General features: G+C 36.2%; 1 protein-coding gene across 9 annotated transcripts; it reads right to left on the reverse strand.

The window, feature by feature from the left end:
• Positions 1 to 27389: 27389 nt before the first annotated feature.
• Positions 27390 to 106209, reverse strand: LNPK (lunapark, ER junction formation factor). Of its 9 annotated transcripts, none has more exons than XR_012420950.1 (14): positions 106078 to 106177; positions 99820 to 99908; positions 97438 to 97479; positions 96492 to 96679; positions 84689 to 84747; positions 75648 to 75688; positions 69343 to 69426; positions 69209 to 69260; positions 46810 to 47022; positions 38883 to 38988; positions 37629 to 37699; positions 36661 to 36831; positions 34642 to 35529; positions 27390 to 29520 (listed from the first exon to the last, which is right to left on the reverse strand). XR_012420950.1 is itself a non-coding variant. In XM_005573546.5 (14 exons), exons 2-14 carry the CDS (start codon positions 99844 to 99846, stop codon positions 29512 to 29514), a joined length of 1146 nt encoding a protein of 381 aa, XP_005573603.2. In that variant the 5' UTR covers positions 99847 to 99908; positions 106078 to 106177; the 3' UTR covers positions 27390 to 29511. The 9 variants fall into 9 exon arrangements, 7 of the variants coding, with proteins under 7 accessions (XP_005573603.2, XP_073864705.1, XP_015287870.2 ...); XM_005573546.5 differs by having other exon boundaries at positions 35176 to 35258; XM_074008604.1 differs by lacking the exon at positions 106078 to 106177 and adding an exon at positions 105310 to 105489 and having other exon boundaries at positions 35176 to 35258.
• Between the last annotated feature and the right edge of the window lie 37970 nt (positions 106210 to 144179).

Consider the following 144179-nt stretch of genomic DNA (forward strand, 5'->3'; position numbering starts at 1 on the left):
ACTTGTCTTATCCCTGACATTAGTTTAACGACATATGTGTGTGTATGTGTTCCATTACTTCACAAAAGACCACAAATCCGTAAGTGATCTCAATAACTAAATTTCTCTATGTCGCAAAGCCACAAAACCAGCTTGGAATAGTGAAATTCCCATGAAATTGAATCGATCCTCAAATTATTGCTTAAATGAAAGGACAGTAGAAACTTAAGAGCATACTAATGCTAATGGGAATTACTCAGCTAATGCTGTGCAAGACCAGTTGAGAAGCACACTAGACATGCTACAAAAAAAGCCATTATGCTCATTTTTCCGGAGATGCATGATTTGTTTTATTCTTAAAACATTTGAGGTTTAAAGTTTTTATACTATGCTTTATAAATAGAAAGTGTAATGAGGTTGAAAACCAAAATAGTGCTCACCACTGTGCAGAGAAAGAGAAAGAGGAAGCAGTAGCTGAATGGTGCCCATTTGAATTCCTTTTTCTAAAAATCCAATTTAATTTTTTATCAGTTGTCTCATTAACCCTAAGATTTAGAAAATTAAATGCTACTGGAGTAAAATAAGAGTGACAATGCAAAATAATTTTAAAGAGCTTATTTTTATGTTGGTTTTCTCTTAAACATTTTAAAATTAAAATGTTCTTACATCATGAAACTATTTTGCAATATGTATGTGATTTATCCCTAAGTTGGAATCCACCTGTTTTAAATGTATACTGAGCTTTTACTTATGCTTTGAAAATATAGTAGATAAAAAGCATAAATGTTCTGATATGTTTTGTCATCTCCAGCTAAGAAGATCGAAATCCAGAGAAACAATTTTCTGAAGAAATGAAATCGTATGCCCTCCTGAACTCTGAGGGGAAAATAGCTTCTCTGTTTGCTCAGAATATGAAACAGTAAAACAGTACAAGTAAAACAGCCAGCCTTGCCACACCATGTCACAGTTCTATTTGTAGTGTTTGAAATGACATTTAAAAAGATTTTCTGGGACTTTACTTATTTATTTATTTATTTATTTAAGACCTAACTGGTACAAATAATATTTGCACAATCTTGCTGATGTAAGATTTTTCAAATCAGATGTATTTTTTTCTGGGAATCTTGGGAGATTGCTTTGAAGCCTTTGTGTTGCATAACTTCACAGAGAATATGTGAAAAGGAGATTTTGGAAGTGCTCTTTATAGTGGTAACATTTCTGAAAATGTTAAGAGCATCCTCCAATGTCCTTATTTCCTCGGCACTTGGAGTATCTTCAGTAGACTCTAGTCTCATAGGGTGGGCAAAAGAATGTCGAGGATGAAAACTTATTAAAAGGCAAAAAAAACCCTGTTTATATTTTAATTACTATGTTTTTCAAAGAAAAAAGCACATTTAAAGAATTTCTGCATATTGTCACTTCTCATCCCTTGGGTAATAAATGTTTCCCTTGGGCTAGATGATGGTCCAGATAATTTGGTGTTGTTGAGGTTGGAAGTGAAGATTCTGTAAAAATCAAACCTGATTTGTTTTACAAGTTTGCATAATATATCAATTTTGGCAGCATATTATTGCATTTTGGGGCTTTTTGAGACAGGTTTTCACTCTGTCATGCAGGCTGGAGTACAATGGCATCATCATAGCTCAATGCCACCTCGACCACCTGTGCTCAAGCAATCCTCCCACCTAAACCTCCCAAGTAGCTGAACTATAGGTGCACACCACCATGCCCAGCTAATTTTTAAAATTTTTTGTAGAGGTAGTGTCTCACTATATTGCCAACCCTGGTTTCAAACTCCTGGCTTCAAGCAATCCTCCTGCCTTGGACCCCCAAAGGGCTGGGATTACAGGTATAAGCCACCACACCTGGCCCTCCTTTTGCTCTTATTATAAGATCTTGAATTTAGGGAGAAGAGGTTTTCCTTCTCCTCATTTATGAATGTGATTAGATAAATCATATAAATAAGATGTTATATTTTACTTTGCAGTTAAACTATACTGTATTATAAAATTATAACAGTACACAACTGAGCAAAACCACGGCAGTTTGTAAATAATGACAGAAAAATCTATCTTCATATTTCTACTCAAATATTATTTTTGACACCAAATAGTTTTCTGAGTTTGATTGCTCACCTTAATCAACAAACTTGGCTCAAATATTTGGCTCATCTCAAAACTTAAGACTTGTCTCCAATGATAAAGATTTGGTACCACTGAGAATATTCAGAGAAATAGGTGATAAGCTGTGAAGGTCATCCCCAAAATGGAGTTCCAATGTTGCTTTCAGAAATGGCAGCCTCATGGAGCTAAGTGGACAGTCCTAGACTTCTGGCTTTGAAGGGAGAAGAATGCACTTTGGCTTTATTAAAATTTTTAAAATTTGTATAAATTTATGAGGAACAAGTGTAAATTTGTTACATATGCAGATTGCCTAGTGGTGAAGTCCGTACTTTTAGAGATCTATCACTCAAATTGTACCCATTAAGTAATTTTTCATCAGCCACCTTCCTCCAACTCCCTCACGCTTCTGAATCTCCATTTTCTGTCATTCCACACTCTGTGTCTATGTGTACACATTGTTTAGCTCTCACTTACAAGTGAGAACATGTGGTGTTTGTCTTTTTGTGCACACTTGGGGTTTAGACTCTAACATATATATTTAAAAATAAAAATCTGTTGCTTTATTGTGGAGTTATATCTTGTGTACCATTTTGATTTAGAATGTATATCTTCCAGATTCTTTAAGAGTTCAGGAAACAGTTGGGGAACTGCCATGGCTTAAAGCACATCGGATCACCTCGTCCTAAAATTTCTGGGGTCAGAGAAGAGGGACAGTCCTAAGAACTGTGAATGCAACTGAACCACTTGACAATGTTAACTCACTGGACAGCTGCTGATCACCACTTTCAGGGAAGGGTTCCCTGATCAAACTGTCTGTATGTATTTACATGTTATTCTAAATAGTGATACAGCAGTTCTTGTTCACATGTTATTTTATAAAGGTTTTTCTGAATATTTTCTATGTGTATAAATCCTTTATGCTTGTGTTAGTCAGAAGCCTCACCTCTCCCTTTTTTTTTTTTCAGAGTCTCACTTTGTCACCCAGGCTGGAGTGTAATGGCATGATCTCAGCTCACTGCAACCTCTGCCTCCCAAGTTGAAGCAATTCTACTGCCTCAGCCTCCTGAGTATCTGGGACTATAGGTGTGTGCCACCATGCCCAGCTAATTTTTGTATTTTTGGTAGAGACGGGGTTTTGCCATGTTGACCAAGCTGGTCTCAAACTCCTGACCTAACGTGATCCACCCGCCTCGGCCTCCCAAAGTGCTGGGATTACAGGCGTGAACCACTGCGCCTGGCCAGAACCCTTTTTTATCCCAAGGGGCAGAACTCCAACTAGCTTAAGAAAGAGGAAAATATTTGGGAAGGCTACAGGCTTATCTCACGTGACCTAAACTCAGGCAAGGGAGGCATGTGGCTAAACCTTACAGAAACAGGATCTAAGCATTCTCTCCAACTTTCAACTGTGTTTCTCTTTGTCTGTTGGGTTAAATCCCAATGGCGGTAAAGCAATGTCCTCTACATCAGTGGTCCCCAACCTTTTTGGCACCAGGGACCAGTTTTGTGGAAGACAGTTTTTCCATGGACCTTTGAGGGGAATGATTTCGGGATGATTCAACCACATTACATTTATTGTGTACTTTATTTCTACTACTATTACATTGTAATATATCATGAAATAATTAAACGACTCACCATAATGTAGAATCAGTGGGAGCCCTGAGCTTGTTTTCCTGCCACTAGATGGTCCTGTCTGGGGGTGATGGAAGACAGTGACAGATCATCAGGCATTAGATTCTCATAAGGAGCATGTGACCTAGATCCCTCACACGTGCATTCACAATAGAGTTTGTGCTCCTGTAAGAATCTAATGCTGCCGCTGATCTGACAGGAGGCAGAGCTCTGGTGGTAATGCAAGTGATGGAGAGCAGCTGTAAATACGGATGAAGCTTCGCTCACTCACCTGCTGCTCACTCCTGCTGTGTGGCCCAGTTCCAAACAGGCCACAAACTGGTACTGGTCCATGGCCCAGGAGTTGGGGACCCCTGCTTTACATGGTGGAGAATGCACAGCAATGATGCCAACCCTAATATGCTACAACTCCTGCCACTAGATTCACCAAACTGTCATTTCCCAGTTCTAGTTAAATAAAGCCCAGACAGATACACATCTAGATCCATCAGCTGTGGCCAAAGAAGTCACGCATGAACCTGGCAGTTCTCATTGACATCACATGGTTGAAGAGGAAGGGGGTTTGGGAGAGAAGTTCTCAATAGGAGGGAGGTTTTGGGCAGAAAACATGATAATAGTTTACCATAGTTTCCAAACAGAAATACAAATGCCCCAGGAATAGAGGTGGTAGTGTCTTAAGTGCAATGTTCTGAATGCTCAATGCATGTTTGAGACTGACTGCTTTCCAGATAACTTTCAGGATTTGAAAAATATAACTGTTCTTCAACCAGGTAGCAGAGTTGTGCAGAGGGAGCATGCTGAGTCTATAACAGTTCTACAGCCTATCAAATTGGTAGGAGAAGATCTCCCACATTTCCTTGACCTCACCCCTGAATTATTTGTGATGAAATTGTAGTGAAGGGTATGGACTCTGGACCCAGACTTCCTGAACTGAAATCTACCCTTCTGACTGTGTGACTTTGGGCAGGTTGCTTAACACCCTATGCCTCAGTTTTCTCATCTGTTAAGTGGAGATAGTACCTAGCTTAGAGGGACAGAGGATTTGATGAAGATTCAATACCTGCACCTGGCAAAAAGTTAATAGCTCAATACATGTTAATTGTTATTATTATTCCCATAGTTACATAATTATAAGAAGAAACTCTACAGGAGAAGCTTCTATTTGTCTGTATATGCTGCTCCTTATGCTGGAATGGCCCTTCTCCTGCTTCGTCAATATGCAAAGCTCCAAATGTGCTGCAGTTCCAGCTTTACTCTCTGGTTGCTCAAAGCATCCTAAAGGAAGAAAACACTGACATGCTATTTGTTGGGTTGTTGATTCTGTTCTCTCCATGTACCATGATAATTATGAGAGTTTAGACCATATCTGGTTCATTTCCATATTTTCAAAATGTAGCAGACAAGAGAAGATGAATGGTTGGTGGGATGACTAAAAACATGTACATTTCAGTTTTTTCTTGTTGGTATCGCCTCTGCCATTATACTCAAGATTCCTTCTTTAATCTTTATCTTACTGACATCCTAACAACCCTTCAAAGCCCAGCTCAAACGCCACATTTTTGGTTAGGCTTTCCCTGACCACCCAGCCTGGTCTCTACAATCTTAGCACATTTTCCTCCCTAGACATGTGGCATGGTCTTGTATTGTAGATTAACCTAAAAATAAGTGAGAGGTACAGGTTTCATCCTTATGGTTGTAGAAATTTTATGTAGTCAAATTAATGCTTCTCTTTGCTTTTAGGTAGAATATGTGTAACTAATCCTGCCTTTTAAAATATCACCTTAATGTATTTTTATTATTTTATTTTATTTTATTATTTTAGAGACAGGGTCTCGCTATGTTAACAGCCCAAGCTAGACTTGAACTCCTGGGCTCCGGCAGTCTTCCTGCTTCAGCTTCCTGAGTAGCTGGGACTACAGGCACAGGCCATAGCACTCGGCTTTAATGTATTTTTAAACATAGCTCTGTGCCTTACAGCCAGCAAAGAGTTCTTTTACTTCTTAAAGTCTTATACTTAATTTTAAAATTTGTTACATTCTTGGTAAAAAGATTGAGCCTATTAAAGGATTTATCCTATTATAAGATAAATTGGAAATTCTGTTTCCTGACTCTACTAGATTTAATTTAATTCAAATTATTAAGCATAGAGAAGCCGAATAATCTTAAGAAGTCAAAAGAAAATTTGCCAAAAAGAAGAAATATATATGGTTTATGCAACTTCCTAGTAGGTGTTGGGCATCAGATTAAAACAGTGAGCAATCTATGAGAAAAGCCCAGCTGCCAATTTTGGAAATGTGAATTACAACTGAGGATAGCCAATGTCTTAGGTGTCCTTAATTATGAAGAGTTATGGATGGAAGCATTCCTGATCTTAAATTGTATAAAAGTCCTTGTTTCTCTGTACTTTTTATGATGCAGGTGGTCATCTTTTTCTAATAGGAGGCATCATATTTGATAGAGATGAGAAGAACTTGGAATTGGTTCTAGTTCTAGCTCTAGAGTTCCTTGTCTATAAAGACAGAGGAAATACTACCTGTCTTGACAAGGATCCAAAGACTTGGGATCTGGGAGTTGTGCCTGGAAGCCACAGTATCTTTCACAAACACTGTAAGTAGTAAGCATTCATTCATGGGATATTTTATCTAAGTATTTTAAAACAATGTGTTTTGTTATATCAAAACAATTAAATAAGAAAAAAAGGTGGAGGGGTAGATCTCTCCCAAGCACTGCTGAATTTTTCCAGGATGATTTCTTTAAAACAGAACAAAACAAAACACAACAAAATATTTTAAACCACTCTTTCTTTCTATTAGCTGGCTTCTAAATAGGTCACATGACTAGGTCTTCAAAAGTTTAACAGAACAGGCTGAAACATTTTTAAAATGCTGGCATGCCATATTTCTTTTTGGTATTCTCAATGTCAAATAATTTGCTAAGCTGGTCTTTTATCCCAGTGCTACCAGATGGATTTCTAAAACTTGTCCTTTCATCTGTTTGCGTCTTCTAGCTCCCATCCCAAGACCTGTGCCATCTGTTTTTCTCTTATCAATTCCTTCCTCACCCTCTCCTCCCTTCTACCCTCCCCGCTTCGCTATACTTTCCCATCAGCCTACAGACTCAAGCTTTCAAAATTGCTAAAGAATCTTTCCTCTACTCTGCCTCTTGAACACCTACCTTGTTCCTGCCTCTTTCCAGCCAAGTATCTGAAAAAGATATGTCAGCTCCTGCTTTCTCCTTTTCAGCTGCAGAGTCTGGCTTCTGCTTCCACTGTTTTCTTCAACTACTCTTGCAGAAGTGCCCAGTGTCCATTGAACGCCTGGTCAATGGTCTTTCCCTACTGCCCTACTCTACTAGGTGCTATTGACAGCCCCTCCTCCTCCTGGTCCATGTGCAACTTCACTTTTTTTGAATCCAGATTATTTCTAGTTCTGGCATCCTTTCTCAGTCTTCTTTAATAGCTTGCCTTCTTCCGTCCACCCCACCAAGTTGTTGGCATTGCTTTTGGTTCTCTTCTTGCCTCCTTTATTGGAGAACTCACCCATTCCCATAGATTTAATTATAGTGTGTGCATGCACATGTTGATAACTCCAAATTTGGTATTTCTCATACCAAGAAGGTCATAAAGAACACCCAATTCAATAATTTTGTATTTCTAATTGTCCATTTCCTTTATCGCTATTACTTTTAAAAACATAATTCTAACTATGTCACTTGCCTGCCTAAAATTCACTAGTAGCTCTTTGCCACATATGGGATAAAGGTCAAAGCCCTAAACATTGCAGGGGCATGTAAAATGCTTCCCCATTCCTATCTAAGTGTCAGTCATGGCAAATGCCAGGCTGTCTTTGAACCTCAATGTCTTGCATGACTCTAGGCCTCTATTCTCACCCTCTCCCTGATTTTCCCTCTTTGGCTTTGATCATTGAGTGCCTCCCTATTCCTAAGGTCCAATTCAAATCTCAACTTCTCTGTGAAACTTGTTCTGATTTTCTCTTAGAGACACTATATTATAACTGTTAATGTGTCTGTCTCCTGTCAGAATGTAGGGACCCTGAGGGTGGGAATTATGTCTCACTTATCTATCAATCTCATATCCTTAACACAATCTAGCATATGTAAATGCTCAACAAATGTGTGCTAATTGATATATATGAATTGACTAAAGCAGTTAGTGATTTGGTGAAGCATAGCCTTGACTATAATTATATTATGTCAAATAAGAAGATAATATGTAAAAATATTAATGCAATCCTATATTCCCAGTATATAGTCTTCATGTTTTTGAGGTTGTATCAGCAATGATGCCTCTATAATGTTCATATTCATGATGACTGTTCTTTTCCTAAATTTTCAAGGACTTCTTCAATTTTCATCAAGAAGTTTTAGTATCAACCCCTGCCTCCTTTTCCCCACAAGTTAGCTTTTTGTTACTTTTAGCCAGGTGGCTTTACCTGTTCCCACCAACAGTTTTTCTATATGAGAACAGGGCCCAAAACCGATACTATAACTGAATCACTTGGGAAATCAATAACTAGAAACTGTTGAGCCACGAGGAGCAGCGCTGAAGACCTGGCACATGACCTAGAGAGTATTGGGCCATTAATGTGGCTCTAGTTTTTCTGGCTAAACCACTCCTGAGTCACGAAAATTTTCTTGTTCTTAAGATCCTCCAGGAAGATGTTGCTGCCTCTATCCAGACCATTTATGCATTGGTTAATCAAACAATCAATCAAGCTATCTATCTATCCTGCTGGCTTGTTCCACAAAGGATGTAAGATAAGATTATTTGGTTCATAAATATATCAAGATAGCAAACACTAGAAGTAATTTTTTTTAAGTCAGTGAGAAAAAGTAGGGAAAATAAAATGGAGCCAGGAATTAGGCTCCTTTCAAGGTGCTTACAACAGAGGTCTAAATATTTACTAGAGGCAATATACAATATTTCTGTTTTGATTCTGAGCTTTCCTGCAGCTACTGTAAAGAGGGACAATCTGATAAGCTATGAAATTCATGATATCTGTAAGTATAAGCCAAGTCAATTTTCCCACACAACTATTCTTTATGCTAAGACCTGAAAGATGGTTTCCATTTGCTTGGTAAATCTTCCTCCATCCCTTTATTTTGAGCCTATGTGTGTCTTTGCATGTGAGATGGGTCTCCTGAATACAGCACATCGATGGGTCTTGACTCTTTATCAAATTTGCCAGTCTGTGTCCTTTAATTGGGGCATTTAGCCCATTTACATTTAAGGTTAATATTGTTATGTGTGAATTTGATCTTGTCATTATGATGACAGCTGGTTATTTTGCCCATTAGTTGTTGCAGTTTCTTCATAGTATCAATGGTCTTCACGTTTTGTTACGTTTTTGCAGTTGCTGGCACTGGTTTTTTCCTTTCCATATTTAGTGCTTCCTTCAGGAGCTCTTATAAGGTAGACCTGGTGGTAACAAAATCCCTGAGATTCGCTTGTCTGTAAAAGATTTTATTTCTCTTTCACTTATGAAGGTTAGTCTGGCTGGATATGAAATTCTGGGTTGAAAATTCTTTTCTTTAAGAATGTTGAAATGTTAGCCCTCACTCTCTTTTGGCTTGTAGGGTTTCTTCAGAGAGATCCTCTGTTAGTCTGATGGGCTTCCCTTTGTGGGTAACCCAACCTTTCTCTCTGGCTGCCCTTAACATTTTTTTCCATCATTTCAACCTTGGTGAATCTGACAATTGTGTTTTGGGGGTGCTCTTCTTAAGGAGTATCTTTGTGGTGTTCTCTGTGTTTCCTGAATTTGAATGTTGGTCTGTCTTGCTAGGTTGGGGAAGTTCTCCTGGATAATATTCTGAAGAGTGTTTTCCAACTTGGTTCCATTCTCCCTGTCACTTTCAGGTACACCAATCAAACGTAGATTTGGTCTTTTCACATAGTCCCATATTTCTTGGAGGCTTTGTTCATTCCTTTTCATTCTTTTTTCTCAAATCTTGTCTTCATGCTTTATTTCATTACATTGATCTTCAATCTCTGACATCCTTTCTTCTGTTTGATCAATTTGGCTGTTGATACTTTGTGCTTCACAAAGTTCTTGTGCTGTGTTTTTCACTCCATCAGGTCATTTATGTTCTTCTCTAAACTGGTTATTCCAGTTAGCAGTTCCTGTAACCTTTTATCAAGGTTCTTAGATTCCTTGCATTGGATTAGAATATGCTCCTTTAGCTCAGAGGAGTTTATTATTATCCACCTTCTGAAGGCTACTTCTGTCAGTTCGTCAAACTCATTCTCCTTCCAGTTTTGTTCTCTTGCTGGCGAGGAGTTGTGATCCTTTGGAAGAGAAGAGGCATTCTGGTTTTTGGAATTTTCAGTCTTTTTGTGCTGGTTTTTCCTCATCTTCATGGATTTATCTATCTTTGGTCTTTGATGTTAGTGACCTTTGGATGGAGTTTGTGTGTGGTTGTCATTTTTGTTGATGTTGATGCTATTGCTTTTTGTCTCTTTGTTTTCCATTTAACAGTCAGGTCCCTCTTCTGCAAGTCTGCTGGCATTTGCTGGAGGTCCACTCCAGACCCTGTTTACCTGGGTATCACCAGTGGAGGCTGCAGAACAGCAAAGGTTGCTGCCTGCTTCTTACTCTGGAAGCTTCATCTCAGAGGGGCACCCACCAGATGCCAGCCAAAGCTCTCCTGTATGAGGTGTCTATCAACACCTGCTGGGAGGTGTTTCCCCGTCAGGAGGCACAGGGGTCAGGGACCCACTTGAGGAGGCGGTCTGTCCCTTAGCAGAGCTCAAGTGCTGTGCTGGGAGATCCGCTGCTCTCTTCAGAGTCGGCAGGCAGGAACATTTAAGTCAGCTGAAGCTGCGCGCAGGGCCACCCCTTCCCCCAGGTGCTCTGTCCCAGGGAGATGGGAGTTTTATCTGTAAGTCCCTGATTGGGGCTGCTACCTTTCTTTCAGAGATGCCCTGCCCAGAGAAGAAGAATCTAGAAAGGCAATCTGGCTACAGTGGGTTTGAGGTACTGCAGTGGACTTTGCCCAGTCCGAACTTCCTGGTGACTTTGTTTACACTGTGAAGGGAAAACCACCTACTCAAGCCTCAATAATGGTGGACACCCCTCTCCCACCAAGCTGGAGAGTCCCAGATGGACTTCAGACTGCTGTGCTGGCAGGGAAAATTTCAAGTCAGTGGATCTTAGCTTGCTGGGCTCCATGTGAATGGGATCCACTGAGCAAGACAACTTGGCTCTCTGGCTTGGCCCCATTTCCAGGGGAGTGAACGGTTCTGTCTCACTGGTGTTCCAGGTGCCACTGGGGTATGAAAAAAACTCTTGCAGCTAGCTCGGTGTCTGCCCAAATGGCCACCCAGTTTTGTGCTTGAAACCCAGGGCCCTGGTGGTGTAGGCACCTGAAGGAATCTCCTGGTCTGCAGGTTGTGAAGACCCTGGGAAAAGCGTAGTATCTGGGCCAGATAGCACCATCCCTCACAGCAGGGTCCCTCACGGCTTCCCTTGTCTAGGGAAGGGAGTTCCCTGACCCCTTGTGCTTCCCGGGTGAGGCAACGCCCCACCCTGCTTCTGCTCACCCTCCATAGGTTGCACCCACTGTCTAACCAGTCCCAATGAGATGAACAGGGTACTGCAGTTGAAGATGCAGAAATCACCTGCCTTCTGCATTGCTCTCACTGGGAGCTGCAGACCAGAGCTGTTCCTGTTCGGACATCTTGCCTGGGAATCCTGGTTCTTCGTAATAGTAAAATCTCTAATAGTGCTTGGCAAAATCAAGCCAAACTAAGGAGTGCTCATTTTACCAAAGGCATTTTTCAGGATATTCCTCATTTCTTCAAAATATTGAACAACAACAAAAAAAAACACTATGGAACATTTTTACAGGATATTTTAATCACTTTAAAGTATATAAGGTAAAGAGGAGTGTTGCGGATAAAAAGCCAACTTTAACAAATGGACAAGAATGGAGATTGTGTGATACTTGAAATGTTTATGGGCTTAGTAATCAGATCAGGCAGTGTTCAAAGCCTGCCTCTGCAGCTTACTAAGTGACCTTAGATGAGTTACTGAACTTAGAGCTTCAGTTTTCGTATCTACAAGATGGAGATGAAAATAATCTATTTCAAAGAATTCTTCTAAGGACCAAATGGCACTGTATATAAGCTGTCTTGCTGGGTATATATTATGCATTCAGTTAATTATAGTTTCTCCCATAAGAAACCAGCACATCAGAGTGGCCTTCACTTACACTGCTGTACATAATTAGATAGTTAAAATAACTACCCCTTAGGTAAATATTTCTATAAAATCTTATATATGATATAAATTTACCTGAATTCTAATCTTTTAAATACTGAAATTCATTCTTACCTCTATTATTAATACAAATTATCAGAATTCTCGATTTGTGGAGCTTGAATTAGATCTAGCTATAATTGCTGTCACAAGACAATTCTAGACCAAACTGCTCTGACATGCATTACAGCACACTGTATTGTGATCACTTAAAAATGTATGTCAGAACCTAGGTTTAGAAATTATTTTGATATGCATAAGAAGCAGTCTCAATATTAACTTAGTTGTGAAATTTTCAAAGAAATATATTAAGGGAAGATCAAAGATTGTGGTGCCATATTGAGCATAACAAAGCAAGTACTTAATAGAAGACACAGCAAGTACTTATTAGAAGACAAAATTCATTTCTCTTAATTAAAGGAATTAATGAGCTATGTGTGTGTCTATATATGTGCATATAAAGGGAAGGGGAGGAAATATGTAAATGCATGCAGGGAGCTTTCATACTACTCTACAAGCTGAGCGTGCTTTAAGCTGCTGCAAGAAAAAATATCTGAGCTTCTCAGATTCCTTCCTTCCCAACTTTTAAACCTGTATCGTTCATAAAGCGTTCATTCCTCTTTTCTACTTTCAGAGTAACAGAGGTCCCTATATTTTTACTGCTCAAATAAATTTCTTCTTCTTCTCAGGCTTTGATTCTGTCTCCCTTTTGAAGCTGAACGTAAGCGAACTCTTTCCTGAGAGATTTTGCACATATGAAAATGCTCTGAATTTGAAAATAACTATTAACATGAATTTAAACATTTTTCTGTAACAAAATGATTTGTTGTAGATCATTATTTTAGATTTTAAACTTTTTTACCTTAAAAATTAGAATTTCTGAAAATAATATGCATCTTTGATATTAAATTTAGAAAATACAGGGAAAAGGGTAAGGAAAAAAAGTAACTCATATCCTATAACCAATATATAATCAGTTAAAAGATGACTATATTTCTTTCCAATTCTTTATATACACATGTGTGTATGTATTCTTGCATGTAAGAGCAGACTATATATACTGTGTAACTTTATATCCACTTTTCTCTTAATATTAAATCACGGGCATTTTCTCACATTATTAAAACTTCAAACTATATACTTTTTTTTAGATGGAGTCTCGCTCTGTCACCCAGGCTAGAGTGCAATGGCACAATCTTGGCTCACTGCAACCTCCACCTCCCAGATTCAAGCGATTCTCCCACCTCAGCCTCCTGAGTAGCTGGGATTATAGGTTCATGCCACCATGCCTGGCTAATTTTTGTATTTTTAGTAGAGATGGGGTTTCACCATGTTGGTCAGGCGGGTTTCGAACTCCTGACCTCATGATCCATGCTCCTCGGCCTCCCAAAGGGCTGGGATTACAGGTGTGAGCCACCGTGCCCAGCCTAAAACTTTAAAATATTTTAAATACATTATTTAAACACCCTCTCCCACTTCTGAACATTCTGATCACCTATTTTTTTCCACTGTCATTAATAATTCTGACATGAACTTCATTTTACCATGCAACAGGCTTTGGCCTACAGAATGTAAGCTCACACTCAAAATACATTCTGAGGAAGAAATTATAAAGAGGAGATACTAGGGGAAGGAGTGAGACTAGGCATCAGAGCCCCTAGTCTGCCTGAGTATGAGGGAAAAAAACACATTACCATTTGACAGCTGCTCTGATGCCTATAAAAAGTAACTTAAAGGGTTCCAATCTCTTCCCGATGGCTAGAGGTTCACATGGCTTCAGATGATACCAAGTGGTCTGTACTTGATTCCCAAGTTTAATAATGGCATTTCACATGAGCAGAGGTACAGGGAGCAACTGTGATCCCACACACAAAGCACCTCACTCAGACAGTTTTAGTTTAAGAATACAGCTGTGTACATATCCATTTATAAACATGTAAGCTAAAAGGACTAAAGACTCACTGGAAACCCAAGAAAAACAATGAATGTGTTACAATGATAGATTGCAGTAAAATAGCTTTTTAAAACTTGTATCATTGTGCTTTAGATATCCAATATTCAAAACAGAGAGAGAGAAAAATAGGCAGACCTTCATTTAAAAAAAGAACTAATTTTATGACATCATTGCATAAGCAAGAGCTTCCTGGGAAGGGGAGACAAGGGGACAATTAAAGAACAAGCTGGGGTGGGGAAGGGTAGAAATACGATCTTTACAATATCAAACCCAGTATGATATCTTATGATTCCTTATAATACTCCCATCTTACTTTCAAAATTCACCTTTACTAAGTGACAAGTTACTAACCCGACAAGTTTTAAGCTATTCTTATGTTTCAAAGCGATCCTTGATAAAGCTATCAGAAGTCTAAAAATATTCAAGACTCATGCGCTGAATTTATTTGTATATTAATTTTGCCGCTAGTGTGGCATGGCTGCTTTTTTCCCTAACGGTATGGCTTCTGGCCATAGGAATATTTTGAAGAATTCTTTAATGCCTGAAGAAAGGGTACTAGAGATCCAATTAATTTTTTTACCTAATCAATCCAAATATTACGGTAATGATAATATCTTTGATAGTTAGCTATTCTCCAAGAAGAGAGCTACGTTTCTCCCCTAGTGACTCACGGTCCCCTCTGAAAATCAGTTAAGGGCTGTATCTTCTCTTCCTGAAGAAATGTGCATGCACACCTACAAAATTCTTCAATTTCCAAAGGCCCTTGGACTCCCTGAATTCCTGTTAACAACCTCTATACCAGAAAAAGAGGAATTTACAGAGAAATTGTAAACTGGCAGACTGAGAGTTGGAGAAAGAAATAAAGGATGGGAAGTAGAAAATGAAGTTTCCCACTCTGGGCCAGAAGTGGCCTAGACATTTCCTCTCACTTTTCACAGCAGCTCTGTGCGCTACATATTTTTTAATAGTCAAGGAAACTAAGGTTCAGAGAGGTTATGTGGCTTTCCCACAAGATCATACTGCTGCAAAGTGGCAGAGCCAAAACACAAACCTGATCTTCTAAGTCTGATGCACACCTCACTTAGCACTTAGAAAGTGAACTTACTATGGTTTCATCTTGGGACTTCTCAAGACTGAACTATTAGACTAAATGCATCTACTGTGAACTCCCTGAGATGGGGGGTCCATGTCTCATTTCCTCTATATCTCCAGCACACAGACAGCATATAGAAGGCATTCCTTAAAAGAGGAATGAGTGAATAAATGAAAACACTGGGGCAACAATCCCACTCATAGTGGCAGAAGCTATATGCAGCTGTATGTTGCCACAACATAAAGGTCCTTGTCATCACTAAATATTCCTTTAGATGACCACTGGACACAGACATTAACATATTTTAAAACACATATGGTAAAATTCTTGTACTAGAACAGTGTTTAATCCTCTTGAAAAATAACTTATTAATAAAACAAAAAGTAGCTTTCTATCAATCTGCCTAATACTATCAGAATAATTAACATCCTTTGTTAACCAACTAGCGTATCTTATAAAAACCAACTTAGATTGAAAATGAATACATAAATTAGGACTACTTTTTAAAAATACTTAATTTTGCTAATTTCCTAACTAGAATGTAAGTGCATTTTTGTTTTGTTTTTGTTTTTGCAATAATTGCTCTGAAGATAAAACCAAAGCATCATTTCAATGTAGCAAAGGTAATTGGTGCATTTACTGCTGGTGGCATGTTGATGTATGACTATGTATCAAAGGTCATCCTTCTGTACTCATACATTATCAAATTTGAAAGCACAATATTTGATTCTGAACAACCTTTAAACTACCCAAAATGTGTGTGAAAAATAGATCTACTTTGGGTTGAAAAAAATATGAACCCATGTTTTGGAAGCAGAAGGGTCAAGAAGCCAGTGGCAAGGTTAGATGTCAGCACTATGAATCTCAGACTGTCTTAGCTTATCAATGAGGTCTAGTACAATGATCACAAGCTAAAATTGCTGTACTAATGAAGACAAAGGTCTAAAAAATTAGTTAGTGCAGGTCCCCTGACAGAGGGCAGTACCTCGTGGACAATAATGCAGAAATAAGGATATAAATCACTCTTTAGAGATAATAAAACCTATAACACACAAATTGAGTTGTTTACATGTCCATTGGAGGCACTGTTAAAAACAGAAGGTATCAGCTGCCATACCTCTTCTTATTCATTTGGAATGCAGTTGCCCCAAATTCAGCTTCTTTATTAGAAAGCAAGGCATCTGCTTCCCATTCTCTTCTTCCAACTCCAGATACACAGCACTACTTTGCCAACACACAATTTAGTAGTCTTGTGCCATCCCGACCTGAAAGAATTGTTGGACATTCACTCTGGCTTCAAATTTTTGCTTACAATTGTTTGCTAGGTAGATAAATTGGTCTTATCAGAATGTACTAAAACATAAACAGCTGTGGTTTTCTCCTTTGATGGTTCAGGTGCAGGGGGAAACAGTGGAAAAGAAAAAATTCCCTCCTTTTTCTATAATGATTGTGGTTATTTTGAAATAAATAAAACATAATTTAATTTCATCAAGCCCAATGACAGGAGACTGCCTTATTGAAGAGAAGATCATACAAACATACAAAAAGAATCCGGTCTTCAAAACGGAAAACACTGTGCTGAAAAGGACCGGGAAGAACCCGTAACATCTACCCAACACATGTCTCAAGCGTATCAATTTTCTTTCAGTCTGTACCTTATTTCATACAATTCACAGCATCCCATTCTGAAAATTCATGTATTCTTTAGCTATGTGAATATTCTTAATTGAGAATACAAGTCCATTCCAAATATATTTTCGTTTTTGTTGCTGCTAAAAAAGATATTTTTAAAAAGCAAACCACTGTAATTTAATAAAACAAGAGCCAACTCATGGCAGCTGTGCAAAGTCTTTAGAATTCTTGCTATAGACAGTAAGGCACAAGTAGCCAGTTTCATTTTGGACACAGGGTGGGGAACATCACACACTGGGGCCTGTCATGGGGTGGGGGGAGGGAGGAGGGATAGCATTAGGAGATGTACCTAATGTAAACGATGAGTTAACGGGTGCAGCACACCAACATGGCACATGTATACGTATGTAACAAACCTGCATGTTGTGCACATGTACCCTAGAACTTAAAGTACAATTTAAAAAACAAAAAAAAACCACATTGAGGCTGGGTGTGGTGGCTCACGCCTGTAATGCCAACACTTTGGGAGGCCGAGGTGAGAGGATCACCTGAGGTCAGCAGTTCAAGACAAATCTGACCAACGTGGTAAAGGCCCATCTCTACTAAAAATACAAAAATTAGCTGGGCGTGGTGGCATGCGCCTGTAGTCCCAGCTACTCAGGAGGCTGAGGCAGGAGAATCCCTTGAATCCAGGAGGCGGAGGTTGCAGTGAGTTGAGATCACACCATTGCATTCCAGCCTGGGCAACAAGAGCCAAACTCCACCTCAAAAAAAAAAAAAAAAAAAAAAAGACAATTAATAACTTGGTTGGCTTTAATTCATAAATTATACCACAAATAGAGCAAGTTTCAATTACACTTGCCATGTACAGTAACACATTTCCTTTAAATGCTATTTATTTATGTATTTATTTATTTTTGAGATGGAGTCTCGCTCTGTCACCCAGGTCAGAATGCAGTGGTGTGATCTCGGCTCACTGCAACCTCTGCCTCCAGGATTCAAGCAATTCTTCTGCCTCAGCCTCCTAAGTAGCTGGGACTACAGGCACACGCAGCCAAGCCTGGCTAATTTTTTGTATTTTAGTAGAGTCAGGGTTTCACCATGTTATCCAGGCTGGTCTCGAACTCCTGAGCTCAGGCACTCCACCTGCCTCAGCCTCCCAAAGTGCTAGGATTACAGGCATGAGACACTGCGCCCGGCCTATTTTATTTTTTTGAGACAGAGTCTTGCTCTGTCGCCTGGGCTGGAGTGCAGTGTTGCAATCTCGGCTCACTGCAACCTCTGCCTCCAGGGTTCAAGCAATTCTCCTCTCAGCCTCTGGAGTAACTGGGATTATAGGGTTCCCCACCCTGACTAATTTTTGTATTTTTAGTAGAAACGGGGTTTCACCATGTTGGCCAGCCTAGTCTCAAACTCCTGACCTCAGGTTATGCGCCCACCACAGCTTCCCAAAGTACTGGGATTATGGGTGTGAGCCACTGCACCCAGCCCCTTTTAAAACTTTTTAGATGCATGTGTCTGACTTTAAGGTCTGAATTCCTATGGTCTATATACTGAAAGAGAAAATATTCTTACATTATTTTGCATGTTGGATGTATATGCATGTGAGAGTGTCCAGGCTCCACTAGATACAGATGTCAAAAAAGCAGCAACTTTATCCAGACCACTTCTGACTTAATGTCAGTTATAACACTGAGTCAGAAATCAGATAATGAATAAAAATTAATATAAAAACAAAAAATATGTTTAAATACCTCATTCTATAGCTATTTATGGGAGCAGGGGGTGAGGGGTATTGGGATCTTCAACAATGGGAACTCATTAAACAAACACAAAATATTTTATGTACAAGTAAGAGACCTTACCCAAATCATGGATTCATGTGAATGAGGGATGAGCTCCTGTACTGTAATCGCCCTGAACACCTGTGCTGTGAGTTCATCTCCAGTTCAATTCATTCATGATTAGAGCTTCTCCTGTGTCAGGCTTTTAGAGTACAAAACACATGAATCCCCCCGCCCTCAAAGTGCTCACTTTTCATATTCTTATGTCTTAAGCTAGTCCTTCTCACTTTCAAGCTCCAATTCCTGGATTTGTAAGAGTTTCAAGAGAAGCAGCACACCAACCATTGATGCTGAGAAAGTCAGATCTATCAGTTATATGAACCCACTCAACATACCTGTAGCAGGCACCACGCCAGGTTTTGTTTTTATTTCCTGTTATTTTGTTTGAGGAGAGCAAAGGTGAGAAAATAAAAATTGAGGAACATGGCCTATCTTCAGTGTTAGGTCAAACGAGGGAGGTAGACAGAACAAATAACAAGAGGTCAGGAGACTACAAGTTACATAAAGTGTATAAAGTGCAATCAGAACAAAAAAGCAAGTAACTGCTTAGAAAAGTTGAGGATGATGTCACTCAGAAGATTACAGATAATGCTGGGTCTTGAAGAAATAAGAATTTAAAAATAATAGATCATATGAAAGTGCATGGCATCTCTCAGATGTACGAAATATTTATCTATGGCCAGAGTATACAGGAGAGTACTGGGAAAAAGGCTGAAAAGGTGATATTTGATTCTGAAGGGCTTCCGTGCAAGTTGCCTAAGGAGTAGCAATATACAAATGAGCCGTAGAATATTTATTATTATTATTATTATTATTATTATTATTATTATTATACTTTAAGTTCTAGGGTACATGTGCATAACGTGCAGGTTTGTTACATATGTATACTTGTGCCATGTTGCTATGCTGCACCCATCAACTCATCAGCACCTATCAACTCGACATTTACATCAGGTATAACTCCCAATGCAATCCCTCCCCCCTCCCCCATCCCCATGATAGGCCCCGGTGTGTGATGTTCCCCTTCCCGAGTCCAAGTGATCTCATTGTTCAGTTCCCACCTATGAGTGAGAACATGCGGTGTTTGGTTTTCTGTTCTTGCGATAGTTTGCTAAGAATGATGGTTTCCAGCTGCATCCATGTCCCTACAAAGGACACAAACTCATCCTTTTTGATGGCTGCATAGTATTCCATGGTGTATATGTGCCACATTTTCTTAATCCAGTCTGTCACTGATGGACATTTGGGTTGATTCCAAGTCTTTGCTATTGTGAATAGTGCCGCAATAAACATACGTGTGCATGTGTCTTTATACAGCATGATTTATAATCCTTTGGGTATATACCCAGTAATGGGATGGCTGGGTCATATGGTGCATCTAGTGCTAGATCCTTGAGGAATCGCCATACTGTTTTCCATAATGGTTGAACTGGTTTACAATCCCACCAACAGTGTAAAAGTGTTCCTATTTCTCCACATCCTCTCCAGCACCTGTTGTTTCCTGACTTTTTAATGATCGCCATTCTAACTGGTGTGAGATGGTATCTCATTGTGGTTTTGATTTGCATTTCTCTGATGGCCAGTGATGATGAGCATTTTTTCATGTGTCTGTTGGCTGTATGAATGTCTTCTTTTGAGAAATGTCTGTTCATCTCCTTTGCCCACTTTTTGATGGGGTTGTTCGTTTTTTTCTTGTAAATTTGAGTTCTTTGTAGGTTCTGGATATTAGCCCTTTGTCAGATGAGTAGATTGCAAAAATTTTCTCCCATTCTGTAGGTTGTCTGTTCACTCTGATGGTAGTTTATTTTGCTGTGCAGAAGCTCTTTAGTTTAATGAGATCCCATTTGTCCATTTTGGCTTTTGTTGCCGTTGCTTTTGGTGTTTTAGACATGAAGTCTTTGCCCATGCCTATGTCCTGAATGGTACTACCTAGGTTTTCCTCCAGGGTTTTTATGGTATTGGGTCTAACATTTAAGTCTCTAATCCATCTTGAATTAATTTTCGTATAAGGAGTAAGGAAAGGATCCAGTTTGAGCTTTCTACTTATGGCTAGCCAATTTTCCCAGCACCATTTATTAAATAGGGAATCCTTTCCCCATTTCTTGTTTTTCTCAGGTTTGTCAAAGATCAGATGGCTGTAGATATGTGGTATTATTTCTGAGGACTCTGTTCTGTTCCATTGGTCTATATGTCTGTTTTGGTACCAGTACCATGCTGTTTTGGTTACTGTAGCCTTGTAGTATAGTTTGAAGTCAGGTAGCGTGATGCCTCCAGCTTTGTTCTTTTGACTTAGGATTGTCTTGGAGATGCGGGCTCTTTTTTGGTTCCATATGAACTTTAAAGCAGTTTTTTCCAATTCTGTGAAGAAACTCATTGGTAGCTAGATGGGGATGGCATTGAATCTATAAATTACCTTGGGCAGTATGGCCATTTTCACGATATTGATTCTTCCTATCCATGAGCATGGTATGTTCTTCCATTTGTTTGTGTCCTCTTTTATTTCACTGAGCAGTGGTTTGTAGTTCTCCTTGAGGAGGTCCTTTACATCCTTGTAAGTTGGATTCCTAGGTATTTTATTCTCTTTGAAGCAATTGTGAATGGAAGTTCATTCATGATTTGGCTCTCTGTTTGTCTGTTACTGGTGTATAAGAATGCTTGTGACTTTTGCACATTAATTTTGTATCCTGAGACTTTGCTGAAGTTGCTTATCAGCTTAAGGAGATTTTGGGCTGAGACAATGGGGTTTTCTAAATATACAATCATGTCATCTGCAAACAGGGACAGTTTGACTTCTTCTTTTCCTAACTGAATACCCTTGATTTCTTTCTCTTGCCTGATTGCCCTAGCCAGAACTTCCAACACTATGTTGAATAGGAGTGGTGAGAGAGGGCATCCCTGTCTTGTGCCAGTTTTCAAAGGGAATTTTTCCAGTTTTTGCCCATTCAGTATGATATTGGCTGTGGGTTTGTCATAAATAGCTCTTATTATTTTGAGGTACGTTCCATCAATACCAAATTTATTGAGTGTTTTTAGCATGAAGGGCTGTTGAATTTTGTCAAAAGCCTTTTCTGCATCTATTGAGATAATCATGTGGTTCTTGTCTTTGGTTCTGTTTATATGCTGGATTATGTTTATTGATTTGCGAATGTTGAACCAGCCTTGCATCCCAGGGATGAAGCCCACTTGATCATGGTGGATAAGCTTTTTGATGTGCTGCTGAATCCGGTTTGCCAGTATTTTATTGAGGATTTTTGCATCAATGTTCATCAGGGATATTGGAATATTTTTAAAGATGTGTGTCTTAGAAAGCTCCAAGAGCATTGTGGACAATGGTTCAAAAAAAGACAGAGGAACCAACTGGAGTTTGCCTAAATTGTGAAGAACAAGTTATCTGGCCCTTTCCGTACTCAATAGTTCAAACAATTAAGATTTGCAAAATTCCCCACACTACAAAATCTGCACTAAGAATATATTTCCCATTCTGTGTGGTCTGTCTGTGCATACTACCTATTCAACAGATACTGTCTTCCGTGTGTTGAACACTGGGAATAAAATGATGAGCAACAACAGATATGGTCCTGCCTTCAAGGAGTTCATAGTTTGATATGGGAGATAACATTAGAAGGAATTTCAAGGAAAGGTGTTGAATAGGGTGTCTGGCAAGTCTCAGGTTAAGACTGCCCTGAAGAAGTAACAATTATCACAAAAATATGAAAAACCAAAAAGAGCATTAATCTATTTTTTACATCTGCCAAAGGAGAGGATTCACAAGTAGTAAAAAGAGTATGGACTTAAAGATCCTAGGTTCAGATTCCATTTGCAATGCCCATAAACTAAATAGTCTTGGGGAATGAATTTAATCTGTTTGACAGGATTCTATCTCCTCACACGGTTGTTGTGAGAACTGTGTGAAAGTACTGAGCATACAGTGCCTGACCAAGAGAAGGTATTCAAACAATGTACATTTAATTTCCCACATTCTTCACCCTTCAAAATATTTATTTTCATGAAAATAAATGATTTTTTCCAGTTGTCCTAAATCAAGTGCCAGGGATCTGGTAAAAGTCTTTGGCAGCTGAAAATCTGGCCTATTCTCACAGAATCCTGGACTAAAAACTTAAAAGTCTAATTTACAAGGGAGATTTTTGAGAACATTTTTCAATCTTTCCAGAGTACTTCCAACTTCCATTAATTCTGCTGCCAAACAAAAAGGAAAGTATAAATACTTTAAAAAATAGAGAAAAATGCATAAAGCAGAAAATCTAGGTTTTAAAAAGCATCAAATAATATAGAACCATATAACTGGATGGTGTTTCCTTCTCCTAAAGTCCATTAATAGTATGAATTAAACCAGTATGATAGATGCTCTGGAGGACCAAGAATGGAAAATTAAATGGAATCTAAGTTTCATACACAGGCAAACTGATAAAGGGCAACTGGGGCAGGATACCTACTACCCAATAAATTTAGTAATTTTTAGTCGGGCAACTGGGGCAGGATACCTACTACCCAATAAATTTAGTAATTTTTAGTCGGGCAACTGGGGCAGGATACCTACTACCCAATAAATTTAGTAATTTTTAGTCATTTAAAATAGCATTAAAGTAGAAAATGTAGATTAGTTTCTGAGGAGGAAAGAAATTAGAATGAGACAAATAATATATGGAATGATACAATTTAATAAGGTTTTCATTCTGTACTCATTTTAATTTTTATTCTTATTTGTATTCTAACAAATGTACTTTTCTTTATTTATATATTCATCTGTCTACATTCAGAGCCTGAATATATTTACTTATTGACCAGTAGAATGCATACACTTAAAACTTTAATAATTTTGAAACAAGTCAAATTACATAACTGTAACATATAGCAGATCACCAATTCACAACCATCTCTACCTTAGTTCATCTTTACATAAGTACTTGAATTCCTTTTAATGTCTCTTTAGGAGTTCATAAACTATATCTAGATCTCTGCTATAATTTTCACAATTAATTGAAGTTATACCAGATAGTAACTTAATACAGTATCTTCTCCCAATTTTCTAGAGTAGCTAATCTCCATGACCATTTCAAAACAGCTATTCATAATTCATAAACTATCTTTATTCTTTGGCCTTTCAACTAACTGATTTGTACACAGATAATAAATCCAACAGGTAATATTGTAAAGTAATATTGTAAGAAAAAAGTTTTAAGACAATTAAGTAGTTGCTATCCACTGGAAATAAAAGTAGACGTATAAGGTTTTATTTTTTAAATAAAACTTTATATAACCTTAAGGTTATATTTTTTTAAATAACCTTAAACGCTGACACCAACATTGAGAGGCGGTGTAAAATTCGTGGTTCAATACGAATCATCTTGCATTCTGGCTTGGCTTAGGTGCCTGCTATCCCTATGCCCCTGAGTCGTAGCCCATTTGTGTTGCTAAGGAATACCTGAGGCTGGTAATTTATTGGGGGTGGGGGGGCGGGGGGGAAAGAAGTTTATTTGGCTCACAGTTGTGCAGGCTGTACTAGAAGCATGGTGCCAGCCTCTGCTTGGCTTCTGGTGAGGGCCTCAGACCACTCATGGCAGAAAGCAAAGGGGAGATGGTGTGTGCAGAGATCACAGAGCAAGAGAGAGGAAGCAAAGAAGAAAGACAGGGAGGATACCAGGCTCTTTTAAACCATCAGCTTCCAGAGGGGGACAAATAGAGCAAGAACTCATTACTGCAAGGACAACACCAAGACATTCATGAGAGATCCGCTCCATGACTCAAACACCTCCAGCAATGGGGATCAAATTTCAACATGAGATTTGCAGGGGTCAAACAAACCACATATAGCACCATTTCTAAGTCATTTAGGATTTTTAGAAACTCAGCATACTATATTTAATGAAAATCATCATATAATCAGAATATCGCTCCCTTGACGCACACACATCCACATCCAAAGCTATAGCTCTCCTGATACAATTATGTTCTCCATAACAATAGTGACTGTGTGTATCTAATGCATAAAATGAGTTTGTATGAGAAATAGCAACTCTAAAAATAAAAGGGCTAGCTTAACAAGTAGCAAAATTTCCAAACTTGGGTTCCAAGTGGAACGATTCCAATTCAATTAAACAGCTATTTTTATTTAGTGCCCCCAATGTCTATGTGAGTGGGAGCGTATCTCAGGCTGAGGAAAAGCTCAAGAAGGCTGGGAGATGAGAAGACTTTGTATATGCAAAGCACAGAAAACGCTAGTATTGTTACTTTTAAAATGTGTGGTGGGGGAGGTGGCAGTGGCCATAGTTGTGGTGCAGATGCCAGCCATAACTAGGAGCAAAATTACACAGGGCTTTGCAGGCCTTATTAGTAAATTTGGACCTCATTCCAAGAACACTAAAGAGTCATTAAAAGGTCTAAGCAATGGTGTGGCATGATTCATTTTCCGGTTTTTTGTTTGTTTGTTTGTTTGGTTTTTGAGATGGAGTTTCACTCCTGTTGCCCAGCCTGGAGTGCAATGGCGCAATCTCTGCTCACTGCAACCTCTGCCTCCTGGGTTCAAGGAATTCTCCTACCTCAGACTCCTGAGTAGCTAGGATTACAGGCATGCACCACCATGCCTGGCTAATTTTGTATTTTTAGTAGAGACGGTGTTTCTCCACGTTGGTCAGGCTGGTCTCAAACTCCTGACCTCAGGTGATCCGTCCACCTCGGCCTCCCAAAGTGCTGGGATTACAGGCTTGAGCCACTGCGCCCGGCCCCTCATTTTCCATTTTTTAAAAACTCAGGCTGCAGCACACAGAACATATAGCAAGTGCACAAGGTGGGAGACAAAGAAACCAGTTAAGAGACAGCTTTGGTGATCTGAAATGATGGAGGCCAAAATTAGAAGGCAGTACAACAGAAATTAAGAGTAAATCCTCTGAAGTCATTTACTTACATTTAAATCCCTGTTTTCCACTTACCAGGTATACAACTTTAAACAAGTTGCTTCCTGCTATGGTTTGAATGCTACAAAAACATGTGTTGAAAACCTATGCTAAACTGTTGCATTGGAAGCTGGAACCTAATGGAGATGTTTAGGTCATGAGGGTGAAGCCCTCATGAATGGATTAATGCTCATTATAAAAGAGCTTGAGGTTGCAACTTCTATCTCTTGCTCATTCTTGCCCTCTCTTACCCTTCTGCCTTCTGGCATGGGATGACAAAGCACAAAGGCCCTCACCAGATGATAGCATCATGCCTTTGGATTTCCCAGCTTCTAGAACTGTGAGTCAAATAAATTTTTCTTCATCATGTTACCCAGTCTGTGGTATTATGTTATAGTAGTTCAAACGAACTTAAATACATATTCTCTCTACAACTCAGCTTTCTCTTCTATATGTCCAAAGATAAAAATCTTCACAGGATTCTTGCCAAAGTACAAATAAAATAATATATATACAGCAGTTAGCATGTTGCCTGGCACAGAACAAGAATGCAAATGTTTATCATCATTATTAATGTGATGTGAATAGAGAAATGAGAATATAACTAGAAGATGTTTAGGAGACAAAAATTGACAGTTTGAATAAAGGGAAAAGAGGTGAGTTTACAGCTTCTGGCTTAACTATTTGATTAGATGGTAACTATTTGATTAGATGAGAAACATAAACGGTTTGAATGTTCTGAAGGTTTGAAGCAAAGTATAGTATTCATTCTTGAATATATGGATTGTGAGAGACAGGCCAGTAGGCAGGCAAATATATAGCTCTAAAGTAAAGGAAACAGATCAAAGCTGGAGATCTGAGATTCAGAGAGACAGATGGTAAGTCCATTGGTGTTGAGAAGAATGCCTAGAGAAAGAATATGCAGAATGAAGAAATGATGATAGTAGGTCGAACTTAAGGAACACCAACACTTAAAGGTTGAGAGCAAGAGGCCAGAGAAATAAGAGAATAGTAGTGTGATATGTGAAAAGCCAAAAGAAAAAAAGCGTCTCAAAGAAAGAGTATTCAACAATGTCAATACTGCCAAGCAGTGAAACAAGAACTGAGAGTTTTCACTGGATTTGGCAACAAAGTATTTATTCACACAATATGCATCAAGCATTGTGCTAGACCCTTGAGATTCAGAGGTGAATAAGAAAAATAAGACCCTTGCACAAACAGACACTATGTTGTGAAGACAGTAAACTAGCAAACAAATCAAATACACATTGTGATAGGGATGGTGAGTAGAGAGCGACATGATAGAGAGTAAAAGGCAGAGGCCAGCTTTAGATGGGGAGTTTGGGAAGGCATCTTTCTGAGGAGGGAAAATTTAAGCTGAAATCTGAGGCAGGAAAGGGCATGGTCAGAGAACTGAAAGGAGTTCCATATGGCCACAGCACAATGATGGAGGGAAGATGGAGAGACAGAAGCTAGACCATGTTTGTAGATCATGCTCAGGACATAGAAGAGTTTAGATGATGACCCATTGAGCAATTGTAAGCAAGGAAGCTAAGATCACTCTAGCTAATGGTACTTAATAGTTTGGCTTTCCTCATTTATACTAGTCTTAATAATCAAAATAGGACATTTTACTACTGTTTCAACCATTAACTGTTTATTATTATAATAATGAAAATAAGCTTTTGTGTCTAAAAGGATACTATATGGTTACAAACATGTTACCTATTGCATTAATTTTACTAATCCTCTTTTAACCTTCCTCCATATTGCTTTCAAAGGTATTTGTCATACTATCCGTTTGAGTCTATCAAATTTCTCTGAGGTACTCACTCATTTTCAAGCAATGTATATCAGAATTTGAACGTTTTGTAACAACATGACTAAGCAAGATGTTACTAAACTACATATGGGTAAGTAACATACAAAAAACCTGATGCAATTATTTTTAAAAAGATTTTATTCTATAGAGTTTCAGTTTCCTATTTCCTTAATCTATGCATTTATACACATACATACAATAAAGAAAAGCTGATGCAAAAAACATTGGCTTGAATCTGAGCAGCTGAATTACATGTTCACATTATTTTTAAATTTCCTTATCTGCAAGAGGAAAAACTTACGGTCCTTGCATATTTTAAAGACGTTAATAAGAACCAACACCACCATTATCAGGTAGTGTGCTAGGCACATTACATTATTTTTAATTATCCTAATACCTTTCAAAAATAAACATAATTCTTCCCATTTTACAGGTGAAAAAATAATCTCAGTGAGTTTAGGTGACTTGCCCAAGACTACAGACCTGAAATTTAAGCCCAATACGGTAGGCTCAAAAACTCTGGTTACTATACCAAGATGTCCCAGACTGTTAACAGATTGAATTAAAAAAAAAAAAATTGTCACATATGAGATATTAAATCATAAAAATAGATTTTCAAATGATAAAAATGTTTTGTTCAGTTTTTAATAAACTGTGTGCAACTTAGAAACATTAGCCAGACACACCATTCTTATACAGGTATATTTTTCCCTTCAGCATAATAACTTGATTTCCATTTTTTTTTTTAATACTGGAGAAGAGAGATAAAAGGAGGCCATAACAGATAAGCACACTGTATTAAAGGTCCAAGAATTAGCACTGAGATACATTTTTTCCAGTTAATCCTTAATACAAATATTAAATCCAATTAACTACCAGCAATCCACATCCTATTCTCACAAAACTTGTTTCTCAAAGTTAAAAATTACAAATGCCTGGCCTAAGACGTTCCTGAATCAGAAAAACCTAACTTCTGATTAAAACCTCTAAATGTCACTATTTCTCTTAACTAGAAAGGAAACAAGTCTGAATAAAAGTATCATAATTTGCTCTAAGAAGAATCTACAGATTTATTGTATTGTTAGCTATTCCTCCTAAGATTTTTCAGGCAGCCAAGTCACCCACCAAGATACTGTTTGAAGAAGACTAGATATTTAGCAAAATGAAACTGATGCCAGATTATTTTTATTTTCCTTAATAAAATACAAACAAGAGCACAAAATTCACTTATATATCATCATTTTACATGTATAAATAATGTTCGGAATTCAAGTACAGTCAAGTGCAGAAATATTTCCTATATGCTAATGTGTAAATATAAACTAATTATATACATCATGTGCCTTTGGCCCAGTTGTAAAATAAAAGACATCAAAAAGAAACACTGCACTTCACTGTTTCATTGCATTCTCACTGAGAATTCGTACCAGTGCCTATGTAGTTATGGTTCTACCTAACTGTTCCATTGCATTCTTATTGAGAATTCGTACCAGTGCCTATGTAGTAACAATAACAAGTTTCGTATCACTTAATGTAAATGCCTAAATAGACATTTCCCCCAGTTGTAAATATCTCAGGAGCTAAAATTCTATCAATTTTTAATAATGAAGTAGTCAAAATCTTAACCAAGTTTCATTCCTTAAAACAAACACAATTAGAGAACTTACTCTTAACCAAAGTTCTTCCTATGTCAAAATGGATATTTACAGGTTATACATACAGAAAACAAGAAGGCAATCATGTTTGTTTACTTTTAGAATGGATAAAAAATATCTAAAACCTGTCTCAATAGCATGGGTCTTTGTACATTCAAAAGGATCTTACTTCACTGATATCACTTGCTTTTAATTTTAATACCCAGTATATATAACTTTGAGATGTTCAAATAGCTAGGCAATCTGAATTCAAATGATACACAAGCATACCCTTAGAGGGGCAAAAAAAGAAAGTGCCACCGAAAAAGCAATAACTGACATCAACAAGACTATAAATATGCAGTTGAAGGCACGTGGAAGCATTTACTACTCTGCCGTCAAATATTCTCCACTTAGTTCAGGATCAGGAATAGAATCAGCTCCGGGAACTGTGGAGTTAGCTTCAATCACTGAGGCTTCCTCATTCTCAGTCTCTTGTTTCTCCTCTGGTTCCTCTGAGTCAGATGCTTTTTCAATCCCTTCATGTGTCTGTTCTGTAGCTGGCATTTTGTCATCTGTCTGCTCTGTACTATTATCAAGAACATCTTGCTCTAAAGATTCTGAAAAGATAAAGATTCAAAACTTTAGGAATACCCGAATGTTAAAACTGCTAAATAAGGCAAGCAAAAAATAAATACACACACACGCGCGCGCGCGCACACACACACACACACACACACAGAAACCATACAATTGTCTAACATTATCCTTAAAGTCTTTTAAAATAAGTACATAACTCCCTTTACAGTTAGTATGGTAGAAGAAAAAAAGTAATTCAGAGGAAACAAACCCATAATTATACTTCTTCTAATGTCCCATATTTTCATACAAAATAAGTTACTAAAGACACATCTGAAAGTTGAATGTCCAAAAATCATAGTCCCAACAGAATTATGTGCTATAATACAATAGTCCAGCAAACAATGCAAATATATTAATGTCCAGATTACATTTCCTGAAGAAACTGTTTCCCTTGTGTCCAGAGAACCCTGTAAGCAATGTGTAAATGTATATTTTGTGGGTGGGTGGGTGTGGGTGGGTGTGGGTGGATGGTGCTTTCCTACACTGATATATATCTCTATTATCGAAAAACCGGGAAGTCAGGTTTCTATCTTTTCCAAAGGCATGGCTAGTCTCTCCTCATCCCTCTGCAAGATAAGTCCTCTGTATTTAACCTCTGGGTCAGAATGTACTATATACCTAGCATGTGAGGGAGAGAAAGAGAAGAGTCTTTTAATCGCATCTCCATAGCAGAAGTTAAGTAAGGGTACTAGTCCCTACCGAAAATTTACTCCTTTTAAACTCTCTTTTTAAGTATTACTTAATTCAAATCCCTTAATAATAATATAACAATTGTATTGAATAAACTGCCTTTAATTCTTTAAAATTTAAAGAACAGGATGGGGGAGGGAATGACTGAAGCAGATAATTTTTGGGCCACCCAATTTCTATGTTAAAGATAAAAATATAGCTTTAAAGTATTTATTTGTTTATGTAAAAAACAGCAATTAACATTTTTGCTAGGAGAAATATGGCTAAACCATATCAGTTCAGGAAAAAAGCAGATATTTCTACTCTTATAGATGATTCCTTAAGATATACTACAAATGTTACTAATTCAAAAACTCTGGAGGGAAGGCCAGCCTTAGCAAAAAGTTCTAATTAAGTTCCTTGTATAATAAAGGTCAGTTTTGCTAAATAAATAGAATTGTTTTGCAAAGAAATTATGTGTTATATGCACACATGTTAATATGGAAGTCTTAGAAATCCATGGTTTTACCATACCAGTTTTAACAAACACAAATTATCTATAGCTCACATACTCTATGCCAAGACTTTTAAAATACTTAAAAATAATTATTTCTTTAAAGAGATATCTTGGACTCTGGCTTATATAATCAGTTATAACTACCTTCCTCCTTTTGATACGTAGAATAAAGGCCCAAATTCTATAGTTTTACTATATGAAAACTTCCTATGCTCACAAAAAGTAAGGAATGTCCATAAATTAATTTGTGCCAAATTTCATTTTTTAAAATCTTATTTGTATCTTAATATGGAACTTAAAATAGCATTGCTACACACTTGGAATCTTATAAAAATCCAAGTTAGAAAAGCAGTAACTCACTCGAATTTTGTTATTTCAATGCTCCAGAGCAGAAAGGAAAAGCAGAAAGGGCAAATGAAACTCCAGGCATGTACAAATCATTTCTGCTACAAGGGCAAACAAGTTATCCGTGGAAAACTTCAGGAGTCACCAATCATTTGTAATTCTACCCTCACAGAATGTATCCAAGACAGAATTTTAAGCATCATGGTTTTCCACAACTCTCTAGCCATAGAGCAGTATTTACTTGGCAAGAACTTCACAATTTCTTATAGTTTAGTAAGCCTTCTGAAACAAACCAATAAAGCCACAAGAAATGAAAAAACAAAAAGCTCAGAATCCAGGATGTAACTCACCAATAAACATGTTTAAGTGGAAACAGGCCCACATAGTTTGTCATATTCTATCTGACAGACTGCCTCAATACTGTACTGAAACAGGAGAGGTATCAAAATTCAAGGCTTGTCATATTAAAGTTTTGTGATGTTACTATTTTCAAAAATAGACTTTACTTGTCAAAGCCAATTTAATGTACAAATTCTGGGGCCATAAAGAAGTGGTTAATACAAGGAGGAGAACTACAATACTGAAATTTTTAAATGTCTGCAATACAAGAATTCATAGAAATACCATGTGCTATCATAATCAGAAAACAACAAGATACACAAAGTTTTCCAGTCACTATTGTATTTCAGAGAATATGTGGAAGACTACAAAATTGGTGAAATGTGTGGAAACTGAAAATAATCAAAGAGCCTATTAATGATTAAGTTTCTTCTCCTGGGTTAATTTGCAGAAAAGCAATTTTTTAACAGCAGTAACACTACAAAAAATTGGTATGTGATATGACACCTACGATGTAGACATCAGGTAGTCTAAATAAGTTAGGTAATGGATGTTTGGATGCCAATGCCATTTTGTAAGAAGTCATCAAACAAGATCTAAATAATTAAGTGTAAATGATTAACAGAGAATTACATTTAATAACCACAGAGCTTTATAAGATTACTTAATGTGTTACAAACATACTTTTTTCATTTTTATGGAAGTTCATCATTTGCCCATTCTAACAAAAACAGCAAATTTCTTCTGTGAATTTGTAGTTTAAAAGAGCTTGGTGGAATAAAATATATTTCAGAAGATGTTAATATTTGGGCATAAAATACTATGAGAGAAACCAGGCTTTGTGTTCACACTAATTAAACAACCCTACTCTTCCCTTTATGGCCCACTCAGATATGAAACAATTACCTGAATTACCTAATTCCATCTGTAAGAAAAATTTTAAACTCAACTCTGGCATCTATAATGCTAAGAAAACAATATACCACAATGTGATAAAACAAAAAATGATCCATGCAATTTCTTTCCCCACTCCTGCCATTACCCCATCGCAACCTCAATGTTCTTGGGAGATTATTATTATTATTATTATTATTATTATTATTATTTTACCAAATAGTAACAATTGGCTTCCGGTTGTTTGAACAAAGTCTCAACTCAGCTAGAAAACTGAAACTCATAAAACAGTGTAATTATATAATGAATATCACTGCCTCACCTATAAACTACACACATGCAAAAACATATAAAGAATAGCAACATGACACAAGTATACAAATGTAACAAACCTGCACGTTATGCACATGTACCCTAGAACTTAAAGTATAATAATAATAAAATAAAAGAATATCATGTTTACGTTTTTACTCTAGTTCTTGAAAAAATAATTTTTTAAGAAAATTAAATAATAGTCTAGCAAAACAACTTCATATATTTTTGCCTTGCTAACACATCAGTGCCCACTATATATGTAAGCTACAAACTTACCCAAAGGAACTGTGTTAAATTAAAATTGACAACATGTCTTTGAACTCACAAGTTTTAAACAAGGCACTTTTTACAAGATTTTCCTGCCTTAAGGAAAATGGTTAACTTATATTTAAGAAACAAAGGTATAAATTTCACCCCAACTCAACTCAATAACTCAGTAAATAAAATTCAATTAAATTATAACCACTCATAATAGCTAGTATTCATCAACACACAGAATACCATTTAATTATTTACTACTTCTGAACAAATCAATTAGACAAGTTAAGAGTTTAATTATTTTATTTTATTTTTTTTTGAGACAGAGTCTCACTGTGTCGCCCAGGCTAGAGTGCAGTGGCGCAATCTCAGCTCACTGCAACCTCCGCCTCCCGGATTCAGGTGATTCTCCTGCATCAGCCTCCCATGTAGCTGGGACTACAGGCACGCATCACCACACCTGGATCATTTTTGTATTTTTCAGTAGAGACAAGGTCTCACAATATTGGCCAAGCTGGTCTCAAACTGACCTCGTGATCCACCCGCCTCGGCCTCCCAAAGTGCTGGGATTACAGGCGTGAGCCACCGTGTCTGGCCAAGAGTTTAATTATTAAGCAATGATCTAAAACTAAACTATTAAGTGAAGGTGTTTTAGAAAAGGGAGTGAGAAGGCCAAAATATCTCTATATCTAAAACAAACATGCAAAAACATACTGCAAGCAAGTTTACATCTTGAGAAGGCTGCACATAAGTAAATATAAACAAAGGTATAAAAAGATTATTTAATAGATCTGGTAAATACATGGAATTCAACAAAATTTACATTATCAAATACTTTAATTTCCTGGATCATCATAACAAAAATACTAAACTTAGAATTTTCCCTCGTTCAGTGCAACCTAATGGTAACAGTATTTTGCATAAAAGAAAGGGAAGGACCTTTAAAATCGTATTATCAAGTTAAATTTTACCTTATATAAATTTCACTTGCTATTTTTGATAGTATTGATTAGATGCCATGAGTTTTATTATCAGGAAGTTATTTTCAATTGGACAAAAACTATATTCTACTAAAATAATTGCATGAGACCTAGACAAACACAACCGGGCAATACAAACACAAATATTAACAGTAACATTTTTTAAACATGCTAGCCAAAAAAATCACTGCATTAGAATACCAACAATGTAGAAACCTAGTACTCTAATGATTATCACATACCATTAAAAGAATGCTTTTTAAAAAAAGGTAAAACTGATAAACCACTGTAATGTAACTTAGCAGAGATTCAAGTGTTACGGTACTATCCACTTAACCATAAAAGAAACTGAGGAGCCTAAAAGCAGTTCATTCCTTGGCGTATTTAGTATGCCCTCAAATAAAAAGACAATCTATATCCATAATTTCTTGTATTTCTCTAATAATCTATTACCAAAGCATCTGGATGTAAAATTCCAGAAAAAAAATACTCTAGGTATTCAGGTGAGAAAATAATGGGAGAAATTTCTTCTAGGTCTCCTCCTTTGTTGAAAACTTTCCAAGATTCTGTATGTTTTTCTAAAGAGTGGTCCAGAAATTTTAACAGCTTTGTGCCTCATCCTAAATGAGAAATCTTCCAAAATCAGAATCCAGGCAAAACTTAACTTCAAAATCCTTACATCACAGATTGAAAAAAATATATTTCTTCTATTAATTCTTGATTGCTCATAAAAATGATTACTGATATTTGTTTAAAGAAAAGTTCAGATGGAAGAAAGTTACCTTTTGGCTCCATCTGTAACTTCAATAACTTCATCTCTACAATTTCTGCTGCTAAGAATGAGCCACTTCAATACTTTTAATAATATAAGAATTAAAGCAGAAAAGTTTTTTTTTCAGACCGCAAGTATCTACATCATTTAGAAATCAGAAGTCTAAAACATTGGCTGTTAGCAAAGAGTAGATGATTGAGATGATATGACCTTAATAGTCCAATATAATCATAAGCCACCGGTGTTCAAAACAAATGCAGCTTCATTTGTTCGTCAGATATACTTCTAGTTGTTTACTAAAGGAAGCCAGCTTGGAATTGATAACTGTGTGCCACAGTGTTGAGTTAGAAGTCTTGAGAAAAGTTTCAATCTTCTGGAAAGCCAAAGAAAAAGATGCTCATGGCCACTTTGATGAATCCAAAGAGAAGTATGAAAGTTATTATTCTAGAAACTATCTTAACAAAATGGAATTCTTGCTTCAGTTTTTAGCATTATGGAGTTATCAAACCGTGCCTCCAGTTTTGTCTTCATGTAATAACATTACCTTATTGGGGTTGGGTTTGAGCAAGTAAGACTTCTTTCCAGGAATTTCAGACAGAAAATGAGACATCTGGGGTATTGCTCCTCCTAGATTAGATAAGAAGGAAAGGTATAGCTAGGTGTTGTTTGCTAACTATCTTGACTTTAGCAGAAGATAAAAAGCATGGGACTCATTATCAAGATTTTCACTGTGTTGGCTGTTTTTTCTTGTCTTGTCTTTTTTGTTTGTTTTTGTTCCAATAATTAGCTTACAGATATTCACTTTAGCTTCTATAAGCAGGGCTAGTCATGGAAAAGACTTCAATTTTTCCTCTAGGCATCTTCTGTATGCAATCCTTTAATTTTCAGTTCCAAGAGGCTGCAATGGCAAGGCAGATGGTTTGCATGTGACAGCATGCAGCTCAGAGCACAACTTAAGCAAAAGAAAAAAAATGGACATTCTGTTTGGAGTTGATGCTGCAGACTTGGAGAAGATGAATGCATTGATTCAGTGTTGGAAGAAACAGGCCTCTATCATAGCTATCTGTATTCAAATTCACTTCCATATTTGTTAGTAAGCCAAAAGCCAAGCCCAATTCAACACATGCATTTTAGGTTCACTCTTCAAAGTTAAAAAAAATATATAGATACTCAAATCCCATACTAAATTTCTGATATCTGAAAATTCACTGCTTCATATAATATTCTCAATTAAAGCAATTTTTACAGTACTCAATGTTTTTATGAAGAAAATATCAAATACATGTAAATGGTAATTCCTAGAAATTAAAATAATTAATCCTGACTGGTAAATAAATTATGTGAACTAAACTTCTAATATGCATTTTTTTCCATATCACACATAGCAACAAAATATTATGGCCTATTTCATAATTTTGGCAATCTTCATAATTCAGAGCTGATTAACAAAGAGCTCCTGGCCAAATATTAACACTGTAGCAAGAAACAGTTGGCAATAGTCTAATCTTCCACCTCATCTTTTCCATTTTTTTCCATGAAACTTCCTCAAGAATTCCTAAAACAGAATTGTAAGATAAATTCCAAAGCCCAATAAATTCTGATAAATTCTCTAAAACAAGGTTGATTTTTACATCAAAGGCAATGTTTATCTTCTGAACCTTTATAAATTGTTTCAATGAAATACCAGTCCTATTGATAACAGTAATCCAAAAAAAAGGCAAGGATAACTTTATAATTCCAAAGTTTCCTGCTTTCTGGTAATTTCTACCAATTCATGTGGTAGATACAAACCCATAAACAGTATTTAACTAGCTGATGCTAGATGCTGCTTATCACAATACAATCTGCATGTTAAAAGTAAAACATATCACACTTATCACACAGAAGGCTACAGTAACAGAGCAATAGTTGACATATGCATGCAGCAAAATCTGATAAATTAATCCATCTTTATCTAAAAGCATTATGCTTTTATTATTGCTAAACAACACATGTTATTAAGGGGCAAAACTGTTTAACATATTCATACCTTCAGTAAACTGGTTGTCTGATGAAAGCACACTTCCTGATGGCAAGGGACCAACTGAACTTGAACCTTCCACCATCTGCCTCTTCTCAAAACTAAACTCAGGAAGTCTTGGAGCCTGAGGTCTGGTTTTTCTCGCAGGGTTCAAGAAAAAACAGTAGGCACATCGAAAAGCTGCAGAGAATTTTTTAAAAATAAGCAAAACCACAAACCAAACAAAGTTCAAGGACTAATTAGTTAACTCACTTAAGATTATTTTTGCAGATATTCAAAAGAACCTTTTAAAAGTTACTGCGCATGTTATTTAAATAATAATATGGTAGATGCTCTAAACAGAACTAAAGCATACTTCCTAATTATTAGAATTTTAATTTTTAAAATTAAAGGCAGAAAAGGCATAATAGGTTACATAGCAGGCTAACTATATAATAAGTTACACAGCAGGTTGATAGCAGAATAATATTAATGACTTAAAAGAATTTGTGAGATTACATTTCTAGTCACCAGAATCATTAGGTATTTTAAAATCCAGAACCTTGCACATTTACCCATGAAAATGTAGTACATAATATTTTAGCAGTATTTTCAATTTACCACAGTTTTTAACAGTGGCTACACATGAGAATCATTTGCAGAGCTTTAAAAAATATACTGATGCCTGGACGCCATACTCAGTCCATTAAATGAAACTCTTTGTAAATGGGTCCTGGGCATCAAAATTATTTTAAGCTCTTCGGGTGATTGTGATGCACAGTGGGGTTTGAGAACAACTGGCCTAGAGGCTGTACATTACACAGGAAAAAACCTGAATTGTCTTCCCTGCTTTGCTCTATGTACTAAAATAAGGATAATATGCCTAACCAATGTATACAAAGACAGTATATAAAATAAAATGACACTGCATAGAAAATGGCATAGAATAAAATATTTAAGCGTAAATTATTTAAATCTCATTGCCCAATAATTCTTACCAATGTATTCAAATTCTTCCTTCAAAGCCATGCCATTATGAGAAAAACATTGCTGGCATATAAGTGCATACCTACACCGTAAGGAAAAATGAACAGACCAATTACAAAAGCAGACAAAGTTCATGACAGAGACTAATTTAGCCAGCATGACTAATTTATATTTTAACACAGCTAAATATGCCATAACAAATTATATGAGACTTAGTAAACCACAAACAATATTCATTAAACAAAAGTCAAAATTAACCAAAGCCCAAATTTCAAGCATTTAAAAATATAATTTATACATCAAATTTAAAATAAACTAAGCAACAGTTAAATGAATACGTCTTTACTAAGTTAGCAGAAACATATTTGACAACTGAACACTTAAATTTTGGTGTTTCCCAAAGTATAGTGCTGGGGATGAAAGCCTCCAAATCTGTGATAAGGCTGGAAAAGTTGGAACCCTCTTAGAGATTCACAATGAACATTATTAAAACCTGAGAAGTCTTGCAGCAAATAGACATATTTAATTTTGTTTAGTACAACCCAAAGATTAATTTCTATACATGATTCTTATACCTTTCCCAGTTACACTAAACATCTTCCTCATTTTCTATTTATATACTTTCTCAGTTCTCTGTGGATATACTCAACGAATACTTCACTATATCAAATGTCATTCTATTTTGAATAACATACAATTCATTACATAAACATTAAATTCTGATTCCTTTTTAAAAATAATAATTAGGAGAGCTGTCAAACATCTACTACCCTATGCATTTTTAAAAAATCTATACTTTGACAATTGCTCTGTACATATCATACGATCTTCCTAGAGTTATTTTAAGAATTGGAAAAGCATTTTGAGAACTGCTAAGTACTAAATACATGCAAATTCCTCTTAACATTAAAAGTACTACTATCACCGAGTCCAGTACTGATACCTATAAAGCTCCATTTCTTAGAACCTATCAGAGTTGCATTATGTTTTTGCTCTTTAAGTTTAAAAGTTTCAATGAAATAATCTAGTTTCTCTAAAAGTTATAGCAGAGTTAATATTTTTTCAAAATGGATTTAGCCCAGACTATGTTGTCAAAACTTCTACTGTCAAATAATTGAATATGTACTCTTTTGCAGGGCTATAAAATATTCCATTATGCTATGAAGTCAGAAAATAGGTGCCACAAAACTGTAGAACACCTAGTGTGTGCACACACACACATCCTGTTTTCACTTTCATTTATCTACCACCCCAGTAAATATTACCTGTTTTGTGGACCATCACCAACCAGATATTCAACAATTCTATCCAAAGCACCTCGTTCTCGGGGGAGAATAGGTCTTGCTAAAGGTGGACCTGGAGGATGAAGACCTATTAAATAAATAAATACATACAAAATTTATATACATGAAATATACATAAAGTTTAATTCCATTACCAAGAACTACCCATGCTTGTTAGAACTTTTAAAAGGTTTTAACAAAATAGCAAAATAGTAATTCTTATAAATCTCTGAAGAACATTCAAGTTTTCATTAATAATACGGTACTACAAAAATAAATTTAAATATGTGCTATATTAGAACTACCTTTGCTAGTAGATTCTATAGTATATTCCTACATAACTACTAGCAAATAAAATTATGCTTAGTTCTGTACAAACTGATTTTTTTAAGTGCTCCAACTCTTAAAAGCCTACGTAATAGTAAATCAGGGGACTTCCATTTCAGGCCATAATAGAGTAACAGGAGTCAGATTTAACATCCCACCTAAAACAACTAAAATACTGTGCAAAACATATGAAGTAACAGTTTTAAAGACACTGGATATCAAGCAATGTATGTTATTGTTCCCTGAGAAGACTAAAAACAAAACATGCCCTACAACTGCCCCAGCTTATTGCCTATAGTTTCCACTTGGCAGTGAAAGTAAACCCAGGTGAAGTGTAGCAGGCTCTCATAGTTGAGGAGACAAAGCCAGAATTCTGAGGAGGTCGAGTTCACAAGAAAGGGTACCAAGCAGGAGAGAAGGCACAGAGAAACAACAACAAAGATCTGCAGAGGGTCTACTGGAGAATTCAGCAGAGTACTGACTGGTGTATGCACGTGAGAAAACTATCTGAGGATGGAGGAAAAAGACTACTCAAAAAGGTGAAAAGAAACAGCGTTTATACAGGGCCAAGAATATTGCCCATTTCCAATCAGAGTGGACAAACCTCCTAACACACAGGCCATTAGGTAAAGTATTCAGAAGAGTACTGTATAGGAATTTTTAAAACCCAGCATTCAATAAGGTAAAATTCACAATCTCTGGCATCAGATTAAAAATTACTAGACATGCCAATAAGCAGGAAAATATCACCAATAAGAAAAATCAATCAAAATTGATCCAGAAATCATGAAAATGACTGAATTAGTAGACAAATATTAAGACAATTCTTATGACTATATTTCCTATGTTTGAGAATCTAAAGATTCAGTATGCTAAGTAGACATAAAAAAACTTAAAACTTAAAACAAAATTGAACTTCTACAGATAAAAACTACAATGTCTAGTATAAAAAAATCCAGAGATTATGTGTACAACAGTTTAGACACTGTACACAAAAAAACTTGCGAACTTTAAGACATAGCAATAGAAACCATACAAAATGATACCCAGGTGCAGTGGCTCATGCCTGTAATTCCAGCACTTTGAGAGGTCGAGGTAGACAGATCACTTGAGCTCAGGTGTTCAAGACCAGCCTTTGAGAGGTCGAGGTAGACAGATCACTTGAGCTCAGGTGTTCAAGACCAGTCTGGGCAATATGAGGAAGCCCCATTTCTACAAAAAAAATACAAAAATTAGCTAGGTGTGGTGGCATGCACCTGTAGTCCCAGCTACTCAGGAGGCAGAGGTAGAAGGACTGCTTGAACCCGCGAGGTGGAGGCTGCAGTAAGCCATGATCGTACCACTGCACTCCAGCCTGGGTGACAGCAAGACCACAGAACAATCTCAAGCAGCCTAATACATATATATATATAACTGGAGTCCATCAAGAAGAGGAGAGAAATGAAGAAAAAGACAAAACTATTTAAATAATGCATATTTTCCAAATTTGATTAAATCTATAAACCCACAGATGCAAAAATATCAACAAATCCCAAATACAAGAAACATAATTTTGCTCCAACACAGTGCATGAACAAATTGCTTAAAACCAATAATAAAGAGAAAAATCTTGACCGCGTACGGTGGTTCATGCCTGTAATCCCAGCACTTTGGGAGGCCGAGGTGGGCAGATCACAAGGTCAAGAGACAGAAACCATCCTGGCCAACATGGTGAAACCCCATCTCTACTAATACAAAAATTAGCTGGGTGTGGTGACACGTGCCTGTAGTCCCAGCTACTCAAGAGGCTGAGGCAGAAGAATTGCTTGAACCTGGGAGGTGGAGGGTGCAGTGGGCTGAGATTGTGCCACTACACTCCAGCCTGAGCAACAGAGCGAGACTCTGTCTCAAAAAAAAAAAAAAAAAAAGAGAGAGAGAGAGAGAGAGAGAGAAATCTTAAAAACAACCAAAAAAAATACATTCTGTACAGAGAAAAAGATAACAATGACAGCAGACTTCTCATCAGAAAAGACTCAAGTCAGAAAACGATGAAACAGTATGTGTAAAGTTCTGAAAGAAAAAAAAACTGTCAAAAATTCTATATCCAGTATGAACATCTTTTTTAAATGAAGACTTTTTCAGATATACAAAACTGAAAGAATTCATCACTAGAAGAACAACAATACAAGAAATGTTAAAAAGAAGTCCTTCAGGCAGAAGGAAAGTGATAGCACATGGAAAGCAAGATCTACACAAAGGAATAAAGAATCTAAAACAGTTATCATGTGGGTAAATATATAAGACTTTTTATTATTTAAATCACCTTAAAAGATAACTGACTGCACTCTATTATGCATTATATATAATCTAGAGATGATTTAAAGTATATGGAAGGTTATGTATAGATTATATGCAAATACCATGCCATTTCTTTTAAGAGATTTGAGCATCCGTGCATTACAGTATCCACTGGGTGATCCTGGGACCAATCGCCCACGAATATATGTTCTTTCAAGTAAATATAAAACATTTACCAATACATGGCATTCTCAGACATAAAACAAGTATCAATACACATAAGAAGATTCAAATAACACAATGTATGCTTTCTAACAATAGAATTAAATTAGAAATCAGCAGCAGATAAACATCTGAAAAATCTCCAAATATTTGGTGACTAAATAACATACATTTGAATAACCCAGGATTCAAAGAAAAAAGGAAAATTAGAAAGTATTTTGAACTGAATGAAAATGGAAAAAAAAAATCGAAATTTATGATATGCAGCTAAAGCAATAATGAGAAGAAAATTTATAATATTAAACACCTATATTACAAAAGAAGATAGGACTAAAATCCATAATTTCAGCTTCCATATTAAGAAACTATAAAAGAAGAGCAAATGAAACCCAAAGTACAGAATAAAAGAAATAATAAAGATCAGAGAGGAAATTAATACAATAGAAAATACAAAAATAATAAAGAAAAGCTGGTTCTTTGGAAAGATCAATATAATTGTTAACCTCTAGCCAGACTAATCAGGGAAAAAAAGACACAAACTATTAACATCAGAAATGAGAAAAATAGCATAATTCTGGATTGTAAAAACATTAAAAGAATAATTAGGGAATATTATGAGCAACTTAATGCCAATAAATTCTACAGGTTAGATAAAATGGACAAATTCCTTGAAAGACTACCAAACTACTAAAGTTCACTCAAGAAGATAAAAATAATTATTTGTTAAAATTTTGTTAGGAATTTTTGCATCTATGTTCATGTGTGATATTTGTCATAGTTTTTCTTAAAGAAATTGAATTTTTAGTTTAAAAAAAAAGAAAAAAAACCTTTTTCTCTCAGGAAAAAAACAAAACAAAACAAAACCGGCCCAGATGCTTCAACTGGTCAAATCTTTAAAATTAAGGAAACATTTAAATTAAGGAAGAAATAATACCAATTCTACACAAATTGTCCAGAAAATTGAATAGGGAATACTTATTCATAATGTTATGAAATGAAACCGACATAACTCTGATACCAAAACCAGAAAAAGATATGACAAGGAAAAAATAAACAAAAAAAACCCACAGACCAATATTCCTAATGAGTACTGATATAAACATTTTTAACAAAATATTAGCAAATCAAAGCCAACAATATGCATATAAGATAATTCATCATGATCAAGTGAGATTTATTCCAGGAAAGCAAGTTAGTTTAACATTTAAAAATCAATGTAATTCACTATATGAACAGGCATTAAAACAAAGAAACAAAGTCCAATAAAAACATCTCAATAGCTGTAGAAACAGCATTTGAAAAAATCCACAATCTATTACTGATTTAAAAGAAAACCTTCAGCTAACTAAGAATAGATGGGCACTTCAAGCCGATAAGGAGTATTTATTAAAACAAAAAACCCTAGAGCTAACATCAAGCTAAACTGTGAAAGAATAATTGCTTCTCCCATAAGATCAACAAAAAGGCAAGGATGTCCACTCCTAGCACGTCTATTAACACTGTACTGAAGGTTATAGCTCATATAATAAGATAAGAAAAATAAATAAAAGAAAACCAGATTGGAAAGGAAGAAGTAGAATTTTCTTTATTCAGACAATGTGGCTATGTAGAAAATACTACATAATCTACAAAAACGTTATACTATCTAGAGCCAATAAATTAGTTTATCAAGGTTATAGGATACAAGAGCAATATACAAAAATCAATTGTATTTCTATATACTAGCAATAACCAATTGGAAATAGTTAATAAAACAATACCATTTACAAATGCATTAAAAATATGAAATAATTAGATGTGAATTTAACCAAAAAATGTGCTAAATCTATACACCAAACAGTACAAAACATGGCTGAAAGAAATTAATGACCTAAATAAGTGAAAAGAAATATACTGTGTTCATGTAATAAATTAGACAATATCATAAGAGACTAATAGTGAGTGGGGAGTGGAGGAATAACACATAAAATTTAATTTTTATTTTATATAAAAATAATAAAAATAAAGAGTTACACATTCAAACGTTATGAATTGTAACCCTATAACCTCTGAAAACTGAAAGAGAACTATTTGCAGGAGATACTCTGAATTGAAACAACACACAGAAGGCACTGAGAAGAAAGTGACAAAATAAAATGTGATGTTTGCCTTTGTAAAACAAGATGGAATGAACATAATAAGGTGGGCAGCAATGGAGGTTTACATGGAGACTTCATAGAAGACTCTGAAACAAAATGGAACCCTATTGGAAGATGCCCTGCAATATAGGGATACAAAGGTTTCAAAATGGCTGTGACAAAATCTTTCAAGTATTCAAGATGGCTTTAGGATAGCAATACATTATACTAAATTCCTATAATTTAAAGGAATAAAAAGGAAATTTGATTTGTAAATAATCACAAACTTAAAGGCTACTACCATCTATAAAAGGGCAACTGATGTCAACATTATAGCTATTAGTAAATAAAAGTCAGGTTCCAGACCAAGTTCTTAGTATTAGAAATCAAGTACACTTTTTTTTTTTTTTTTTTTTTTTGAGACGGAGTCTCGCCTGTCGCCCAGGCTGGAGTACAGTGGCATGATCTCAGCTCACTGCAACCTCCACCTCCCGGGTTCCAGCAAGTCTCCTGCCTCAGCCTCCCAAGTAGCTGGGATTACAGGCACCTGCCACAAGGCCTGGATAATTTTTGTATTTTTAGTAGAGATGAGGTTTCACCGTGGTAGTCAGGCTGGTCTCGAACTCCTGACCTCAGGTGATCAGCCCGTCTCGGCCTCCCAAAGTGCTGGGATTACAGGCGTGAGCCACTGCACCCGGCTCTCAAATACACTTTTAAGATTCCATCACTGGCAGGGCGCAGTGGCTCACACCTGTAATCCCAGCACTTTGGGAGGCCAAAGTGGGCAGATCACCTGAGGTCAGGAGTTTGAGAACAGCCTGGCCAATACGGCGAAACTCCTACTAAAAATACAAAAATTAGCCAGGCCTGGTGGTGCCCGCCTGTAATCCCAGCTACTCAGCAGGCTGAGGCAGGAGAACTGCTTGAACCCATGAGGCAGAGGTTGCAGTGAGCCAAGATCCACGACACTGCACTCCAGTCTGGACGACAGAACAAGACTCCGTCTCAAAAAAAAAAAAAAGATTCCATCAGCTAAGTTACTGGTTTACTTGTGCTAACAACATTCAATTATTATCATCAAAAAATAAACTTGAATCCAGACATGGTCATCCCTCATTATCAAATTTTCAACTTGAATAAGCAAGCCAAATTAGATTTGGAAAGCATTTAAGCCAACTTAACTTTTGCTAGAGTATTTTAGTTCTACATATTTAAAGTGAACATATCCACAAAAGAATCTGGATACATGAAATAACAGATTTCATAAAAATGTCTTAAACCTCTTGCACATGCATCTTTATATTCATGCTGTTATAGACAATGGTAATTAATACAAACATCAAAAGCAATCATTGTAGGAATACTGGTCATTTTTACACAGCTTGGCAAATTATCAAGTACCTGCTGGTTATTAATTTTCAAACATATGGGAGCTCTGTGGTCATACACATTAAATTGATTCTCTTCCACAAATATGGCATAAAGAAAAAATTAAGTATTAATCTTCTTTATAATAAATTATTTAACTCATTCACATTTTTGGCAATGTACAATTTAAACACAGTCTTTCACACAGAAACTAATTAAAAACTTTAGTAAAACATGTTATATTTACATGATCATAAAATCTAGGCTATTATTCCTTCTATAGCCCTATTGTTACATGTACAATACAGTTTTTATTACTATATATGTTGCTAAACTTTTTGCTTAAAATAAATTAGATATACAAAGGTATATAATCCATACATTGGCACCCAAAAATGTTATTTCATTAAACAACCAGGAATTTTAATTTACAAATCATGGGTATCTCAAATCAACCAGATAACAACAGAAACATTAATTTTCAATCAATTTAACTTTTCTCAATTGCATAAAATATATGGCTGCCTTAAGTATTGTCATTATATGTCAAATTTAAAAGTATTGTTTTACATAACTATTTTAAAAGTTTTAAGATTTGTATACATTTCATTTATAGTCAGTATTCTTAATTTGTTAATAAATGAAGAGGTTTTTTAGTCTTCTAAAATCTCATGCTGCATTTGTGAAGGAAAACAGGAAAAACATCTACTGTACTACATAACATTTCCATTTTTTAATGATTTTACTACACAAATACTCTGATTACCTGATATCAGCTACTGCGTAGCCTCAAAATCATTATTAATTATATATTAGTAATTAGTCATGAAATAACAAATTAATCTACATTAGAATTAAATAATTTAAAACAAATAATTTACTATCATATACAACAATATGACATGGAAATCTATGTAAAACAACGTGATCTGTGCTAAAGCAGTGGACTTCCATGCCCCAATCACACTCCAAAAGAAACTGCAGGGTACTATAGTCTATTACACTTCAGAATGGGATCTTCCCCTAGAGATCCACCACAGTGAAAAGAGATAATCTATAAAATAAAGACAATATGTTCATTTTAGAGCTTTATAAAATATCTATCAGAAAATACTAAGGTTCTATGCCTTAAAAAAAATCTACTAGCCCACATTAACAAAAGTATACCATAATACAGGAGTATTATTCCTGAAATATGTTGTCTTGTTTAAAAATATATGTATGGAGTTCAGCAAAAAACATCAATACATTCCAAAAGTGTTTTCTTCTATCCCCATTTTATATAAATCTGGAGGCATTCTAAAGTTGAATATAAAAAGATATGCTGTACTGTTGGCTACAGAATAATACAAAGTTTTATTGCCATTTAAACAAAGAAGCCATAACAGTTAAATGAGCTCGAGAAATAGGTTTCAGTAACGCAAGGTGCCAGCTGTAAAGAGTTATGGCTAATTGAATATGGAACTCCTGCTTAATCAGATAACTGCTCTGCTATTTCCAAATGAAATGCCATTTCCATACCATCTGAAAATGGCCCATTTTATTGGTAACCAGAGAAAACAATATAAACTGTAAATAACATTAAGTGCTCTGTTTACCCATTCCAGGCACTGAAGTAGCAGGGGATCCAAGATGTCTTGGTAACACATTTGATGGGAGGGCTGGAGTAACAGTCCTTTCTGGGGGTCCACCAGGGGCAGAACTGTCCTTTGGTGGTCCAGGAGATACTGGAACTTGTGGAGGAGGGCCCTGGTTAGGGCTTGCTGGTGTTGGAGAAAGGTTTCTTTGAGCTGCAGTTCGCTGACGAATCTCTGAGAAGAGTAAGTACATACTAGACTTAATTTCCAATATACCATATTAGCCAATATCACAAACAATTTATATTTATTAAAATTTTATAGCCCCAAAAGGCATTGTAGTGTCAAAATTACTTATAATAAGAAATCTATAATATGTGACATTGAAAACAAAGTACTCTATTTCTGAACTTACAGTTCAACTGTACGTTTATACAACAAGCTGTGATCTAAGTGTAGCTACTGATACCACTTTTCAAAACAAATTCAGTAAAATAAAGTAACCTAATTACGTGTCAAGTCTTTTTACAGTAATCTTCCTAATTATGATAAAGGAAAGAAAGTTTATCAGAATTAGTGAAAACTCCAAATTGCAGATTTGTTTTTCAAGATTTAAAAAACTAAAAACTAAGAGATAAGTGAATAAGTATATTCTGGAATTATCAAAGTAATTAATCTAAGTAGTCACAGAAATGCTGAAAAAGTATTTTTACTATTAGGAGGTACCATTTCCATTCTCCTTTATGGTATTGCTATCCTTGTGGCAAATTTGTTTTGGCCAAAACATTCAACAGATCTACTCCATATAAACAATGTTTCATCATTAATAAATCTTAAGCTTATAGTTACAGAAATTACAAGATTCTCTGTAACAGGGGTCAGCAAACATGCCAAATCCAGGCTGCCGCCTGCTTTTGTAGTTTTATTAGAACACAGGCCAGTTCTTTTGTTTACATATTGTCTATGACTGCTTTAGAAGAGTAGAGTCCTTGCAACAGAGACCACATGGCTCTCAAGGCCATTTAACTATATTTACTATCTGGCTCTTTACAAAAAAAGTTTCATGACTTGTACTCAGTAACATAAAATTAAATTCTACTATTCTCCATTCCCACCAATATTTTACTTGAATGTCAGTGGTAAGATTTCACATAAAGAAGCCTTTATACTTTTTCAATTCTACCTACCACATTAAATTATCACAAATCCTGAATTAGTGAGCTGAAACTAAATGAGTTATTTTTAATTGGCATAAATAGTAAAAATGCATACGTCCAGAAGCAAAACACTTGGACTCTACTTGACAGTTAAAGATTTTCATGGAAGTTCATTGCAATTGAAAGTACAGGTCTAGCATCAGATCTTAGTTCATCCCAATCTAGTCTACTAGCTAAGAACCGGGGTCCTGAAGTCAAAAAGATTTGGCTGGAATCCTGGCGCTGGCTACATGACTTCAGATGGGTTACTTAACTTTGACAAACGCGTTATTTTATCTGTAAAATTAGGATAATATTATTAAGTAATATAATTGTTATGAGAATTAAATATGATAATGTATGTAAACTGATAGCTCACATTTAATGAATACTTACTTCAGATGACAGTTTTTGTGCACAACTCAGTATTTTCAAATGATTTTAGCTAAAATTACTGGGACCAACTAATTTTCCATTGGTTCACAATTTAGTCTTTAACCAAGCCATGGCAATAATAAATTATAAGCATAGTATCATTACAAAAATGGAAGCATCTTTATATTTTGCTACTTTCCATGCAAATTATGTAGAAAATTTCAGCTTTCACCTGAACAAATCATATCATAACATCTGCAAATTAGCTGCTAACTTTATTTTTTACTCACAAGGAGCACCTTAATAGGTGGTTGCACATTAGGAAAACTGTTAAATGCTGCAAAATGTACTGAGATCAATAAAATCATATTAGGATTTGATAATTTAAACTGCTCATTTGAAAATAAGGTATCAAATACTGTAAATCATTTTTCAGCCAACTTTCAGGTAAAGCATAACTCAAAAAGTGGCATTTTTCTTCCAGATAAATAAAAGTTTAGCATTTATTAGACTATATAAAAGCAGCTATTATCCTTCCTCTTCATGAAGACTTGAGACTACTTCCTCTAAATGTACATTTACCCAGTGAAAATTACCTGAAATGCTTTTACTGTCACTAGTACACCACTGGAAGGTGACTAGCTAACAAAGGACACCATGTCAAGCATTCCATAAAAGAGACGTCCCTTAATAATTCTAAATCTAAACTTAGGCAAAGGGGGAAAATGTACAGCAGAGTCACAAAAGGGAGAAAATGTAGTTTCATAATTTTCAAAGGAAAAGCAAGTAACAAAAGTTACAATATCTTCAATAGTTTAAAATAACAACAAGGTACCAAATCTATATTTGGCAAAATATTATAAAATATTCTGGTAGTCTCAATTTAAAATACCTCAGATTTATCTCCTTTTAACTACTTGTGATTCACAAAGTTTTGTATTAATTACTCTAAAAAGTTTCCAGTACTCAACAAAATAGTCATATTAGATATATTCCACATTTCCTGCCTCAGTTGTAAGATACAAAGCCCCCAAAGCCCCCAAAAGAGCCACCAAGCATTCCACATGAATCTGGCAAAAAAATCATAAGCAGCATGCCATAAGGTTAATTCTCAACTGGAGTATGTTTTAACACCCTCATCAATGATCAATGACCCAACAAAAATCACACTCACTGAGGATGATGACATGCCTATATTAGGTTTAAATTCAAAATGAAGCAAACAGACCCATTACCAACCTCTTTTCAAAGAGGTTATTTATTAAGAGTTATGAATAAAGTTAGTTTGGTTAGTGGGTACAAAATATAGTTAGATAGGAGGAATAAGAACTAGTGTTTGATAGTACAGTAGGGTGACTACAATTAACAATAATGTGCCATTCAAAATAGCTAGAAGAGAAGAATTGGAATGTTCTCAACATAAGATAAATGCTTGAGGTGATGGATATCTCAATTACCTTGATTTAATCATTATAAATTGTATGCAAGTATGTAACCCCAAAAATATGTACAATTATATATCAATTAAAAATGAAGCAAATAGAATCCAAATGATATATTTTTTAAACTACTATATTAAACAGAAGCTTAAATTAATGATAAAACAGCATAGCTGTGCAAAGCAAAGACTCTGGGATCAAATGGTAGTAATTTTAGCTCCACCCTGTTTATTAGATGTGTATGCCACCTTTTCCAAGTTGATGACATCACTCAGTGCAGCTTTCTCACAATGTGAATACTTACCTCTTATGGTTGTTGTAAAGATTAAATGAGAAAATCAAGACAAAGAACTCAGCCAAAGCACATGCGAAGTACTTAACGGGCAATAACTATTAGCAGAAATAGTGCACATCTAAAGGTTCCAACGATTATAATAAATCAAAAACTAAACAACCTAGAATTTCTAAGGCAATTATTTAAAATATACAGATACTAATTTACACATTAAATCTTTCTCTAAAGTTATCTGTGAAGTCGTTTAAATGTATAAATTCACAATTTATACATTTTATATTTTGCTACTTTCCATGCAAATTATGTAGAAAATTTCAGTTTGCTGTTAAATAATATTGGGATGTTTTATAATCCTCATCCCTTAATTATCAGATTTTTTAAAACACTTTTTTTATGCTGCTAGAAGGTTGTCTTTGTTCTATTATCAAGCTGTAGTAGGAAGAACACCATACAATAATGAGGAGGCCTGGATTTTCATCTAGCTAATAGTACCAGTTCCTTTATTATTATTATTTCCATAGGTTATTGAGGAACAGGTGGTTATATGAGTAAGTTCTTTAGTGGTGATTTGTAAGATTTTGGTGCACCCATCACCCAAACAGTATACACTACACCCTACTTGTAGTCTTTTATTCCCATCCCCTTCCCGTTCTTTCCCCTGAGTCCCCAAAGTCCACTGTGTCATTCTTATGCCTTTGCACCCTCATAGCTTAGCTCTCACTTATGAGTGAGAACATACGATGTTTGGTTTTCCATTCCTGAGTTACTTCACTTAGAATAATAGTCTCCAAATCTCATCCAGGTCACTGCGAAAGCTGTTAATTCATTCCTTTTTATGGCTGAGTAGTATTCCATCATTCATTCATATATATATATATATGAATACAAAAATAAAATATATATGAATACTATATATATACACATAAATATATCACAGTTTCTTTACTCATTGGTTGACGGCATTTGGGTTGCTTCCACGTTTTTGTGATTGTAAATTGTGCTACTATAAACATGTGTGTGCAGTATCTTTTTCGTATAATGACTTGTTTTCCTCTGGGTAGAAACCCCGTAGTGGGACTGCTGGATCAAATGGTAGTTCTACTTTTATTTTTTAAGGAAATCTCCATACTGTTTTCCATAATGGTTGTACTAGTTTACATTCCCACCAGCAGTGTAAAACTGTTCCCTGTTCACCACACCCACACCAACATCTACTATTTTTTTATTTTTTTTTTATTATGGCCATTCTTGCAGGAGTGAGGTGGTATTGCATTTTGGTTTTGGATTTCCCTGATCATTAGTGACGTTGAGTATTTTTTCACGTTTGTTGGCCATTTGTATATTTTCTTTTGAGAACTGTCTATTCATGTTCTTAGCCCACTTTTTGACAGGATTGTTTGTTTTTTTCTGGCTCCTTACGTGAACTAAAACCCCACTATGTTCCAAATTTCCTTAACATGAGAGTGTTGGCAAAACTATAAAGGCAATATTCATATTTTCCCTAGCAGTGGTCAAAGGCTTTCTGAAGTACTGTGTCCAGTTCTAAGACTCACAAGAGAAAATTTCAGAAACTGGATTTTAGTAATGGGGGTGAGGGAATCTTTAAGCCTATTCACATATGCAGATGTGGAAACAGACTTACAGTGAATTCTGCTTTTTATACTTGTGAAAAAATTATACTATAGTATAATTTCATACTATAGTACTATAGTTAGGGCACAGGGATATATTTTCAGGTAAATTTCTATTGTTTTCAGTTCAGTATTTTTTAATTTATTTGAATGTAATTCCTTTAAATAGTCAAAATAATAAAGACATCTCTTCCTTCTACTTCCAAATTTTTCTGAAGTCCATATTCATTATATCTTCTCTTCACATTCACTCATACTAAGCTGCTCCAAATTGTGTCTACTCTATTTCGCTACCAAAATTGTACTCTCAATAGGTCAATGTCTTTTTATTGCTAAAAAATGACTTTATAACCTCTTCCTTCCTATAGAGGCAAAGCTTTTTGAAAAACAAAACAAAAAAAATTCTTCTCTGCATTTCACTTCTTAACCCAACTCAATCTGGTTTTTCTGCTCCTTTTTAGCTACCACAGTATTACCCACCACTGAAAGTATCATTGCTTTGGTCACCAACAATGTTATAATACCACTACTAATGTTGCGTTATCATAGCTACTCTTTATCAAATCCCTATTTTCTGCTAGGAACCATACTAGGCACTATATACGAATTTACTAATTTCATCTACTATTTACATCAATCCTTTGGGGTAACTCCTATCCCCAGTTTTCAAAAGGAGAAACCAAAGTTCAGTGGCTAAGTAACTTGCTAAAATTCTCACAGTAAAATAAGAGATGGAGCCAGGATTCAAATTCTAGTTTTTATGACAAAAATGCCCATATTCTCTGTGTTATGCAACCTGTCAAATTCAAAGGCCTCATTTCAGTCTTCTGCTTACTACCAGTCTAGCTCTACTTTTGACTCTGATCATTCATTCTTTTTCCTGGGCTCCTTTTTCTTCATCTACCCTTAAATGTCAATGTTCCCTGTAGTTCTGCCTTGGGTGCTCTTACTCTATTTTCTCTCTCTGGGCAATTTCACTCAATCTCATATTTCCAGTAATAATCACCTATGCTTCCCAATTATTTCTAATCTGTATATCCATAACCTTAACCTTTCTCCTGAGCTCCATATGAAATAATCAACTACCTATGAACCTCAGCATCTTGCTATAACTCCCATTCAACAGATCCATAAGTAAATTTATTATCTTCTACAGAAACCAGTATTCCAATTATGTTCTTTATCTGGCATAACATACTAACATCTAAACAGTTGTCCAAACCAAAAACCTAGGTCACATCTTGATTCTTCCTCCCACCCCCAAACCCCGCCCCACTTTCCAAATCTAATTGCCTGTATCAATCTACTCCTGAATTATCTCTTAAATCTCTTCTTTTTCCTCAACACTATTGCTATAACCTTATCTAGTACAGGCCTTTATCTTGTAACTATATTAGATGATATTCCTAATTGATCTCTATGGCTCAGTCATATTCTCTCCAATCCAACCTCCATGTTACCAAAACAAAAAGTATTCTTTGTAAAATGCTAACTTGATGTAAAATTTAAAGCCTCCATTTACTTTACATGTTGTGTATAAGATAAAGTCCTGAACTCCAGAACTATACTACATAATGATGCAGACAAAGCCCTTCATAATTTGATCTCACCTTCATATGAATCCTACCTTCCTTTTTCAGGGATATGGCAATATTTGTAGTGCCTCAAGGTGCCAAGTTGTTTCTCTCTTCCAGTCCTTGCACATGGAGTAAATCCTTTACCTGAAGAGTATGTTTTCAATTCCATTCTCATAGCAAATTATTATTAAAAGTTATAATGCATTCTAATTCGTGCCTACCTTCATTTTGGTCCTTAGCATACTGTTTATTTACATGTGTATACCCCTTTTAATCAAAAGCTAATAAGCAGAAACTGCATCTCTGCAGACACATGATGTGGGAAAGGTAACTGGTACAGAGTATGAGCTTAATAAACACCTATGAAATGAATCTACTTTCCTCTTGCATTTCAATGCTAAATTTCCAACTGCCTATTACCCAACTTATTTGCTGTGAAAAACAGGAAAATGGCCTCTCAAAAATGTCCCCATCTTCATGTCCATTCTGTAAATATGTTACATGCAAGGCAGATAAAGATTGCAGATAGAATTAAGATTGCTAGTCAGCCTGCTGCATTTAGAATCTCAGCTTAACTTCAAGAGTCCACACAAAAGAGCTATCTTTAAGCAGAATGCTTGCTATCAATATTAATACATAACACTTGCCAGCCTTTAGATGACTTTATTCTTTTGTTCTACTTTTCAAATTAAAAATACATTTTGCTTTACAGTTGTCTTAACATTTACTTTCTTTTATCACCTTAATGATTTATTTTTGATCTGGTCTAACTTCTGGCAATCCGAACATTAAACCACATGAAACTTGCAGTTCACCAATGTCTTATTTGGTAAATTACTATTTTATAATATTTAAACAAAATACAGGAATGCCGCCGGGCGCGGTGGCTCACGTCTGTAATCCCAGTACTTTGGGAGGCCAAGGCAGGTGGATCATGAGGTCAGGAGATCAAGACCATCCTGGCTAACACAGTGAAACCCCATCTCTAGTAAAAACACAAAAAATTAGCTGGGCATGGTGGCAGGTGCCTGTAGTCCCAGCTACTTGGGAGGCTGAGGCAGGAGAACAGGCGTGAACCCGGGAGGCGGAGCTTGCAGTGAGCCGAGGTCGCACCATTGCACTCCAGCCTGGGTGACAGAGCGAGACTCCATCTCAAAAAAAAAAAAAAAAAAAAAAATACAGGAATGCCAAAATAAATGTTTACTTTTATTTTCTTCAACTCATTTATTAAGCAACCACTAAGCACAATGAAGCACATTGAAGGGGATGCAGAGTTGCATATAGAGGTAGCAAGCTATCTTTAAGACAAGAAAAACAAACTCACTAAATATTCTAATACAAGCTAAATGCCATATAATGGGAGCCAACAAAGTACTATAGAGTGAAGTGAGGACTTCACAAGAAGTGAGGACTGACAAATTAGTCATCTAGATGGGATGAAGAAAGGGTTTACAGTGATGGTGGCATTTGAGATAAACAATGAAAACTGGATTGGGATAGATATGCCTTTGTTATCCATATTAAAGTACATGTGGCAGTTTTAAAATAAGACTCCAAAATCCTCTGATTCTCCTTTCAACAAACGGGAGCGGAGGGTGTCTGTGTACCCTCTCCTTGAAACCGTACTCTGATTTTGATAAAGAGAACAAAGTTGTGCCGGAATCCAGGACTTTCTGTCTCCTGTGCTCCTTGGTCTTGGAACCTGCCACCAGGGAAGAGTAAGCTCAAGTGACCCCAGAGAGAAGTCCATCTGAAGAGGAACCAACAGCCAGCACCAACTTCCAGCTGCATAAACCACCTTGATAGTAGATCCTCTAGCTCAGTAAAGTACCTCTAACTAATGTGAGACACAGATAAGCTGTCTCCACCAAACCCTAGCCAAATTGCAAATTTCATGAGCGAAAAAAGAATGCTATTTTAAGTCACTAAATTTTAGGATGGTTTGTTATATACTAAATAATTGTAACAGTATAAATTTGATACTTACGTAAAGAACACTCAAATTTCTTATAAGGCAAATTTATTCAGGTGAATTTATTATTTTATAAGGCATTTTCAGATTCTCTTAATCAAACACATCCCCAAATAACAGCAAAATATAAAGTATTGCTCCATTTGGTATAAAGATTAAAAAAATCTATAATTTCTACTTTAATTTTCAATACATGCTATGGAACACAAGTGAGTAAACTCTAAAACCTACTGAAATAAGAAGTTGTAGTCTATTTCCAAAAACCATTAAATGTCTCTGCAAAAATAATTGATTCTGAATCTAGCTGTGGCAACATACAATTGACTTTTCTTTTGTTACATTTCATTAGTAAAGGTGCAGGGTTGAGGACAAAAGGCAAAAGAAAATGTGTAGGTGGTTTCCCCCTAGAAAACAATAGGAGGGTCAGTTAAGGATTTGTTTTTAGGCTGGGTGTGGTGATTGAGGCCTGTAATCCTAGCACTTTGGGAGGCCAGGGCTGGCGGATCGCTTAAGCCCAGGAGTTCGAGACCAGCCTGGGCAACACAGTGAAACCCCATCTCTACAAAAAGTTAAAAAAATTAGCTGGATACAGTGGTACATACTTGTAGTCCCAGCTACTTAGGAGGCTGAGGTGGGAGGAAGGCTGGAGCCCAGGATGAGGTCACAGTAAGCCATGAAGACACCCCTGCACTCCAGCCTGGGTGATAGAGTGAGACCATGTCTTCAAAACAAAAAGACTCATTTTTTAGGGTATACTCCAAAAATGTGATCATTCTCCCTATTTCAATCATTCACTCCTATGATGATACCTATTCCTGTAACTTTGCAACCAGAAATAACTGATCCCCTCTCAGGTTTAAGCATCCTGTTCTCCAACCACACTAACCTCTCAGTTTACCTCTTCCAACTCCGAGATCTATAACCCATTAATTATTAATTATTAATTATTAACAGGTCAGTGAACATTTTTGGAAAGAGCCACCTAGTAAACATTTTAGGCTTTGCAGACCACACAAGGTCCTGTTACATATTCTTATTCTCTATTTTTTAGAATGCTTTGAAAATGTGAAAACATTCTACGCCAAAGAGCCATAAAACACAGGTCTTGGCCCACATTTGCAGGCTGCAGTTTGTGGATTCCTATATTAATACTATCAACACCTTTTGACTGTCCAACACTACCACTCATACCTTTATTTCCCTTACAATCATCTTAAATTCCATAATCCATTGTTATAATGACTCACCTACAAACAACTTCAGCTCCTGGCCCCCTTATCAAATTATCTAACACATTAGGCAAAACCCCAACCCTGGTTAAAACCAACCATTTGCCTACTCCATGCTGGCACCTACACAGGTGACCGTAACTGGAAAAGCATACAGAATCCTCCATTAAATGTATGACTACTCATTTTAAGTAGCCTTTAGAGTCCCCTGGCATTATTCCATACCTTTTCTTCAAGCCTCCAACATTATCTCCCCCAACCTCATCCTCACTAAGAAAATAGAGATACAATCAGAAAATTGGCTGGGCACGGTAGCTCACACCTGTAATCCCAGAACTTTGGGAGGCTGAGGTGGGCAGATTACTTGAGGTCAAGAGTTTGAGACCAGCCTGGCTGACATGGTGAAATCCCATATCTACTAAAAATACAAAAATTAGCTGAGTGGCATGGCAGGCACCTATAATCCCAGCTACTCAGGAAGCTGAGGCAGGAGAATCACTAGAACCTAGGAGGTGGAGGTTGCAGTGAGCTGAGATCACGCCACTGCAGTCCAGCCTGGGTGACACAGTGAGACTTCATCTCAGAAAAGGAAAACAGATAGAACCTGACCACTCACCTATATCTGCCCATGTTCTCAGACTTTCCTCATTGCTAAAGATGAGTTATTACACATTGTCAAAAGCCAACTTCTCCACTTGTATACTAGATCACATCCCCTCTTGCCTACTCATGGACAGTTCCAAATCAATTCTCCCTACTCTCTCCTCCATCATTAATTATTCCACATCCATACTACTGCAAATCATTCCAAGATGGTCAAACAGGAACAGCTCCAGTCTGCAGCTCCCAGCATGATCAACACAGAGGATGGGTGATTTCTGGATTTCCAACTGAGGTACCTGGTTCATCTGACTGGGACTGGTTGGAAAGTGGGTGCAGCCCACAGAGGATGAGCCGAAGCAGGGTGGGGCATCGCCTCACCTGGGAAGCGCAAGGGGTCGGGAGATTTCCCTTTTCAAGCCAAGGGAAGCCATCACAGACACTACCTGGAAAATCGGTACACTCTCACCCTAATACTGCGCTTTTCCAACTGTCTTAGCAAACCACACACCAGGAGATTATATCCCGCACCTGGTTCGGCGGGTTCTAAGCCCACAGACCCTTGCTCACAGCTAGCACAGCAGTCCAAGATCGAACTGCGAGGCAGCAGCCTGGAGTGGGGGAGGGGCGTCCACCATTGCTGAAGCTTGAGTAGGAAAACAAAGCTGCCAGGAAGCTCCAACTGGGAGGAGCCCACTCCAGCTCAAGGAGGCCTGCCTGCCTCTGTAGACTCCACCTCTGGGGGCGGGGCATAGCTGAACAAAAGGCAACAGAAGCTTCTGCAGACTTAGACATCCCTGTCTGACAACTCTGAAGAGAGCAGTGGTTCTCCCAGCATGGAGTTTGAGCTCTGAGAACAGACAGACTGCCTCCTCAAGTGGGTACCTGACCACCGTGTAGCCTAACTGGGAGACACCTGCCAGTAGGGGCCGACTGACACCTCGTACAGCCGGGTGCCCCTCTGAGACGAAGCATCCAGAGAAAGGATCAGGCAGCAATATTTGCTGTTCTGCAGCCTCCACTGGTGATACCCAGGCAAACAGGGTCTGGAGTGGACCTCCAACAAACTGCAGCAGACCTGCAGCTGAAGGTCCTGACCGTTAGAAGGAAAACTAACAAACAGAAAGGAATAGCTTCAATATCAACAAAAAGGAAATCCACACCAAAACCCCATTTGTAGGTCACCATCATCAAAGACCAAAGGTAGATAAAACCACAAAGATGGGAAGAAACCAGAGCAGAAAAGCTGAAAATTCTAAAAAGCAGAGCACCTCTTCTCCTCCAAAGGATTGCAGCTCCTCGTCAGCAATGGAACAAAGCTGGATGGAGAATGACTTTGATGAGTTCACAGAAGTAGACTTCAGAAGGTCGGTAATAACAAACTTCTCCAAGCTAAAGGAGGATGTTCGAATCCATTGCAAGGAAGCTGAAAACCTTGAAAAAAGATTAGACAAATGGCTAACTAGAATAAACAGCATAGAGAAGACCTTAAATGACGTGATGGAGCTGAAAACCATGGCACGAGAACTACGTGACGCACGCACAAGCTTCAGTAGCTGATTTGATCAAGTAGAAGAAAGGGTATCATTGAAGATCAAATGAATGAAATGAAGCAAGAAGAGAAGTTTAGAGAAAAAAGAGCAAAAAGAAATGAACAAAGCCTCCAAGAAATATGGGACTATGTGAAAAGACCAAATCTACATTTGATTGGTGTACCTGAAAGTGACGGGGAGAATGGAACCAAGTTGGAAAACACTCTTCCAGATATTATCCAGCAGAACTTCCCCAACCTAGCAAGCAGGCCAACATTCAAATTCAGGAAATACAGAGAACATCACAAAGATACTCCTCGACAAGAGGAACCCCAAGACACATAATTGTCAGATTCACCAAGGTTGAAATGAAGGAAAAAATGTTAAGGGCAGCCAGAGAGAAAGGTCGGGTTACCCACAAAGGGAAGCCCATCAGACTAACAGCAGATCTCTCAGCAGAAACTCTGCAAGCCAGAAGAGAGTGGGGGCCAATATTCAACATTCTTAAAGAAAAGAATTTTCAACCCAGAATTTCATATCCAGCGAAACTAAGCTTCATAAGTGAAGGAGAAATAAAATCCTTTATGGACAAGCAAATGCTGAGAGATTTTGTCACCACCAGGCCTGCCTTACAAGAGCTCCTGAAGGAAGCACTAAACATGGAAAGGAACAAACAGTACCAGTCACTGCAAAAACATGCCAAATCGTAAAGACCATTGATGCTAGGAAGAAACTGCATCAACTAACGAGCAAAGTAACCAACTAACATCATAATGACAGGATCAAATTCACACATAAGAATATTAACCTTAAGTGTAAATGGGTTAAATGTGCCAATTAAAAGATACAGACAGGCAAATTGGATAGAGTCAACACCCATCAGTGTGCTGTATTCAGGAGACCCATCTCACGTGCAGAGGCACATAGAGGCTCAAAATAAAAGAATGGAGGAAGATCTACCAAGCAAATGAAAAATAAAACAAAACAAAAAAAACACCAGGGGTTGCAATTCTAGTCTCTGATAAAACAGACTTTAAACCAACAAAGATCAAAAGAGACAAAGAAGGCCATTACCTAATGGTAAAGGGGTCAATTCAACAAGAAGAGCTAACTATCCTACATACACATGCACACAATACAGGAGCACCCAGACTCATAAGGCAAGTCCTTGGCAACCTACAAAGAGACTTAGACTCCCACACAATAATGGGAGGCTTTAACACCCCACTGTCAATATTAGATCAACGAGACAGAAGGTTAACAAGGATATCCAGGACTTGAACTCAGCTCTGCACCAAGAGGCCCTAACAGACATCTACAGAACTCTCCACCACAAATCAACAGAATGTACATTCTACTCAGCACCACATTGCACTTATTCCAAAATGGACCATATAGTTGAAAGTAAAGCACTCCTCATCAAATGTAAAAGAACAAAAATCACAATAAACTGTTTTTCAGACCACAGTGCAATCAAATTAGAACTCAGGATTAAGAAACTCACTCAAAACCACACAACTACATGGAAACTGAACAACCTGCTCCTGAATGACTACTAGGTAAATAACAAAATGAAGGCAGAAATGAAGATGTTCTTTGCAACCACTGAGAACAAAGACACAACATATCAGAATCTCTGGGACACATTTAAAGCAGTGTGTAGAGGAAATTTATAGCATTAAATGCCCACAAGAGACAGCAGGAAAGATCTAAAATCGACACCCTAACATCACAATTAAAAGAACTAGAGAAGCAAGAGCAAACACATTCAAAAGCTAGCAGAAGGCAAGAAATAACTAAGATCAGAGCAGAACTGAAAGAGATAGAGACACAAAAAACCCTTCAAAAATTGATGAATCCAGGAACTAGTTTTTGAAAAGACCAACAAAATAGACAGACCGCTACCAAGACTAATAAAGAAGAAGAGAGAGAAGAATCAAATAAACACGATAAAAAATGATGAAGGGGGTATCACCACCGATCCCATAGAAATACAAACCACCATCAGAGAATACTATAAACACCTGTATGCAAATAAACTAGAAAATCTTAAAAAAATGGATAAATTCCTGGACACATACACCCTCCCAGGACTAAACCAGGAAGAAGCTGAATCCCTAAATAGACCAATAACAGGCTCTGAAATTGAGGCAATAATAGCCTACCAACCAAAAAAAGCCCAGGACTAGACGAATTCACAGCTGAATTCTACCAGAGGTACAAAGAGGAGCTGGTACTATTCCTTCTGAAACTATTCCAATCAACAGAAAAAGAGGGAATCCTCCCTAACTCATTTTATGAAGCCAACATCATCCTGATACCAAACCCTGACAGAGACACAACAAAAAAAGAGAATTTTAGACCAATATCCCTGATGAACATTGATGCGAAAATCCTCAATAAAATACTGGCAAACTGGATTCAGCAGCACATCAAAAAGCTTATCCACCATGATCAGGTTGGCTTCACCCCTGGGATGCAAGGCTCGTTCAACATACGCAAATCAATAAATGTAATCCATCACACAAGCAGAACCAAAGACAAAAACCACATGATTGTCTCAATAGATGCACAAAAGGCCTTCGACAAAATTCAACAGCCCTTCATGCTAAAAACTCTCAATAAACTAGGTATTGATGGGACATGTCTCAAAATAATAAGAGCTATTTATGACAAACCCACAGCCAATATCATACTGAATGGGCAAAAACTGGAAAAATTCCCTTTGAAAACTGGCACAAGACAGGGATGTCCTCTCTCACCACTCCTATTCGACATAGTGTTGGAAGTTCTGGCCAGGGCAATCAGGCAGGAGAAAGAAATAAAGGGTATTCAATTAGGAAAAGAGGAAGTCAAATTGTCCGTTTGCAGATGACATGATTGTGTATTTCAAAAACCCCATCGTCTCAGCCCAAAATCTCCTTAAACTGATAAGCAACTTCAGCAAAGTCTCAGGATACAAAATCAATGTGCAAAAATCACAAGCATTCCTATACAGCATTAACAGACAGAGAGCCAAGTCATGAGTGAACTCCCATTACAATTGCTTCAAAGAGAATAAAATAGGAATCTCACTTACAAGGGATGTAAAGGACCTCTTCAAGGAAAACTACAAACCACTACTCAACGAAATAAAAGAGGACACAAACAAATAGAAAATTCCATGCTCATGAATAGGAAGAATCAATATCGTGAAAATGGCCATACTGCCCAAGGTAATTTATAGATTCAATGCCATCCCCATCAAGCAACCAATGACTTTCTTCACAGAATTGGAAAAAACTATTTTAAAGTTTATATGGAACCAAAAAAGAGCCCACATTGCCAAGACAATCCTAAGCAAAAAGAACAAAGCTGGAGGCATCATGCTTCCTGACTTCAAACTATACTACAAGGCTACAGTAACCAAAACAGCATGGTACTGATACCATAACAGATATATAGACCAATGGAACAGAACACAGGCCTCAGAAATACCACCACACATCTACAACCATCTGATCTTTGACAAACCTGACAAGAACAAGAAATGGGGAAAAGATTCCCTATTTAATAAATGGTGCTGGGAAAACTGGCTAGCCATACGAAGGAAGCTGAAACTGCATCCCTTCCTTACACCTTATACAAAAATTAAATCAAGATGGATTAAAGATTTAAATGTTAGACCTAAAACCATAAAAACCCTAGAAGAAAACCTAGGCAATACCATTCAGGACATAGGCATGGGCAAGGACTTCATGACTAAAACACCAAAAGCAATGGCAACAAAAGCCACAATAGACAAATGGGATCTAATTAAACTAAAGAGCTGCTGCACAGCAAAAGAAACTACCATCAGAGTGAATAGGCAACCTACAGAATGGGAGAAAATTTTTGCAATCTACCCATCTGACATAGGGCTAATATCCAGAACCTACAAAGAACATAAACAAATTTACAAGAAAAAACCAAACAACCCCATCAAAAAGTGGGCAAAGGATATAAACAGATACTTCTCAAAAGAAGACATTTATGCAGCCAACAGACACATGAAAAAATGCTCATCATCACTGGCCATCAGAGAAATGCAAATCAAAATCACAATGAGATATCATCTCACACCAGTTAGAATGGTAATCATTAAAACGTCAGGAAACAACAGGTGCTGGAGAGGATGTGGAGAAATAGGAACACTTTTACACTGTTGGTGGGACTGTAAAATAGTTCAACCATTGTGGAAGACAGTGTGGCAATTCCTCAAGGATCTAGAACTAGAAATACCATTTGACCCAGCCATCCCATTACTGGGTATATACCCAAAGGACTATAAATCATGCTACTATAAAGACACATGCACATATATGTTTATTGCGGCACTATTCACAATAGCCAACCCAAATGTCCATCAATGACAGACTGGATTAAGAAAATGTGGCACACATACACCATGGAATACTATGCAGCCGTAAAAAAGGATGAGTTCATGTCCTTTGTAGGAACATGAATAAAGCTAGAAACCATCATTCTGAGCAAACTATCACAAGGACAGAAAACCAAACATTGCATGTTCTCACTCATAGGTGGGAATTGAACAATGAGAACACTTGGACACAGGGTGGGGAACATCACACACTGGGGCCTATTGTGGGGTCTGGGGAGAGGGGAGGGATGGCATTAAAGAGAAATACCCAATGTAAATGATGAGTTAATGGGTGCAGCACACCAACACAGTACATGTATACATATGCAACAAACCTGCACGTTGTGCACATGTACCCTAGAACTTAAAGTATAATAAAATAAAAAAAAATTGAATTATAGCAAAAAAAAATACTATTGCAGACTAAAGTGATGCATGATGTCTTCTATTTAATAACTTTACTAAAATCCCAAGAATATAGAAATTACTTACGCCTGCCTGATGCATTTTCCAATATACATAACATCCCTGCTACAATGGTCAATCAAGCCAGATAGACAAAATGAAACATAAACCCTGATATGGCTTGGCTCTGTGTCCCCACCCAAATCTCAAGTCGAATTGTAATTCCCAATGTTTGGGGAGGGACCTGGTGGGAGGTGACTGGATCATGGGGATGGATTTCCTCCTTGCTGTTCTCATGATGGTGAGTGAGTTCTCATGAGAACTGTTGGTTTAGAAGTGTGTAGCACTTCCCCTTTCGTGCTGTCTCTCCTACTCCTCCATGTAGGACATACTTGCTTCCCCTTCACCCTTCCACCATGATTGTAGGTTTCCTGAGGCTTCCCAGCCATGCTCCCTGTACAGCCTGCAGAACTGTGAGTCAATTAAACCTCTTTTCTTCATTTAAAAAAAAAAAAAAAATACTTCACGTCTTCCAAAAAGTGTTTCTCTTGCAGTTTCCACCATTTCAGTAAATGGCAACTCCATCTTTCCAGTTACTCAGGCCAAAATCTTTAAGGTCATCCTTGACTACTCCTTCTTTGACTCCATATCCAATGCATCAATAAATCTTTTGGATTCTGTTTTAAAAATATATACAGAATCTGACTATTTCATAAATCACCTTAACCTGGGGTGAAGAGAAAGAGGAAATTAAGTTTTAAAAAATATAAACAAATCATTTGTTTTTGAGACAGAGTTTTGCTCTGTTGCCCAGGATGGAGTGCAGTGGCACAATCTCGGTTCACTACAAACTCCACTTCCCGGGTTGGAGCGATTCTCCTGCCTCAGCCTCCCGAGTAGCTGGGATTACAGGTAGCCACCACCAGGCTTGGCTAATTTTTATATTTTTAGTAGAGACGGGGTTTCACCATGTTGGCCAGGCTGGTCTTGAACTCCTGACCTCAAGTCATACACCCACCTTGGCCTCCCAAAGTGCTGGGATTACAGGCGTGAGCCACCATGCCTGGCCTAGTTAATTATTTTTAAAAACCACTTCCAATATTACTATCCAAGGTCTAAACCAAGTTTGTCCAACCCATGGCCCACAGGCTGCTTGTGGCCCAGGATGGCTTTGAATGTAACCAAACACAAATTTGCAAATTTTCTGAAAACACCATGAGATTTATTTTTTTTTTAGCATCAGCTATCATTAGTGTTAGTGTATTTTATATGTAGCCCAAGACAATTCTTCCAGTGTAGCCTAGGGATTGGATATCCCTGGTCTAAGCCATCATCAAATGCTTTCCTACATTACTGCAGTAGCTTCCTAATTAATCTTCCTGCTTTCACTTTTGCTCCCTCTGTAGCCTCTTCTCAATACAGTAGACTTCCTTCTAAGACATAATTAAGACCATGTCAATATTCTGCTCAAAACAAAACAAAATTTCTTAGAAAAAAAAAAAAAACCTAATTGAGAACTGAAGTTTTTGCAACGGTCCACATTCTACAAGGCCCTACATGAGATGTTACTTTTACTTGTTACTTTTCTCACTGCCACTCTTCCTAATCTCCCCCTTGCTCAGTCTAGTCCAGTCATACAGGCCTCCCTGCTATTCTACAGCACTCCAGACATGCTCTTCACTCAGGGTCTTTGCACTTACTGATTCCTCTATCTGGAATGTGCTTCCCTCAGATATCTAAAAGGTTCATACTCTCATTTCTTTCATCAAATGTCACCTTATCAATGAGGTGTTCCCTGACAATCCTATTTTAAATTTCAACCTGCCCTCACTCAAGGTACTCCCTATTCACCATCCTTTATTTTCTCCTAACAGTAATTTACTGGCTATCTCCTCACTCCCAACAAAGGGAGAGAAATGTTTTTATCTGTTTTGTTCACTACTGTATCACCAGGGCCTAAAATGTACCTGGCAGATAGCAGACACTCAGTAAACATGCATTGAAGAAAAAAAAAAAAAAGAATAAATCAGACACTAGTGCATAAAAATGAAATTTAGTTCTGTATACCAATCAAAATCTTAAAGACAAGTTTAATTTTCACCAGCTCCAAATATCTAGATTTCTTTAGAAATCTATAGAAACTATTCAGGAATTCATACTGTGGCAAATTCTATTTTTCATTTACATCCAAACTATTACATTTTAATCTACTAAAGACATTAAGTCTTCCCATCTCCCAGTCTATAATTTCTACAGAACTAAAATACTAAGCATCTAAGCAGAAAATAATGCCATTTAATGTGAATATATACATATATTTACTTTTATGTTTGGTTATTCCTTCATATCAAGTGATGGCCCTGATTTTCTAAGATTAAGCACCCATAGATAAAAATTCCTTATAGAAAAGAGTTGGGGCAAAACTGTCAAAGTCATTAAAAACAAGGAAAGTCTGAGAAATGTCAGAGCCAAAAGAAGCCTAAGAAAACAAGACAACAGAAGGCAATGCTGTATCTGGATGGGATCCTAGAACTAAAAAGACATCAGATAAAAACTAAGGAAATATGAATAAACTATGGACTTTAGTTAACAATAAAGCATCAAACTGTAACAAATGTACCACATGTTAATATAAGAGAAACTCAGCACAAGAGTATGTGGGAGTATTTATATTATCTTTGCTATTTTTGTATACATCTAAAATTATTCTAAAAAATAAAGTCTATTAAGGGGTGAGAGTGGAGGGACTAGGTTAGTTTAGAGCAATTGGTAAACATGATACTCCTTTTAGTGTTAAACCTTAGCAAATCAAAGAATACTATCCTCAAAATTTATAATCAATAATATCCATCATGAACAACTTAATAACAAAAAATAAAAAGAAAGATGCCTAGTACACATGACTCAAAGTTCTGGTTCAGTAATCATGCAGGAGAGTTACTAAGATAAGAATATCACAATCAGATTCATTTTGGAAAGATCTTTTCAAGGGCACATAGGTACATACATGTATCTTTTAGTATTTGTTTTCCACTTTCTATTGTTTAAGTTTAGAAACACGCTAAATTCTAAAAACAATAAGAAAAAGAGAGAACAGTGGTTTGGCAAAAAAATAAAGACCTGACTTCAAACTCACAGAAATACAGAAATTAAACAAAATTAATGACTAAGTCACCTATAGAAATGATAGGAACTAAGAGATATTCAAAACAAGTAAATTAAACACAAAACTAAAGTATAATTTTCAAAAAGTAGAATAAAGCTGGGATATAATTTAGAATTTTTTTTAAGAAAAAATTCCAAACAGCAATTAATTACTACATACTTGGAAGAACAATGAACATTACAACAGTGTACACCAGAAGAAGTATTTTTTAAAATAAAATAATTAGGCCATAAGCTTAAGGTCAAAAACCATGTTATTTATTTCTTTATTCCCATATTGTCTGCACATAACAGTTATTCAATATTATACCTAAATGTTAATTCTTCCTAAAAGAATATCGAAAAGCAAAGTCACAGGAATCCAAAGCATGGATTATAGAAAAATGATTGCTAGAGAGATCAGCAATCATTTTTCTATAATTTCAATATGACATCAGAAGGAAAAAAATTATTTGGGTTTCAAACTTTACTAAGAAAATATAAATTCAGATTTTTAAAATAATTATGTTGCCTAAATATAATAAATACTGAAGAATGTTAGTAAAGGGTATCATAATTTTGTTCTTTAATAAGACAGAACATATATTAGTAAAAAGTAATAACAACAGCTTTCTACAAAATATCACATTTTAAAAATACATTCACTAAGGTCATTTTTAAAGTATTTTATACATTGGGAAAAGATTACTATAGTCAAGCTAACTAACAAATCCAAAAACTCAGTTACCTTTATGTGTGTGTGTGTGTGTGTGTGTGTGTGTGTGTATGTGTGCTGAGAACACAAGATCTACTTTCTTAGCAAATTTCAAGTATACAACACAGTATTAGTATTCTCACCATGCTGTACTTAAATCTCCTGAAGTTATTCACCTAAATAACTGAAATTTTATATCCTTTGACTAACATTTCCCCCATTTCTCCCATCCCTGCTCTCCACCCCTAGAAATAATATTTCTACTCTCTGCTTCTACGAGTTTAACTAAAAAATATTCTTGACTGGACATGGTGGCTCATGCCTGTAATCCCAACACTTTGGGAGGCCAAGGTGGGCAGATCACTTGAAGTCAGGAGTTCAAGACCAGCTGAGCCAACGTGGTGAAACCCCATCTCTACTAAAAATACAAACATTAGCTAGGTGTGGTGACGCATGCTTGTAATCCCAGCTACTCGGGAGGCTGAGGTGGAAGGACCGCTTAAACCAGGGAAGCCAAGGTTGCAGTGAACTGACATTGTGCCACTGCACTCCAGCCTAGGGGGCAGAGCGAGACTTTGTAGATAGATAGATAGATAGATAGATAGATAGATAGATAGATAGATAGACAGACAGACAGACAGACAGACAGACAGACAGACAGACAGGTAGGTAGGTAGGTAGGTAGGTAGATAGATAGATAGATAGATAGATAGATAGATAGATAGATAGATAGATAGATAGATAGATATAGATATTCTTGAAAAATTAGTTCCAGTTATACAAAATGCTTTAGAAATTATAGAAATCTGCCTTATAGGCCAAAAAATGTTTTTGTATTTACTAGAAAGTACATACATTGTAGAAAACTTTAAACTGGTTATGAAAGTAGGAGTTTCATTGCAAGTATATATGCCTAATTCATTTTAATCATATGTGAACTTCTACTTTTTGCAAAAGTGAAGGCTTCAAAACAAAAAAAAATGTTAATATTTCTATGAACCAAAATCCTACTTATGGAAAACGTGGAGGTGGAGGGAATTCTTCCCATATAGCCCTGCCAACTGGAAAACCTAAAATTATTATGACTTATTTAATATCCATGATATTTGTGAATACTTATAAAAAGATTTCCATTCAAAGGTCTAAATGTCATCCTACCTTTACAAAGTAGGTTATAATTCTGGGGGGCTGCAAAAATTGAAGTTAAATTTTTAAAAGTAACATTCTATATTGCAACAAAACCCTTACAAACTATATTATTAAAGAAAAGAACAAAGACAAAAGTCATTGCAAACTCAGAATATCTTTTCCCATGCCAGTCTTGGGAATATTTTATGTAACCACTTAATGGAATGACTGTTAAAATTTTATATAACATTTAATGATGTAATAGCAATGACTTCATTAATAATATGGTAATACAACCTCAAAAATAAAGAGTTAACATAATATAGCGATAATTCAATTTTCATTTTTCTTATTTCTAAATTATTTTATTCTATTCTTAAGTGTTATTTTAGAAGAAACTTAAAATTTCACAGAAATCGTAACATTTTTCAAAAATAAAACATAAAATGTAAGGATTTTCATAACAGATATTCCAAGAGATTATTATTTGAAAGTGGGAAATATTTACAAAATATTGATGAAATTACTTAAATTTTAAAAGATTAAAACCAATCATATATTTAATCTCAACACATATTTGATATCCTAACAACATATTCCCATAAAATCAAAATGAAATAAAATTATTGCTATCCACCCTAAGTCATATCCCAAATTACCAAATATAAATCTACATAGAAGCATTCTACATAAGTTTTTGCACACCTCCAACACACTTTTGAACTCACTTGGGTAAATATGGATCTTTCCAACAGCAGCAGCAGTTTCTACAAAGCTATTTACCTTGTCCAGGTCTTGCAGTTACAGCTGCTCCAGCAGATGGCGGCTCACACTCCTGTCAATTATAATAATGTTATTACAGTGACCTATTACAATGTGTAATTTATAATAAAATAGTAGTTATATCACAGTCTTACCTTTGCTTTCTTTGAGTCTGGATCAAACCTTTCAAGTATTAATTTAGCCGTCTTGTAAGTTTCTTTTTCCATGACTTCTTCAAGCTACGAACAAAAATTTCCATAAATTGTCACATTTCAAAACACACACTACTTATTTTTATAAGTCCTATTCAAAAAGATTTAAATATCCTTAACATATCCAAATAGAATGAAAGACTTCCTACATTCGAATAATTAAAATCCAGATTTTAAAATGGTTTCTAACCTCTAATATGTTACTTGTACTTAACAGCTTTACTGTGAGGAAATACCAAATATTCCTAATTGTTTACATATAATGAGGAGAATAATTACATGCACCAACTTCAATAATGGAATGTGCAAAAATCTATCAGCCATCATTATTGGAAGTTATTAGACATGACAAGCAAATGACAGGCAATTCCTTAGATTTATTTCCTCATAGCACTTAATGCTATTAATTTAAAGAAGGTCGTTAGCCAAGAGCTTTACAAAATAAAATCTCTGTGCCAATTAACTGCTGTCAGCATCGATTTTAGATTATTTATTAGCAGAAGCAATTAGCTTCCTGCAAATGCAGTGAAAACTCACTAACTGGGAGAACAGCCATGGAATTTGTTCAAATGACTTTAAAAGATAACCCTCACCTCTTTTTTACTTAGACTCAAACAACTTTAGAGAAAAAACTGAGCACAGAATTTAAGTAAAAATTTTACTGAGTTCTATGTTCACACTAGGGACTATAATTAAATCACTTCATTATTGTAGCATTTTATTTACCATGCACTCAAGTCACTTTATAACTTAATACACGGGTTTAACTTAAAATATAATCGCTAGTAAAGTATCACGAGCAGTTACGGCTAGTTCAACATCAGAAAAAGGTTGAACTTTAGTACAAGACAGTCATAGTTATGACAAATTATCTAATGTGTAGGATAAAATGCTTTTGCAAAAATTGGAAAAGAACCTTTTCTTTCTCAGTGACCACTGATAACCACTTAGATTAAATGTCATATTCATTCCAAAGGACATTTATTTTAAAATGCAACCCAGAGCACATTTACTGAGTTAAAAATATGCTGCCACAATAGCAGTTAACAGATTCCTCATTAAACACTCAATTCAACATTTAAGAAGTAGGTACTTAGATGAATGATTTATTAGCCTTACCTTGGTTTAATGAAACTAAAATATTTTCCTATTGCAAAATTATGATAAATTCTCAAAATAGGCAAGTTGATTTTTCTGATGTAAAGGAGATGTTTATAGTATCACTTTAGGGTTAGAAAAAAAAGAGAAACTAGGAACGGGGGTAGAAAGAGGGCATAATAAAATACATCCCCAAACCAACATAATCTACATGGAATATCAAAGAAACAAATCCCTGATCACTACACAGTAGACTTTTGATGTTCTAGCAGTGTTGTGCAGTAAAACTTTAGGCAATGACAAAAACGGTCTATGTCAGCATAATAGTAGCCACTAAGCCCTATGTGATAAATGAGCACTTAAAATGTTGCTTGTGCAACAGGGGAACTGAATTTGTACTTTTGTTTTGTTTCGCTTCGTTTTGTCTTAGATGGAGTCTCACTCTGTCACCTAGGCTGGAGTGCAGTGATATGGTTTCGGCTCACTGCAGCCTCCACCTCGCAGGTTCAAGTGATTCTCTGCCTCAGCCTCCCAAGTAGCTAGGATTACAGATGCGTGCCACCATACCTGGCTAATTTTTGTATTTTTAGTAGAGATGAGGTTTCGCCATATTGGCCAGGCTGGTCTCGAACTCTTGGCCTCAAGTGATCCACCTGCCTCAGTCTCCCAAAGTGCTGGGATTACAGGTGTGAGCCACTGCACCTAGCCTGTAGTTTTATTTCATTTTAAATAATGTAAATGTAAACAGCCATACTGATTTGGACAGATAACTCTAAAACTACTACTAGGTTTAAAAAGATTAAACTGTGATCTTTAAAACAACAAACAAAACTCCAAATCGAAATGCTACTTTATCGAATGACTGCATTCCTGGTAGATTATTCAGCAAGTATTCAAGTGTGTCTATGTTTTTATTTATCTTAAATAAAATAATTTTTAAGTACTAAAAGATGCAAATCTATCTCCCATTTTTTACATTTATTTCTAACAAAATATTTTCACATAATAGCTTAATTAACACACATCCATACAACATTTAAGTAATAATATGTTTTAAATACACTGTTCAGTGGAAAGAACATGAACTTGAAACTTCAAAGTGAGAAAAGATCTTCCTAAAATTTCCATTCTTAGGAAGACTGTTAGCACATCTGTCAGCCTCAGTTTCTCCTCTGCATAGATATTTTAATACTTCATAGCACTACTGTGCAATTTTTAAAATATATAATATAGGAGAAAGAGTCCACAACAGTGCCTAAAATATTAACATAATTTTCAGTGACACCTCAGTTACTCAGAATGGGCCTGAAACAAACTATTTCCAAAAACTCAACACATGAACCTCAAGATTCAGGAAAAAGAAACTAGAATTCTTGAGAATTCTCTAAATCAAGCTTCTCCAACCCTTAGCCACCAGCCACATGTGGCCCAAGACAGCTTTGAACGCAGCCCAATACAAATTCGTAAACTTTAAAACACTATAACATTTTTTTGCAATTTTTTATTTTTGAGCTTATCGGCTATTGTTAGTGTTAGTGTAAAGAATGAATCATTTTTCTGTAATACGGTTGTACTAAAAGTTTTAGGGGCTTTTTTATTTTAAAAGATAGAATAATAAATACATGATTATATTAAGAGTCAACATTGTGATGAGACTGTATGTTTCTATGACATGTAAAAATTATTTCTACTTGATACAACCATTACATCATAGAAAACATTAAAAGATAAAAGGCAACAAGAGCAAAAAAGTGCACAAAACTTATTGTGTGCATACTAGCACAAAAATAAATGTCAAAAAAATTTTTTAAATTTTGAAAGATAATTCTACAAATATTTCATACTAAAATTATTCTTGAAACAGAATTTTAAAACACACAAATCATTAATTTCCCTAACCAACATTTATTTGTGAAAGATATTCCAGATGTAAGAAAACTTTCTTTCATTTCTTTCATTTTGCATTGATTTTGCAATTCAGAGTATTAAGGAGCATGTTACACCATATAAACTCATCATTTTATCATGCTGAAAATACTGTCTGGTATCCCTGATTTGGGGTTTGCTGTTGAAATTGATGATGTTTTTACTAATTCAGATGTTATATCATTTTCTGCTTTCATGTAAGAGTATTCCACAATAATAGTCACATCTTTCTTCTTTGCATTTTTTCTGTTACTGTGTAGCCTAAAGTGAATATTCAAACACTGGGAAAAGCCAGAAAATATTACTGAGTAATATAAAAATGTAACATTTGAAGCCACAATAAGGTTAAAAACTCTATAGAGAATAAAAGCTAAATTTGCCAATTTAAGGACTTCTTTTCCTTCCAAAACTTATTTCATGGAATATCATGCATAGGATTTGTACAAAGTATACTTTATACATTTATATAAATTATAGTAGGTATATAAACATTTTTATTTGCAAGAATGACTCACCATTAATAAGAGAGTGCCATAAATGCCCACAAGACTAAATGATTACATTGTACCACTTCTGTATGATTCTGTACTGCTCCCAGAAATGTCAACATTAACCTGTAACTCAGCATGTCAGAATTTCTTGCTCTTGCCTTCAGCTGACATTAGTGAATTCCTTTGAACTAGTAACATCTGTAGTTGATTGTTAAGCTTTAATTCTCAGGGAAGTATAACACTTTTCCTCATGTTCCCAATTTCTCAAGTGATTTTTCTCAGGATTCAGAAAAACACAGATTTCCCAAGGAACGCTAGAAATTACCACATAGGACTACTATTCTGAAAAAAGCACAAAATTTTCATGAAGTCATTTAAAGAGGTAATCTTGACTCATGTATTTTGGTAGAGCTTGATTTCTGAACTGTTTTGAAGGAATGCTCATGGATGCAGAGGGATTATCTGCTTGCACAGATTACTCAGTGATTATTAAAAACTCAAGTTTTGTTAAAGGACCACAAAATACGTGAGTGGTAAAATGCACGCAGATCTAGACTTGGGAATTTTTTAGATAACTAAAGATTACTTCCTAACTTTATATTAATAAGTAAATACATTAAGCTCTTAAAATCTTGTTAAGATGCTTTTTCCTAATTTAACTTTTTAATCAATTGATAATTCATATCTGTCATTACAAACTACAATTTTACAAATTTCAAATTACATTACAAATCTATTCAGATTAAAGGGATGCATCCCCAAGGAAACCACTTTTAATAAAATATCAAGTAGTGACCAGTCTGGCCAACATAGTGAAGCCCTGTCTCTACTAAAATACAAAATTAGTCAGGTGTGGTGGCGCATGCCTGTAATCCCAGCTACCTGGGAAGCTGAGGCAGGAGAATCACTTGAACCTGGGAGGCAGAGGTTGCAGTGAGCCAAGATTGCACCACTGCACTCCAGCCTGGGCAACAAGAGCAAAATTCTGTCTCAAAAAAAAAAAAAAAACCAAAGTGTAAAACTACTCAAACAAAGCAGCTCTGTTAAAGGCTTGAACAGTCAAGACCACAGACTAGTTCCAGTAGCAAACAGTATTATAACCAACAATAATAATCAAGTAAATGCAAATTGTGTTTAATTAATAAAGTGAATTAGAGCCAACTTATTTTTCTTTAGTCATACTGCAAGAGAAATGCCATACTGCATTATTAATACTGATGCCTAATGAACCATTTAAACATACAGAGCTATTGAACTCTGAACTTTTTTAACTGTTGTCAGACTTAAAATGGAACATCTTTTATGTTGCGATTCCTTTAAAGGCTATTTAAAAGTAAATAGCTTGACTTATCCTTCCACACAATTTTCCAAGTCGGCTCTGTTACTCTATTGAGAGATTTTCCAAATCATATATTCTTCAAGATCCTGTTTTCTGGCCATGTGATGCCAGAGACATTGGGCTGCTTCTCATCACTTAGGATTTTTTTCTTTTCTGCTCTCCTTTGTCTTCCTCTTCATCTTTTCTACTTTAACTAATATTTCTCCATTTTGGTATAAGCAGGACTTGTCTCTGATCACCAGTACCAGCTTTTCTTTTGATCTCATCAGCAAGTCAAACCAATCATATCACAACTTCTAAATCACTGATGCTATCAGTATTTTCTCACTTTGAATTTCTGGCTGTTCCATAACGTTCAGACTAGCAGAAATATAATAATAAGATAATTCTGTGTTTGGCAATTTAGAACCACCAAAATTGTCAATGCAATTTTGATAAATACTTTATAGGACACCTAATAAGAAGCAAACAAATAAAGCGAAGGAATCCTTTCAAAATTAAAGTCCCCTTACTTTTCAGGTACTTAAAGCCCTTAAAACCAGTATCTAATATCATCAATTCACAGAATAATTTTTAACGTTAGTCTTAACCTTCACAATATTGGTTTCTTAATTATTACTTGTTACACACTAGACTAAAATGTATCAAATTGATCATTTGCACCTGATTACATTTTATTAAATACATTTCTACACAACATAATACTATCAGCAGTTATCATTTTCACACTTCAAAAATAAACATTAAAAATTAGTAGCTCTATGTCAAACACCAACTTCAATTCACTTATTACAGACTACTATATTATCAACATTTAGAGCTCCTTCTGTCTTACTCATGGTCCTCTTTCCAACACATCTGAAGGGATGCATCAACTAGCCCCACAATAGATATCATGTGATCAGAGTTACTGACAGAAAGTGGAAAACTCTGAAGAAAACAATTATGTATCTCTCTCTCCCATCTCTTCTTCAGTACTTTCATGTTGAATTTCTCTTACAACTAATCTTGATTCCCTCTCTTTCTTGGTGTCAAGAAAACCTAGAACTGACATGTGGAGATATTTTGTCCTTTTGTATTTAGCTCTAATAAACAATCTGGGTACCCACCTTTTTACCCTCTCTGCCTCATTTAGGCCTCGAATATGACTCATTTACTTACTTCTCAGCTTCCAACTGATATAGACTCTCAGAATCTCAAAAGTCCTTCTAAACTACTTTTTCCTATCAATCATTTTTAACTAGCAAAAATATTCACAATTTCACTTCATCATTAAAATGCTATCTAAAAGCATATTTCTTCCTTGGAGAGTTATTAACTTCCAACACACAAACATTATTTATTCAGTTCTTATTAGTTTAATATAAATTAATTTTAAATAAAAGTTAACTTACTATTTTTTTCCTCTGGGATTTTAAATCATCCAATGCTTCATCTAGAAAACAAGATTTCAATAAAAGCTAAATCAAATATTAAGATATTTAGATACAAGAAAACATCATGCCAAATGACACACGGTAGCAAACACAAGAAAACTGTCTCATTTTAGGATGTCTCAAAATTTAACTGATGTGTAGAGACAAAAATTATCTCCATCTTCACCTACATATAGTTCATATTTTTGCCTGTGTTATATATTACAAACCATTTAGGGGAGAAATTGACTTTACATAGTATAAAGCACCTTTCTAAATTGAAATATATACACACATTTTTTAATGTGTTCAGAAACATTACTTTCTACTATTTCTTTTTCCTTTCAACACCTCACCCACATTAATTTACAAAATTAGTATCAAATCTCTTTTTATACACTGGTAATAAAAATGTTCTCTTTGTTTATAAGGAAATAAGTACATATTTTACTTAGTCAAGCGTGAAGATAGTAAGCATGACTTTTTAAAAAAACCTTGAAAATCTATCTTATTGAATCTGAGAAGGGACATGGAAAAAAATATGAATAACTTTTCAAAATTAAGCATTTCTAAGATTTGCCTGCTTATATAGGTTGGCATGGTGGAACAGAAAGAATCATCTCAAAGGATACCTTTTATGAATGTCAATGTTGGATTTACAAATGTATTTAAGTTTCTAGTTTTTCTCTAGAAATATTTAATACAGATTGACACACTATTCCATATGGAAAGAAGAACTTATGGCTTAAATGTTATCGAATGAAACGTAAATAACTGTTCTTAATACTTAATTAAATTTATAAATAAAATTATTACTTCTTCACTGAAATTCTAGGTAACAAATACCTGAATAACCAACTCAAAGTACACCATTTATATAAAGATTCAAAGAAACACAAACATATAAAAAGATGATTTTACTATAAAAAAATTTTTCAAAATAGATTAAGCAGTCTTTAATGTGCTAGCTAACTTATTACTAAAAGGGGGAGAAATCTGCTAACATCTTCAAAAAGAATAGTAATTTTTTGTTAGATAAGACCAAGCCAAACATCTGTACTTTAATCCAAGGGTCAGTAAACTTATTCTGTAAAGGAAAAACTAAGTATTTTGGGCTTTATGGACCAAAAAGCAAAATCAAGTACGTACTTTTTGATTTTTGAGACACGGTATTGTTTTGCCACCCAGGCTGGAGTGCAGTGGCATGATCTCAGCTCACTGCAGCCTTTGCCTCCAGAGTGCAAGCAATTCTCATGCCTCAGCCTCCCAAGCTGGAATTACAGGTGTGTACCACCACACCAAGCTAATTTTTGTATTTTTAGTACAGACAGGGTTTCTCCATATTGGCCAGGCTGGTCTTGAATTCCTGAACTCAGGTGATCCACCTGCCTTGGCCTCCCAAAGTGCTGGATTACAGCATGAGCCACTGCACCCAGCCTAAGAAATACGAAAGAAATACAAAATTTCCACAAACTTTATTGACTAAATTCAAATACAGGTTGAGTATCTCTTATCTGAAATGCTTGGTGCTAGATGTGTTTCAGATTTCAATTTTTTTTTTAGTTTTGGAATATCTGCAGAATACGCCCCCGCTGAGCATCCCAAATCCAAAAATCCAAAATCCAAAATGCTCCAAGGACCATTTCGAGTATAATGTTGGCATTCAAAAAATTTTGGATTTAGGAGCATTTCAGATTTTGAATTTTCAGATTTGGGATATTCAACCTATATAATAATTGAGTTCAATTTTTTGTAATATAAGTCTACCAGTGAAAAGAATGGAATACTTTTGGGGGTGGATAACATTTCACTCAATTGAGGTTCAAAGCTAAGTGTTCTCTATCATCAAAACTGATTGCAAATGATAATCCATTAATGCTGATCTGTAATGAGATTTTACATATCTGATTTTTTAAAATATCTTTTCACACAGGTAGTTACTGCCAAATATTGATACCAATCCACAAGCATATGATTTTAATTGAGCATATTCACTAGTTTGGAAGGCATTTACAAAATTCTATTAGATTCTTCTTTTGGCATTTCCCTTTTAGAGTATTATTACATTGGAAGTTAATCACCTCCAAAGACTGAAGCTCTTCAATTATACAGTGAAATGGATTTAGAAACATGGAAATTTCCTTTGCACTTGCCTTGAGGTCTGAAAAATTCTACTGGAACTATAATTTCAGCTTGGATAATGCATCTGCTGCAAATTTGTGTGGGAATGGCAATTCTGTTTCTTGTTTTCATTTTTATAGCATTTTTTTAAAAATTACTTGTCATTACAATGTTGTTTTCTAAATGACTTTACCACATTATAGGTTTTGCATATATACATTGTTTTGCCTTGCAATCTTAGGTTGCAATAATTAAGAACCATTATCAAGGCTGTAGCAAAAGCTAATTTCCAAAGCCAGTCAGTATTCAAACACAGTGGCTGAAGTTGGTTCTTCTCATTTGGAAGTATTTCAATCTAGGTTTTGAGCTCAAAATATGACAATAAAACTTTACCACTGCTAAGCCATCAAACTGCTGTGAGGCAAGTCAAGATAGCTTCTATTCATAATTAAAATTCACATAACTAACAATGGTTAAGTCCTTGAGAGCAATGATGTTCCCTTTGGCACTACACAATAACAAATTCAAATATGTTCTGCAAAGTACCTGTTGTTGAATAATACAATGAATAATCATAGAATTTAAACACCTTACAGTTTCAAAAGTTTTGTACAATTTGTACAACTAAGTCTTTTTCTGCTACATACATATTTTTACCACGAGTAGTTACAGTACATCTTAGCAGATTCCACTTCAGGTTGTAGTAAATTGCTGTTTTCTAAACTTCATTGAAAATATTCTCACCTAAAGTTGTTCTGCAAAGACTTTTTATAGAGACTAATTCTTCAGTCACTTCAAGCTCAGCGTTGACAACTCAAACTACAATTGAGTGGTACTGATAGCATCTGTCAACTCAACCACAGCCAAGGAAGATCACTTGAAATAATTTGCCTTGTTCTTTAATTGACTACTCATGTTTGTTTTTCTGAATTTTCTCAATTCTTTAGGCAACTGTTCTTGCTGAAACGTTACTAGTCTTAAGTATATTTTCCCTGAACACATTTTTTCTGCTGCAGCAATCAAACACAATTTAATTAACTCATCATTGGTAAATAGCCTCCCTTTCTTCACAAACAAGCCACTCAGAAACTTTCTTTGGCTGAAGCTCCATTTTTCCCTTTCAGTTTCATGAAGCAATTCTGCAATAATATATTCCATTTTAAATTTTCTAATTTTTATGACCATTGCTTTCTGTGAGTTGGGAATATGATGATGAGTAGTTAGTATTGTAATGTCAAATACATATTGTACTCTTTTAGCACAGCTATAACATCATTGCATAAAAAATACAATGCTTTGCATTTCGATAACAAAATAGTCCACATTCCATTATGTACTAAAAGTGCAACATTCAAAGTCCACTTTTCTTTTCTGGTTTTTACATGATGGGTATGCATAGGTAATAAAAATAAAATAAAGTTGTCACAGTACAACAATACACATGACACTTAAAAACTGCCATCAAGTTATAATTGCATCGGTTGAAAAACAATGTGAAATGATGAAATGATTAGTCCTACAAGTGCCTGAAGTGATGAGAGCACCACATACAGTCAGTCACAGGTACTCAATTCTGCCATTGTAGGATGAACGCAGTTAAAGACAGCATGACTCTGTTCCAATAAAAACTGAAATTTGAATTTCATATACATTTTACATGTCAAAATATTCATTTTAATATTGTAATAATTTAAAAATATAAAAGCCAATCATGAGCTGTACAAAGCAGTGGGCAGGACTTGGCCTACAGGCTGCAGCCACCAATCCCTGCTTTAATTTATATAGGGTCCAACTTGTAAAACAAAACAACTAAAAATAATCAAGAATAAAAAACAAGGATAGGACCAATAGCTTCAGGCTTAAAAAAATACTATGCGACTGCAAGACAATCTTTTACAAAGTCGATTTTAAACATACATGTAATACCTATTCAAATGAATTAGTACACTTAAAAACAGAAAGAACCTCTGAAATATATTTTAAAGCAAAAAGAAAATCCTTTTAATAATCAAGTCCAGATCTGCCTATTTATTACATAAGTTAAAAATATTCATACATTTGATTTCCTTAAAGAAGTGTTTCAAAGGACTCTTGAAAAGGGTTTCTTATATTTCTTTTGCTATCTTGCTATTCCTTGCAGTCAGAAAGCATATTTGCTTTAAACTTCTTCCTATTCTTCCACCATCTGCTATATTACTAAATATCACCAAAAACAATATCAGAAGCTTAAATTTCCTTAATCTGATAAAAAAAAAAGCATCAACATTTTTAAAACTACAGCAAACATCATACTTAATGGCAAAATATTAAAAGCTTTTCTATTAAAATCAGGAACTAGACAAGGACTCCTGCTATTCCCACTTCAAATGAATACTGTACTGAGTCCTAACTCATTTAAGAAAAATAAAATAAGAATCAGAAAAGAAGAATCAGTGCCATCAGCTCATGTTTATATAACACTTTGCAATTTTTATATGCTTTCATATGTAGTAACATTTACTACTTTTAACTGTCCTATCAAAACAAATACTTCTGTTTTCATTTTATTTTTTTCTGGGTACATAGTTGCCGTATATATTTATGGGGTGCATGAGATGTTTTGATATAGGCATACAATGTGAAATAAGCACATCATGAAGAATGCGGTATCCTTCCCCTCAAGCAGTTATCCACTGAATTGTAAACAATCCAATATACTCTTTATTTTAAAATGTACAGTTATTATTGACTATAGTCACCCTATTGTGCTATCAAATACTAGGTCTTACTCATTTTTTCTGTTCTCATTTTATAAATTAAGAAACTGTAAGGTTCAGCTGGGCACAGTAGCTCATGCCTGTAATCCCAGCACTTTGGGAGGCTGAGGCAGGTGGATCACTTGAGGCCAGAAGTTCGAGACCAACTTGGCCAAAATGGTGAAACCCTGTCTCACTAAAAATACAAAAAAATTAGCTGGGCATGGTGGCGGGTGCCTGTAATCCCAGCTACTTGGGAGACTAAGGCAGGAGAATTGCTTTAACCCAAGAGATGGAGATTGCAGTGAGCTGAGATCATGCCACTGCACTCCAGCCTGGGAAACGGAGTGAGACTCCGTCTCAAAAAAAAAAAAAAAAAGAAAGAAAGAAAGAAAGAAACTGTAAGGTTCAGGGAACTTGTTTGTAGTACAAAAAGATGGCCAGTGTGGCTGGAGCAAAAGTGAACAAAGGAGAGTGAAAGATGAGGTTGGAGAAATAGGAATAAGCTAGAAAGTCAGGATATGGATTCAGATTTCATTCTGGTTGCAATGGGAAGCTATTAGAGAATTTTAAGCAAAAGACACACAAGATCTGATTTATACCTTAAAAACAGACTGGTGAAGAAGCAATTGTGCAAGCAAGAGATGATAATGAATTAAAACTGTAGTAGTAAAGAAGGTGAGAACTGGTCAGATTCAAGATCATTTTGGAGGTAACGATTATATGACTTGCTGGTAATGTGAATGAATATGAAAGAAGAATCAAAAATAGCTCCCAAGTTTTTGGTCTCGTGATGGTTAATTGTATGTGTTAACTTGATTAGGTCACACAAGGTATCCAGATAATTGGTCAAACATTATTCTGGGTGTCTGTGAGGTTGCTTTGGGGTAAGATTAGCATTTCAATCAGTAGACTGAGTAAAGCAGATTGCTCTCCCTAATGAAGTGGCCCTCAGCCAATCAGCTGAAGGCCTGAATAGAACAAAAAGTTTACTCCTCCCTCCAGAGAGTGAGAACACCCCATGCCTGACTCCCTAGAGCTAGGACCTCTATCTTTTCCTGCCTTCAGACTCAAACTGAAACATCAGCTCCTTCTGGGTCTTGAACCTGCTAGCTTTCAAACAAGAACTTATACTTACTGGCTCTCTTGGTTCTCAGGCCTTCAGACATAGATTGGAACTAAACCATTAGCCCTCCTGGGTCTCCAGCTTGCTAACTGCAGATCTTGGGACTTCTCAGTCTCCATAATTGCTTGAGCCAATTCCTCATAATATTTCCTATTGGTTCTATTTCTCTGGAGAACCCTAACTAATACAAGTTTTAACTAGTAGTCATATAGGGTAAGCATTTCTGAGATGGAGAAGACAAAGGGAAGAGCAGATATGAACAAGTGGGAATAAAGGGGAGGAGCAATATTAATTCTCTTTTGGCCATGTTACTTATGAGATGCCTACTAAACTCCTAAGTGGAAATGTCAATTACACAGTTAAATATACAAGTCTATAGCTGAAGGGAAGAGTATGGACTAAGGACTTAGATTTGGGAATTATTAACAAATAGGCAATATTTAAATCTGTGGAAGTGAATAAAATCACCTAGAGATGTACTGTCCAATGTATAAATAGCCAGGAGCCACATGGGGCTATTTAAATTTAAGCTATTTAAAATCCAGTACTTCATTTACACTAGCCTCATTTCAAGTGCTCAACAGTCACAAATGGCTATCAGATACCATATAGAACAGTAGATACAGATTATTCTCATCATCATAGAAGGTTCTATCAGACAGCGCAGACTCAAACAAGTTACCAAAAAAAAAGAAAGCCAAAGACAGAATTCTAGTAGAAGGCAAATAAAACTAAAAAGAAACCACCAGTGAAGTGTTGTCAATGAAGCTTAAAGATAAAAAGTTTTCAGAAAAAGGGTGAATAACTTAATTAATTCAAATACTATTAAGAGATCAAGCTGGATAAGAAAAGGGAGCTGATTACTGGCTTTGACAAGACATAGATAATGAGTGACCTTGAAATGAGCCACTGCAGTAAAAATGGTGGAAACAAAACCTAAACAAATTATGCTGAGAAGGAGTAGGTGGGGGAAAAGAAGAGATACCAACTATAAACAATTTTTTTTAAAATTTTTGTTTTGAACAAGAAAGAGAAATGGGTGGTAGCTTAAAGGAAATGTAGGGTCAGGAGAGGTTTTCCTCCCCCCGAAATAGTCATACTGAGGCAGAATTATATGCCAATAGGAATAATAAAATAGAAAATGATGCAAAAGAGATGATAACTACAGGAGATAACTATAAGAGCAAAGCTCTAGAGATGGCCAGAGTATTTAAAATCCAGAGCTTAAATGACGGTTAGCCATAGATGAGATCAAGGCCAGTCTTACAAAATATAATGAAGGTTGAGACCCTACTGAGTATAGACAGAGCTAACTTTACATACATTCAGCCCTCCATATGGATGAGTTCAGCACTCATGGAATTAAATCAACCATGGATCAAAAATATTCAGAAAAAAATTAAAAATAACAATACAATAAAAATTACAAATTTAAAATACAATATAGCAACTATTTATACAGCATTTACATTGTATTAGAGATTACAAGTAATCTACAAATGATTTAAAGTATGCAGGAGGACGTGTAAGTTACATCCAAATTCTACACCATTTTTATTCTTGGGGGTATTGGCACCAATCCCTCACAGATACTGAAGGACAGCTTCACTTGGTGGTATAGGTAGCTCTCATCTGTTTACATCTATTTTCTGTATAAAGTAAGACTATAGGTTAAGAGTGACCAGGTAGATGTTGCAGGGTTTGTGTGTTTGTGACTTTTGGCTTTTTTATTTGGTCAGTTGGTTGGCTGGTTTCAGTTTGGTTAGATTTGATTGTTGGTTTTTGGTAGGAGGCAGGTATTAGTGATTTGAAGAGAAATACAGTAATAAACATCACGCTGACAGAGAAAAGGGTGAATTTACTGGGGAACTATAATAGGACCATAAGGCAGTTTTAAGTACATATTTGATACCTGCAATCATAGATTTAAAATAAGTTTGGTCAGGTGAGTATGTTGTATGATTTTCCTCTAATAAGTTTAGCTACTTCGATGAGATTGAACCTGTAAATGTACTTAATCAGAATACTGTTTTGCCAGTCATTGATTAGGCATATAATTGTATTTAAAGAGGGTAGGTTTTGACAGATAAGTAGGATGAGAAGGAGGAGCAAAAGGGTCAAGAGCGTCAGCAAGGAAATAGTCATTGGGGTAGATTATAGGACCTAATGTGAGCAGAAGAGAAGAGAGGTTGTGAGTGAGGAGGGCAATTTGAAAATCATACATTAATATTTGTACAAACTTTATTTGGATCCTTAGTCAAACAAATAAAAATTTTTTAAAAGCAAATGATACTTATGAGATAACTGAAAAGTTAATATTTTTATATTTAATATTTTATGATATTAAGATTCTTTTCTAGGTATGAAAATGGAGAGATACATTTGGGATATACTTCAAAATAATATATGGGATGAAAAAATGGGTTGAGGTAAAAATGAAACAAGACTCTGTAACAAACTAAGTTTTCCATAAAGATTAATTTAACAAATATAAATTCTCTTTATTTAAAAATGTTTGTTTTGGTTGGGCACCGTTGCTCCAGCCTGTAATCCTAGCACTTTGGGAGGCCGAGGCAGGTGGATTGCCTGAGCTCAGGAGTTCGAGACCAGCCTGGGCAACATGGCAAAACCCTGTCTCTATAAAAATACAAAACATTAGCTGGAAGTGGTGGCATGCACCTACTCTGGAGGCTGAGGCATGAGAATCGCTTGACCCAGGAGGCGGAGATTGCAATGAGCCGAGATCATGCCATTGCACTCCAGCTTGAGCAACAGGCTCTTCCTATCCCCCTGACTCTGTCTCAAAAAAAAAAAAATTTGTTTTGTGTAAAAAAAATCTAAATGAGTAAGATAGAAATAACACGAATTAAAAACAGAACCATCTTGATCATTTATAACCTTCGTCATGCTTTATAATAAACAACTCTTCAATACTTACCACATTATCATTCCAAGATCATATTTTACAACCTGTCTTACCAGCACACTCTAAGATAGGTATTTTTAAAACATTTATTAAAAATTGGAATTAAACTTACTATTTCTTTCTGTTCTCTTGGAAAAGAAGAAAATAAGTACTGTTCTTATGCTCCAGATGCTAAAGGGGAAGCAAAATTCCAAAACAAAAAACATCATTAGAAAAAGCAAATTAGAAGCCATGTAAAATGAAAACATGTATTTCCAATTAGAGTTAGGTACATTGTTTCCCTTTATATATAGAAAACTAAAAAGCATTTAATTTCTGCCAGAGAACATCAGAACCTGTGCTTTCAAAGGAGGAGTTCTCAACCTAAAGTCCACAGACCTTCTGATGATCCCCTCAAATTGCAAAATTACCTCTGTGTGCATAAGTGCATTTCTCTGGAAAGATCATTGCTTTCATCAGTCTGAAAGGAATCTATGCACCCCTCAAAAGATAGAGAATATCAGAATCCCTTACTAAATAAGCATCAATTCCAAAAACTTAATTTGTCTATTCCCACACATTAAGGAAAAATGCTTTTACAAATGTAAGAGCATTACACACATAAAAGTTGCTACTCCTTCCCTATTATTTAACAATAGAGGGACAGTCTCTACTCTAAGAGATTAAGCTAGCTGGGGGAAAAATAAACAAAAACCTTACCTTCAAATAAATACTTCATAAGTAAAATTAGCTAAATATCTCCTTCCAAAGATTTTATAAGGATAATTCTTTAGGCCTTGCATTAGTAAGACATTGAATGAATTGAAAGAATTAAAAGAAACTAAATGAATAATCCTCATCACAAACTTGTCAGGGTCATCTCCTAAATTCAATGTAAACGTAGCAAAATACCTCTTCTCCATAGAACCTGGCAGAAACAAGTACATAAGGCTGGGCACAGTGGCTCATGCCTATAATCCCAGCACTTTGGGAGGCTGAGGCAGGTGGATCTCCTGAGGTCAGGAGTTTGAGACCAGCCTGGCCAAATGGTGAAAACCCATCTCTACTGAACATACAAAAACTAGCCAGGCGTGATGGCACATGCCTGTAGTTCCAGTTACTTGGGAGGCTGAGGCAGGAGAATCACTTGAACCCAGGAAGCAGAGATTGCAGTGAGCCAAGATCATGCCACTGCACTCCAGCCTGGGCGGCAGAACAAGACTGCCTCAAAAAAAAAAAAGGAAAAAAAAGAAAGAAGTATATAAACATTATTCATCATCTTAAAACATACATTGTATCTCTTGTAAAAAAAAAAAAAAATCGATTGTTTTTAAAAAAAAAAATTGTTTTTTAAAAAAAAATCGATTTACTGGAAATACCTTCAGAATATAAGTACGAAAATTAGTTCTTCACTCTGAAATACAGATTGCTATTTTGGGGAGTCAACCTGCAAGTAGTCACCAGTGATCCCTGTCCTTTGGTATTCACACCATTGTGTAGTCCTCTCTCACCAATGTTGGTCTGTGCGACCAACAGCATGGCAGAAGTGATAGTGTATCACTTCAATATTAAGTTATAAAGGACTGCAGCTTCCATTTTGGGCCTACTCTTTCACTTGTCTTTCTCTCTCCTGGATTACTTGCTCTGTGAGAAGACAGCTGTCATGATATGAGAACAGTCAAAGAAGTCAAGGAAAAGGTCCACGCAGTGAGGAAGAAAGAGCTGTGGTAAACACTCAGCAAAGAAATGATACCTGCTAATAGCTGCCTGTGTGAATTCAGAAGTAGATTAGGGAAAAATCAGCCAACGTGAGTAAGACCACACCAGATATCTTGGGATTTGAATTCAGAACCCATTTTGGTGATGGCGAGACAATTAGCTTTGGCATGATTTATAAATTCCTGGATTATACAAAGAAAAAGGAAACTAAACATAAGCTTGCCAAAAAATAGCCTATATGGAAAGAAAAAGACCTCAAGGGAAAAGCAAAAGGAACACAAGAACAGAATGAAGAAAGTCAGGGGGATTGAAAATGCCATTGCTGATGACAGCAAAAAGAAATAGCAGTCTATTTCTATGTCTAGCAGTGAGCTGGAGATTTGATAACAGCAGAGGGAGTAAAGATCTGCAATGACTTTATCTACAGTGATTGGGTGGATTTAGTTAAGCCTTGAGATGACTGTGGCCCCTACCAACAGCTTAACTGCAATTTACCTAAGAACAAAAAATCCTGAGACAGAACTACCCAGCTAAACTGCTTTTAACATTCCTGATCCTCAAGAGCTGAGACATAATAAACATTTGTTGTTTTAAGCTACTAAGTTTTCGGGCAATTTGTTACATAGGAATAGATAATACATTTTTTTTTAATATTGTGATGACTTATTTTTGTGACATGAAAACACCAAATAACTAGCACCAGATTAATTACCTAAAAGTACAAAAAACACCAGGCTTTGTCCTTACCAAGAGAAGGGAGATAAGAGAATATAGGTTAAGCATAATGCCCATAACCCTCAAGGATCCCACAATAATAGAAAAGTCTCATATCACTTCTCCAGTGCAAACCCACTGAAATAGTAGCAGGCTGGAAGAGAAGACTTTTAAAAAGCATTCAGAGAAAGAAAACAGGTGGAAAAAAAGATGGAATTGCAGAGATAGTGGCTAGAATTCTGTAGGAAATTTTCTTAAATGAGTAGATACTTTTCAAAAAGCATATATAATTGTCAGTGTGAATACTACAAAAATTGAAATATACTCTCTTCAAAATAAAACTCACTAAATCCTCTCTGTGGACAATAAACTCTTCCTCTGGTTTTTATCAGAATTCTTCCTGGATAACATGAGCTATCAAACAACAGACATTTCCATATGTCAAGTCTTCAAGACTTGAAAAGGTAAAACACATAGAATTTATTATTCTTTAGGGCTAAATTAAATGAAGTTCTTTGGTATTTTTTGTTATTTTTGTAGAGACAGGATCTCACCATGTTGCCCAGACTGGTCTTGAACTCCTGGCCTCAAGTGATCCTCCTGCCTCAGCCTCCCAAAGTGCTGGGATTATAGGCATAAAACATCATGCCTAGCCCTTTTCTATTTTTAAATAAAATTTAGAAAAAGAACTAAAGTACTTCAGGACTCTGTTTTAGTTATCCCAACAAAGGTTTTGCTCTCCCAATAATTAAAAATAACTTACTAAAATATAGCAACATACTTTGTGAAGATATTGAAGATATTAAGGATACTATTACTAACCTCTAGTTAGAGAATAGTGGCATAAGCTCCACTTCCCCCTTCTCTTCTTAAAAATAATCCAAACAAGGAGAACAAAAATAAAAATGCAAATTCCTTCTCTGGTAAAACAGAGATATAACTAAAACTCAACCATCAGATTATGTGGAGGCACTCTCAAAAGCAATGGAGATTATTACACAGGGGCTCCAAAAAGTGGAAGCAAAACAAGAAAACTGCCTATTTCACAAAGAGGTAACAAGGTAAACTTTTCCAAGTGTAAAACTTAAAACCCACGTTTGTAACAATGAGAACAAGATGCACAGCTACAGGCAGAAGCTCCTCAGTTTGGTTCCAATAAAAAAACAGAGAAGGCAGAAATTAAAAAGAAATTATTCAGAAGTGCACTATTTACAAAGAATGTTCTGTTCCTATGGCAAGGGGGTTGGGGGGAAGTTTTGTATTGTGAAAGAAATACAATTGCCTAGCCCCACTGGCTGGGAAAAGACAACAGCTAAACAAATTCACACACAAAATCCTGAATCATAAGGAAAATTCTAGTTAGCCTGGAACACAGGAAGATATGCCTTCATACCAACACAACCTATAAATAACTGACCCAAAGTGAATGTATCACATAGTGAAAGGTTTTAAATAATTATAAAAACCAAAAGCCAAAAAAAAAATGGTTTCAAAACAGACCAACTTCTTTCATATCAACAAATATTAAGTGGGCTAAACTCACTAAGGTAAAAGAAAAAGACCTCCACACTGTATCACCAGACAAAACCCAACTCTATAATGTAAATGGATGCATCTAAAACTAAGAGTCTTTTAAGGTTGAAAATAAAACCATAGACAAAGGTATAGCAGGCAAATGCAAACAAAACAAGGGTTGTGATCTTAAAACCCCAATGGTCAAATTTTTTTAAAAAACCTTTAAACTAAAAAAAGGTCACATTATAAAGTTTTAAAAAAAAAACATCATTCCTTTCCAAAAAACGTTGCTAGAGCAACTGAGCATATCCACAGGCAAAAACAAAAAACAAAAATTAAACCACCTCGACCTGAACCTTGATTAACTCAAAATGGATTATGAACTTAAAAGTAAAAAAAAAAAAAAAAAAAAAAAAAAAAAAAAAAAAATTAAGGCATAGAAAAACACGTAAGAGAAAACCTTCACAACCTGTAGCAAGGTAAAGTGGTCTCAGAATTGACAAGAAAAACACAATTAACAAAGGGAAAAACTGATAACTTGAACCTCATCAAAATTAAAAACTTTTGCTCTGCAGAAGACCCTGTTGGGAGAATGAAAAGACAATCTAAAGACTAGGGGAAAAAAAGCTGTAAACCATATATATCCAACAAAGAACTCTTTTTTGTTTTTTTTGTTTTGTTTGAGACGGAGTGTAGCTCTGTTGCCCAGGCTGGAGTGCAGTGGGGTGCGATCTCGATTCACTGAAACCTCCGCCTCCTGGGTTCAAGTGATTCTCCTGCCTCAGCCTCCTGAGTGGCTGGGATTACAGGCACGCGCCACTATGCCTGGCTAATTTTTGTATTTTTTGTAGAGACGAGGTTTCATATGTTGGTCAGGCTGGTCTTGAACTCCTGACTTCGTGATCTACCGGCCTCAGCCTCCCAAAGTGCTGGGATGACAGGCGTGAGCCACTGCGCCCAGACAGAACTTTTATCTATAATATATAAAGAATTCTCAAAATTCAAGAGTAACAAAAACGAATAATCCAATTAGAAAATTGGACAAGTCATGAATAAACATTTTGCTGAAAAAGATACATATTAATGGCAAATAAGCACATGAAACATCCTCAGCCATTAGGAAAATAAAAATTAAAACCACAATGAGATATTGCTACATACCTATCAAAACAGTCAAAACAGAAAATAGTGATTAACACCAAATGCTGGCAAGGATGTAGAGAAACTAGATCACTCATACCCACCTAGTGGCAATGTAAAATGGTATATTTACTCTGAAAAAAAGTTTAGCAATTTCTTATAGAACTAACATGTACTCACTATATACTCCAGCATTTGCACCCTTGGGCATACACCCCAGAGAAATGACTTATGTTCATATAAAAACCTGTACAAAATAGTCATTGCAGGCTTATTTGTAATAGCAAGAACTGGAAACAATGCAAATGGTGTTCAGTAGGTGAATGGTTAAACCATGGTCCATTAACACCAAGGAATACTACTCAGAGAAAGAAAGGAACTATTGATACATTGAACAACTTGGATAAATCTCAAGAATATACTGAGCAAAAAAAGCCAATTTCAAAAGGTTACATACTATGTGATTCCATTTTGTAACATTCTTGAAATAACAAATTTGTGGAGATAGAAAACAGATTAATGGATGGCAGGGGCTAGGAATGGGGAAAGTGGAGGAAGACATGTATGGCTATAAAGAAGTAGCAAAAAGGAGCCTTGTGGTGATGGAACAGTTCTGGATCTGAATTGTGGGGTGGTTACACAAAGCTACAGGCGATAAAACTGCATAGAAATATAAAACCCACTCAAAGGAATTCATATAAAACTGATGAAATCTGAATAGGCTCCGTGGATTGAAGCAATGTCAATTTCCTGGGTGTGAAAGTTTACTACAGTAGTTCTCCCTTAATCTCAGTGATATGTTCCAAGATCCCCAGTGGATGCCTGAAACCATGAACAGTACCAAACCCAACATATATGAAGTTTTTTTCTATACATACATATCATGTAGGTATAGGGATTTAATTTATAAATTAGGCAAAGTAAGAGATTAACAAAAATAACCAATAATAAAATAGAACAAGTATAACTATACTGCAATAAAAGTTATATGAATGTAGTCTCTCTTGAAAAACTAATATTTTCAGACTGCAACTGACCACAGTTAACTGAAACTGCAAAGGGCAAAACTGTGGATGAAGGAAAAACTACTGTACAGATGTTACCATTGGGGTAAGCTAGGTGAGGTACCTGCAACCTGCCTGTACATTTTTTTCTGCAACTTCCTGTAAACCTATAATTTTTTCGAAATTAAAAATTACTTTTAAAGGATGTGTTTACAATGAAGATATAACAGAAATACTCATGCAAAAAGCAAAGCATCAACATTCATAAAACAAAACTAAAAGAAATACAGGGAAAAGTAGAAATACATTTTTATTAGGATATAGAAGATCTATACAGCATAAGGTAGTTCTCATTGCTAATATTAAACTCTGTGTAACTGAAAAAAGAGAATATATCTTCAAATGTTCATGAAACACTTAAAAAATTGACCAAATAACATTCCACCAAAAAACTCAATAAATTTAAATCAGAAATATTTAAAATTCTCTGAAAGCAATACAATAAAACTAGAAATTGTAACTAAGACAATAAATAAAAATATAAATACATATTTGCCATCCATAAATAACTCACAGATTATAACTCCCTCTAAAAAAATCCCATCTTGTAAATAACCAAAATAAATCACTATATATCAAGACCCATGGCATAAAACTAAAGCAGTGGTCAGAAAGTATCATAGTTTCAAACACATGTACAGTGCTATTATTTCAACAAATAAAGAATGAAAATAAAGAAAAGTTTTTGGATGCTTTTATAAAATGATCACAATACTGAAAGCAGAAATTTTTCCGGAATTCAAGAATGATTCAATGTTTAATATAATCCCTTCGTATCAAGAGAAGATGAAAAGTCATATGGAATCTCCATAGATAATGAATTGTATTTAACAACATTCAACAACCTTTCTTGATTTAAAAAAAAAAAAAACTAAATACAGTAAGAATAGGTAGAAAATTCCTTAACATGATCAAATGTATCTGTCTCAATCCAAAAGTCAGAATAATGCCCAATGGTGAAACATCAGAAGAATTCCCAAAAAAACACATCAAGTATGTCCACTATTTTCTCTACAACACTGTCCTGTTAAGCTAACATAATTAGCCAAGAGAAAAAAAATCAAAAATATCTAACAAGAAAAAATATCAAATGAAAGAAACAAAAGGAGGTGGTAAAATTATTGCTATTTACAGATTATATGACTACATACTTGGAAACTCTCAAAGAATCAACCAAAAAAATTATTAGAAACAATAAGACTATTATTGCAGTTGAATATAAAATTGGTATAGAAAATCACTACATTTATATATACAATCAGTTGAGAAATAAAAATTCTTTGACTCACATTCATCGAAGCATTTGTTCTTTTCTGAATGAAATTAATGCTACTTGGAACATTACTACAGCATGTATTTTTGTTCAATAATATCTAATGACTTGAACTAAAAAAATATGTGTCCTAGCAGCAAATACTTGGAACTTCAATATAATAGAATCACACGGAGGACAGCTTCAACATTTTAAAACCTCAATATTCAGTGTTTCACTGTACTCAAACTAAAAATGCTAAAAGTTGAAATATAGCAGAATATCTCAATTCAATCAATATAACTAAACCTTCCTTACTTTGGGTAAAGAATTAACATTCTATAAACCTGGTGGTTTTTCACCAACGTTCATATTATACAACATTATTTTGTTACCTCTTTCGCCCTTTCTGCCAAACTTGTGTTCTTTTTCAAACAACCGTATCATAAGCCCTATCCAATTTATAAAAATGTTTTTAGATGAGATTTAGCAATATATAAATCTAACGATGAGTCGGGCATGGTGGCTCATGCCTGTAATACCAACACTTTGTGAGGCCGAGATGGGCAGATCACTTGAAGCTAAGAGTTCAAGACCAACCTGGTCAACATGCTGACACCCCATCTCTACTAAAACAAACAAACAAAAAAACACACAAAAATTAGACAGGAATGTAGTGAATGCCTATAATTCCCACTACTTAGGAGGCTGAGGCACGAGAGCTTGAGCCTGGGAGGCAGAGGATGTAGTGAGTCAAGATTTCGCCATTTCACTCCAGCCTGGGCAACAGAGTAAAAACTCTGTCTCAAAACAAAACAAAACAAAAAAACAAAAGCTAAAGTTGAATTGATATACAGGTCTTAATATTTATAACTATGTCGACTTCTTTGTCAGCTTATTTAACCACCAAAGACTTCAGCAAAAATTACCTTCATGTTTAGGCAAAATAGTAACAATGATTTATTTTGATGTAAAAAATAAGAATTGAGTAACTTTTTGCTTTTGTTTTTTTTTGGGGGGCATATAACTCAACACCATTTTTCCTTACAAATGTCTTCTTTATTATATATAAAAGCCTTATCTAAAAATTCCTTTTGAGGTTATTTCTGGGCCTGTCGCCCAGGTTGGAGTGCAGTGGCTGGACCTCGGCTCACTGTAAGCTCTCCCTCCCGAGGTTCATGCCATTCTCCTGCCTCAGCCTCCTGAGTAGCTGGGACTAAGGAGCCCACCACCATGCTGGGCTAATTTTTTGTATTTTTAGTAGAGACAGGGCTTTACCGTGTTAGCCAGGATGGTCCCGATCTCCTAACCTCGTGATCCACCCACCCTGGCCTCCCAAAGTGCTGAGATTATAGGCGTGAGCCACCCCGCCTGGCTAAAATACACTTGTATTCTTATTAGTGTATCATGAAACAAACATTTAACTTTCTTCAAAAGGTTACAAATTATGTTTGTCAACCTAGCTGGATTGAGGAAATACCTAACATGTGCTACTTGTGGGGAGAGACAGGAGGCATGAAAATTATATAAGAACAAATCCCTATCCTTAAATGGCTTTCAATTTAAGTGTAGATACAAGAAGAGAAATAGGAATATGATCACCTTCCTCAATTCCCTTGCTTAAATTTCTTCCCCAACAACCCCATTTTGAGAGGCAAAAACAAACCAAACAAGAAAATTATGGCTAATTCCTTTGGGAAGGTCAATACCTCATGATGATGATCAGTCTCTAAAATTACAGAGAATGACATGTCTAGAAAGTTAAAATTTATAAAAGTAAGGTATCCAGAAGTAAAAGTCTACAAGATTGCTTGTAGCATTAGTTAACACAGAAACAAAACTTAATGGTTGCTGACTTAGAAAATGAACCAACTCCCAAGGTAATGCATATTTGCCAGAATAATGCAGAAATACAAAATTGTAACTTTACGTAACTCAAACCTTCCCTCAATATGGTGTGTAGTCTCAATGACTCCTACAAAATAAATTCAGCACTTATATTATGATTTAAGTTTCAGTAATACTTGAAAAGATCAGAGGGAGATAAATATACTATTGAATCTGAAAGGCAGAAAAACAACAAGTGGAATTATACTAAACTCCTCCATATTACATTCTGAAGTAAAACTATAATAAATTTCAAAGGATGTTATATAGAGTATTGATATTCTACCATAAAGAATAATTTTGGAATAGTTATACAATATATGCTCAGTCCTGATCCATGACCTTTCCAGTAAAAGCATTTGGGAAACCGGGAATGTGTAGACAGCAGTCACTTTTTACAGATATCAGGTAGATTTCTAAACTATATAATCAATGTAGACAGTGTTGAGCAAAACAACATACTTTATTGTCCCTTTTGCCTCTAAGTCTTTAAGTAAATCCGAGTCCAGACCTCAAAACTGTTTGCTATAATTTAGATATTTGATCCTCCAAACCTCATATTGAAATTTGTCCCCCAGTGTTGGAGGTGGGGCCTAATGGGAGGTGTTTGGGTCACGGGGGCGGATCTCATGAACAGATGAATGTCCTCCCTAGGGCATTGTGAGAGTTTGCCCTCTATTAGTTCCTGAGAGAGCTGGTTGTTAAAAAGAAACTGGCACCTCCCCTATCTCTTGCTTTCTCTCTCACCAAGTGATCTCTGCATATGCTGTCCCCCCATTACCTTCCGCCAGGAGTGAAGCAGCCGGAGGCCCTCACCAGATGCAGATGCTGGTGCCATACTTCTTGCACAGTCTACAGAACCATGAGCCAAATAAACCTCATTTCTTTATAAACTACCCAGCCTCAGGTATTCCTTTATAGCAACACTAACAAACTAAGACACTGTTTCCCAAAGAAAAAAGTCCAGGGATAAGCTCACATTGCACACAAAAGGCAACAATTCACGTTACAAACATAAGAAAGTGTCCTGCATTAAGTCTTCTTTCTTTTTACCACATCCACTTTCAAATTGTGCTTTATTTCATGCTTTTTTGATTGTCATCGATCAGAAGGACAATGTTATTCTTTGTTGGATAACCAGTCTTTGCTTCAAAAAGTGAAAAGCTCACTAAAATAGAAGCTACTACAGTTGAGAACGAGGTCACAAATATCAATGAGACAAAGTGAAAAATGGCTATGAAGCTAAACAAGCCAAGATATACTAGATGCAGGTGATGCAGAAAAATCAGAGCGACACAGTAAGGATTAGAAAGCTTCATACCCAAAATATCAGAAAGATTGAATTGAAGAAATTACATTTTTTAAAGAAATAAAGTTTTCCTGCTTCTAAAGAACAATTAGTATATAATTTATTTGCCCCCCAAAAAACTTTTATGAATCATAATAGCAAATCTAAATCATAGTTTTTGGATAGCCATTATAATTAACACAGTAGAGTTCCCTATCAGACATTCCGTTACAACTAGATACAAGTCTTTTATGATCAAAAAAATTAATCTTTATATGGAAATAGATGTAAAGTGCATTTCTGAGTGTTTAAAAGTACTTAAATCAACTAAACATCTCATTCTACTTTGTAAATTGCTTTTCTCTCCTCTTATGAAAAAAGTATAAGGGAAACAAGGAAAAGGGGCTCACAATTATAAAATCCACTACTACTGGGATAAAAGCATTCCAAAAGATTTCAAAACGTGAAAACAAAGAAATTAGCAGAGACAATTATTTTGCAATATTATGAAAGCACTCAATTTCAGCTCTTGTAGCTACATACAAACTTATAATTTTACAAGCTTCAGGAGTTCCAATTTGAAAATATGCCCTGCACTAAAGACTAAACAAACACATTTTTTATAGTAGTACCCAGACTGAGGCAATGCCCCTATTAAATGCTCCCATAGCATTTTACACTTCTCTTTTATAACATTCATCATACTCATTACTTAATGTTTGCAGTCTAAGATATACAGTCAGAGAGTTTTGTATTTTTATGTACCATACACCATTATAATCCAATGTCTAAACAATTGGTACCCATAAATACTTGTTGACTGAATAAACAAACTTTTTATCAAATTGTCTCCCAAAATTCTCAGTCATGATATACCTCCTATACAGTGCTGTATTATAAAATATTTATAAAATAAGGGTCAATTGCTTTATAGCAGTGACTATACAGCAGTAAAAAGAAGGAAAGAGAGTTGGGGTGAATGGAATACATTCAGAATAATTTGAGCAGTTATTCTTTTGGTTTTACAAACCCTGCCCCACTTGCCATTACCCCCTACTCCACACCCAATGCCCCTAGGGGAGCATGGTCATCTACTAGAAAATCATAAAACATTGCCATATAGAGCAATTATTACTCATATTACTAGGTAATACTCCTCAGGTATATTGGATTACAAATGAAGGTTTAAAACAATTGTTCTACTATTTTTAAAAAATCTTTTCAAATTGTGAAAGAAATTCAAACTCAATCAGATATTACCATTTAATAATAAAGAGACTGAATATATATACTAGATATACATTAAGACTCTCTAGTCAGAAAAGGAAAAGATCAACAAAAAGAATAATTTACTTACATCAATGGAAAAGCAAAAAATGGGAGTGTCATGGCAAGTCTTGCTGTAAATTCATCAGGAAGATACCACAAATATACAATTAAGCATGTAAACAGATAGAGAACTGAGGAATACAGAATTAATCTTCCAACCCATAATTTTTGTAATCTCTGATTTTTTTCCCTAAATTCTTCCAATGCTTGAATTTCCTGTTAAGAGAAAATTATTCCGTTAGTAAATTTCAAACTTCATAAAGAAATTAAAATGTTAAAAAATGTTAACAGGAAAGATATTTAAGAAAAAACTCTTATTTAAAGTTCAATAAAGCATAATACCCTAACCGTTTAAAACAGAACATAATATGTAAAAGAAAACTAAAACTGAGGTTAAAAATTTATAATGCTTATTCTAACAAAGCAATTTTACAATGCAAAATTAAGTACTATTTTTAAACTATCAAATTGGCAAAGATTCAGGGAATGAAATTGGTATCAGCAATAATATTTGTTGAGTCAAATAAGTAATAATTCCTCCTATAAAAGGCATTTTAAAAATCTGGCAATAAGAAAAAGAATTAATAAAAATTAAAACCGTAACCCATCTATTTATCACTCTCCATATTCCCAGAAAATCATTTTTTATACTATATAAAAAGCTGTGAAAATTTTGTAGACTGATAAAAACTATTATACAGTATCTCATCTATTTTGTCCTACCTGTAACATTTATTTACACCACACTATAGATCTAATTTCATTCTAACTGGCTCTATTACTTGAAACAGACTTCTTAAGTCACTGATAGACTTTAGATTTTTTTGAGGTCACATAACATTAAAGTTCTCAGACTCACTCTATATCATTTCTCAATTCCCATACCAGATTTGGTCTTCAAAATAATATATACTACAATAATATTTATTTAATACCTAAAATGAATTAAAATACCTTACAGCCAAAGAACATACCTTATCTATACTTTCTAGAACTTCTACAGTTGAAGGTTTTGTCTGTTACAGAAACAGAAACAAGAGACAGCATTAAAACGTATCACAAACTTTTATGTTTTGATATAATCATTAAAGAACATTTATTTCAAAATTGAATTTTCTCAAATGTTATCAGGCAAATATGTATTCTTGTTTATAACTAAGATTTACTTAAATAAAAATTATAATTGCAAACAGAACTACGTAAGAGTAAAGAAATAAGCATTTCCCTACTTAACTTTTTTTAATCCTAGAAAGACTTTGAATTCTGATGGCTCAATTTTTACCATTCTTAACCTCAATAAAACACACTGTTATAGAAAGAAACAAATTTTGGCCAGGTACGGTGGCTCGCGCCTGCACTTTGGGAGGCCAAGGTGAGCGGATCACTTAGGGTCAGGAGTTTGAGACCAACCTGGTCAACATGGTGAAACACCATCTCTACTAAAAATCCAAAAATTAGCTGGGCGTGGTGGCATGCGCTTGTAATCCCAGCTACTCAGGAGGCTCAGGCACGAGATTTGCTTGAACCCGGGAGCCAGACATTGCAGTGAGCTGAGATCGCACCACTGCACTCTAGCCTGGGTGACAGAGAAAGACTGCATCTCAAAAAAATTTTTTAATTAAATTAAAAAATTAAAATACTGCACATTTTCCTCCAAAAAAATTTCTTAGGAATGATTACTCAAAAGAATTAACACATTAAAAAAATTTACAGACTAAAAATAGTCTGATTGGCTATTGCTAAAAGTTCACTTAAGACTCTGGAGGTCAAAATCAACAGGTTATCTTCATTCTAAATTCCTAAAGTACTTTTTGAAGATCAGATTTTAAAAGGACATCTAAGAATACTTCATTATAGCAAAGCTTGTTTGCCAAAGGTATTTTTTATACATCTAGAATAAAAATCAGCCAAAATCACTCATAAAACACTTGAAAAAATATTTACCAATTACATACTCAACAATCCAAGAGGGTAATGAATATCAGGTCATTGTAGTTCCCATAAGAGTTGTTAACATTAGAGTTAACCATATGAAATTGACATTTTGCTAAGCCCAAGCAGTTGAATACTGGCAATTTCATATGGTTCAACCTAATATGAAAGACAAAGCAAGAAGAGATAAATTTGATCCTTGGGCAGATTATTAAAAGGTCATAACAGGGTCAATATAATGCTGATCCAAAACAAGGCTGTTCCAGCAACAGCCCAAAACCTAAGTTATGTACCAAGTATAGTTAGACTCTATTATTATGGTAGTAAGGAGAAAAAAACAATAAGTAGTTTATCCTAGACTACCTTATCTCCTCTTACATTTGAAAAAAGCATTTATATAATTTTTTTTTCTTTTATTTGAGACAGAGTCTAGCTCTGTCGCCCAGGCTGGAGTGCAGTGGCAAAATCTCGGCTCACTGCAACCTTCATCTTCTGGGTTCAAGCGATCCTGCCTCAGCCTCCCGAGTAGCTGGGATTACAGGCGCCCACGACCACGCCCAGCTAATTTCTGTATTTTTAGTAGAGACGGGGTTATATAATTTATACAATTCATATTTTCGAGCTGTAACTTTGAGATACTTCCTCTAAAAGCTTATCCAATAAAATCAAACTGAATTTCTAATTTTGTTTAACCTATAAATTCTAAAAGCACATGCAGTGTGACTTTAGTCAATATTTATGATAAGCTTCAAGTAAAAAGATACAGTGTGTAAGAAACAAATATTGTATAGAATACTTTCTTTCTTTTTTTTGAGACAGAGTCTTGCTCTGTCACCCAGGCTGCAGTGCAGTGGCACGATCTCGATTCACTGCAACCTCTGCCTCCTGGGTTCATTCTCCTGCCTCAGCCTCCCGAGTAGCTAAGATTATAGGTTCACACCACTACGCTGAGCTAATTTTTGCATTTTTAGTGGAGACAGGGTTTCACCATGTTGGCCAGGCTGGTCTCAAACTCCTGAACTCATGATCTGCCCACCTCGGCCTCCCAAAGTGTTGGGATTACAGGCGTGAGCCACCGCACCCGGCCTAGAGTACTTATTTTCAACTACCTTTCAAATAAGCTTGAAATTTAGGAAGTATAAGAAAACAAGATAGCCATTTGCACACAAATACAGAAATACAGAAATAAAAATAATTCATACATCCAAATGAAATAATTCTGTTACACAGAGGCATTGGACACCTACAGAACAAGTGGAAGTATCAAAATAAAAAATAGAAAAGTAATTCAAAAGAGAAGAAAAAAGTTAAGGAAAACAGCAAACTACTATTCAGGGCTATAATGAAAGGAGACTTTCACAAATAGCTTTATGTGACACTTTTATATTAGACTCAAGAACTAGCTGTAAAGAAAAGTACCTTACCCTCCATCGAGAAAATAATCCACCCATCTTTTATTTGTAGAAACTGGGCACAATGATAAATATCATCAATTGTCCAAAGGAATTCACAGCTAGAAATAAAGCAAATATTTAAAATGTTAAGTTAAATACACAGCATACCCACTATAGATGTTGCAATACTGCCTAAAAAATGTTATGAAATATTAATTTCTTTGGACTCCACATATATGGAATTTGATATCAGACAGTTATTGGGATACAGTCTATCTTTTTTTATTATTATTATTTTTTGAGATGGAGTCTCTCTGTGTTGCCCACGCTAGAGTGCAGAGGCGAGATCTCACCTCATTGCAACTTCCGCCTCCCAGGTTAAGTGATTCTTGTGCCTCAGCCTCCTGAGTAGCTGGGACTACAGGTGTGCACCACTACGCCTGTCTAATTTTATATTCTTGATAGAGACAGAGTTTTGCTATGTTGGCCAGGCTGGTCTTGAACTCCTGGCCTCAAGTGATCTGCCCACCTCGGCCTCCCAAAGTGCTGGGATTACAGGCGTGAGTCATCGCACACTGCCAAGTCCACCTTTTAAAAATCCATTCTTCAAAACCAGAACAGATTTAAAAGTGAAAATAAAGTTTGAAAAGCTTTTCAAATGACAATGAAGTTTAGAAATGTATATTCTTACCACTTTGCTATTTTCTATTCTTTAAAATATGTTCTCTATGTTGTTCTGGGAACAAAGTTTTACCATACTACTTTCATACTATATACTTAAATAAAATCATTTCTACCATCCAGCTGTCTCCCAACTAAACTAGTTATCTGGAGTAGGAGTGTTTTACAATGTTTAGAATATAACCTTACAAGTAATAAGAGAAAGCCGCAACCAAGTTATTAATAAGAAAATAAGGATTACAAGGCTATCTGTGACCTTTAGCAAATCACTTAATGATTCTGAGCCTTAATTTTCTTTTCTCTAAATTACAGTTAATAATACCACCACTTTCTCATAGGATAGTCTTTAGTATTACCATCTCACAGATAAGAAAACTAAGTGAAAAGAGGTTTAGTGATTTGTCCAATAGCTCAGAAGAAATATGGCCTAGAGTCCCTTTATCTTCAGATTTCTAGCCTCTATTACTAAACACTACTGTTCAATGCCCAAATAAACATTTCTCCCTAACATTGTGTACAAGTCCCTGAAGCTAGTTGACCTTCAATTCAGCTAGCTCTATAATCACTTCTTTTAGTTGTTTTTCTATGACTCTCAAATGTTTTATAACAGACTCAACAATATTATATTCTAAATCAACTTACTGGACAACGATTATGTAAATTTTTATTCTTTTAAGTTGAATTGTTAAAAGTATAATTTCAAACTGACATATTTTAACCAGGTTACAGTTAGATACTTGCCAATGTATAAAACTACTTCTTTTCCACCCCCAAAAAGGTTACCTATGTCGTATTTCTCACATTTTTTAACTGTAAATGTAAACACAAAATAATACCAGTATCAAGTAAGAACCCTCACTCCGCAAAATTATTTATATACCATAACTAGCATAAGGCATAGCTATCTTGGAGTTTCTTAGAAAAGTAACAAAGAGCTTAACCGTAAAATACTTTTACTCACAAAGTAATTTTTAAGGACAGAAACACCTATAATCTGTCCTGAAAAACTCTAAAGTTTATAACTATAATGAATGTTTCAAGTCATATTTAAGTTGCAAGCTAAATGTTATTAATCATTTAGTATTTTCTAAAATGTGGTTGTAGAAAATCCAGGAACTTTCATGAATTAAACTATAAATTTCTATCTGAATCATGACAGTAAGTAAATCTAAAAACCCTCTTGAGATGCTAAAAATAATTACCAAAAAGGTGGGTGGAGGGAGTAGATTCATATGAATCACTTGTTATTCTCAAAATACACATCATTCCACTATTCTGGAACTAGTGTATGGTGTCTAGCAGTGTTCTGTACACAACCAACCTACATATTTTGAAGTAGAATTACGTCCTTCAATGTCAAGTTTGTAACCATCACACACTGAGACTATGATCAGAATTTTTAATATTTGAAACTAATGACAACAACAATATCAAACAACAGTATCAGTTAAACACTTAGTAAGTACTTAATTTCTAGCGGCCCTAAAACAAATGCTGTGTGTGTGTGTGTGTGTGTGTGTGTATACATTTTTTTTTTGAGACAGAGTCTCACTGACACCCAGGCTGGAGTGCAGTGGTGAGATCTTGGCTCACTACAACCTCCATCTCCAGGGTTAAAGCAATTCTCCCACCTCAGTCTCCAAAGGCGTAGCTGGGACTACAGGCACACACCACCACAACCAGCTAATTTTTTTTTTTTTTTTTTGGTAGAGACAGGGATTTCACCTTGTTGGCCAGGTTGGTCTCGAACTCCTGGCCTCAAGTGATCTGCCCACCTTGGTCTCTCAAAGTGCTGGGGATTATAGGCGTGAGCCACCACGCCCAGCCCAAATGCTTTATATTAATTTTAGCATTTAGATACTACTATCCCTCCATTTTAAAAATGAGAAATCTAAGAGAAGTGAAGTAGTGTGCTAAGTAATATCCCAAAGACAGTAAGCAGCAGAGCCAAACATAGTATTTTAGTTTTGATTTTTTAAGCACCCAGCTATTACCAATAACACAAAATCAGAAATAAAGTCTGCTTTGTATAGATTAGATTGGAATATTTATATGTAAAATATATGAAAGCACCTCTGACATTATCAAATAGTTGGTAAACAAATCTACTGATTTGAAAAGTGAGTAATAAGCACACGAAACAGTATTAGTACAATGTATCGTGTAACCCAATTCCTTTATTTGATTACATTTGAGTGTTTAAATCTGCATTAAAGAGAAGTTAAATGATTTGCAAAATCATGTAGCTCCAGCTAGGGACAGAACTGGTACTAGAAGTCTGCAAGCACAGCCTTTACTTGTTTACTGCATATCAATTTTAAAGTAAGTACAATATGAAATACATGCATAATATCACTATACCAATTTTGACAATTATTTGCTTAAAGAATTGTTTTGGTATTAATGAAACAATCTACATCTTAGCCTCTAAGACCCCAGAAGCAAGGGATTATGCTGTTAAATTTGTAGTCTAAAACAATATTAGAGTGATAGTCATTAAATGCCATATCCAGGCTTTCAGGTTCATAATCAAAGAAACGGTCAACCTGCACTAGCAATTTTTCTATCAAATTCCAATATTAAAAGAACTGATTTACTGTAATGCACATGTAATAAGTGGTACTTTCTAACAGACCTGAAAACATAACAAAAGTAAACAATTAAATCAAATATTGCTCCATACCTTTAATTTCAGACCTCTTCTGTATTCAACCACTGGTTCTCTCCTTTCCACGCAAGTATCTTAACTCCAAGTCCTGTGGCCCACCACTTACTGTGCAATTTTGGACATATCAGTTACTTAACCTATCTGCTACTCAATTTCCTCATCAGTAAAAGAAGGATAGTTAAGGACCCTCTTAAATGTTGAAAGACTTAAATGACATAATGTATTCTAAACTATTTACAACAGTGCTTGGCACACAGTGATTGCTCAATACAAACTGTTTTTACTGCTGTGGTTGTTGCTATTTTCTAATCCATCTCTCCTTTCTTTCAAATACATGGAAAATATATGGGAACCGAATAACCCTTGCATTTCCTTCTGAGGCATAAATCAGTTCACTTGTCCTGGATTGGACAGATGGTTCAACCTCAAGTGACTTTTCTCCAAGAACTCTCCCATGAACATGTACAGAGCGTTTCTTTCCACTCTGGTCTGATACCACAACAGGACCTGTCATGACCTTAAGAGATGGATGCATCTAAGTGTGTTTTTCTTTTTGTTGAGACTGAGTCTCACTCTGTCTGTTGCCCAGGCTGGAGTGCAGTGGCATAATCTCAGCTCACTGCAACCACTGCCACCTGGGTTCAAGTGATTCTCCTGCCTCAGCCTCCCATGTAGCTGGGATTACAGGTGTGTGCCACCACTCCCGGCTAATTTTTGTGGTTTTAGTAGAGACAGGGTTTCACCATGTTGCCCTGGCTGGTCTCGAACTCATAACCTCAAGTGATCCGCCTGCCTTGGCCTCGCAAAGTGCTGAGATTACAGGCATGAGCAACCCCATCCGACCTAAATGTGTTTTTCAATGAACAATAATGTCGACCACCTTATTTGAATGTTTTCTACTAATGGCTATTTACACTCAGGTTTGGGTGTCAGAATTTTAAATCTTGGGAAATGTTTTTCTTAAATTTTCACCTCACTCCAAGACACATTAAAATAATGTAATAAAATAGATCTGGATTCAAAATATGGCTCAATCACTTACTAGCTATGCAGTCTTGGGCAGATTACTTAAACTCTCCAAGCCTCAGTTATTGCATCTGCAAAATGGTAAAAATATCTACACTTCACAGAATTGTTGTATAAATTAAATGAAATTATGTATCATTTGGCACAGTGTACAACACATAGTAACTGCTTAATCAATTGTAGCCATTATTATTACCAGAAAACACACCTAGTATTTATATGGAACACATTTCTTTCCAACTTCTTATAAAGAAAGCACTTATTTCATAATTCTAAAATTGGAAAATTATATCACAGTTTGTATTTTTACTAAAATAGATTGCTTTCATTTTCTCTAGTATAAGAAATAGAGCAAAAAATTCTGTAGACTCTGCCATTAAATAATCTTGTAGGCCTTTGAAGAAAACAGCAAAGGAAGTTTTAAGTTTATCAAATTCCATAGTTAAATATAAGCTATTTAATCACCATCAACAGTACCTCCATAACATACTGTACTATACAATTGAAGAGTAAAGGTGATTTGTTCTAGAACTCTAACTTTCAAATGTCCTAACTGAAAAGACAATTCTGAAATAGCCCAAGCCACATTTATTGCTCCTCAAAAAAAATTAATGAAAAGAAGTACATCTCTATTATATATTAAACCCTCTTAATATATAATGATTAAGTGCTTGCTTTCATGGTAAGTCAATTTTCATCTGAACTAAATACCACCAAAAAATTACTATTTGATTATAAATATTTCTATATGAAATCATCTTTTTAATAGCCATATAACTCCTCCTTTTCTTGTATTTTCTTGTTTATATGTTATATAAACAATATATAGGTTTATTAACAGCATTACTGAGCTGATCTCAATAGATAACAGAAAACCTTAAAATTCTAATTTTAAACGCACCACTCCTGTTTAAGAAAATGTGTTAAAAGTCAACTTGGTCTTCTGGGGGCTGCTGAGGAAAAGAGATTAGCATTCCCTGCCAGTTTGAACATATTCCTGAAACCAAGCTTACTCACACCCACCAAACCGTTGTTGAATAGAGTCCATTTTGTCAATGCTGACTCCCAAGAAAACAGTAGACACCAAGCAACACACACTGGAGGCCAAGTGGGAAAAGCAGAACATGGAAAACTCAGTGACTCACGGGTCTTGCTTAGCACTGTGAGAGCACCATCAGCAAAGCTGAGTTGACCAATTCCAACTCTTTCTCAATCCGCAACTATGAACCGATGGAATTTAGATTTGTTTTTCTCCTCCTGCCACGCCTCTGATACTATGCATCTTCGCCCTTCCCGTCCGCCCCACAGCCCACCATCCCTGGAATAAGGACAATGGTTGGAGAGCCTCTTCTCTAAGTAGCACGTACTCCACGCCCACACGCTAGAGTCCGGCAGCATGACACTGACAGTTTTCAGTCCCTTCTGGTCTTTCCAACTCTTGGAGCCTCCACACAACTCAGAAAAAGAAGACGCGGACAGAACGCTCAAAGCGGATAGCTGAGCGTAGGAAATGCTAGTTTGGGACCTTCTGACCTCTTTGCCCCACCTGTGTCGAGGTAAGCTCGACACAGGTGGGCCAAAGAGCTGGGGCTCAAGCCAGTCACTACCTGGAATCTCCCAGAATCAAGCTGGAGAAACTACCAGCCCTAGAGTGGAAAAAAAGGCTTTCGAGACTCCAGCACCACCACTGCCAGTGTGCTGGGAAATCCAGGGAACAAGGCGGCGAGCCTGGGTCAGCGCGCACCATCGCGCAGCCTGACCAGCAGCCGCCGCAGAGCTCTAGGCCACTTGGCAGGAGGCGGGGGCACCAAGGAGAGGCAAGCGGGGAACCCGCAGCTTATTTCCCAGGGGCACAGCTCAGCATGCCTCCCCACTGCAGAGCCCCCCAACTGCCCTCGCCTTGAGCGTTTTACCTGCAAGAAGCGGGCGCAGCCCGGCCCGGGCGTCCACCCCCGCCAGTCTCGGCCGCCACCGCGCAGCCTGCCTCCAGAACAAGCAGCAGCCGCCACTGACAGAGAGACAGGCCCAGCCAACTCCTTCCCATCAAACCCCGCGCTCCCGCCGCTCGCCAATTGGCGCCGCGGCCGGCGCGAGCCACTCCCCTGTCACGTGACCCTACCCGGGGCTGGCAGTTGTTGGGGCGGGTCGGGCGGGAGGTTAGGAGCTTGTGTCTGTGGCCTCCGCAGCCTGCGTAGGCTGCCCGTTGTCGTGTGGCAGTCATGTACTGCAATTTATTATTACTCTTAGAATATAGTTATTTCTTACTCTTCCGCTGCCTGCTTTCCTTTTAAAGCCTGTTCTGACGTCTCGCTGGAGAAGGAAACCCACTGAAACTGGTCCTGGTGGTCTCAGACCGCCGCGCGAGCGAAGCGTGGGGAGGACAAAGGTTGGGAAGTTGAGGATGGAGATGGGTGCATCTGGAAGGGAGTCCGTCCTGAGGAGTCCCCCATCAGCTGTCAGCCAGCCGGCAGCAGAGCAAGTTAAGAGTACACAGCTCCGAAGAAGCCAGTTCCCAACCAAGCCAGTGGAGAAAAGTCAGCCTGGCCCCCAGGAGTGCTTGAGTCCCTGTCAGTCATGGACGTCAAAAAGGGTCATTTGATGACTGGATGCTTACCTCACCGGTGTGAGGTAAGCTTCAAACGCCATATCATGTTGCTTTAAAACCTGCGGGTAACAGCATAAGCTGAGTTTTCTATCTTAGAACTCTTAACCCCAAGAACACTCTTGACAGGTCCTGATAAGTGGACCCACAAAAAACCACCCAGGCTGTATTTGACTCGGATTTGAAACGCTACCTAAACGGTATTAAGTTTCCTTCTCAACTGGAAAAGACAAATAACATGATACCCGAATGAGAAAAATACTAGACGTGCACACAGTAATGTGTGAGCAGGGAAACTTCAGCGAAGGTTTTTATCATGCTTTACCCCATTTATGTGCTTTACCCCATGTGCAAACATTTTTCATGATTTTTTTGTATTTACATACACAAAAAAAGTTTCGATGATTTTTAAAGAGTATAATAATTTTAATATGTTACATTTAAACTTTGACAATGCAAACAGGTTGTCAAGAGAAGAAGCTGAACATTGTCTGGTTGGTAAGAAAATTTATACTAGAGGCTACCACGTAATTCACTGTGGAATTTGCTTGCCCTAATTGCCTAAATATTTAGTTACAGTTCTGTACACTTGAAAGGCTGAGGGGAAGGGAACTACAGCTTAGTGTGTTACTGTGGATCAGGCACTTTCCAAATGTAGAAGAAAATGAGCAGAAACATTTCACCTGTTTTGATATGGAAATTTAGCCATTTTGTTTTTCAATCTTTGCTGTTGCAAAGTATTAAAGTCCTGTGCAGTTTTACAAATACATCTCACCTCAGAAAGATTTCCTTTCCTAAGAAGACTGGGAAGAATGGCTTTCCACTTGCCAATAATGTGTCCTCTGGTTTCAACTGAGCCATCAATGTCTGTACTCCAGCCTGGGCTACCAAGCGATACCCCACCTCTAAAAAAAAAAAAAAAAAAAGGTAGCGAGGGGACAGGGAAGAGCCGGTTGGATGCACGAGATTCCAAACACCTAATCCTGAGATAAAATTCCCTAGGCAATTGCTCTACCAAGAGTAGAGATCTGACCTGGCAAAAGAATGGAGATAAGTATTTAACCATTAACTCTTTTAATCCTCCCAACAACCTTTTAAGTATAGTATCATTTTTCAAATGAGGAAACAAATGTAGAAAGATTATGTACACTGTTGAAGGTAACACTAAACCATTGCCTCCTTTATATCCTTTATAGAAGAGTTCATCAAGCGAATAAAGTGAGGGAAAGACATTACAAGCAGAGAAATCAACATACACGCTATTGTAGCTGGACTTCAGGCTACAGCGTGGTTCCAAATATTTATTGACAAGGCCCCATGTTAAGTGCTGAGGATACAGAGATAAATAAACCATTTGTCCTAAAGCAGCTGACACTAGTGAGAGAAACCTTAAAAAAAAAAAATACAATGCAGACTAAGACTATATAAGTGCTGTGATAGAGGCTAATGTTCACGGTATTGGAAAATGATAAGAAAACAGCAGCCGGAGAGGATGTGGGAAAGCCAGTGAAGATGCTGCTTTAGCAGAGTCCAAATGTCAAGAGTTACCCCCTGCTAACCCTGAAATTGTTCTGGGATACGGTTTAAAGAAGTGAAATCCAAAGAACAACAGAGAAGAACAGCAGAGAATACTTGGAGAAAGGAAACAAATTGCTCTAACCAATGGAGTTTTAAATGGTCTAGTTTAACAAATAGGTTGAATTTATCTAGGTGCTATGAGAACTTACATAAGTGGCATTCATTGGTCTGGTCAGAGAGGTTAGGTAAGGCTTCTTTGAGGAAGTCACACTAGCATGAAAGATGAGAAACTGAAAAAGGGAGAGTGGGACACAGAGGGAATATCATGTGTAAAGCCTTTTTGTCAGGAGGGAACACTGCAAGCCTGAGGGACTGAAAGGAGGCTATTGTGGCTAGAGCGTAGGTTGCAGGGAGAAAGTGCACCAGTTTGAAGCTGGAGACCAGACCAAGCAGAGTCTTATTGGCCATATTAAGAACTGTAATCTTAAAAAGAGAGGGGGAGGGTATTTGACATGATCAGATCTGTGTTTTGAAAAGGTCATTCCAGCTGCAGTGTGGGAACACAAGCAGTCAACACTGGATTAATTAAATCTATGAGTGGTGTTAGTGTTGGTAGGCATCCAAGTGGATTGGGGTAGGAACAAGGAGATGGACAGAAGTCGGGGAAATGGAACAATAGGAAGTAAAGTGGGAGGTCTTGGTGATGGATTCAAATATCATGGGATGGGATGGGGACTGAGGGAGAGGGAGGAGTCAGATGACTCAGAATTTCTAGCAGACCCAGTGGGGGGATAATAATGCCATCATTGAGATATGGAGGACACTGGAAGAGAGCCAGGTTTGGGGGAAGAGGGTAATTTCAATTTGAACGCGTTGCGTTTAACATATTTTTGTGACTTCCAGGGAAGATGTAAACATTGGATCTTTAGGTCTGCAGCACTGGGCTGGAGAAAAAATATATATATTATCGTTTGCAATTTGTTATTTTCTGCAGGGTACTTATTTTTTCAAAATACAGATATCTTTATTGTAAATAAGATGTTTTGTTTTTAAACATATTTAGAAGCACTTGAACCCAGGAGGCAGAGGGTTGCAGTGAGCCGAGATGGCACCATTGCACTCCAGCCTGGGCAACAAGAGCAAAACTCAGTCTCAAAAATAAATAAATAAATAAATAAAAATATATTGAGAACAGAATTTTAAAAGTGAGTCTCTAGAGCAGTTTCCCAGACTTCTCTGAGAGTCACCAGGGTCCCTTATCAAAAACTCAAATTCTCAGGCCCATCCCCTAGAGGTTCTGATTTCACTTGTCTGGTATAGGGGGCCTGGAAATGTGAATTTTTAACAAATGCCACTGGAGATTCTTCTTATTGCTGAGTTTCTCTGGGAAGTGGTATGCCAGTGCCAGAGGCTACCTGCATAAGAGTCACCACAGTGCTTATTGAAATATAGATTCTCGGGCCCTGCAGATTAAATCTCTAGGGATAGAAGGGTTGTGAGGAATGGAAAAAGGAATATGGTACCATGTCAAGTGGTCCAAAACCTCACCCTTCATCTTTGACAGAGGTGTTCTGAGCTTCCCACTGGGCAGCCCAGAAGAAAGTGGATGTCTCTTGCTGGGTGATGCATATTTAGACAGCAGGCAGCCCTCACAAGCTGCAGTAATAACAGCTAATAGGCCTCCTGCCCTGTCCACTGAAATGGGACTCAGCCCACTTAGATATTCTCTTTTTCCACCTTTCCTATCAAGGCCCATTGTTCCCTCCTGGCCCCCAAATCTTTTTCAATGTTATTTCCAGCACCCTGTCTTTCTGCTCTTGGTTTAGGTGTTTTTCAGCCAATCTCTGTGGCCAGAGTTGGGAGAGGAATTGGGTCAAATGCTATGTTTCAGTCTTGACAAGGCTTTTTTGTTCCTGAGAACCGACTTTCGAAGTGTTTTTAAAGACTGAGCTGTGTCAGGGAGGAAAAACTTTTCCTCTGCTCTCTTATGTTTCCTCTTTGGGGGCCTACAAATTAAAACAACAAAGATAGCAAGAGAAAAAAAAAGCATTTAATTACATATGTAAACACACACAGAGCAAGCAAGAAAGAAAGAGAAATTCACAAATAACTGTGACCCTAGATGGTTAGAATTTGGAGCTTATATATCATCTTAATAGGGGACGAAGAAGGGCAGAGAGGCCTTTCTAGGAGAGTAAATGACTTCTTCAAAGGAAGTGAGGGAGAGACAAAGCATTGAGAGAAAACAAAACACTTCTTGGAAAGACAAACGGACTTTTAGGAGAATAGATGGAAGATATAGTTTTGTAGCAATGTCTGGGTGTAGTGCAGATGTCTCCTCTCTGAGAAGAAAATATTAAGAGTTGCTCCCCAGGAGGGGATTTATAACAATTGAGTTATTTGGGGAGACTTTGCTTTTAGGCATATAAGGGATTTCGGGAACTCAAGTGCCTTCAGCGCAAAATAACTTTCATGCCATGGTAGCTTATTCTGAATCCCTTTAATTATTTGTTCTCCTTGTAGTCTTGCTGTAGCAATTACAAGTCTCTGTGAGACACTGTAGATGTTTTTGAATAGAGGAAGAATCAGAACGTATGAAGAAAAAAATGATTAGAATGATTTGTTGGTGATGGCAAGCATACAGAAAAGTTTCTAAAACTAAAGTATACTATTTAGCACAATAACACAAACACTCATGTTAACCCATATGGGCCAAAGTAGAACATTCAACACTCCAAAAGGACCCAATGTGCTCCTTCCCTTACAACCTTCAAGTGCCTAGAGATGGCCACATCGTGATTATTACCGTATTTACTTTCTTGTTTTTCTTTCTAGTTTTACTACATAATTACTCATCCTTAAGCAATATTATTTTTTATCTCTATGTAAATGGAATCACAGAGTAAGTTTTTCATTTACATGTCTTGAACTTTTTTGATCAATCTATGTCTTTAAGATACCCATGTTGATATGGCTGTAGTTTATTCATTTTCATTGCTGTAGGTTACTATATTGCACTGGTGTATCATAATTTATTCTACTGCTGATGGACATATAGGCTACTTCTAGCTTTAGGCTATTATAAGCAATGCTGCTGTGAAAGTTTGTGTAAACACACACACACATACTCTTTAAGTACTCTTTAAGTACGTGTGTGTGTGGTGTAAATATATATATATTTATATATATTCTGGAGCATATAAACACAGATTTCCCTGGAGCCTTTACCTTGGTATATAATTCATGGTTTGTAGAGAATGTATATATTAATATATTCAGTTTTACAAGATCATGCCAAAATTTTCCACAATGATTGTACCAATTTATATAACCAACAATATACAAAAGTTTCTGTTGCACTACATCCTCACCAACACTTGATATTGTCAGACATTTTAATTTTTATTACTCTAATGAATGTGTAATGCCGTTTTATTGTGACTCTATTTTGCGTTTCCCTGATTTTTAATGAAGAATAGCCCCTTTTTATATGAGCATTGTATAATTGTTTAGGTCTTTCCCCATTTTTCTATTGGGTTGTTTGTATTTTTCTTATTTTTTTATTAATCCATTATATAATGTTGAAACATTTTATTGATTATATGTGCTACAAATGTTGTTCCCACTTTGTGGCTTGTACTTTCACTGTCTTAATGTCTTTTGATGAAACTAAGTTGTCAATGGAGTAAAATTCATCACTCTTCCCTTATGATTAATGATATCTGTATCCTATTTAAGAAATCTTTTCCAACCCTAAGGTCATTAAGACTTTTATATTGTCTTCTAAAATGTTATTGCTTTGCTTTTTAAATTTTGGTTTAGGCAGACCTGAAATTAATGTTCTTACATATGGAGAAAGGGAGGCATATATAGATCCCTAACCCCCTCCATGTGGAAAATTAGACTAGCACCATTTGTTGAAAGATGGTCCTCTCTGCCCTGCCCTGCAGTGCCATCTTGATCATGAACCAAGTAGTCATATATGTATGGAGTTGTTTCTGACCTTGGTATTCTTTTCATTGATCTATTATCTTTTTTGTGTATTGCTGGATTCAATATGCTAACATTTTGTTTAATATTTCAGGGGATCTCACAAATAAGACTGACTTGTAATTTTTCTTTTTGGTAATGTCTCTGAATTTGGTATCAAATTTTGCTAGCTACCTTCATAAAATGAGTTGGGGAATACACTTTCTTTTTCCTATTCAATTGTCTTTTTTACCCATTTATTCCTCTTGTTTTTGGAATCAAGTTGTCAAGAACCCCTAAAACTCTATGTGGATTTTTATTAAAATTTCTGTTCGTATATGAATTTGAGGGAAAACAGTATTCTTCTATATGAGCCTTTCCTTTCGGTAGTCTGCATTTGTTCAAGTGTCCTCATATATGTTTTCCAAAAATTCTATCATTTTCATTATATAGGTTGTGTATCTTATAGGAGGCAGAATTCTAAAGTCCCTCTAAGTTTTCCACCCCTAGTCAGTAGAACACTAATCTACGCACTGCTAAGAATGTACAGATGTGATTAAGTTATAGATCTTAAAGTAGAGAAATTATTGTGGATATCTGGTTGGCCCAATCTAACCACTTGAGCCCTCATAAAAAGAGAAATTTCTTCAACTGGAGTCAGTCAGATGTGACAAAAAAAGAAAAGCTGAGAAAAGATAAGGCAGAAAGATCATAGACATTCAAATCATAAAAAAGTCTCGATGCCACCGCGTGGTGGCTCACACCTGTAATCTCAGCACTTTGGGAAGCTGAGGCGGGCAGATGGCTTGAGCTCAGGAGTTCGAGACCAGCAACATGGTGAAACCCTGTCTCCACTGGGTAACACGGTGAAACCCTGTCTCCACCAAAAATACAAAAATCAGCTGGGCGTAGTGGCACATGCCTGTGGTCTCAACTTCGGAAGTTGAGGCAGGAGGATCTCTTGAACCCAGGAGGCAGAGGTTGCAGTGAGCTGAGATTGCACCACTGCACTCCAGCCTGGGTGACAGAGCGAGACTCCATCTCAAAAAAAAAAAAAGAAAAGAAAAGAAAGGCTTAGTGCATCATTGCTGACTTTGAAAAAAATGGCCAAGGAATGCAGGTAGCTTCTAGAAGCTGAGAATGGCTCCTGGCTCCTGGCTGACAGATAGCAAGCAATGGAGAGCTTGATTGCAGCCTTGTGAAACCTAGCACAGAGAGCTAGCTGAGTCGCTCTGTGCCTGGATTTCTGACCTACAGAACTGTGAGATAATAAATGAGTGTGATTTTAAGCTGGTAAATTATGGTAATATGTTATGGGAGGAAAAGAAAACGAATATATATCTTATTAGGTGAAAATATTTTGGGTAGCTCATCAGGTAGGCCTTTAAGTAGAATGAGTCCATGAAGGTCACACTACTCAAATCCTGTGGCTGACATTGTTTCACCTTTTAGAATTTTGACTAAAAATGCATATGCTGTATATATAAGGCAGATGGCACTTGGAGCTGCTATCACCTACCTCCTGAAAGTGGGCTTGGTAGACAAGATAGATAGTACTTGGGAAAAGAAGGAAGTAAATAGAGGAAAAACATAACACCAAAAACCAAGAGCATGGGGTAAGAGCAGAATGAGCAGCATGGCTTCTCAGCCTCTGTTTGCTCACTTCTGATTTGGACTCATCCATCACACTCTCCTGAAGTAAATGTGTGCTAAATGTGGTTCACATATTCCACTTAAAAAGTGAGAAAATAAAGTCTAGATCTCTGTGAAGTAACTGCAAATATTGAATGTATTTTGATACTGACATTTTTCAAGTCTAACTTTAAAGGTTTCTATTGTCATAAATAATGCATAATTCCAGAGACTGTTTGTGTCTGAAAGGCATGATTTAAAATTAGAACACAAGGTATCCTGGCATGTATACCTGTCTCAGCACCCCATGTGGGCTCAATCTAGTTATCAAAAAAGAGAGGAATATTTCCTTCTTACAATTAAAAAAAGTTCTCATTCTGGAAATATATATATATTAGCTAAGTAGGTTAAAAATATACATTCTTGGCTTGGTGCTCAGTAACTCCAAAAGGTGACATCCTAATGCTTCCTAAAAAATAAATGATACACATGACAAATCAGGTAGCTGGTGAAACTTGAGTCTTCCCAAGTATGCATGTAAAGTTTACATATAAAATAAGGAAGATACAGCTTTAGCTAATTCAGACTGAGATTTATTGTTAATAGGAGTCATAAGAGTGCATGGTATTTCACAAAGCATAAAATATGGAAGACAGATTTCCTGCCCTGAGGAGCTTAGTAAAACATGTGCAGACAGTAGGTAACAGGAAAAATATTAAGTCATGGTGATTTACAAAGTGGTCACCAGTGGAAGACCGAGTACAAGAAGATGCCTTATAAAAACAATAGGAAAATGTCTGGGTTTTGGAAAAAGATCTTGCAAAAGCTTGAAGAAAGAATGAAAAAGAGATGAGCGAAATGAGAGTTCTAAGAATGATGAAAGAGGAAAAACTGAAGGGAGAGGTGAAGAAAAAGGCTCAGGCTACTGTGAGACATGAACCAATATATGAATTATAGAATGTAGGACTGATTTGACAAACCTCTGAAAACAGACAACTGGAACTTCTAACTATACATCTCATTTCTTATAAAACTTAAGAGACAGTTTTCTCAAATAATAGACACTAGACCAAACTTCTTGTTCAAGCCGTATTATATTCTGTCTATAACATATGTACATACAAATAAAATCACATGTAGATCTGTATACTGCTGAATTGTGAATAACTTTAAAAGTTTGATGTTTTTGAGTTATAGTGTGAAAGTAACTTCCCCTTAGAAGATATATTCAAAAGCACTAGTTTTCTTTATACATACATATATTACAGAAAATGCCCAATGCTGTAGCAAAACTGAAATCAGAACCAATATTTCCCTACAAGATAAAGATCAAATTCCTGTACAGTATATTCAAGGCCTGTATCATCTCCAGACTCCACCTTTGTGGACCAGACTTCTCTTTATTCCTCCAATAGGCTGTATTCATAAAATTGTCTGTCCCAGTAATTTGCCTATTTTTAATTGGATCATTTGGCTAGGCACAGTGGTGCATGCTTGTACTCCTAACATTTTGGGAGGCCAAGGTGGGAGGACTGCTGGAGCCCAAGAGGCTGAGGCTGCAGTGAGCCGTGATCACTACTGTGGTCTAGCCTGGGCAACAGAACAAGACACTGTCTCTAAAAAATAAGTTAAAAAAAGAAAATTGGATCATTTGTCTTAATTAAAGGGTTTTGAACATTCTTTATATATTCTGAATACTAACTAATTTTTAGATATGTAATTTTCAGATATTTCTCCAGGTCTGTGGTTTGTCTATTTGTTCATTTAACATTGTCTTCAAACAGTAAAATTTTTAATTTTCATGAGGCAAATTTATAATTTTGGTGTCATATCTAAGAGATACTTACCTAACCCAAGATCACAAATATTTATCCTATGTTTTAATCTACAGGTTTTATACCTTAATATTTTGCTTTTAGGTCTTATAGTTATTTTGAGTTGGTTTTTTAAACGTATGAGGTATGGGTTAACATTCATTTTGTTTGCATATGGATGTCAAACTATTTCAGGACCATCTGTTGAAAAGACTATCCTTTTTCCATTGAATTGCCTTTGCATCTTTGTCAAAAATCAATTGGCTGGCTGGGCGCGGTGGTTCATGCCTGTAACCCCAGCACTTTGGGAGGCCGAGGCAGGTAGATCACGAGGTCTGGAGGTTGAGATCAGCTTGGCTAACATGGGGAAACCCTGTCTCTATTAAAAATACAAAAATAAAAAATAAAAAATTAGCCGAGCATGGTGTCACGCACCTGTAATCTCAGCTACTAAGGAGGCTGAGACAGGAGAATCGCTTGAACCCGGGAAGTGGAGGTTGCAGTGAGCCAAGATTGCCACCACTGCACTCCAACCTGGGAGACAAAGCAAGACTCCATCCCAGGAAAAAAAGAAAATCAATTGGCTGTATATTCGTGAGTCTATTTCTAGACTCACTCTTCTTTCCATTGATCCATGTTCTCTATTTTTGCCCTTTGCTACAATATCTTGGCTACTGTACCTTCGCAGTAAGTGTTGAAATGAAGTAGTATGAGTCCTCCAACTTTATTCTTGTTAAAAATTGTTTTGGCTAACCTACCTAGTTCTATATGAACTTTTAAATCTCAATTTCTAGAAAAATATCTTGCTGGGATTTTTATTGGGGTTGCATTGATCTTGATCACTTTGAGAAAAATTGGCTTATTAGCAACATTGAGTTGTCTTATCCATGGATACAATATTTCCATTTATTTAGATCTTTGATTTCCTTTATCATTATTTTATAGTTTCCAGCATATAGATCCTGCATATTTTTATATTTTAAATTTATACTAATTATTTCATTTTTGGTACTATTATAAATTATACTGTTTTAAATTTTGATTCCCAAATATTTATTGGCAATATTTAGAAATAAAAATTATTTTTATCTTTGTACCTTTTATTTTATTACTTTTCTAAAATGATTAATTCATTCTAGGACTCTTTTTATAGATTCCTTGGGGTTTTTTATATTAAAATCACATAGTCTGAACAGAGAGTTTTATCTTTTCCTTTCCAAGCTGTATTTTTTTAAATCTTATTTCTTGCCTTGCTGCACTATCTAGTATCTCCAGGATAATGTTGAGAAGGAGTGGTGAAAGCAGATACCCTTGCCTTAAACTCAGTCTTAGGGAGAAAACATTGAATCTTTCACTTGTAATACATTAGATGTAGATCTTTTTATCAGGATAAGGAGGTTTTCTAGTTTGTGGAAAATATTTATCATGAATAGATTTTGAATCTTGTCAAATGCTCTCTCTGCAACTAAGATCATATGGTTTTTCTTATTTACTAAGTTGTTATAATGAATGACATTGACTTTCAAATCTTGAACAAGCCTCGTGTTCCTGGAATAAACTCTATGTGGTCATGACATGCTCTACTTTTTATATATTGTTAGATTCAATTTACTAGTATTTTGTTAAGGATTTCACATCCATGTTTATGGGTATATGGCTCTCTAGTTTCCTATTATGGAATGTCTTTGGTAAATGAGTTGGAAAGTGTTCTCTCCTCGTATTTTCTGGGAGACAGTGTGACGTATTGGTATTTGTGTTTGGTAGAACTTACCAGCAAAACTAGTTTAATTGTTGGAAAGTTTTTAACTGCAAACTCAAAATATTCAATAAATGTAAAACAATTCAGATGATTTAGTTCTCGAGTGAGCATTAACAGTTTATGTATTTCAAGAAATTGATCTCTTTCATCTAAGTTGTCAAATTTACTAGCATAGAGTTGTTCACAATATTCCCTTATTAGCTTTTGTTTGTTTGTTTTGTTTTGTTTTGTTTTTTGCTTGAGACAGGGTCTCCCTCTGTTGCCCAGGCTGGAGTGCAGTGACGCAATCTCAGCTCACTGCAACCTCTGCCTCCCAGGTTCAAGTGATCCTCCTGCCTCATCCTCCTGAGTAGCTGGGACTACAGGTGTGTGCCACCACGCCCAGCTAATTTTTGTATTTTTAGTAGAGACGGGTTTCGCCATGTTGGCCAGACTGGTCTTGAACTCCTTACCTCAGGCGATCTGCCCACCTCGGCCTCCCAAAGTACTGGATTACAGGCATGAGCCACCATGCCTGGCCCCTTATTAGGTTTTTTTTTTTGAGACGGAGTCTCGCTCTGTTGCCCGGGCTGGAGTGCAGCGGCCGGATCTCAGCTCTCATTGCAAGCTTCGCCTCCCGGGTTTACGCCATTCTCCTGCCTCAGCCTCCCGAGTAGCTGGGACTACAGGCACCCGCCACCACGCCCCGCTAGTTTTTTGTATTTTTTAGTAGAGACGGGGTTTCACCGTGTTAACCAGGATGCTCTCGATCTCCTGACCTCGTGATCCGCCCATCTCAGCCTCCCAAAGTGCTGGGATTACAGGCGTGAGCCACCGCACCCGGCCCCTTATTAGCTTTTTAATATCTGTCGCGTCAGTAGGATCAGTGATGATGTTCCTACTTTCTTTTTTTGTCTTTTTTTTTTTTTTTTTTTCTTTTTTGAGAAAGAGTCTCCTCCTTTTGCCCAGGCTGGAGGGCAGTGGTGCAATCTTGCAATCTCAGCTCACTGCAACCTCCGCCTCCTGGGTTCAAACGATTCTCCTGCCTCAGCTCCCGGAGTAGCTGTGACTACAGGCATGTGCCACCATACCCAGCTAATTTTTGTATTTTTAGTAGAAATGGGATTTCACCATTTTGGCCAGGCTGCTCTCGAGCTCCTGACCTCAGGTGATCTGCCTGCCCCGGCCTCCCAAAGTGCTGGGATTACAGGCATGAGCCTCCACTCCCAGCCCTGCTACTTTCATGTTTGATATTGGTGATTTATATCTTCTCTCTCTCTTTTTCTCAGTCTGGCTAAAGGTGGGTCTTTAAAAACAAAAACAAAAACAAAAAAAAAAAAAAAAAACAAGCTTTTTATTTCATTGATTTTTCTCTATTATTTTTCTACTTGTAATTTTTTTTTTTTTTTTTTTTTTCAGGTGGAGTCTCTGTCACCCAGGCTGGAGTGCAATGGCCGGATCTCAGCTCACTGCAAGCTCCGCCTCCTGGGTTTACGCTATTCTCCTGCCTCAGCCTCCCAAGTAGCTGGGACTACAGGTGCCCGCCACCACGCCCGGCTAGTTTTTTGTATTTTTTAGTAGAGACAGGATTTCACCGTGTTAGCCAGGATGGTCTCAATCTCCTGACCTCGTGATCCACCCGTCTTGGCTTCCCAAAGTGCTGGGATTACAGGCTTGAGCCACCGCGCCCGGCTTTCTACTTGTAATTTCATTGACTTTTGCTTTTCATCATTTCCTTCTATCTGTTTGCTTTGGGTTTAACTTGCTCTTCTCTCATTTTTTAAGTGGAAATTTTGATCACTGATGTGAGACATTCTTATTCTCTAATCTTAGCAATTAATGCTACAGATTTCTTACTAATCACTGTTTTAGCTCCATCCCCATATTTTGATGTTATATTTTTATTTTCCTTCAATCAAAATGTTTTCTAATTTCCCTTGTGACTTTCTCTTTTACCCATGCTGTATTTAGAAATTGTGTTGTGTGTGTTCTATCCAAATATATGGTGATTTTCCAAGTATCTTTTTGTGATTTGTTTCTAATTTAATTATTTTATGATCTGACGTCACGTTTTATATTATTTTATTTTTTAAAAATTTGTTGTGGCCTGGTGTGGTGGCTCATGCCTGTAATCCCAGCACTTTGGGAAGCCGAGGTACAGACCATCTGAGGTCAGGAGTTTGAGACCAGTCTGGCCAACATGGCCAAACCCCGTCTCTATTAAAAACACAAAAATTAGCTGGGTGTGGTGGCACACACCTGTAATCCCAGCTACTCAGGAGGTTGAGGCAGGAAAATCACTTGAACCCAGGAGGCAGAGGTTGCAGTGAGCCGAGATCATGCCACTGTACTCCAGCCTAGGCGACAGGGTAAGCCTCCGTGTCAAAAAAAAAAAAAAATTATAGTTTGTTTTATTGGCCAGAATATTGTCTTTGTAGATAAATGTTCCATATACAACATTTGAAAAGAATGTGTATACTAATGTTGTTGGATGGAGTACTCTATAAATGTCAATTAAATATAGTTGATTTCAAAAGTATTGTTCCAGTCTTTCATATCCTTGTAACATTCTGTCAACTTCTATCAGTTACTAGGAGGGGGATGTTAAAGTCTTCATGTGTAATTGTAAATTTATTGCTAACATGTTTTGCTTTATGTATTTTGAAGCTCTGTTGTTAGGTATAAACACATTTAATATTGTTATATCTTCTTGGTGAATTCACTATTTATCATCATGTGACGTTTCTTTATATTCCTGATAGTATTCTTTATTCTAAAGACTTTTGCCTAACATTAATATAGCTACTCCAGCTTTGTTTTGATTAGTGATTGCGTGGTATATCTTTATTCATACTTTTACTTTAAACCTATCCTGTATCTTTATACTTGAAGTGGGTTTCTTGTAAACAGTATCTAGTTTGTCCTTTTTTATACAATCTTATAATATCTACTTTTTTACTGTTGTTTTGTTTTTGGTTTTGTTTTTTGTTTTTGTTTTTTGAGATGGAGTCTTGCTTTGTTGCCCAGGCTGGAGTGCAGTGGCACAATCTTGGCTCACTGCAAGCTGCGCCTCCCAGGTTCACGCCATTCTTCTGCCTCAGCCTCCCGAGTAGCTGTGACTACAGGCGCCCGCCACCATGCCTGGCTAATTTTTTGTATTTGTAGTAGAGATGGAGTTTCACCGTGTTAGCCAGGATGGTCTCGGAACTCCTGACCTCATGATCCAACCGCCTTGGCCTCCCAAAGTGCTGGGATTACAGGCGTGAGCCACCACGCCTGGCCCTTTTTTACAGTTTTATTGAGGTATAGTTTATATATGCCTTTTGATATTGTCCCACAGGTTCCTGAGGATTTGCTTATTGATTTTTCAATCTATAATGTGTTTCTCACATTAGATGCTATTATCTATCTTCAAGGTCACCAACTCTTCCTCTGTCATCTTAAATTTGCTATTGAGCCCATCCAGTGAATTTTTGAGTATGCTATTTTTTAGGTCTAAAATTTTCATTCAGGTTTTTTTAAAATAATTTCTAGCTAGGTGGTGGCCACTGCACAAACTAGATTCTGCTCACTCTGGGCCTCACTCCACTTCCTCCATGACAGATCATATGACACATAGTATGTCAGACATATCATGTCTGACAAACCTGACATGGCTGAGATCAAGAAATTTTATGTCAAAATAGAAGAAGGCAGAATTGTAAGAGAAAAATCCACTGCCTTCCAAAGAAATGATAGAACAGAAGAAGCAGGCAGACAAATCTTGTGGAGGCATGTGCCACCAATATGCACTGTACATTCAATGAGAATTGCCTTCTTATTTTATTTATTTTAGCTGTTTAATTTTGTAAGATGCAAAGAGGTTGGATCAACCTTTAAAGTACTATGCTGCCCTTTTCACATCAAACAATAGAAAACTGCTGACAATGAAGGCCACACCTGCCTCTCCCATCTGCTTGTCTGGCTGGCAAGGAAGGAAGATAACTTGCATGCTGGTGAAGGAAGAAGAGTAGGAAGACAGGTAAATCTAGAGTTAAACCAAGCTGCCCCAAAGTGTCTTGCAGGCTCTCAAATGCAGCTTAAATGAAGTTTAATTAGAGTGCCATTTTTCTTGTTCAAATGATTTTATTTATTAGAATAAACAAATTTTATTTAAAAATAATAAACAGTTTTAGGCTGGACGTGGTGGTTCATGCCTGTAATCCTAACACTTTGGGAGGCTGAAACGGGTGGATCACTTGAGGTCAGGAGTTCGAGACCAGCCTGGCCATCATGGTGAAACACCGCCTCCACTAAAAATATAAAAATTAGCTGGGCGTGGTGGCTCGCACCTGTAATCCCAGCTACTCAGGAGGCTGAGGAGGAGAATCACTTGAACCCGGGAGGCAGAGGTTGCAGTGAGCTGAGATGACACTACTGCATGCCAGCCTGGGCAACAGAGTGAGACTCCATCTCAATAAAAACAAACAAAAAAATAAAAAATAAGAAAACAGTTTTAAATCCTTTAAACATTTTTCCATTTTTCTTTTGAGAACTTTTCATTCACTTCAAGGTTGTTTACCTTTATTTCATGGAGCACAGTTATACCAGCTGCTTTAAAGTTGTTGATAATTCCATCATCTGGGGCATCTCAAGGTTAGCACATGTTGATCATCTTTTCCATTGAAAAATGGTCACATTTTTCTAATTCATTATTTGTCAATTTTAGATTTATCCTGGGCATGTTGACTTTTATTTTTAATTTTTAGTTTTATTATTTTTTATTTCTTTGAGACAGAGTATTACTGTGTCACCCAGGCTGGAGTACAGTGGCACGATCTCGGCTCACTGCAACTTCCACCTCCCAGGAGTTCAAGAATTCTCCTGCTTCAGCCTCCCAGGTAGCTGGGATTACAGGCGCCTACCACCACGCCCGGCTAATTTTTTTATTTTTAGTAGAGACAGGGTTTGGCCATGTTGGTCAGGCTGGTCTTGAACTCCTGACCTCAAGTGACCTGCCCACCTCGGCCTCCCAAAGTGCTGGGATTACAGGCATGAGTCACCGGATCCAGCCCAAAATAATACTTTTTAAAGTAGTTTTTTCCTCTTCTATCCTTCTGGGTGACAGGGTACAGGGTTTCTGGCTTCAGGGACCTCATACTGTAAAGGTGAAGGAGAAAATAATGTAATTTACAATATTTCTGTAGGGCAATATTTTAATGTTTTGAAGTGTGTTTTCTTACTTTAAATAATTATAACCCACAATAAACTCACATGGAAAGTATGAACAGAGTCTAAAATTTCAGAATTGTCTTAATTCTATACTTTGAAATTGAAGATAATTTTATATTAAATGTAAATAATCCTCAAAGGAGAGTAAATTAGTTGTTATTCAATTGACAATATTTCCCTTCTTTAATTGGCTTTTTTCTGAACGGGTAATATACGCATGACACAAAATTCAAAAGTTGCAAAAGGGTACAGAATGAAAATTAAGTTTTTATCCCACCTCATCCTCAAGACTCATGATTCCCTTCCCTGGAGGCAACCAGTGTTACCAGTTCTTGAGTAGCCTTTCAGATATATTTTTTGCATACATGTATATATTTCTTTGTTTGTTAACACAGAGAGTAGCTCATTCTATACACTATTCTCCATATATCTTAATAATTATTTTCATTCACTTTAATGGCTTCATTATATTCAATTGAAAGGATGTAGCATTCTTTAACTGTTCTTCTGTTGATAGACATTTAGGTTGTTTCTGGTCTTTTGCTACTACAAACAATGCAGCAGTATATAACCTGTGCACATGCCATTTCTTTGCGTGTCAATGTACATCTGTAGCAAAGAATTTCTAGAAGGAAGATTTCTGGGTTAAAGGATGTATGCAATTAAAATTTTAGTAGATCTCACCAAATTGCCCTCCATAGAGGTTGTACTAAATTACATTCCCACCAGGAATGTACGTCTTTTCCTATCATGGACAACACAGTATATGATTAAAATTTTTATTTTTAACAATTGATAGATTTAAAAAATAGTGTCTCGTTATAGTTTTAACTTGTACTTTTCTAATTATGAATGAGGCTGATCATCACTTTATATGTTTTAGAGCAATATTTACCATCAAGATTCATTACTTAAAGAGTAGTCAGTGATTTCTTTCTAAGTCTGACTAGATTATTCTCCCTCAATAAAAAAGAAAACCTCCTACTGAGTTGTAATTTTTAGAATCTATCATTAATAAATAGATAAACAAAACACTGCACCATCTTAGAATATAAAAGCAGAGTTTTTTTCATCTTTTCTGGAAGAATTCAAAAATTTATCTTTGGTCTGGTAACAAACATGTAAAGCATCACTAAAGTTATTTATTAATAAAGTTGACAAAGCGGGCAGATCATTTGAGGTCAAGAGGTTGAGACCAGCCTGGCCAGCATGGAAAAACCCCGTCTGTACTAAAAATGTATAAAAATTAGCCGAGTATGGTGACACATGCCTATAATCCCAGCTACTTGGGAGGCTGGGGCAGGAGAATCTCTTGAACCCAGGTAGCAGAGGTTCAGTGAGCCAAGATTGTGCCACTGCACTCCAACCTAAGTGACATAACAAGACTCTGTCTCAAAATAAATTAAAAAATAAATAAATAAATAAATAAATAAATAATAAAATAAAGTTGGAATTCCCCAAAATATGTAAATCCATAATTGTTTTTCACAACATGTCAAAATGCAATATATATATATATAGTTATATACCAATCAAAAAATGTTGACCTTTAAAACAATAGCTGTGATAGTATTTAGTAATAAAAAAATAAATTTCTAAGACTTAGGAAATCATTCATCTAATAAAAGATTGTCTTTAGGGATATTTGGACATGATTATTTTTGAGTAATATAGTAATAGTATAAATTTTAACACAGTATTCATAAATAGCATTATTACATTGCTACTAGTATTGCAACACCAATGTAAATAAATACTATAAATGAATATCAATGCTAATTTTTTTTGTTCTGTGGAATTTCACTGTTGACATTAAATTACTGTCTTTTCATCATTGCTATAGCAGTTAATCTTACTAAATAAAACATAGCAATTGAAATGCACTAAAGTCTTAAGACTTTTCCAGTTAATGTGTGTTGAGCGTGTAGAAATTACATAGTATCTTAGAGTTCTAGGTGCAAAATATACTTTTTAATATCATTATTTTGGGAGGTTAGTCCTACTCCCTACTCTCCTCTCTACCAGCCTCATCCAGAGAAATAACTCTCTCAAGGTACTGATAAGAGATGCCACAGTCAGGCTAGTTAATGGAGTGAAAGATGTCACTGCCAGATCCCCTGTATAGTGGCACAGACTCCTGGAATTGAAAGGGAGCTAGCTTAAGGAGTCATTTAATCCAGACCTCTTTCTTCCTGCAAGGGGTCTGCCTGAAATGTCTAAGACAGATGGTTTGTCCTTAAAATTCACCAGGGACAGAGATTCTACAATATTACTCTGGAGCCTTTTCTAATGTTTAATCACTATTACTGTCAGGTCGGTTTAAGCTCTTTCCTGCTAGTTTTTCCTCTGCAGACATGGAAAATGGTTGAACAGCAACCTCTTTATAATCACCTTGCCAATACACAAAAACAGTTACCATGGTGCCCTTCGGCCTTGTTTTTTCAAGAGTATATAATTTATCTCCTCTCCATTTTTAACACATCAGTATATTATCTCCTTAATCGTTTGGGTTAATTTTAATTAAACTCTTTCCATTTGTTATATATCACTTCTAATGTGGCATTATAGTAACTTCTTAAATTGTAATGTGTTTTATTTTTAATTATTATAGGGTTAGGTAGAACAATACAAGTACTTATTGAGTATGTTGAAAAGGATAGGCAAATCTCTTGCTCCCACATAGTATATATGCTAGTAGGAGAAATAAACAATAAAAACTATAAAATTTGATCTACAATACCATATAATGTTCTGATAAGAATAAAATATATTGTATTAACTAGAAAAATGCTAGGCTGCTATGATAGAGACCCAAAAATAATGCAGTTGTTTGAAAAAGAAGTTTGTTTTTCTTACTTAACAGTCCAAGGTAAATGTTCTGGATCATCAAAAAACTGCTCTATGGAGTCATTTGTGGACTCCAGTCCTTCTATTATGCTGAATTACCATTCCTAAGATCATTATCATAAGCTCTATACTATAAGCTGATTCACCCCGAGTTTTAGCCAGCAGGGAGGAGAAAGAATGGATGAGGCTACCCTAGATTTAGAGGTGGCACACAGCACTACCACCCCATTCCACTAGAAAGAACACAATTTCATGGCCACACTTGGCAAGGAGGCTGGGAAATGCATGTAATCTAACCACATGCCCAGGAAGTAGAGAATGTATTTAGGGGGAACAGACAGAGGGTTGCAAACACTGTCAATATTTCTCCCCAGTATCTTAAGATTCCTTTTTACCTATTTGTATGTTTCTGCATCCAACAGCAAACCCCAGACTGTTTTACAGAAGACACTGGATCCCACTTGGCCAACACCAGAACATGCCTGGGAATTTACTTTCCCCCATGCCACATTGCCCCCAAGTGGACTGGTTGGCACAGAACTATGAAAGACCAGATCCCTTACCCTCCAGTCAGGACAATATAGGCATAACTTACCTTTCGGAGCTCCCCTTCAGACACAGGCTGAAGCAGCCCTCTAGAGGGTTAGCCTGAGACCTATCCTTGTTTGACTGTCTTCTCTGTCCTGTCCTGCTTTCCACATTCCCTTATTGGTTTCTCCCAGGAGTACTTTCCTGATAAATCACACATGAATCCTCATCTAAGGGTCTGCTTCTAGGAAACCCAATCTAAGGCACAGGATAAAGGGTTAAAGTGTGATAGAAGGTGCTGGATCATTTTTAGTGGCTTCCCACATATTATCAAAAGGAGTATTTGGACAAGTATGAATGACTTATAAGGAAGGAGGCCATTTCTCTTACTGTCTCCTGTCTCCAAAGGAAAGGAGGAAATAGAAACTGAAAAATAACAGACTGATTGGCACAACTGGCCAGGCCTGTAGGCTAAAGATTAACCCCCACCCGGTGGGCACCTATAGTCCCAGCTACTTGGGAGGCTGAGGCAGGAGAATGGTGTGAACCCGGGAGGAGGAGCTTGCAGTGAGCCAAGATGGTGCCACTGCACTCCAGCCTGGGTGACACAGTGAGACTCCATCTAAACAAAAAAAGATAAACCCGTACCCTAATCGCTTGTGCTATCTATAGATCATAGACAATGGTATGGAGAAATACTTGCCTTGCTCACCACCCTCACCTAGTCACATACCCCATGGTTGCTCAATCTATCATGACCCTGTCATGTGGACCCCTTAGAGTTGTAAGCCCTTAAAAAGGCCAGGAACTCTTTCTTTGGAGAGCTTGGTTCTTGAGACACAAGTCTGCCAAAGCTCCCGGCCAAATAAAACCACTTCCTTCTTAACCTAGTGTCTGAGGGGTTTTGTCTACAGCTCGTCCTGCCACAATTTAGCTCATATATGTTGCCACTACTATGGAAAAAAGAAAACTCTAAAATATGTGTTTTAATTGTTTTGCAAGGGTCAATTCACATACACGAACTTACCTTTTGCAATGTGGTTATCTACAACCTGCTCAAAAAGTGAATGCAGTGGATCTGCAGCTGTGGAGAGTGAGCACCACCACAACAATGGGCCACGAGTTTGGAAATCTGAGGCAGATGCAAGATGCAGTTACCTACAGCTCGTGGCCCTCAGGCACCAGCCTCCCCACACTACTTCAACAAGGGCATCCCCAACAGGCTGCGCATTAATACTCAGGTGCCTTTCCTTTGCGTGAAGCCACCATTTGCAGTGTTTTATCTCATCTACACACAGGAGAACTGGAAGCCTGAGAAATTCGAGCATAACCCAGCTGCCTAGGAAAATGGCAAATGAGCAACTCATCTGGACGACTCATTTGGTTCCCGGTCTCTGAAAGACCCTTCTCTGGGATAGCAATTTTCATTGTAGTGTCTTGAAGACATGATAAATTTATGGTTTGTACTGTTGTGTTTTTTTTTTTTTTTAAGTGAATGTGACTGCTTTTCATGTTATCAAATTAGGCTTCATAAATGTAGTATCTTCCAATCGGATATTTGACAATGATGAGAATGAAGTTAAGTGAATGGAGTAGATGGGCAACAAAAGTCCTCAGTAATACTCTGCATGGTATAACCCAGCATGGACTCAGAGCACTACAGAACACCGAACATCAGGTTTGCTGGCTCATGCCTGTAATCCCAGCACTTTGGGAGGCTGAGGCAGGCAGACTGCTTGAGTCCAGGAGTTCAAGACCAGCCTTCACAGCATGGTGAAACCCCTTCTCTACTAAAAATACAAAAAAATAGCTGGGCATGGTAGTGCATGCCTGTAGTCCCAGCTACTTGGGAGGCTGAGGTGGGAGGACTGCTTGAGCCTGAAAGATGGAGGTTGCAGTGAGGTGAGATGGAGCCACTGCACTCCAGCCTGGGTGACAGAGAGGCCCTCTCTTAAAACACACACACACACACACACACACACACACACACACGACATTATGGATTCTGAAAACTAGAACACTGAAGGATGCAAATATATCCCACGTAACTGTTTTGCACAAGGGTATTGGCAGCATAACCATAATGAAGTCTGGGAGTGGAGTAATTGGCAAAAGATTAGCTGATTTAATTTTGACTTTACTAATTTTAACCAACTGTGATTCCCTTCTATGAGCCTAACTAATAAATTAATATAGAGTTTTATGTTACATATTTTTACAGTAGGATTGAAATATGTAAATATTAGACTCATTTTTGTGCTGCAGAATCATTTGGTTTATATGAGTAATTGATTCAGTAAGAGATTTTTTTAAAATAGGTTTCCAATTTAAAGTCTCACCTTTGATGAACATACACATCAGGAAATATGTATGCTACTTAAAGTAAAATTATCTTGCATTGAGATTGCCTTTTTCAAATTTTACTCTCTCAGAGCTCTGTAGACTTTTTTGTGGCTCCAATCGCAGTTAAAATTGCGCATTTATTTTTATGATCATTTATTAGTGTCTGTCTCCCTCACTAAACTGTAGATCTATGAGGGCTGTTTTTGATCACCAGCAGCACATACAGTGCCTGACACATAGTAGGTATTCAGAAAGAATTTGTTGGCTGAGAAAAATTAATGAATATCTAAACATAAAAAACATATGTTAATTCTCAAAATAATCTTTACCAAGTATGTGGTATAAGTATTATTACTTACTACCCTGTAAATTATAGAAAATGGATAATACAAATGACTCTTGTCCATAGAAATGCGAATGATTTTATCCAGTATAATGCAATTGATTATTGCTATCTGGATAGATCAATTTTGCATCAATTTTCAGCATTCCTTATTGCCCCTATGTATGTGGTTCTTTGAATTCTTTTTTTAATTACTTATAACATCTTACTGGTTCCCTCATTAATTATGCATTAAAAAGGATTTTTGATATGTGCTAGTTTTATATTTGTGTGACAGTCATGTTACCTTCTTTTAGAAAATAACATTTAACAGTTTAACAATACCTTAATACCATCTTAAATAGTGCTAATAGGTTACCCTATGTAACCTATTACCCTATGTACACAAAAGTATACTCAGAATGAACTACATGAAGAGTACTATGCTATGCCTGAACCATAATGAACAACGATATAGTGATGGAGTCTGGTATATAAACCAATGGCAGGAACTGAATATCTTTATCACTCTTCTTACTAGAATTTAGGCCAGGTTTGGTGGCTCATACCTATAACCCCAGCACTTTGGGAGGCTAAGGTGGGAGGATGGGAGGATCACTTGAGTCCAGGAGTTTGAGACCAGCCTGGGCAACAAAGTAAGATCCTGTCTCTACAAAAAAATCAAAATACAAAAAATTTAAAAATTAGCCAAGCATGGTGCACACGCCTGTGGTTCCAGCTAACAAGAGGCTAAGGCAGGAGGATTGCTTGAGCCCTGGAGGTTGAGGCTACAGTGAGCCATGTTTGTGCCCCTGCACTCCAGCCTGGGAGACAGAACAAGACACTGTATCAAAAAAAAAAAAAAAAAAAAAAAAAGTAAAGCTGCAAAGAGTTTAGTAAAAGAATTATGCATACATATTTTGCTTTTCATCATTATTGTTACTTCATACAACCACAAATTACTAGCACTGCACTGTATCAGTGGTACCCTGTCCCAGTTCTCTGGGATTTGCACGTCAGAGAAATATTTTATCTAAACCATCCATGTGAATATTTCGAAATATTCCAGTTTGCAGTGAAATTCATTCTTTTATTTCATTTTTTTCTTTTTCTTTTTGTTGTTTTTTGTTCCATTTTTTGTACTTTATAAATGAAGAATTACTTAAAATTGGAAAAAGAGATAGCTCAAGCATTGAAATTTCAACTCCATACACATTTCAAGGAGTGCAAAAGGTTATACGTCAGGGGGTACTAAAATTACTTAAGATTTTTTTTCAAATGAATGCCAAAAACTGTATCTGCTAATAACTTTTGCCCAGCTTGGAAACCAAACTCACCCACAAAGTATGAGAACTCCAGATATACGACAATAAATATTTTTGGCCTAGTTTCAAAGCTACATAATGCCAGACATAGACATGTAAAAGTAATGGCAAGAACTACAAAGATTATAAAAGAAATAAAGTCACAGTTCGTAATTCATATGATTATGTTCAATAGCAGGCTTAGACGGCTATTCACATAATAAGATCCACATGTAAAAGCATCAGCTTATTTTACTTGGTAAAAGATAACAAATATTAAAATGGCTTTTAAAAGTAAAATTTTGTTGAGAGCTTGTAAATGCATTTTTGCAAGCTCAAGGAGAATAGCTGAAATTGTTTTTTTGTTTCTATTTAGATTTCCAACTTCTGCTTCCCTTTTCGTCACACTCAGAAAAGTTAAGTAAAAAATGAAAGAAAATACAATCTCAAAGATCAAAACAGCTTTTAAATATTGTCACTATAATCTGTGTATTAAAACTGGAGTGTAGGGGGAAACACCATTCCCCTAAAATTAAATTAATTCTGCATTGCATTTAGAGAAAGGATGAGGGAAATACAGCTGTCAGATGTTCAAATGTTGATTTGACTACTGGGCACAGATTATGGGGCTCAAAGCCAAAGTGAATAAAGCCAAAGCAATTCCCTTGTATCCTCCACTGCAAGGTGAGTATATAAAGCTGGTTTTTAAGAGCAGGGATTCTAGCAATATTTTTTGCTCCTTGGAATATTTTATTTTAGACCCAAGAAAATCAAATTAAATTTTGTGATGGGTTTGATTTTCAAAGATAAAAGAAGCACACCTTTGTGTGCTTTCTGTCTGCTTAATTTATGGATTGGAAGTGGTCAACCATCAGGGTGGGCTAATGAAAAGCGAGACTGAGGGGAAAAGCTAGTGGAAGAAGAATGGAAGAAACTGTAGAATCTGAGATAAACTGTCAGTGCCTTAGGCAAGATAAACCAGAACACCACAGTGCCAAGAACAGCTAGCCTGGGGTTCAGTTCTTAGTCGCAAGCAATACTGTGAATTGCAGTTCATTTTTTAAAAGAAATTTGACTAACATAGAAAATAATAATTCAGTAGGTGAACTGAAAATAATCACATTGTAAGATGTTATGTTAAATACAATGAAATATTTTTGTCAGTACTATAGGTCTATATTGTATTGAATTTTTATTCCGCTGTGTAAAATATAACAAAAGCTTTTGTTCCTTTTCAACCCAATGAAAATTTATAATGTAGGATAATTACATTGCATCTCTTATCTATCAACTGTTATAAAATAAAACAATAATGTTTTGCAAACACATTTTTTTCTTAGTTCAAAGTTTGCATGAAATTTTTAAATAGCCCTCTAGCAAAGCACTGTTTGTGTTGAATACATTTGTAATGCATTGATGATGACATACACTTTTCTTAGATGTTACTGAAAATTTTTTGTTACAAAAAGACACTTTTCAATTGAGTTCTGTCCCTATTTACACATGGATCCTTTTAATGGATGTTGAGAGTCTTGATTTAGAACTTTTAATAGGCTCGTTTACATTTTGCAAATCTCTACCTTTGAAATAAAAATGCAGTGATCCACCCATCTGCAGACAATTAAGACCAGCAGCCAAGTATAAAAGGGTGGAGAACTTTTAATGGGTGTTTATAGATTGGAAGCACTGACCCCCTTTTAAATGAAAGAGGCCTAAGAAGAAATAGTAAGTGTTAAGGATAACCATGAAATTCATTTAACCCCCCAAGCAGAAGATCTGTTATCAAAGAATTTGCAGGATTCTACACCTTCCAACTTAAGGTTCTCAGGTTAAGTACTTAGCAAAAGTACTTTAAAAAGAAATATCTTATTAGAAGTGTTTTGATTATAATTTCTTAGCTGCTTGAAGGTCAAAACACAAGCCAGCAGGAAGACCAACAGTAAGGTATGTGATATAAAAACAAATATTTCCATAAAATCTTTGCCCTAGCAAAAAGAGAAATTCTTAGTAGGTTCAAGGTGGGAATTTAGGGAATAGTATTTTTTTACAGGAAATACTGGTTAGGCGTTTTATATAGGGGGTTCTGCATTTGTGAAGGGATAATTTGCTCTAAAATATGTGGGCAACCAGCCTAAATTCTCTAATTGAGTAGTTTGCTCATAACCCGAGGCCATTAGGTGAATGTAAACTGTTACAGGCTTAGTAAGAAAATAGTCCCATTAGGATTTTTTCTATTTGTATGTGGTTGCAGGTTAAAGTAACTGTTTCCAAAATCATGGATTAATGAAAAGCTCTTTTTTTCTGAGTTTGCAAATACCAGCTTTGAAATGCTCAAACTTAAATTAAGCCAAGGATTCTTTTTTTTTTTAACAGTTAAAAAAAGTTTTACAAGATCAAGTCTCAACTATAAGTTCCATTGTAAGTTATCTAAAAATAAAAATTAGAGATATTTAATTGAATGGTTGTTAATAATAAAGGAAAAACAGCCATATTTTCTCTGAATCTGTCATTCACGTATTTTGCTCATGTCCTAAAATGTCCAGTAATGGCAAATGCCAAAGACTTTGATGCACAGAAAATGAGTGTAACTTCTAGAAAATAAAAACTCATGCAGAGATTCAAGAAATGTTGTGTCCATGTATTTCATTCGGTAATGCTCAGATGCCACACGTGCTGCATGTATGCTCGTATATCTGTAAAGGAGAAGACAACTTTATATGCTGCTGCTTGAACTAAATTCTGAACTTCTCTTTCATAATGGATTTCTTCAGTTAAACAGTCTACCTCCTTTCCTGTTTCCCAATTCCTGTTAACTCATCACATTGTTCTTTTTACTAAGTATGGTATACTTGTATAGCCCAGAGCAGGACAAGGGAGGAAAACAAAATAGACTGTGTAATATTTCTTAAAATCAGTAGTAACTGTACGTGCAGAAGAAATTCAGTCAAGGGAGGAAAAATCTGACCAAATATGTCAGGTAAATGTAATAGACATACTCAAAATTAAAGTAATTCATGTGTCTTTTTCGTGTCTCTATTTCTCCTTTGAAATTGACTCCAGTACTAGTAAGGTTATGGATGCTAGTATTACATCAAATCTTATTTTAAAAATTGAATTACACAAAAACATTTTTTAGCGACTTAATTTTCTAAATATACACTTAGAACTGAACACGAATCTCTCACTCACCTGGGAGTGCTAGGTGTTTCCTTCAGCTGTTTAACTTTTTACTCTGGAGGTTTTCTTTTTTCATTTTAAAATGTCTCATCTCAAAACATTATAAGATTACAGAAATACCCTAAGTATATATTTATACAACAATTTAGCTGAAAAAAAAATCAGAGTAATATGTGAGAAACTCCTTAAAAAGAGAACATTTTTTAAAAAAATGTTAAAGCAGAATTGTTCTGAAATGACTTAAAAGAACTGGAGAGAGAAACTCACATACACATTGGAGTACATGAAGAGAGAAGGGATTTTCAAAGAGGCTTGCTCTACAATGAAAGTATGTCTAAATTCTACACCTTGAAAGAAGGTAGAACAGATTTCCAGAACAGCCTGATAATGTTTAACAGCTTTTTAAAAACTTTCTAAAAGATAATCATAAAGATAATCTATTCACTATCTTCTTTCAGTTGAGATTGAAGATGGTATTCCTGAATAGTGAATTTTGGAAGAATTGAAGGATGAGATTTGCTAAAAGAACTGATGATAAAGGAAATATAAATTGATTCTGGTAGAAACCAAATGGAGAAAAAATATTTGTCATCAAAATTGTTCCCTTAATTCCTTATTTTCAAAACAATTAAATAATACTATAAAGAGGAAAAGTAGAGATTCATTAGATTCTTTCACATACCACCTTACCAATATTTGTAATATCAGATATAACTAGGAATTGTATGACAAGCAAAATGAAAATGGGTATTTCTATAGAGAATAATTATGCTTGAAATGACCAAAGACACAATAAAATTATAATGATAGAAGTTTTTAAATCCATTCATGTAAACATACTATTAGAAGCTCTCTGCACATAAAGAGGCTTCAAAAGGATCCTAGATGGTTTCTCAGAAGGGATACAGGTGAAACTTTAAAAAAATAAAGGACCCATCCCTGTTATATTCCATCTTGCATGTACAGTAACTTTAATACATTTTTTTAGATGAATGAGAAAGAAGAAAAGCAAACTGGTCATGATACAATATCTATCTTGTGAAAATATTACAAGTCTAAATATTTGTTCTTACTAAAATATGAGTTAAAATAGGTTTTCCTGGTAGGTAACTGTTGAAGTGAGGTGAAAGTGTTTCACTATAGCATTCTGTTTTGCATATGTTTAAAATTTTCCATAATAAAAAGTTTAAAAGATAAAAAAGCAGATTCCTCAAGATTTGGAGAGTAGATAAATTGGCATTTGCAAAGTTCGTTTCTATTTAGGAATAAAAAGTTGGAGAATCATTGCAGAATTTCTTCTCTGGGAAGGATTTACTGAGGGAAGGGATACTAAAGTGGCATCTGCTCTGTCTAGTGATAATAAAACAGGAAGGTAGAATGAGGCAGAAAGGGAAGCCAGAAGGGAGGGGCAGGATAGCAGTTTTAAGCCTGGTGGCTATTTTAATAGTACAAGACTTTGTTCTTCTGATGCTTCACCACCTCATTAACCTGTGTGTCATTCTGAAGTATTTTGCCATGCTCTGATGATTAGAGACTCGCTCACTAACAACACATTTTAAATGCAAGTTCTTCCCTGGAGTCATGGTGAATTAATTTTCAATTAGTTTTCATTAATGAACTTCATTTTTATGGTCCTAATTGCTATCCCAGCTTCAGGAAACTCAGCAAGTACTTTGGTGGGGTATGGGGTGGGAGGCCACTCTAAGAGCCAAGAATATTCTGGGCCCTTTTCAGAAGACTATACTTCAGTCATCTTCCAAAACAGAAAATTACATCTAAATTATAAATCAAACACCCACCAATAGAACCCATGCATCTTTTCTGTGGTCTTGAGAGGTGTGTTATTGCTAGCTTCATCTGGAATTTATCTTGCATCCCAAAACCAAGATCAGGGAGGAAAACAGTGAGATTTAAGCAGAGAAAAAGAGCTACTGGAAGTTCTAGAGAGATTGTCTAAGGTAAGGAATCATTTTCTCTTCCAGGAAAAAAAGGAGACCAAGGATGTTTATGGTGATCTTATTATCATAATTATGTCCATATTTTCAATGAGCAAGTAAAATTCCTGCAACCAGGTTACTTCATCTTCTTTCTTCAGTGAAAAAAATGAATACCAACATATTCAGAATCTTCTTTCTTCTATAGAGAAATTTATCACCACTTCCTTTTGTAAGCTTCACTGTTAAAATCAGAGTAGGCTATATCTGTACTTTAGGAAATTTTGAGTAACCATTATGTATTGTTTACAATAATTCCCTTCAGTTGTTAATATTTTTTAAATCTGTCTGCCATGTGGAAATTCTATCCTGAATTGTTTCTATCTAGTACTAATGCCAAATTTCTTCCTACTTGGAAAATTTTTTTAAAAAATTATGTTTTAGAGATGGGGATCTCACTATATTGCCTAGGCTGACCTTGAACTCCTCAGCTTAAGCAATCCTCTGGCCTCAGCCTCTTGAGTAGCTGGGACTACAGGCATGCACCACCACACTTGGCTTACTTGGATAATTTTCAGTCATTGTAAATTAACATTAGAAGATGTTTTACAAGCATAATGCATATAAATAATAAAAGAATAAGAGATACATAAGCTTGTACCTGATAGAGTTCTGCTCCCAGTTCTACGATTTAGGCAAGTCACCCACTCTTTCTTTTCTTTTAGACAGGGTCTCGTTCTGTTGTCCAGGCTGGAGTGTAGTGGCACAATCTCGGCTCACTGCAACCTCCACCTCCCAGGCTCAAGTAATCCTCTCACCTTGGTCTCCCAAGTAGCTGGGACTACAGAGGCAAGCTACCATGCTTGGCTAATTTTTGTACTTTTAGTAGAGACGGGGTTTTGTCATGTTGGTCAGGCTGGTCTCTAACTCCTGGGTTCAAGTGATCCACCCGCCTCGGCCTCCCAAAGTGCTGGAATTACAGGCGTGAGCCACCGCACCAGGCCTCACTCACTCTTTCAATGACTTAGTTTCCTCTCAAGTAAAAAAGTTTAGCCCGGATTTTTCAGAGTCAAATAATGATTCAAAAATAGTTTGTAAATAATCAGAAATAAGTCTAATACGTACAGACAAACTGCATAGTAAAATCAGTGTTCTTGGGTTGCTAATGAAGGACTAATAGCCTGAGTAACACACCCACAAACCAACACTCTAACAACTCAGGAAGCCACTGTGATGCTCTGTGCCACAGGATGAAGACAATAAGATGTCTGTACTCTTCATTTCCACTCTAAAAACGAATCTGACTCTCATGAAATACTTATTACCCACAGCCTGAGACTTTATATTTACAAAATTTAATAAATATTTTTATTTCTTATTATTTTATTCATGAAAAACTGAGTTTGTTGATAGCTTAATTATTTTGTTTTTTTTTTTCTCTTGAGAAGGGACACATTTTAAAGCACATCATGGTTTTAGAATTTAAAAAGTATTTTATCTTGTTACTTTGACTTAAAAATATGTTATTTTTTAATTAGTTGTGTTAATTCTTCTCTTTGCACAGGAATGATTATTTCAATATTCTTTCAGTTAACATTAATAGAGTGCTGATTTCCTCATAATACTGAAATCTTCAGGATCATATTTAAACAAAACAAAACTTGAAGATGGCGTCCTGCTCTGGAAGGATTATAAAACAGTTGAGATGACAAAAAGGAATACATGAAACTACACAGCAGTGACAAAGCAACAGATGAATAAGTAGAAAATAAAGAAGCAGAAAATGTAAATGGAAGTGTCCAGGGCATGTAGAATAGAGTAAATTATGATGGCCATAAACCTTAGCTAGTGTTTTACTGTCTTCATTTACTTCCTCCAGCAGAAGCAGTTTCTCTACATTGCTGATCACTTTATTGTGAAAACAAACTCAGACTTTAATTCTTCTCAAATGAGAAGTATCTTATAGACAGAAGCATTTCCTGGCATTCCATTCCCCCCATCCCCACAGAAAGACATAAAGATGAAATTGGGGGCCTGGCCCAGTGGCTCACAACTGTAATCCCAGCACTTCGGGAGGCCAGGTGAGTGGATCACTCGAGGTCAAGAGTTCCAGGCGAGCCTGGGCAACATAGCACAAACCCTGTCTCCACTAAAAATACAAAAATTACCCGGGTGTGGTGTCACACACCTGTAATCCCAGCTAATCCGGAGGCTGAGGCAGGAGAATCTCTTGAACCTGGGAGGTGGAGATTGCAGTAAGCCAAGATTGCACCACTGCACTCCAGCCTGGGTGACAGAGTGAGACCCTGTCTCCAAACAAAAAAAAAAGATATAAAGACAATGGCTCTCACAAAATGCAGCAAGAAACTACAAATGAGACACACTTTATCATGTAAGTCATTTTTAAAGATCTGGAATATCACTATATATAGTTTAGGTACAGATTACAGTCCAATCTATAAAAATAGAAAAAGAACTATAGATAATAAAACTATAAAAATACAAAAAGAGGCCAGGTGCAGTGGCTCACGCCTGTAATCCTAGCACTTTGGGAGGCTGAGGCAGGTGGGTCACCTGAGGTCAGGAGTTCAAGACCAGCCTGATCAACATAGTGAAACCCCATCTCAACTAAAAATATAAAAATTAGCCAGGCGTGGTGGCAGATGCCTCTGCGGCAGGAGAATTGCTTGAACCCGGGAGGCAGAGGCTGCAGTGAGCCGAGATCACGCCACTGCACTCCAGCCTAGGTGACAGTAAGACTCCATCTCAAAAAATAAATAAATAAATAAAATAAACACTATAGATAATAAAACTTAATAATGAGCAGGAACAACACTAACCTCCAGAAGTAATCTATTAGGTAATGCTATGAATTAAGGCTGATATGTTAAAGCCTTTAGAGGTGCTTAATTTGTAATAAATTATTGTTTTGTTTTGTTTTGTTTTTTTGAGACAGAGTCTGGCTCTGTCGCCCAGGCTGAAGTGCAGTGGCGTGATCTCCACTCACTGCAAGCTCCGCCTCTCGGGTTCATGCCATTCTCCTGCCTCAGCCTCCCATGTAGCTGGGACTACAGGCGCCCGCCACCACGCCCAGCTAATTTTTGTATTTTTAGTAGAGATGAGGTTTCACCGTGTTAGCCAGGGTGGTCTCGATCTCCTGACCTCGTGATCCGCCCATCTCGGCCTCCCAAAGTGCTGGGATTACAGGCGTGAGCCACCGTGCCCAGCCTATTGTATTTTTAACAAAATATTGTCTGACTAATCAATTATAAAAGTAAGATCCGCAGTCTGACAATGGCATGGTAAAAACAGGTCAAATTTTCAAGTCAGACAGACCTGAATCAATCCCACTTCTGACATTTATGAACAGGTCCTTGGGCAAGTTTCTTCACTTCTCTGAGTCTCAGTTTTCTTACCAGTAAAATACAAATAATATTAATACCTACATTATAAGGATTTTTTAAGGAATGAATGACATAACTCATGTAAAATGTTTTGCACATGGTAAGCATTAAATAAAAATAAACCATTGCTATGATATACTCGGCTAAACATTCAGACCCATACAAGATTCTCTAAGGAGGATGAGGGAAGTTATCTTACAAAATCATCTCATCAGTGAAGTCAATAAAACATTTTCATTAAAAACCACTAATAAATTTGAAGACATAGCCAAATAAGAATTATGTGACTGCCATTACTAAGGCTGCCTGGCAGCCACTTCAAAAAATTGAGATGTCACCAGTTTACAAATCTCAACTTCTGGCACAAAAATCAAGTAGCTAATATCATTCTGCCTTTATAATTCCACTGAAACACAGGATAATTGGTTCTATATTTTGTCTTAAACTATCCTGAGTTAAAATAAACAATAATATACATTTCCAGTGTTTTCTCATGAATAAAACATAAGTGGATATATGTGGTTTTATTAGGTTGGATGGGAAAATAAACTTCCCTGCAGCCATGCACCTGTTTTCTACACATTCCAATATGGGAAATGTCAACTTCTTTAAGAGGACCACTGTGAAACTGGCCCCTAAGTACATTTTCTTAAGTCCGACATAATAAGGATTTTTCTAACATGTTATGTGTTTTCCCAAAACATTAAAGAATGTGTTTCAGGATTCCCTAACCTTAATCATAATGTTCTTATAAGATGGGTGATTTGTTATATTTATAACAAATAGTCAAGTTATAGTAGCTGAAAGTCAAATAGCATTACCAGAAAAAGGCAATGAGAGAGAATTGGTTAATATTATAATTCTGACTCTTCAAGATACATTTTAAAATAAGGCATCTTACCGTATGTGGTAAAACTAACAGAATATTATTGCCCCCATTCTAGCTTAGTAAGATGTTAGTTATTTTGTTTTCTTTTTTGGAACAGTAATACAGGTACATAGTTTCAAAAATTGAAAAGTTTAAAAGGATGTATGCCCCTCACTGATCTTCCAAGTAAACTTGGTTTCTAACACTGAAGCACTATTCAGTCATGTATCTTATAAATGTAATCTCACATTGATTTACCTGATACCAAGACAGACAGATAGATACATGGATAGATACACAGAAACTTTTACTTCTGATTTAATGTATATAGTATTAGTTAATAACATATTAAATAAGTAAATTAACAAATATCACGTTACCATGATTTTTAGTTCTGAAGAAAATATCTAACACAGGGAGTGTCTACTGTACTACAAAAGACCGTCAAGAGAAGTTCTGAAAATCATATCACTGAAAGTACCACATACATGGAGTCAAAAGGAGAACTGAAGCAAATACATAAGCTCCTGTCTACCAGACCCAAATAACAGAATGTTTTGTAGTCATAGACAAGGATAATTTATGTTCCTATTGATAGTCCTAAGAACCTGCAAGCTGAAAGTGCCCTCTGAACCACAAAGCAGTCCAATTGTCTGATTTAGTCTTAAAGCCATCTTGTTACATTGTATTTCCTTGAAATTTTTGATCCAGCTCTAAAAGTTTCTTATGTGTGACAATTTTTTCATTACCCAGAATGTTAAAGTAATCATAATATTTTATTATCCTTAATTATTTAGAAAGAGGGGTTTCCTTTAAGTATAAAACGGACTATGGGAAAATGAAAGACAATCTTTCCCTGTATGGCTTTATAGGAAGACTTCTGTTTGTCCTCATTGTTGAGTGAATTAGTATTAATATTGGCTTAATGTGGACTAAATAATTTTATCATTTTTTCAATTTTTCTAATAAACAAATTATATATAATCAAATATTTAGACATTTAATTGATTTTGATTCTATGAACATAGTATCTTAAATGCATATAAATGTATTTCAAATGATTAAAGGGTAGTTATTTAGATATTTCATACAAGGAAAAATACTCTAGTAAATACAAGTAATTATGCTAAGATATGATAAATGTATAATGAACATTTATGGTACTCAGTTTTCTGAGTTAACAATACTAATTTTACTAATTTCTTCAGAACTACTGCTCTCTATTTTTTACATTTACTTATTTAAATAAATGATGTATACGATTTGAACAGCCACGTTAAAACCTCTCTCCCTAAATGTAATTTAGAACATAAATTATTACATAGAAAACTGCTTTTAGAACTTCTAATTGATAGTTGTAAAAAAATTTTAAGGATGCTTTGCTTTGAGTTTTAATAATATTTCAAGCATATTAAATTGTTCTATTATTAACTAATGTATTTATATTTTTATGCAACAACATTAGAATATTTTTGTTTTGACAGAAACCAAAGGAAGCAAAAAAAAAAAATGCACAGTTAAACCAAAAAGATACTGTGTCATTCACACTCAAACACCACAGGACATGTTAAGACAGACATTAAAATAGCATTCTATTGTGTTATTATGACACATGGTAAGTTTCCAAAATTAACAGAGAGGGTATTTTACTGCCTGTTGGCATGCATCACAGTTTTAATATGGCTAAGGGTAGGAGAAGAGTTAACAATTTCTTATGTGTTTTGATAAGTACTTCTCTTTTTTTTTTTGAGACAGGGTCTTGCTCTGTTGCCCAAGCTGGAGTGCAGTGGTGTGATCATGGCTCACTGCAGCCTCAGCCTCCCCAGACTCAGGTGATCCTCCCACCTCAGCCTCCTGAGTAGCTGGGACTACAGGCATGCACTATCACAGTTGACTGATTTTTTTTTCTTTTTTTTTTTTTTGGTAGAGATGGGGTCTCCTTATGTTGCCTAGGCTGGTCTCGAATTCCTGAGCTCAAGCAATTCTCCCACTTTGGCCTCCCAAAGTGCTGGGATTATAGGCATAAGCCACTATGCCAGGCCCTGACAAGTACTTTTGAGAGCTTATTAGGCAGTAATCACTTTTAGATACGTTGTTTTGGGTGAGAAAACACTCAGCAATCACATTTCCTCTGTCTATCCCAGCCACCTTCCAGGGTTGCTTCTCTGTTCTCCTCCTCTTGTCCCAACTGCATTTAAAAAGGATATTTGAAAAACAAATTGGTGAAGGTATAAACTTGTTCAGTTATGTTATCTGTTCATGCCTGACCTTATAGGTTGGGCACTCCCCTTGGCCTTTCACAAGTGCAGTAGCATCTCCAATTTTGTTCAAGATTCACAAGGTTAGCTCTGTCTCTGCATACCCTTGACACTCACAATGTAACTAGAGTCGCTCTCAGTTAGCTTCAGCTTTCTGAAATATTCAGTTTATGCCCTAAAATGTGCTCACTATATAAATCACATTTCAATATGATTCCAAAATATGGAATGTATTTCTAAACCATAAGGAAGAACGTAGAATCTCATCTCAAACTCCACACAGCTAGGTCACTATGTGGCATTGAGTGTTTTCAAGACGAAATGAAGGTTTCAGAGTTATATGAACTCAGCCTCACTGCCCAGGCATACACTTTCCAAATATTAATTAGGATACCGTCTGTGGCTTCAATAAACTATACTGGGGCCTCCTCCTTCAAACCTCCAACCACTGCCATTTGAGTATGAAGCATCCATTGGCCATTTGTTTCACCAGGTGTTATTTCTCTTTAAGCATGTTATATTTAGATTTCTGAGTAAGATGACAGTAATAGTTCAATGCCCCTCATTTACCCCCACAGAGGTCAAAGGGCAGGACATATTTTGAAGCCAATTACTCTGTCTCTTTGGTTTAGAAGGACGTTAGTTATGTACTCTTCAAAACACGAAAGGTAAAGTAGTTTTCCTGCATCCAAAATTACCGACAGTGCATAGAAAGAGATTCCAGCCCCGCCGAGTTACTTTTTCACATGGTGTGACATGACAAAACACAGACACAAATTCACCGGGCAAAAGATAGCTGGAGTGCTGATAGTTGCCTTTAGCTGACTTTCTCTTCCTGGAGCCAGAGGGAGGACTTAGACATAGCATGCATAAGAAGACTGGCACTGGATTTAGGCAGTCTGGGTTCAAAATTCACACACTGCTGGCTGGTGACTTTGGGAATGTTAATTTAAGCTCAGCTTTCTCCTCTATCAATTAGAGTTAATAACAGCATCTGCTTCATAAGGCTTAAATGAGATAATACATACAAAGTGCCCAGTATGTGATTAGCACTTAGTAAATGTTGCTTATTATTATTTCATTCATTCATTCAACAAGCATTGAACACCTACTAGAAAGCATCTTATGGATGAAGAAACTGAGGCACAGAAATGTTGGACAGGCATCCAAAGTTACTATTAAGGTAGGACTGGAACACAGATGTCCTAATGTCAGTTTATCTCACTAGGGTAAGTTGGTTCTCTTAATGGGTTATTAAAAATTCACCTTAGGTTTGAGAAACAGTCAGGAACTTCAGTTTTCAGAAACAGCCAGTTTTTTGCTTTGGTTTTGTGAAGGGGGTAATGGTTTCAAACATATCTGCAATGAGAAACATATTTTTGCAAACATATCTTCCATGAGCAAAGCAAAATAAGGGGCCTATCATGGTGGGGGGAGGGATTGCATTGGGAGTTAAACCTGATGTAAATGACGAGTTGATGGGTGCTGACAAGTTGATGGGTGCAGCACACCAACATGGCACAAGTATACATATGTAACAAACCTGCACGTTATGCACATATACCCTAGAACTTAAAGTATAATAATAATAATAATAAATAATAAAATAAAATAAAATAAAATTCAAATTTGAAAAAAAAAAAAGACTGAGATGTAAATGTGACTCACCAAAAGAAAGGCCAACAAATCCTTAAGTCACCCAAAAATTCATCTCACTGCTTTACCTGTGTCTTGCTTAATCTGAAAAAAAAAAAATGTCTTGTTGTCAAGTAGGGCCCAAGACTTTTATTTCTTTAATTGTATATATTGTCTTTATGTCTTCATATAATAGGATTTATATAATTTTCTTTTTTTAAATTTTTTTTATTATTATTATACTTTAAGTTCTAGGGTACATGTGCATAACGTGCAGGTTTGTTACATATGTATACTTGTGCCATGTTGCTGTGCTGCACCCATCAACTCGTCAGCACCCATCAACTCGTCATTTACATCAGGTATGACTCCCAATGCAATCCCTCCCCCCTCCCCCCTCCCCATGATAGGCCCCGGTGTGTGATGTTCCCCTTCCCGAGTCCAAGTGATCTCATTGTTCAGTTCCCACCTATGAGTGAGAATATGCGGTGTTTGGTTTTCTGTTCTTGTGATAGTTTGCTAAGAATGATGGTTTCCAGCTGCATCCATGTCCCTACAAAGGACACAAACTCATCCTTTTTGATGGCTGCATAGTATTCCATGGTGTATATGTGCCACCAACAGACACATGAAAAAATGCTCATCATCACTGGCCATCAGAGAAATGCAAATCAAAACCACAATGAGATACCATCTCACACCAGTTAGAATGGCGATCATTAAAAAGTCAGGAAACAACAGGTGCTGGAGAGGATGTGGAGAAATAGGAACACCTTTACACTGTTGGTGGGACTGTAAACTAGTTCAACCATTATGGAAAACAGTATGGCGATTCCTCAAGGATCTAGAACTAGATGTACCGTATGACCCAGCCATCCCATTACTGGGTATATACCCAAAGGATTATAAAT

This window comes from Macaca fascicularis, chromosome 12 (genome assembly GCF_037993035.2).
Source record: "Macaca fascicularis isolate 582-1 chromosome 12, T2T-MFA8v1.1".
Lineage (NCBI taxonomy): Eukaryota > Metazoa > Chordata > Mammalia > Primates > Cercopithecidae > Macaca > Macaca fascicularis.

Bases quoted from the DNA above. Each gene is read 5' to 3' on its own strand.
- LNPK (XM_015432384.4), bottom strand. From the start codon at position 106,208: ATGGGAAGGAGTTGGCTGGGCCTGTCTCTCTGTCAGTGGCGGCTGCTG. The intron at 97,480-99,814 runs GTACTTTTCTTT...TTTCTGTAACAG, and splicing joins TTTTCTCGATGGAGGGTAAG to ACAAAACCTTCAACTGTAGA. The intron at 69,427-75,647 runs GTAAGTTAACTT...TTTTGTTCGTAG, and splicing joins AATCCCAGAGGAAAAAAATA to CTTGAAGAAGTCATGGAAAA.